The sequence below is a fragment of the Lepidochelys kempii genome, chromosome 12 (genome assembly GCF_965140265.1).
Source record: "Lepidochelys kempii isolate rLepKem1 chromosome 12, rLepKem1.hap2, whole genome shotgun sequence".
NCBI lineage: Eukaryota > Metazoa > Chordata > Testudines > Cheloniidae > Lepidochelys > Lepidochelys kempii.
The window spans coordinates 12,278,758-12,422,936 of NC_133267.1; the positions used below are offsets into that span (position 1 = coordinate 12,278,758).

A 144,179-nucleotide genomic window follows, 5' to 3' on the forward strand; every position below is an offset into this window, starting at 1 on the left:
CACTGATATCAATAAGGGTGCTCAGTTCCTCTGAAAATCAGCCCCTGAATGCCCATTGCTGTTTTGGTTTTGTATCGCCTGCCCCAGCTAAAGACCCATCACTTACACTACCACAGTATATGGCACTGCCAGAAAGCAAATCTGTGACAGTGGGAGCTGGGGGAGAGAGATGGTCTCTGGAAGACACCTGGGGTGAAATCCTGGCCCCCTTAACATCAGTGGTGAGTCTTGCCATTGACGCCAGTCAGCGGGCCCATGCTTTCACTGCGAGTGTTAACATCCTGGCTCCTCATTCATTCACTGACTGTCACTTTTTGGATTAGCAATTAATAAATACTGATAGTTAACACTTGTGATGGGCAAAATTCATCTTCCTGGTACGCCTCTAAAGAAGGCCAGTAAGTATGACTACCCCCAATTTAGAGGTCTGGCAGTACTGGGGAAGCCCACTTGTTCTGTCCTCCCAAACAAAATGAATCTTCTGTAGTGGCAATAAGTAGCCAACTGTCAGTGCTTAGATGCCTAGATCAGCGCAGCCGTCAAATAGCAATCTTTGCACCTTGGTACTGACATTCCTATTATTCATAACACCATGTTCTGAACTGAGAGCATGCAATGGGACGTGGTAAAGATGAAGGGCCAGATCTTCAGCTGGTGTGAAGTGCTGTGGCTCTGGGATTCTGTTCTTTATGTCTGTGTCATAACCCTAAACTTCAGCAAGTCTTTGCACATTAGTTTCCTTTATCTGGTGGGGAAAGGGTTAATTTTGTAAAAGTAAAGGACATTTTTTCCCACACAAGCATATGGTAGGTGACCGGGAGATCCTAATGGCTCCTTTGTGACTGTGTGGATATTGGATATAGACTTTTCAAATGCAGATCATGTAATGTGCTTGGGGACTGTTTAAAATTAGTGTTATTGATGGCCATTACTTCTCATGGTATTAATAAGTATGTAGGGAATATTTTTAAAGATGCATTATTGAAAAGGGAGACAGTAACAGCTACTGCTGGGCTAGTACAATTTATCCTCTAAACCTGTCTTTGTTTATGGATCATTGACACAGTTGACCCTACTGTCTACTAAAGGGTTGTTAATGACAACATGATACTAATGGCATGCAACACTAAAGGCTTCAGTAGAACTACTCACCTGAGTCAAGTTATTCATGTGAAGTCTTTGCACGGTTGAGTCCTTAGATAGCACTTTGTGTAACACACGTAATCCAGAATCTCAAAGTACTTTACAAACTCTACAGTGGGTCAAGTTCTGATAATTCTTAGTTACACCAGAGCAAACCCTATTAATGCAAAGCCTGCAGATTTTCCATTTTGTAAACACAGGGCCAAATCCTCAGTTCTTGTAATGGATAAATAGAGCTTTTCACTTCTAAGGCACTGATTCAAATTCAGTCCAGGTCAGTAGTAAACTGAAGTCCCTACCTTTTTAGGTTTACTTGGTAATATACGTAAAAGGAGCTGGTGGTCTCAGCCTAGCTGCATATATGGTACAATGGTTAGCAATCTCTGCAGAACTTCCAAACTTTGAATGGACTGAACTCTATTTTCACCTCATCCGTGATCTTCTTGGGCAGGGTAGGTGCAAATTTCTAGGGCAGTGTGAGAAAGCTGGAAGAAGCACCGTCCATGCTGTATCTGTTCTGTAATTAAACAGAGCTTAGTCTCCAGATAGATCAGCTGGGTACCTTACCTCCGTTTAGTGCTGGTGAAAGATCTTACAAGAGAAAAAACACCATTAAAATTAGAAACAATAAAGCAAACTCCTGGACGCCCTCCCCACCTCCCACCCCAAAAAATGGATTTCTTTAGAAAATTGTCGAAATGGATTTGATACCTTCCCCTATAAATTCACCCACACCGGACATGAGATGTGAATTACATTAAACTTGCACCAGCCTAGCTACCTATGCTCAGGATATGGGGCGGGGATTCACCCTGAGGTTGGTGGTCAGCAATGCCTCCCTAAGGTACAGAAATGGACTTGAGGTTGCAGCCGTGGTCCACAACCTCTTCTTCTGCTGACTCTGACCAATGCCAAAAGCATCTGCAAGGATCTGTTCTGGGAGAAGCCAACATATACCCTGGACTACCCATAGGTCAATTGCATGTTATGTTTCAGTCTGAAGTAAATTTTTACAGCCAAGTTATGAACTCCTGAAAATCCAAAATTAATTCTGAAATTGCTGATGGGCTCTCCATTTCCACAGCACTAGTGAGTTCCTGAATAATGAAGGCTGTTCTGTTTCCAGGAAAAGCTGATATACAGCCTGGATGCTTGGATAATAAGACCATCTTCTCCTCTTTGTTTTGTTTGCACTAGATTTTCCAAACCTCCAGCAAATGCTGTTCAGTCCCACAGTTAACATTTACACTGCAATCAGCATCCTGCGCCCTGTGCTATTTTCTGCAGACATGTAAATAGAACCCTTCTGTAAACTTCATTTAATGATAGTGGCGTATTATAGTTTGTCTAAAACGGTGTCAAGGGATCTTGTTTCCTTTTAACTTTACCATTTGGCTAAGGTATAATCTACAGTACGTCAACACAACACATCTCTCTATTGAGTGCAGAGGTGAGATACAATGCTTTGAAAGCAGGCAGATTCTTTTGCTGTTTCTTGGTTTCCTCAACCACTTTGTACATGAAAGCTTGTTTCCTTATCTTTTGGAAAAGCTCTTGGGGTGAAATTAACCCCTGTGCTGAGGGTCAGCATAAAGGCCTCTGCACCACTTATGCCCCACTTAAAACCTATTTTGAGGGATTAAACTGGGTTTAAGTGGTGCACAGGCTGAATGTCACCCTTTGTGAATAGGTAAGAGGTCTAAAATGGAGGATTTCAAAATTTATATTTACTAAAGATTTAATTCCTGACTGGATCTCTGTCATAGCACTGATTTACTTATGGGTTTTGTTGTCACTCTTAGTTGTGCCCGCCTTTGGGAGTAGTGAGGAATTGCACATGGCCTTCTGAAGCTCTGCAGTGCATATTGGGAAGCATGCCTGGTACTACTGTAACCCACACCTTCTGGGTGTGGTGTTCTGCCCCATCTAGCGGCAGAGAGAGCGAGAGATTGAGATTGATGAGTTTGCTCTGCAGCCTTAGCTAACAGCCAGTTGACTTTCAGCTCGTGCAGTAGAGGCTCATGCGCTAAACTCGAGAGGCCCCAGATTCAATCCCGACTGGGGTCTGTCAGTGTTACTCTACCCCTTGGTTCCAGTGTGAAGCCAGCATGGGTGGAGGCAGAATGGTTCCATAAACCTGTCTATCTGGAGTGGCCAGCACCTGAGAGCATTTGCAAGGAGCAGTCCTGCTTTGCCACATTGCTCAGGGATGGCAATTGTGGCTTGTCCCTGAATACAAGAGTACAAGTGTTAGGGAAGGTGTCTCACATAATTTCCTTCCCTTCTCTAGCACAGTCTGGCCCGATATTAAAGCACTCATTTTAGGAACAGGCAGATTAAACCACCTTGACCTAAACTTTCATGTTTAACAGGAAGAAATTATTTAAGTTCTCTTTCTTTCTGCTTGGTAATTTCTGGAGAGGGAGCAAAGATTCATTCTCCATTGTCAAACACCTGTGCAAAACCACTAGAAAATGCTATCACTGGTGAGTGGAGAACGCTGATTTTGTAGGGTTTTACTTCCACTTCATAATGGTGTAAGTGACTGGTGTAAATCAGGCCCCGATGGAGCATGGAGAAGAACTAATCCCTCTCTCCTACAGGTAACCCCAAGCTAGGTTTGTGGCAGATAAGTGGACATTTTCCCTATTGCTGCCCATGTTGCACCTATGCTCTAGCTAAAATTAGAGCCCTTCTATTTCCAGTGGCACTTCTCAAGTCCTAAATTTGGGTTTATATGCTGGCATTTATAAAAGGAAATATGTGAGTTATGATTCTCAGCTGTGCCTCTAAATAAATAAGGCTGAGTCCATTTTGGACATTGGATCCACCCAACAATCTAGTTTCCCTTTTTGGTAAATTGACTTTGCCGCTACTATGTACAACTTCAGAGGTTTCCCTGTTATAAAAACTCTTCCCCCCACCCTAACCTTGGGACTCAGGAAGATGCCCTAAGTTCACCAACTGTTTAAGGACATTCATTCCAGTGTTTAACAGCAGAGGGGTACATAAGAGACAGTTGTATTTAAAGTAGTGAGTTATTTCCTATTGGTTAGAGGTTCAGTTAAAGTGCGAATGATGGAGTTAGTAGCCACTCCTGTGCATGACTGCACACCTCCAGGGCCTTATTTGCACAATCCTATTCATTTCAGTGTGACTAAGGGTTTGCAATATTGGAGGCCTGAAGATAATGGTGTGGTGGGAAAGAATTCAAGGCCTGATGCTATGTAGCACACAGACTTCAATGGAAGTAAAGGACATTCTGCACCTCATGGTATCAGGCAGTTGCAGTGCATTTCTGATTAAGCCTAATGTTTGGGAACCATTCTCGAACAACTTGACTCATTCAAGTCCTTACTCACGAGTAGCCCCATTATTGTGAACACGCATTATTCACATGAGCAAGGGGTTGCAGAAACAGGCTCTTATGTTCTCATAGGTGGAACTTGTATCATGCCTATATCTAGGCGAGGCAGATTTCTAGTGACTGAGGGCACTGGGCTGGGCGTCAGGAGAGTTGGGTTCTTTTCCCTGTTCTGCCACTCACCTGCTGTGTGACCCTGAGCAAGTCACTTTTCTCTGCCTTCGTTTCCCCTCCCACCCTTTGGGCTGTCTCTGATAACATGCATGTCCAATACCCAGCAACAATCTTACCTGGACCCTCTAGGTGCCAACATCAGCTAAGTAATAAACAATAATCATCCAGAACTGGGAACGTTAATGGAAGAAACACCTGGAAAACTAGCACTATATGGGGAGGAGGGTGATCGGTTTAAAAACAGAGGACCAAATTCTCAGATGGTGTAAATAAGCAAAACTGCTGAAGCAATTTGTGGAGCAGTAACTTACCCGAGCAGATTACTTGGCCCAAAATTCTTCCTGACAGGTGAGCCCAAGAGGGGCATAGTGACATTTCCTGGTCACACTCAGCATGCTCACTTTAGTGCTGCTTCCACGAGCCTCCTTTTCCATTGCCACACAGAAAGGAAAGCAACATGTTTGAAAGTTTACCCTCTGTGCAAGAACATTTATACAAAAGTATCATGGGAAAGGATTTATTTCAAATGCTGGGCTGACCTTTAAGGACGTATGTGTCTCTTACTCCATCTGCCTTACAGCATTTGCCAAAGCTACTAAAAAGAGGGACCTGCTATAAGTAAACAAATCAATGTAATATCAAATTGGCTCTAGGGGGCATTTTTCTGAAGGTGTTTAAGACTATTATGACTAACATGGTGCTTAGCTTTCAGCTAGCATAACAGTTGCTGAAATGTATTTCAACCCACTTCTCTTATTAGTCGATGGAAACTATACCCACAAATAGTACAAGTGCATTTAACCACTGTATTAAATATTAAACCTGAAACTGTCATTACCAATTATTTTCGACAGGACATAATGGTTTGGGGGTTAAGTAATAGGAAATAGGGGCCAGCGGATCAGTCTAATCAAATGAAAGTATTACTAATGGGATGGTACTGTATGGGAAGGAGCAGTGATGCTGAACCTTGTTTTTAATGCTGGGACACTTTAATATAGCACATTTCCTGCTTTGTGTTCCTTCATGGCTAGCTTCTCCTAATATTGTTGATGAGGAGGGTGATTCAAGGAGGCAGTGAGTGAAAGAAACTGGAAAGTTTTAGGTTTAGTGTGTATATATCATGACATGACTGATGTCCAGCATATCATCACATGTGAGATTAAACATTTCAATAGTTAATTAGATTGAAACAAATGCTATGTTGCTCATGGCTTAGAAGGAAAAAAACAGCAAGTTTAACATCCCACATGGAGAATGATTGATACTTTTGGTCCATCTTGGTTACAATAATTCATGTCCAATAGAGGCATATTTATCCAAAATGTATAATTCAAGAAGTATCCTTTCCATTGTAAAAAATAATAACAATTCTGCACTGAACCTCAAATACAATAGGCCATATCCTTGCTCTGGCCAAGCAACACACAGGGCCAAATGCTCAAAAGAGCTCAACAGCAGATCTTCAAGTTCTCAGCACCCACCAGTGGAAGCAGATTGTCAAAAATGCTCAGCACCCAACAAATCCTATTATGACACACATGGTAATTAAGCTTGTGCTTAACTTCTCTCATGAACTGGGGTCACATTACATTGTCTAAATGGGGCCTGAGTTCTTTGTCAAAAGCTAGCCCATAGTGCATGTCAGGAGGTGGTGTAAAGGCAGTGAGAAGGTCACTTTGCTTTCTCCCAATCCCGCTGCAGCTGTATGAGGGCCTGAGGTGTTGGCAGGTACAGCCATGGTGTCCACTCTAAGACATATGGTCAGGGAAAAGGAACATCAAAGTAGAGAGCCCTTGTATGAGCCAGCTTGAGGCCCTTATCTGCCCAGCCCGCAGCTCTCCTCCCATGCATGTTTCCTTGAGGAGGCCAGGAGGCCAAGCAGCATGGCCATGCAGACAAACTCCTTCCCTGCATCCGGGGCTGGAGAAGAGAGGGAGAGTGCTCCAACTCCAGTCCTCTCCTCTGCACTTTAAAAGAAATCCAACCCCTTCCCAAGATCCTTTCCTCATCTTATCTTCTTGTAGTTTCACCCTCCTGAGGCACTGCTGCCAGCTTCAAGTACCTGTTCCTAGGATTGATGCCTCAGGCAGCCCCTACAGGCTGGGCTTTCCTCTCAGGCCATGAAAGGACCTTAACTACTTCATGGGTCCGCTGAGGACAGTGTCCCGTGTTCTGTCACTGGGTGTGGATGCATTTGGCAGGCAAAGCCACTGCTCCACCCTTTGAATATTTGGCTCTGGATGACAATATTGTAAGTAAGAGCTCTCATTTCAGGGGCCTTCTGACAGAGTTACATCTTGGGCCAGCTGTGAAGTTGAGATATGGATCTGGATCCCAGGCTAAGATGCTGTAGGAGCTGTTTGAACATATTGAACATATCAAAGAGATAGCAGGGAGTTACTCCACCTCAGCATTAGATTGGGTAAACAAGCATGAAATAATCAACTGTTGACAGGCGGCAATAAAACACCTGGGAGTGATGAAACTTTTCAGCTGTTTAATCAGAGCTCCAGGTGATCTCAGTGCTGATCCCTAAAAATGAAGAAGCAAATCCTCCAAAACCTAAAATCCAAAATCTGCCGTCAGCCTCTATTGCTTGCTTATTTCAAGTTGGACTCTACATAATGTCCTTTTAGCTGTCACTTATCTTGCTTCATCAAACTCCTTTAGTAATCCAGTGGCTTCTTAAAAACACTTTTAAATATGTCAGACACAACACTAATCTTAGTGCAACTGTGCTGTAATTAGTGTTGGCATTTGGTGCTCTGCACTTTACTAAATGCACCTGACTCAGCTGTCTCACAGTTGGATATCATTATGCTTTGAAGCAGTGTTTAACAGCCGTGATTGAAACAGTTGGCTAAAAGTATCCCACAGACAGTCAGCCAACAGCGCTATCATGGTGCTCTGTTTTTCCAAAGATCTGGACTGGGCTGCTTATGGAGTTTGTATATGCAATGATACAAATACACTAATTAACCATTAACATGGGTGCCATATATGTTATAGGGAACAACTTTTAATTTTCAGGGGGAATAGTTTCATATGGTAATAAGTCTGATTAAGAACTCACCCTTCTTAATGTATTGCTGGAAATCCGTATCTAATATAGGGTTGCCAACTCTCATGGTTTAATCAAGAGTCTTGCAGAATTTGCAGGAAAACCCCAGCTTCTGGGGTCCAGTGGTTAGGTGAATCTCAGCTGTCACTTTTAAGCCAATCATGATTTTTTTTGTACATTGATTCGTGATTTTTGAATGATTGGGGTTAGCTATACTGATCACATGTTGATTATATTTGGTGAAATTCACCCTTCTGTAGGAGGGGGTCAATAGTTGGCCTACATACTACTTAAGTCTTAAGTTAAGGATTTAGGCTTCAGTTATGCAACCTGCTACGTTCTTTCTGTGCAGGTGCCTAACCCCCTGGAGGCCCTTTCTGGGTCAAGGCTTAAAAGACTTAAGTGCATAAACCTTCTGGTGGTTCTCTGCACAGCAATGAATTTCACTCATAAGTAATGGAAAATATGGGGCATTCAGTTTGCAGGAGGCAGTTGATCGGTCAGTCTGTATACACATTGTGTAAAATCTGTCTAACCTAGATCATTGTGATCTATGTAATAAAAATAAGGCTCCTGAAAATGTTATAAATAAAACAATATTGTTTGGCAATGCTTCCAAGAAAGCGGAGAGCATGGCTGCTTGCGGCAGGACTCCCCGCTCTATGGAAGGCCTGCTCTGCTGGCTGGTATGGAGTAGGGACAGGATATGAAGAGCAACAGCTGTGTCCAGGCTTTGCACAAGGGTGTCAGTAGGAGAGGCACCTTGCTCTTTTAACAGTGTTAACAACCCCAGCCATTCACAAATCATTGCTTTGTAGTAGACAACAAGAAACCAAAATCCAGCTTCTGAGCAGAGCTAGGTGAAATGTTTTTGGCAATTAGGGAATTCACCAAAAAATGCAGTTTTGGGGGCAACTGAAATTGTTTGTGAATTCAGTTTGAATGGGGTGAATATTTTTGGCCATATAAAGAAGTCCAAACTGTTTGTGTCAACATTTTGTTTTGAAAATGTTGATTTGTTTGACCTGAACAAAATGTTTTTGGTGTTTCACTGAAGCAAGAAAAACCAAAAAAAAAAAAAAATCAGTTTAAGTTCAAAACCCATTTGCTCCTGGTATTTTGACACATCTGGCTATGATGCCAGTTGGAACAGAACTGCAGCCTAATAAGACAAGGGAGAAGGATGGTTCTGTGGATAACGTGTCAGCCTGTGTCAGGAGATTTGCGTTCTTTTTCATGACTTTTGCACAGATTTTCTGTGTTACTTTAGGCAAGTCACTAGATTCCACCATATTTCAGTTTCTCCTTCTATGTCACTTTTTTTTTTAAAGTGGGATAACAATATTTGCCTGCCTCGCAAGGCAGATGTAAGGTGTAATTCATGAGTGTTTGCAGAGTGCTCTGAAATTCCCTAGTGGAGGCACTATAGAACTACAGAATCTGCTGATCAATTATATTTCAGAACCATACAAAAAAATTGGATTGAGCTCATTTCAAAATAATGAAGGAAGGTTTGTTGGAGTTCTGGTTTTCTCCAAAGTGGTCTGCACAACCCTGGTCTCAAACTTACCTTCAAGTTTGGAAGTTTTATCAGTTATGGCACTTATTATGTATTAGGCACAAAGTTGGGATCAATAATGTACTTCATATAACTTGTTCCTATAATTCCTGCTGGCCCCCTATAATTGGAAAAGAACACTCTAGTGTCCTCTAATCTGCAAGTTTGTATGATGATAAGCACTATTATAGGATCTGCATTGCTATCGAGCAGTGGGACTTAATCCTTAGCCTCTAGGAGGGAATCACAGTTGGACTCCCTTAGTGGCATTAAATTGAACCATTTAATACTCAGTTGAAAGAGTACTGTGATACTAGCATGTCAGTAGTGAAGCCAAAGAGAAGGGGACTTGCTTGGTTTTCTGGCCCCTTAGGGGTGTGTACACCAACTTGTGCTAGCTCTCATCAGCCTAGTGCAAGTATAAATAGCGGGGTAGCCTAGGCAGCGGTAACGGAGGCATGGCTGAGCCATGCTGGGTACAGACACACCAGAAACTGATGGTACGTACTTGAGCCGTGCCTTTGCTGCAGCTACTCATGTTATTGCAGCTACACTTGTGCTAGCTCTCGTCAAGCTAGTGTGAGTATGTGTCCGCGTCCAAGGGAATCACACCCCGAGCTCACAATGTCGAAAGACAAAAGTTATACCACCTTAACTATACCTGCATAGTTAGTGGGCACAGGTATACTGCTGTAAACCTTCTTAGATCAATATAACTTATTCCTGTAAGGGAAGTAGTTGTACCAGTATAACTATTGGGATTAAAAAAAAAAATCACACCAGTAACTGACATAACTATACCGGTACAACAACCGAGTGTCAACAAAACCATGGATATGAAGAGGTGTAGCCTGTGCCTGTTAGCTGCATAAGTATCCTCCACATAAGGGAGCCATTTAAACCTCATATAGGCTTGAATTTTGCACATGCTGCTGATTTTTAAAACTTTGAAGTCAATGGAGCTATGCTGATTTACACCATCCAAAAATCTGGCCCTTTCTATAGAAAGCTAGAAAATAATCTAAACACACACAAAGCCTTTTTAAAAATCTCCCTGTAATAAATTAGCTTTGTAAAGACAGGAAGAGTCTGCACCATGTGACAGTAGTACTGTTTCAATGACCGAATAAAGAATCTACATTTCAAAATCATTCTGCATCAAGCAAATACATGCAGTGCAGTCTGTTAGGCTCTACTTAGCAGGTGAGGAATTTCATGTCTTGTAGTCAGGTGCATGTTAGAAAAGGAAAAATGATGGTGACAGGGTGGCAGAGTACAGTAATTGTATAAAAATAAAAACTAAATCCTGAAGTCCTTAATTATGCTGATCACCTACATAGACGTCAATGAAAATGTTGCTTGAGCACAAATGAAAAAAGACTTCGAGATTCAGGCTTAAGATACTGTATTAATAGTAAGGCACATAGGAACCAAATTCTTCAACCATTCAGATCAGAGGCACACATCCCTTAGACTTCACTGGGTGGAGGGTCAGGCCCTTCGCATGCAAATTTGGCACACTTCCATTTAATTTGTGTTTGCTTTTTTTAAAATACACTGTGGAGGCAAGTAGAGGTCTGGGTGCAGCAGAAAATCTAGCCTGAAATCTGCTGGCAAGAGAGTTGTAGGTAGCAGATATGGAAAAAACTGCTATAGATGCCATGTAGGGAAAACTTGATTTGTGCTTTAAGAAATAAAGGAAAAGTTATGAAGCTGTTAACACTAAATCTTGAATACTGTTTGGTTTGAGTGTATTATCAATGAGCTATAAATTCCTAGCATACGTACTGTCCCTGAAACATGGGACTCCTCAAATTGTTAATCAGTGAGTCAAATGATTCTTTACTCACAGTTCCACTTGAAACTGCAGTGTCATTGCTTCAGGGGTACGGGAGGTCATGACTAAAGTTGGAGATGAAGTTGTAAACTCTGGGCACCCATCCCTGCCACCCATATGCAGTTTCCAGTGGGAAGGAGGTGAACCTTGGCCTACCTGAGAGAGGAGTTTCAGGGAGTTCTGGATGGAGTATGGGATGAATTGACCCTGAAACACAAAGGTGAGCCCCTTCCCTCACTAACCCTAGGAAACAAATCTTTAGCTTTAAGTTGGCAGAACTAAAGAAGACCAAGTTGGGGTCCCAATCCAGACCTCCCAAAGGTCAAAGATTTTGATTCAGGACTATCTTTGGATAAAATTTACAGGAACGTTAAACTGTGAGTTTCAAGCAACTTTCATGGAAATATCCAATGCATTGGATTATACTGACAGACAAAACTAACCCCAGAGACTAAATTTATGTTGAAGAAAGTGAATGCTCTGGGGTTGCTTTTAACTGTTTACAAGTAAATAGATCAGTTTCTAGTACATAATTTTGTGGTTTGGGCCCTTTAAATCTAATTAGTAAATTGCTGTTTGTCTGAAAAGTTTGCTACAGCATGGTCTATAGCAGCCAAGTTTTGTGCAGTTACTTGTGATATTTTATGTGGCCCATCTTGCATAACTACCTGATGATGTACAGGTTTTTCCTGCAGAGGTCACCACCAGCAGGGTTTAAACACTGGGCTTTCGGATCCATAGCATAAGTTCTACCACTTGATCTAAAGGAGTAGCTAAGGGGATGGTGCTCGAGTCTATCGTATTACAGACCTGAGCTTCATTTCTAGCTTTGGGGATAAAGCTGGCGTTCTGAGCTACAGAAGTGTTGGCAGCAGTCTGTGGAAGTGGGCAAGTCTAGAATTCATGGTTTCCTGGCTCACAGTCTACCAATCGTTTGGAGAGTCTAGAACTCATGATCCCTTAGCCATCATCTGCTACCCATAGTGTGGGAGCGCCTCTCCCTTTGTCTCTCAGCAGCCATTGTGTGGGTTGTGGAACACATGGCGGGTCTGACTGTGAGCTGGGTAGCATGCAGAGCAGTGGTATCAGACACCTAGACTTGGGACACATCCAGCCTGTTTGATGTATTTTTGTGGAACGTTCAGATTCTGTAGAATCTACATTTCCACTGAAAGAAAAACAAGATCAGATACTTGTGCTACACGACAGGCAGGATCTAGCCCTAAAGCTGGTGGAGCCAGCCCAGGCAGGGTACATGTGATCCTCCTAACACTTAGAGTTGGCGCAGGGGCTGTTGTGCAAGGAACGGCCCTCTCCAGAGCTGTAGCAGGAGCAGCAGAATGCAGAGGTGAACTTTCAGCCACCATGGCATACTCACCCTCCTAAATGTGTCTACTGCTGAATGCAAGGCGCCACATCTGAATTTGGACAGAGTGCTGGTTTTCACGCCCTTTCCCTTGTAAAAAGCGAGATGGGATCATTGTTGAACCCAACGCTTTACATTCCATAAAAAGTATTGATTCATCTCCACACAGATCCGTGTTGATCAGAACTATTGAACTTCTTCATGTATTTCCAAGAGAATAAAATATTAGTTACATCAGTTAAATAAAATTACATTGGCTCAGAAAACGGGGGTGTGATACTACAAGAGCACGATGTAAAAGAGAGCTCTGTCTGTGTACAACTAGTGTAATTGTAGCTGTGTTGGTCTCAGGGGATTAGAGAGGCAAGGTGAGTGAAAAAATATTATTTTATTGGACCCACTTCTGTTGGTGAAAGAGACGAGCGTCATTTAAACTAAATACCTCTCTTTCACCAACAGAAGTGGGTCCAATAAAAGATATTACCTCACCCTCCCTGTGTCAAAGGGTGCCAACCCTCCAGGATTGTCCTGGAGTCTCCAGGAATTAAAGATTAACCTTTAATTAAAGATTCTGTCATGTGATGAAATCTCCCGGAATTTGTCCAACTAAAATTGGCAACCCTACCTGTCTCTCTGTGGATTAAGTAGGTATTTAGTTGCACTGAAGAGCACCAGCTACTGGCACATAAGAATATGCAGCATTGTTCATAAATTAATGCTCAATAAAGTTGTTGTGCACTGCAAAAGGCTCCCAGAATCCAGCTGTGAACTGGCAGCATGTGTTAGTTGTTGCAGCTGAGACCGTTTACATGTTTTTTGCTGAATTGTCTGTTTTTTATGAATCCACCTTTTCTTTTGGTTTCCTGTCACTGACTCACTTTGATACTGGGGCCATTCATTTACCTTCCTCTTGAACTGTCCAGCTTTGCAGCTGCTTTTGCTGTATTAGATCCTGATCCAACAAGCAGCTCCATGTGGGAGGACCCCCGTGCCTTCACAGAGCAGCTTGCAGGGTCAGAACCTTAGATTTCATGCTTCTCCATGTGGGTTTTCTCAATCCATATCTCTGTTACAGCAACATAAAATGGGCCCATCAGTTATTTTCCCAATTCACTCTTGGGCCCCTGTGGATCATCAGCGGAAAGTGCAAAACTCCTCGGTGTCCTAAAACATTGTTCTGTTTGAATTTCTGGGCCCAAATCCTGCTTACAGGCAATGTTCAATCAGGCTACTTACCAGAAGAAGGAGGAATAGCTCAGTGGTTTGAGCATTGGCCTGCTAAACCCAGGGTTGTGAGTTCAATCCTTGAGGGAGCCATTTACGGATCTGGGACAAAAATTGAGGATTGGTCCTGCTTTGAGCAGAGGGTTGGACTAGATGATCTCCTGAGGTCCCTTCCAACCCTGATATTCTATGATTCTAAGGTGAGTGGAATTTGGTTGAGATATTGGGAACTGTTCCTTTAAAGGCTGAGCTTCCTAGAAAGAATCTGGACAAGGTGCTGTGAAGCCCTTGCTTTTGTCATGCTCAGTTAGTTGGAGCCAGCCATGGAATAAGGCAGAGCTCTTGCAAGCACTGTGATCACTGGACTCCACATTGGCCGCTGATGCTATCTGCTTCAGTCTTACTAGCTGAGTAGTGGAAAGAATCTGAATCCGAGCCGAGAGAATGGCTGTCTTTAGTAGGGAAGGAGCAGTATGACAATCAGCCTGTGTGGACTGTGACCCAAATCAGCAGTTAAAGATTACTAGTGAGCTGGAGATATCAGCTTTTTCCTCCCATATCACTCTATCCTAATTGCCACCCAAATATAACTGTTTTTTTCCCTGGAGATCTTATGGGGCATCATGGTTATTACCCTTCATTCAGACACTCGCCCTGTGACCCTTCTTTACACTCTCACAGCAGTAATGCTTTGGTGTCCTCTACAGATCATGGGGTTTTTTCCCCTTCTTTTTACTGACTTTACTAATCTCCTCTTTACAGCCTATTTGAGCCCCTGGAGGCTTCTCATACTCATTGACTTCAGCATTCATGTCTCTGTGAGTTATGCCCCTCTCACCAGTAATTTTGTGTCTTTATTGGATTCCTTCAGCCTCACTCAGTACATTTCATCGGCTACCCAGACAGGTAGACACACTCTGGATCTAGATTTTTATTGACTAATTAAAGTATAGATGATCTAGTTATTTCAGGCCACTTACTTCTCTGTGTTTTAAGCAGGTCTTCTGACATCTATAGCCCGCAATCACTCCATTTCTTACCTCCTCTTAAAGAGACCCCACCACTTAAACCAGCTGAATGTATATTTGCTCCATCATCAGTCAGGCCCCATTTCTATGGTGGAAATTAAATGAAGTACAGGCTACCTGCATTCCTGTCTGGTTTTTCTTGTCTCATTTAGACCCCTATCCATCCCCACACCCCACTTGCGTTAAACTGGAGAGTACAAATATTCATCAGTCAATTTTACATGTGGCATTTCATGTGGTTCTTTCATAACTCCAAAATATGTACTATAACTAACTAGCCTGCTTCCTGAAACACTGCATCTATATCACAATGATAACCGCTTTTCTATATCAATATTATAACTATCAGGCATCTCCCTAAAACTTGTAAAGGTAAATTTAGCAACACTCCAGATTCTGAAGTCATTAATCAGTCCGTCTGATTCTTTCCCTTCTGAAACAATGTGGGGTAGTTAGTGGTCATTTATCAGTCTAACCCAGACTGTACTTATATAATACATAAATAGCTGCTAGAACGGGAGTTACTGCTTAACAAATGAGAGATCTGATCCTAGTTTCATTGAATGATCAGACTGGAATTGATTTTGGTGGATGCAGGATCTGGTCCTCAATGTGATTTGGATTCACATGTGAGTTGTAAATTAATAATCAGAAATCTCTTGCTAGCACTATTCCTGCATCATTATATGAAAGAATACCTTCAGGGTGATGATGAATAGCCATATTTTCCAATGGCTATTCTATGGAGCAGTTTGAAAAATGGAAACGGGGACAAAATTCGGAATTTTGGTGTTTGCATTTCACAGTCTTAGAAACAGAACAAATCTCCAGATTGGCAAAATGAAACTTTTCCTAAGTGGGGAACATTTTGAAAAGTTAGAGTGGAAAACGGGAGGGGAGGGGAAGGGAATTTTTTGTTGTTGTTGTTCTATTGCACTCAGTGGCAAAAAAGGAAAGGAGGGGGGAAGCCAGGAAGAACAATTTTGAAATTATTTTGGTTTTCAAATTTTCCCAGAAGTGTAGGACTAGACCTCGAGAGGTCTTCTAATCCAGTTCCCTGCACTCAGGGCAGGACTAAGTATTATCTAGACCATTTCTGACAGGTGTTTGTCTAACCTGCTTCTAAAAATCTCCAATGATGGAGATTCCACAACCTCCCTAGGCAATTTATTCCAGTGCTTAAACAGTCTGACAGCTAGGATTTTTTTCCTAATGTCCAACCTAAACCTCCCTTGCTGTAATTTAAGCCCATTATTTCTTGTCCTATCCTCAGATGTTAAAGAGAACAAATTTCTGACTCCTGCTTGTAACAACCTTTTATGTACTTGAAAACTGTTATCATGTCCCCTCTCAATCTTCTCTTCTCCAGACCAAACTAACCCAATTTTTTCAATCTTCCCTCAGAGGTCATGTTTTCTAGACCTTTAATCATTTATGTTGCTCTTCTCTGGACTCTCTCAACTTGTCCACATCCTTCCTGAAATGTGGCATCCAGAACTGGGCACAATACTCCAACTGAGGCCTAATCAGCATGGAGTAGAGTGGAAGAATTACTTCTTGTGTCTTGTTTACAACACTCCTGCTAATACATCCCAGAATTATGTTCTTTTTTGTTGTTGTTGTTTTTGTTTGCAACCGTTTTACACTGTTGACTCATATTTAGTTTGTGATCCACTTTGACCCCAGATCCCTTTCCGCAGTACTCCTCCCTAGGCAGTCATTTCCCATTTTGTATGTGTGCATCTGATTGTTCCTTCCTAAGTGGAGTACTTTGCATTTGTCCTTATTGAATTCCATCCTATTTACTTCAAGCCATTTCTCCAATTTGTCCAGATCATTTTGATTTTTAATTCTATCCTCCAAGGCACTTGTAACAACTCCCAGCTTGGTATTGACTGCAAACTTTTTAAGTGTACTCTCTGTGCCATTATCTAAATCATTGATGAAGATATTGAACAGAATCAGACCCAGAACTTGTTTAGAAATTCCCTGTCAAAAATGTAGAAATGTTAGTTTTCTGTGAAACAATGCTTTTTTTGGCAGGGAAACTTTTTGGCTGAAAATCTTTGACTGCTTCTAGTAAAGAATCAAAAGAGATGGAAAGTCTGCATTCATAGCTGACACCTGCCATTCTCTGTTATTGACGCCCATCTCACTGACTCTTGGTAAACCTAAAATTCCTCTAATATGAATTTTAAAATGTCAGCCCCTTGAAATCAACCACACACTAGATTAGTAAGTGGTAAAAATGAGCTGTATGTAGTGGCTGAAGCATGAGGAGAGAAATCACAGTGTAAAAGATATGGAAAAAGATATGATGAACTTTCACTCTTGCAAAGAGCGTTGCTTGGAAGAAAGGGGAGGGGGAGAGAGGGTGGTTACCTCCAGAAAAGCCCACAGTTCCTGACAATTATATTGGAGTTGGTAGAGAAGTTCATATTAAAGCAGAGAAACCCACAAAGGTGACACCCAGGCCTTATGTACATCAACTCTTGTAACTGAACCAGTTGCGTTACATCAGTTCATGCACATGATTGGTTCCTTCTGTATTAGCCATGCAGAATCAGTTTAAAAACCATGTCACATCTGCTGCAAGGGGTTGAAATAGAGGAACAAGAATTGCTCATGGATAGCGTCCCCTTTTCCTGGCTTGAGTAAGCAGCCCTTCCTACAGCTCCCTCTCCTCCTTGGCTGGTGTGGCGAGAGAGACCTCCCCTCTTCTGATTGGATCTAATGTAACCACTGTTTGCCCTACTGCTGTCCTAAACCAATTCAGTTGCAATGCCCTCTGGGTACCTATTCTATAGTTCATGACTCAGTTTCCAGAAGCTGTGTTTTCTGAGAAAACTTGCAAGGCTGCTGGTTAATTTGTGGGACAGTAGCAGGAGGACTAATTGAACCACTTCAGCTCGTCTGCGTCCACGTTGGCACTGAAGCAGTACAGGCTGAAATTATATTTATCCCAGAAATACTGAGGTTTTCTTGGCTATGACTGTTCTCGAGACCTTACAGCAGTGCAGTATAGCTGCTCTCAGCCGACGGGAGAGAGCACTCCCGCAGTCTTAATTAATTGACCCACAACAAGGAGCAGCAAGAGACACGCTCCCACCAGCATAGCGCTGTCCACACTGGCGTTTAGGTTGGTATAACTCATGTCACTCAGGGGGTTGGCTTATTCATACCCACACATGACATCAGTTATACCGACATATGTGGTAGTGTAGACATAGCCTCAGTATGATTTACTGCCTGCTTATAAACAGTTTGGAGCAATTCACTGCATGGCTGCAGGGTATTGCAAGTGTAGAAGCAGGTTAAAATGGCACTTAGCACTGAAAATTGCTCTAGCTTAAACAAATCCCAGGAAAGAAATGAGATATAAGGAAGGCACATGAATTTTATTACTGATAGGCATGACTTTTCTTGGTCCTCTTTTTTTGCCTTAGCCACACATCCATGCTCCCTATTGAGATCAGTAAGAGTCATGCACAGGATTTGGCTCTAGATTGTATTTCAAGTATATTCAGTGTTGCCAACTCTTGCAGTTGTTACTGAGTATTATGATAGTAGGTGTCCTTAAAGACCCAGCTCCTAGAATCATGTGATTATTTGAGAATCTCATTTTTCATTGAAAAGGAAAGTAGATTTCTAGACCTCGTGGCTGCAAAGACCACCTTCAGTATATGACCTGAGCGCTTAAACAATGCAAAGAAAAATCAAAATGAATTTTTAAATCTCCTGAGTTTTAAGGGTTTGCCTCTTGTCTTTGAACATCTGGGTTTGGCAAATACTGACTATTTAAGTGACTATATAGAGACTGGGCACATAACATATTTATGTAATGTTTATATCCGCACAAGCTTTTTTTCCCTCTACAAAGAAAACCAAGGCTTTGGGTATACTTGAGATTCAGCCATTTTCTATATAGGCCTTGTCTATGCTCGGGACTATCCCTGATTCAGCAGTCAGTGTCCAGCAGCTGGTGTAGCTGTGCTGGTGCAAACCCCAAGCATAGACATGAAAAACTATGATTTACATCAATTAAATTTACCCTCATTTCAAGGTACTATATCAGTTGCTGTTCACTGATTGCTGAATCAGGGCTAATCCCAATCAAAGACCAGGCCTATATAGAAAATGGCTGACTTCCAAGTATAGCTAAGGCCTTAGTTTCCTTTTATAGAGAAGAACAGCTCATGTGGATATAAGCATTATATATCCATGCACTATGGGCCAATTCTGTTCTCAGCTATACCCAGTTACTGAAATCAAAGATGCTGTTGATGCTGTTTTCACTGAAGTTAGTGGCAGTTTTTCCATTAACTTCAATGGGAGAAGAGGCATTCTTATTTGCGGACAGAATTTGGTGACCTGAACTAATCATGTGGCAGAAAATTTCCCGGTATATTTATTTCCTTACTAAACTTCTCTGAAGGATATAACTTAGTCATCATTCTTTATTTAGTGTGGGGACTGGAATATAGACAGAATATATTCAAAATATGTATTAGTTGCTTTGTAGCCTCTTGCCGCTCTTACTGAGCAATTGCAGTCTAATGTGTACACGTGTATTTTGGCTCAAATGAATGCTCCAAATAGCAAGAGGGAGATGGATACTTAAAACCAGTCATCTTGTCTTCAGTTTTTTGGTTTTTTCCCCCCAAATGCTTTTCCAGTCCGAAGAAGAGTACAAACAATTTTTTTCGAGTAATTTCAGGTTTATAACAATGACAACATCCTTCCTTTGAGGGGAACAAGGAAATGGATGTTTATAAAGAGACAAATCCACCTCTGTCAATTAGCAAGGCCTCAGTGCAACATCCCCCGAGAATGAATGGGTGTACATGCTCGCTAGGGGTGTGGTTTCCTCTGCTAGTGTATACACACTCATTCTAGATCTTATCCAACTAGTGCAAGTATAAATGGCAGTGGGTAGTGGCAGCAGAGGTATGGCTGAGCCGTGCCAAGTACATTCCCCTCTCGGGCCAATTCCTACTTGGCACAGCTTAGCTGCTGCTCTGCATCCTACTGTGGCTATGCTGCCATTTATACTTGCGTTCGGTGGACGAGAGCTAGAATGAGTGTGTGTGTGTGAGCTGGGGCATCACACCCCAGCTCTTTGTGTAGATGTAGCCCGATGGTATAAAGACCAATAGCACAGTCACGACTGGCTAGGATCAGCTGACTCGGGCACATGGAGATTGGGCTGTGGGTCTATCCCATAGCAGTGTAGATGTTCAGGCTCTGAAACCCCGAAAAGGGGGCAGGTCTAGAAGCCCAGGCTCTAACCAGAGTCCAAACATCTACATTGCTATGTTTAGCCCTTGGGAGCCCAAGTCAGCTGACCTGACTCAGTGCCGTGGGTTTTTTAACACCGTGTAGACATCCCCTTAGAGACAGTCATTGAGGAAGTTCTCCTAAAAGAAATATGTGAGAGATTGTCATCTATTTGGGTACTGTAGGTTGTTCTTATTCTTCTGAGAACAACATTTTTTTCTCTCTCTGGATTTCCACACTAACAAGGGGAGGTTCACTCCATACGCAGACGACTTAGCATGTAGAAGCTATGGACTGATTCTCCCCTGCTTTGCTGCCTTGCACTTAGCCTATTAATGTATGCCTGTGCAATATGAGAATTCTGATGTCAGGTTTTATTCTCTTTTCATGTGTGCCAGTGGGATTATTTAACATCTCCTTTGTATGGGTGTAGAGAACTAAGCAAGATGCAATGCTGGTGAGAATCAGTACTCAGGGCCAGTGAAAAAGCCTCTGGACCTTGATTCTGGTCTCTTTTATACCAGAGTAACTCCACTGAAGTCAATGGTTAGTCTTGATTGACACGTGTGTAAGAAAAGAACCAGGGCCTAAATTCGCTAGGATGAAGGCTATGCAAGCACTTGTAGTTGAGCATAATGCTTACTGCGGGTAGTCCCATGGAAATCCGAGTCAGTGAGATTAATTATGGTAGTTAACGCTACACTGGGTCACAAGTGTCTGCAGGATTGAGGATATGACTTCCATAGACAGCCAGCTGCCAAGTGAACGCTTTGGACCTGATTCACCACTGCATTGCTGCAGTTTATTTCTGTGTAAATAAATGGGGTTAAATAACCATAAAACTGGGGGAACAACTGGTGAATCTGTCCCAGCATATTACAGTTACACGTTGGCTTGTAAAATATGATAAGAGGGCAGTGATCCTTTAAAAAGGAAATAGAATACAGCATATCTATGCAAAGGAGTTATCAATTAATATTTTCACATACATGATAAGTAAAGGGCACTAATTCTTGGACTATATATCCTGTGGGCCTGATTTTCCTCATACTTACAGTGGAGTAAATTGGGAGTAATTCCACTGACACCAAAATACTTATACTATAAACTCTTCGTGGCAGGTGTCCTGGTACAATGGAATCCTGGTCCATGACTAGGTATGACCACAGAACAAATAATTAAGTAAACAGCAAGTTCAAATGGTGTGAACCCAGTGTAAATAGGAGAATCATGTACTCTTCTCACCCCTTCTCAGATTATTCTGGGCTCTGTGTTGTCTCAAAGCCCAGCAATGTGTTTCTCGTGTAACAGCCACTCTGTGTAGGTAGAGCAAGCATTTTTTTAAAAAATCTTTGAAATGTTCCACGCTGTATAGAAATCCATATGTTGTCCTGAATCTCACTCTGTTCCTCTTGCAGCAGGAGAACAGAGGAACTAGCATGTATTTATTAAAGCCATATTGCTTCAGATAGCTAAACCACTACATTATAAATTGTATTTAACGTATTGGTGTCGTATTTTATGCTGTTTCACAACGGCATTTCAGATTGTCCTTTTTGGTCTATTAGTGGCCCATGCTAATTGGTGCTTCGGGGAGAAAGGGAAGGGCATTGTGTAACGGCTCTTCAACATTATACCTAGTTTTATGTTTTGTTGGGATCCAGCAGTCACAACATGACAGTCTCCCATGGGCTTGAAGCTAAGGGAATGTTAGTCAACAGCAAGAATAAGTAACTAAATATAGTGCACATCTTGGAGGAAAGGAGCCAGTGTCTGGTTCTGTGTCCTCCATCTGATGCCCAGGGCATTTTATTGAGTAAGGCTGAGGGGAAACATTTTTAAAAGAAAAAATTGAGCAAGCATGATTTATCATGTGACTGGAAAGAGTATATTGGAAAAGGTGACTGGCCAAGTCCCATGTTGACTAAGTAGATCAAGAATGCGTGCCACAGATATGGCTTGGTTTTAAATGCCTAGTTTCTGCTCTCATTAATCTGCTAAATTACCCAGCTCAAATTGCTTATGTGTAAGCATTACATCAAGGTACACTATTTTGTATTAGCTGCCATATAAAAAGGAAACAGCCACAGAAGGTAAGGGAGAGGGAGAGTGAGTTATTGGCTGTAAAATAAGCTGGTAACAAAGTACTTACTCACAGGGAAACAAAAATTGCCAAGAAATGTTCATTGGTATCTAGTAATATCTAATTTGTTCCCATAGTCACACATCATTGTTTCTGTATACTCAAGGAAGACACAAAAAACAGAGGAAGACGCTCACACATAATAAACACACAAGCATGCATAGAGACTGGTATTAAATCTCAAATACAGTGCAGACATAGAATAGGAAATGTTTATTATGAGCATTGATAGAAAAGCTTTGACATTAGGGCTAGATGATCCACAGTTATGAACAACAATCCCAAAATTATCCATGGCAATCAGTTCTTGCAAAGGAAATGAATTGTTGCAACACAATACATCCTTGTTGTATCGATATGATTAGCTAGTTATCCATAATGTGTTGTAATTTGTTTTGATTTTTAAGTATTCTTTAGCCGCAGAGCCCTAATGAGGCTTCTGTAAATTGATTTGGTCCTCCTAAATGCAGCATGGCTCACAGATTATTTCAAAAAGCTGTCAAGATCCTGTGACTTTCATTTAATTGGATTTAATGATCGTTGGAAAAGGTGTGCATTACAGCCAGATACAATCACATTTGTCAGCATGATCCTTTTAAGTGCAATTCAATTAAAGTGTTATTCTCTAATTTTATTATTGCTCGAGCTGAGTGCTAATGCTGGCTAACAATAAAGCTACAGGTAGATAATGGTATACAATTTAATTTAACTAATTGGAGTTTAGTGATCTAACATGCTTTTCATATCTTAATTCTTTGGATAATCTTTGGGGGGGGAGGTTGTTTTGTTTTGTTTTGCATCTGTTACAGTTCTTTTAATGGAAAAGGTCAACCCAAAACATCAGTTACATTTCAGATTAAATTATCTAGTAACATCTGCCTTTAACAGTATATCAGTATGCACAAGAATTTTCTTCTATTACCTGCCACTTGCATCCATTTTCCATTGTCAGTGAGCTTGACCTTGAAATTAATTTATCTAACTGTGCTTACATTCCTTATTAAGTTAACTGCAGCCTTGAAGTGCCAGAAACATTCTTACTGAGGGGATTCTGGCTAAATGACAAATTAAAGGGTCAGGATCAGAGATAAACCAGTCCTTCTAACTAGACAAAGCCAGAAGTTTTTACTTACAATTCTGCATGGTTAGAAATAGATAAATGAGTGCATATGCAAGAACACATAGGTACATGGAAGCAAGATGTTTCTCTTCCTGTATATGTTTCTTTCTTATGCCAACATCTTCACTAGTAAATATCTCCTTTATTGCAAGAAGTGGATACTAGTCCTTAAAATCAAGGGAATGGTTAGGTAAGTTTAGTCACAGGAAACTTTTAACAAGAAACTGTATGATTGCAGTGCCTCAAGTCCTGCAGGTCAAATAAGGTATATTGCAGTGAACTGAGTGAACCTTACGAGATTGCATCAAGACACAAGAAAAATTAAACTTAAATGTGGTGCTATCCCTTTTTTTCCTACAGCTCTCTATTTTTGCCTTCTTTGAGCACTACCATAAATGTACCTGGGGTCTCTTGCTGTATCTTTTGGTCAATGACATTCTGAGTTTTAACCTTTCTATTTTCTGTCAGTTATTTTCACCGGTTTTGCAGGCAACTGGTATATGGGGGAATGCCTGTACAAAAAATAAAGTTCTCTTTATTCCTCAAACCTATTATCAGGTTTCCTAAAGAATATGTTATACCCATTCACACTCAGTCCACATCTGCACTAACAAAGATGCCGGGGGACATATCCTCAACTGCTGTAAACTGGTGTAAACAGCTGCTGTGTAGTATCCACAGAATTGTTGGAATGTGTTTTGCTAGCTATCATAACTACTTACATCCCCCCATTACTTCTGTACCTGAGCACCTCACATTCTTCAATGTAGTTATCTTCACAAAACCCCTGTGAGGTAGGGAAGTGCTGCTATCCTCATTTTACAGGTGGGGAACTGAGGCTGAGAGACTCTGCCCCAGATTCACACAGGTTGATTTCAGGGGAAGTAAGGATCTTAAACACAAAGGTAAGTGAATCTGGGCTTAGGTGACTTCCTCAAGGTCACATTGGAAGTCTGTGGCAGACAGGGAATGTAAGACAGTTGCCCACTATCTCAGACTATCACCCTACCCAGCAGTAGGCCATTCTTTCTTCTGCTGCTAACGCAACAACTGCAACCAAAAAGTGAGTTCTTATTTGTTCATTCTGTTGGGTTCTGGTGCATCTTGTTAACTGCCTTATATGTGTTCTTTGCTCTTGAATAACTTTTTAAAAGGAAAAATCACAAATATGTAAATTCCACGGAGCTGAACGGTGTACTAACATCTCCAAAGGCTATTGCAGTCGACCAATTCAAAATAAAGTGGTTCTGATGGACAAGAAGATATCTCATGTCTTCCATTCTCTTTACTGAGATTGTTCCCCCAAGCAAGTCACGTGTGGATCTGATCCAAGTCCCCCTGAAGTCCATGAGTCTTTGCCTGGATCGGACCCTAGATTAGCAGCTATATATCTGAATAATTGGTACAGTGCCTGTCTCATGTCCTATCTCCGATCGAAATACAGTGTCTAAAATATATAAGCTAAAGTGCCAGGACTGGCTATACATGCTGGTGGGTGTTCAAGGGGACAGAGATTTCAGGCTAACGTTGTCTGCAACACACTTTCAAACACACACATGTATTCGCTTGGTTCACCTCAGTCGTTTGTCTCAATGACCAGCTGCATGTCAGACAAACTCTTGAAGTACAAAGAATGTGTCTTTCATACATTAAACAGCAATATATTCACTGTTTTTCAAACAGCTCTATTTAGATTTTCCAACTGGGATAAATAGAGGAAATATATCTAGATCTAAGTACTTTGTCATGAGTCATTGAGGTGTAGTCTGTACACCAGACCTAGGATACTGTTAAATGATGCTATTGCAGAACATGTACAGTGCTAGGAGAATTAGAGAGAGGGGTTAATTTCATGTATATTACTTTTTTTGTTTTTCCTTCTATATTTTCAGAAATGTGATATATTGCTTCTATCAATTGCAAGAGTACATAAAATTTTAATGACAAAGCAGTAAAATAAATGACCTCCAAATATTACTGCAGCTCCCCTGATAGATTTCTGTGCACTCTGCAACCTTTGGCTGAGCTAATTAAATAACCAGCAGAACAATTCTGGGGATGCTTATGGTCAACACTGCTGTGATACTATTTCCAGAATAGATTTTTTTTTCCTAAGGCGCCTCTTTTAGGAGTGATCTAAAATCATAGCAGTGTAACCTATGATAGGTACTATTGGGAGGGAATAACTAAATCCACCGACAATAATCAGATATCCCAAGTGCAAAATAGCATGAAGGGTAAGAAAGAATCAAGAATATAGTAATATAAAGTAGTGTCAGATCTGTTTACAATTGATTACAGACAAAAGGAGAATGTCTGTTAGTTAATGTATCAGTGAATGTATTAAATCATTGTTAAAAAGGTAGAGGACAAGTAGATTGTTAAACGCAGTGTGTTCCATTGGTGATGCTCCTGTTCCTCATTTGAGGAATAAATAGCATATTCAATAGCTTTACCACTAGCATTAGTCTTTGACAAAATTCTAACAGGCAGAAGAGATGTGATCTAGTGCCAGGAACATTTAAATTCTAATCCCAGAGGCTGGCAGTGCCCAGAAGCCCTAGCTGGGTTCAAGCCCCGCTTGGCTATGGAATTGCACGAGCACATCAAATAAGAGAATCCCTGCCCTGACAAGTCTCTTCCAAAATGGAGGAAACAGACCCAGGGTGGGAGGGGAAGCAGTGGCACAGAGATGAATTGCCCACCAGCAGGTACTTGGGTAAGCTGAGTGTAAACCCCCGATCTTCTGACTTCCAGTCCAGTGCCCTACCCTCGTGTGGTGATTCTGTTTACTTAATCAAGTCACTTCACCTCTGTTCCCCATCTGTGAAACGGAGAAGAATATTTACCTACCTCACAGGTTTGTTTTGCGTCTGAGTTGTTAGCACTGCAGTTGTCCAAGCACTATGTATAATTAGATAAACAAGCATTCTGAAAAATAAAAGGCATTTCAAATTACCCAACAGCAACACAGAGGTATTACTGAGTATTAGCTGAGTACCCACTGTTCAAGCCATTGGGGGGCCTGTATGCCTTTAAAAAGGTAATTTAAGTAACAAATACATATAGCATATTGACAACAGGCAATCCACAAACTCATTTGTGGTAACCACAAGAAAAAGGCAACTCAACCCCACATCCCACCCAACTGCCGAAGCAGTGGTTCTTCGCCTCCCAACACACACACTGTCTGTGGTGTGCAGCAGTGTGAAGGAGCAAGCCTGAGTCACCTAAAGGTCAACAGCCAGTGACTCTGACAGGCCCACAAAGGGATTTTATTCCCTCCATCAAAAATACCCTGCTGCCAGAGTTGAGATTCTCAATTGGTAACTCCTTAGCTGATCTCAACAGTGAGGAGGGTGCTGATCTCAGCTTTAGAGATCGGCCTCTGAGACAGCCAAGAGGGACCATGTAGGGTTTTATAGATTAAAGCCATGACCTTAACTTAATTACTTAATTTAAGTAACAAATACATATAGCATATTGACAACAGGCAATCCACAAACTCATTTGTGGTAACCACAAGAAAAAGGCAACTCAACCCCACATCCCACCCAACTGCCGAAGCAGTGGTTCTTCGCCTCCCAACACACACACTGTCTGTGGTGTGCAGCAGTGTGAAGGAGCAAGCCTGAGTCACCTAAAGGTCAACAGCCAGTGACTCTGACAGGCCCACAAAGGGATTTCATTCCCTCCATCAAAAATACCCTGCTGCCAGAGTTGAGATTCTCAATTGGTAACTCCTTAGCTGATCTCAACAGTGAGGAGGGTGCTGATCTCAGCTTTAGAGATCGGCCTCTGAGACAGCCAAGAGGGACCATGTAGGGTTTTATAGATTAAAGCCATGACCTTGAATTACGCTCAGAAGCAAACAGCAGGTTCAAGCACCATGCTGAGCCCAGATGTACTGTGCTCAGCATAGCTTGTGTGTTTAAGCAAATGCAGTGTCTTCCTCTGCACTGTCTGAAGCTCCTGGTGTAAATTCTTGGAGGTGGGGACTTGTGAAGCACTTACCACAGCCATCAGAAGATCCTATACCACCCTGTCCCTGCAGTACTGTTTAGGGGAAAAGAGGGCGTAGCCAGGATGTTCAAACTGCTGGAACACTTCTTGGGACCATAATCAAACCTGCGTTATTTAAAATGGCCCTGAGGCTGCTCTAAATAGCACCAAAAGGCTGGACTGGATTCCCCCATCTAGGCGAATAAAAAGGTGGCTTAGAGCCAATGCTGTACATACCCCCACCCCACCCCGAGCAGGATCAAGCATTTCTCAGCCAGAACTGAGAATCTGGCCCATCACTGGAATAAACACTGAAGCCTGCAAGGAACATTAATTCTTTATTTTAATCTGCTGTGCAATCACGTGGTTCCCCCTCACTCCACTTTGAAGGTGTATTTTGAGGTTCCTACAGTGGCCCCATATTTCCCAGTATATATCTGACTCTGACACTTCAGGGAAACTTTTAAACTAAGATTGGAATTTATTTTAATCAGAGATCTTCTCCAAGGCAAAACAGATTCAAATACTCTCTGAATTTGCTGCAGTTTGGTGGGGTGGGGGGTGTTGATATTTTGCTGCACGCAGTACAGCCTTACCTCCTGCTCTGGAGATGACGTGGTTTTGCCATCCTTCCCAGAATCACAGACCTCTCCCTTCCAGAGCAGTAATTCCAGGAACGATGATGCTTTAGAGCGGCTGCCTTAGGCACCCTGAGGGATACAGGTATTTTAGGACACTTGTGGGCTGGCTCGCTTCTGGATTGCGGTGTCATATATTTTTGTTTCTATTTTTAATTCCTGTGCTAGTTTGCAAAGATGTTAGTATAATGTCTGTATCGCTGCTTATACTGCAGCACGCATATAGTAAATCACCATGCAGTACAGCTGAGTCCTGCTTTAGAAAGCCATGTGGGGTCTGTGCGTGTGGCAAACTATAAATATTAATGAATGAAAAAGTACAGCACCCCTTGTATTTTACACGTTCGCACTTCTAATCTAGCGACTCCGTGTTAGAGGCCCATTGGGTGAACCTGAGGGGGACAGAGGTACCTTTATATCACATCATGGACATCTCTCTCCTCGTTGTGGGAAGCAGCTGCGAGCGAGGCCAGCACAAGTTACATCAGTCCCAGGGCTGCTCACCTGCAGTGACAGCCTCCTAAAGATTACTTTGTTGGATCAGGATTGGCAGAGCACAACCGCCTCTGGCCATACCCCTGCCCGATTCCTGGGGGCCAGAAGGGCGTGGCATAGAGTCTACTACACTGGCTTTCATACCTGGGGATCTGCCTTGTGTGGTGGAATTGCCAGCTACTCCTGTGGGGCAACTTTTAGTCCCTTTTGTGCTGCCCAAACAGTGTGAATGGAACACGGTCAGGGACCGAATCTGGCTCCAAAGCTTTCATGCCTCTCAACCAGGACTCAAAATTGGGGCTTTATTCAAACCACTATTGAATTTCTAGTCTCTCTGCACATGACTCCTGAATGCAAACAGCAAAGAAATGTCAGGAAAGCAGCAATGTACTAAATCCTTAAATCAAGTCACACCCCCAGCAAGTGGGACGCGATGGGAGTCTAATCTCCACCATCCCTGACAGTTGTCTCTGACCATCTTCTTTAAATGAACGTTTGTCTCCACATTTAAAAGTGTTTGTTTTTTTCCAAACTCATTAACATAAAACTCTGAGACATTAAAGACCATTCTTTGTTACATTGCAGAGGGCTGGCTGCCTTGGGGTAATAGTAACGGGATGCAATACCTTCCCCATCCAACCACATGGTTTCAAATGAGGTCTAGATCGGTCAATGCAACCTAATGGCTCTATCGTGTGCTGTGAAGAAATGGCTTGTATTTTCAGACCAGTTCAGCCACCATCAGAATTGGCACCAGTTTATGATAGTCACAGTAGGCAGTGTTAGGCCGAGTGGTGGAGGACCATGGTTGCTCCAGACCCATTCTGGTCAGGCTTGAAGGGATGAGAGAGCTAGCACTGCCCATACTATACCTGCTTAGTAACTGAGGATTACAAGCACCATGCGTGTTGAAAGCATTATACGTATACCGTCTCACTTGTCCTCACAACAGCCCTGTGAAGGAAATAGGTAAGTAGCATTCCCATTATACAGATGGAGAAACTGAGCCACGGAGGCTGGATTCAGCCCATATTCAGCAGGCCCAATGAATAGGGTGGCTAGAGTTGCATGCTTTGCCTCCGCAGTACAGAGTCCTATGAACTTCCCAGTGGGTTGGAAAGCTGCTTCCCGCTCAGTGGAAACCCTGGGAATATGCAATGAAGAGACCACTTGCCCTCCTCCAGCTTGACCCTGTGGGGTGCCAGAGACCAGCTGGTGTAAAGCACGCCATCTTGTACCAGCAGGAGTGAATCTAGCCCAGAAAGGTCACCCAAATTGCGGGGTCAAAGCCTGCATTACAATTCAGCTCTGACTTCAGCCCACTAGACTGTGCTGCTTCCTTTCATAAACGCTCTTCTCTTGTTCGTGTCCCTGTGGCTGTGTTGTTTGGCTCCTTGAGGGAAAAAACCTCACAAGAGTCCGCTTTATGCAGTACATTTCACCAATCAGGAAGCAGGGGTTTCTGGTTTATACCTAATTACTCAGGTCAGTGGAAATAATGACATGGTTTTCCTTAGATTTGCATTCAGAGAAGTCTGCTGTTAAGATTTCTATCAAAAATGAAAAACAGTGTGCAGCAAAATAATTATTTTTGGGAGGCTTTTCAGTTTTTACCAATGATGAGGGAAACAGCAGGAGTTCACGAAAGGGAATATATTTTATTGATGGCAAAGGTTTATTGCATCATTGTATTAGAACTTCAGGGCCATGTAAATACTCAGGGCAGTGAAACATTACATTGTTATGGAATAATGGCACCTTTGAATAGGGGGAAAAAGTACTTTGATGTTATGCTGAAGTTGTTTCTAAAATTATTTTAGCAATTTGGATTTATGCCACTGCATAAGGAGGCATTGGACTACTCTCCCTCCCCTTCCCCTGCCAGTTGGGCACTGTATCTTTTGTGGAGGAGGATAGCGTTAAAACTGGGCCTATTTATTTTTCCACCTGGGTTAAAAATGAGCCCACCTATTAAAAATCCAGGGTGGGAATTGCTGTTCAGTCACTGACCTGAATTTGGGTTTCTTGTGAATGTTTTGTTCAAGCAGATTAGTAGGTTTTGGCCTCTTTTTAATGTCTGACTTCAGTGTGCTAATAAACTAAAAACCAAATTTCATCCCAAATGATTCAGAGCGGGGCCCCCTGGGCTAACCACTGTTTATAAAATCGTTGCCTTTCTGCAGAACAGGCCGACATGGGATGGCGCTAAATGAGAAACTTGAGGAAAGACTAGAAGGAGCCTGCAGATGGCTTCCTTCTGAGGGCAGTGGGATAGATCAAAGCACGTTAGGAACCTTTTAGTGTGCTACAGCAGGGTCCATCCTGAGATGTAGTGTGCAGCAGGCTAGGGCAAGGTACGTTTACACCCCAGTTTCCTGTGAACCACGCGTTTGTTTAGGCAAGGCCAGGCAGCTGAACTCTCACTGAAGGAACCCAACACTTCACAGAAGTTGAAACTGAGCAGGGACAAACTAAATGGCCTATTCACTGGGTCCCAGCTGAGTACTGTTCTTGAGCCCATGTCCTTAAGCGGCTAAAAAGTCCAGAGGAGATGCTATTAAAGTCTTTGGACATGAAGCTGAGGCATTATTGGGCAGAAGTGAATTACAAAGCTGCTACTCTTCAGGTTGTAATTCCACCCTTATTCATCTTTTAAAAAATTAATAAAATCCTGCAGCCCCACACTTACATCCTCGAAACAATGCAAGACTCCTTGACCTACTATTTTTAACCTTTACTGACAAAAAGATTGTACTATAAACAGGACATTTATAAACCAGCATTGGAAGTCTCTTCTGTTGTGCGATTATCTACAAAGTGTTATTACCCCCTTTTTGCACAGGAAAATATGCCTAGATTTTCATTGATCCATCTTGAATCAATGCTTTTAAAAATCTTAGACACATTTTGCTTAAGAGCAGAAGCATGCATTTTATGTTTTGACATGGTATTATTGATTGGAAAGGAGAGAGCCGTGCCTGCCACCTGACTGTCTCTTCAACTTCCTAGTCTGGCAGTGTCTGGTAGCACAACGTCCTTAATGGCTTTGCTCCTGTTTTCTCTGCTTGTTCCCTTTCCTCTTTATCCTCCCAGACCTCAGCACGGTGCCTTTCTCAGTTTTTTAAAGTAATCAATATTGTGCTGAAACCTCCTGCTGTTTGCCGTCACTCATATTTGGCACAGTTATAAATTATGTATGGGTCTCTCTCAACCCATATAAAATTTCTATTGCATTTGTCAATTGCTAATCGATAGTTCACTTTTCTTATCCTCAAAGACACACACGTGTTTTGAACTTTTAATGCAAATGTTTCCCCCTCCCGTTCCCCCAAATCTAGGAGAGGAGACTAGAATAGATTCAAATAGGAAGCCAGAAATTGCAAGGTACAAGTTCAGAGAGCTGCTGTAGTGCTTGATATGACATTAACACAAATAATATATCTGAAGATGCAGAGTTCAGCTTCAATCTCTGTATTCAGCTGTGTAGCAAATGTATCCTAGGCAATATTTTACCCTGGCTTTGCTTACCTGTGACCCTTTCAACCTTTGCTGCACAAGATGCTCACAGTGGTAGATTCTTTGAACTTCCAGAGCTAATGGCATCTGACATTTAAGTCAACCTTAAAGAAATCTCAGCAAACCCAGTCACTTAAACTAATATGGCCAGTGTCTCTTTAAGGAGGCATATTGATATTCTTTGTAAAATGTCATGTTATGGCGATGTCTCATTCAAGTGCATGACTCTCTCTCTCTCTGCTTCTCACTAGCTTTGAAATTGGGTTGTAGACCAAAAGCGAGCAAATAATCTTTTATATAAAAGTATGGAGTTAAAAAAAATCGTCACCATCTGAAATAAACTCTCTAGCCCTGTAGCATCAACTTCTGTGGCAACATCTTTCATATTGTGTTAGCTGAGGCAAAAGAGAAGGCACTGGTCGAGTGAGACTGCTTGAAACCGGTTTTTGCTTTCGGCAAAACAGAGCGCTAAGAGAGTTGAAAACAAAAAAGGCTGCCTAGTGCTGCCCCTGGAACAGTAAACATCAGAAATGGAACCAACTGCTGCCGTAGTTTAGTGGCATGGAGAAGTGCTGTCGTGTTGAGGCCCCACTGGTCATGGGGTGATGAGGAACCGAGCTTGTTCATCCAAATATTAACAGCTCCAGTCACTACAAAAGATCGATGGCCTTCCAAGCAGTAGCCTCGCTCAGGCCTCAGTGTCACAGGTCTGGGATCCTCACATGGTGTTGGGATTCACAAGGGAATTTGCAATGTAGGGCCCTCCTCTCTACAACAGCTCAGCTAACCAGAGTAGTGAAGCTGCGGCAGTCTGGACTTCAGCTGCTTGAGTAATCACCCAGAGTTCTGGGCAGGCTTGTACAGCCCATGCTGAAGGCCAGTACCCAAGCTGGCTTAATTAAAGCAAGCCACAATCACTACCTGTGAACAGTGTAAACCTGCCTTGAGTTTGATCTTCAGGGCACATTGCAAAAGCCTCTTTACTGTGGGTCATATGGTGCCACCTTTGTTCATCCTGAGGTGGGTTTTACTCCTCCAGTTTGCCCTGTTCATTTTGATGAGACAGTTGAGCTCAGTGATCCAGTCAGCCTGTCTTGGGTTTGGTTGAGGAGGTGTGTTAAAGTGAAGGGTGAGAGGACTGCGTCTCTGGCAAGGGGTCAGCACTTTTGGTGTTAAGTGTCCAAATGTGACATTGGTGCTTCACAGAATCAAGGCCCTTGCCCTGTAGATACTACGATGTTTAAGTCAGACATGATACAACAAGTGAGGATCGTCGAAACAAAAAATAGCTGGGTGAAGGAGAGAAGGAGGATGGGCTTCCAAACAAAGATGCCGAGTGCTACAGACATTGACCGTTTTTATCGTAAGTGCGAGTGGAGGTTTATGACGGGAATGTGATTTAAATGGAAAAATGTGATTTAAATGGAAAAAGTATAGTATTAATGGAACTAGATATATTGATTCTCAAGAAAGTGATTCACTGTGGTTGGTTTAATCTTCTCAGGTTGATTGAAGCTGTTGGGGACACTGTCATGTATGAGTGGTAGTGTCCAGTGAACTGGACAGTGAGTCATTGACCCAGGTAAATCTGGAGTAACTGCATTGGATTCAGTAGATTGGGTATAACAGAGCAACATTTTGGTGCTTATTTGTATTTCAGTAGTGCCTAGAGGCTCTGTTGTGTTGGGGACTCTACAAAAACAGTTATAGTTCCTGCTCTGAAGAGCTTATAGTCTAAATAGATAAGACAAAAGGTGAAGAAGCCAACAGGAGGGAAGTGATTTACCTAGCGTCACACAGCAGATCAGTGGCAGAACCAGGAATAGACTCCTGGTCCCTGACTTCCAGGCCAGTACCCCAGCTACAGAAGTGGTGATCAGTATCTATCGCTTCTGGGTTAGCTGTACACTTAACCCTGTGGGAACCACACTTGCCTTGTGTGCACCTTACTCCTCCCTGTCCCACAGCGCAACTCTGTGTCAGCGGTGACTGGATTACCGCCCCTCCAGAAGAAAAGAGACCAAGAGGAAAGGATGAAAAACAGAGTAAACGTAACTCCTTTATAGGGAGATGGGTATGTTTGTGTGCTTGCATCATAGCGCAACAGGAAACAATCCACTGGTTGGCAACATTTGCAATTTGACATCGAGTCTTGCCCCATTTGGTGTTTTCCTTGAAGCCCCAGCTCCTAGAGTCAGGTGACTTTATGAGACTCTTGGCTTTAATTTCTAAAAATACAGTTAGTTTCCTCATGGTTCAGGACTGAGTGAGGGGGAAGCTTGAAAACATGAACCCTTCATTGAAAAACCAGAAGACAAATTAAAAAATGCAGATTTTGTATTTTAAAAATATTTTAAAAAGCCAGTCTCAGAACTTTTGAGGGGAATCATGATTTTTTGAACACTTGAAGTTGGAGCAGTGGCATGTCTCAAGCCCTCCGTTTTTTGTCACCTTTTTGTTCTCACTTAGTTACTTTCATTCACTCAAGGAGAGGCAGAGAAGAAACTGTGATGTAGTAAAATATCACCAAGGATTAAATATCGGCCAACTTCTCCCCAGTTGTACAGGGCCTGTGAGGATGCAATGTTAGTAGGCTACGTGACCAGCAAAAGCTGTAGAGGCTGGAGATCCATGAGAAACACCAGCCCCAGTAGCTCAACAGAGTCTAGACCAGACATGTAAAGAGGCTCCCCATTCACATGCTCCAGTCAGCCTGCTATGGAAGTGTAAGCAGTGGAAATGCCAAGCTCCTGTTTGCTACAGGGTGTATTCTGTCCTCTGTGATCCCTCAAAGATGTGTTAGTTAATGCACCTCTGGACAGCATGGATCAATCTCGCATTTTTGTATGATTTTAATCCTTGCAGCAGGGGAAGCCTGGTTCTTCCCTCCTCCCCCTGGCTCCTGAGCCCCCCTCCCATTGGTATGAGTGCATTGTTTGCAAATGGGCTAGAGGTAGCTATGAAAGGGTTAAGTGAAAGGAAATGTTAATCTTTGGAACATGTTCAAATCTTGGGGATAGGCGGACTTCAGCTCTGGGTTGGCTTCGTTCAAAGTAGACCCTAAGAGAGGCTCCGAAGACAGACGATCTGCCAGGAAAGGAGTTTGCAGTGGTTAAAAAAAAGCCACAGCCTCCATTAACTGTGCTGGGAGCGTAGTGGGTTCTGCTGGCTAGGAAAGGGAGTAGCCATATTATGCCCTGATCCATTGTATCCCAACAGGGGCTCTCGCCCATGAGACCTGAGCCTAAGCCCATTTGAAATCAAGGGGAGTCTTTCCATTGACTTCAATGGGCTTTGGATCAAGGCCATGGAATTCCTATGGAGCTTTCGGTGGATGTGAAATCTACAGCGGCTGGTGGAAAATGCAAATAGAAGCGGCAGTGGAATTGCCACTGTTCTCCCTTGGAGTGAATGCCCATTGTGATGCAGGAAGGTGTAATGTATGCCTCCCTGCAGTGAATATGTGGTCATTGGAATTAATTCTCCACATCACAGGTTTGTTGCCCCTTACCCTTAATTCATGTTGAATGCTTCAGCTTTATCTTCCAGAATCCCGTAACTGGCAGCAGCATATCCCAGAATCATGTTCCTTACAAACTCTCTTGTACTGATATTCTGTGATAGCCTCCATCTTAGCCTGCACTGGGGACTGAACCAGGATCCTCGAGACCTGAGTCTCTACAGCTTGATGTAAACAGCCAAGTTCTGCAGCTAAGGCCTGTAACAAACTTGTGTTCACCTCTGCTCTTGAGCCACAAAGGAGACACAATACATAGTGACCATTGAGTTACAATTGCACCGAGTTCTGTTTCTCAGAGTTTGGTTTCTATCCCCACTGGTGGATTTAGGGGCATCTCCTCCACTGGTATAAACTGTCATAGCTCTGATTGACTTCAGTGGTGTTCTTTCAATGGCTCATGCATATCTCCCTGTCTCCACGCTTTCAAAAATTTCCCCAAAACAAGCTTTCTGTCACTTTTCTCCCCTTATGTATTATCTTCCCTTCTCTCCCTTTACTGAGTCATGCAGGCGCCACTTTATTTGGCTACATTGCATGGAAGAAAGCCCTTATGAAGCCCCATTGAAGTCAGTAGAAGTCTCGTATGGGTGCAGGGGTCCACCCAAGCAGATGAGTTTGCAGCCTAAGGGTTTTGGTTTTTTCCTCTTATGTGCTTTAAGAAGGTATTTTCCTGACTCTGTCTAATTTTTATAATATTGTTCTTGCACTGTTGTGCAGTGCCCAGAGCACTTCCATGTAGGCCACTTGATAAATATTGCTCTTTTATTTTACTATTTTTAAGATACTTAGCCAAATGAAGGCACAGCTGAACTTTCTTTGACCCACCAATTCAGCTCAGTGTCTGTCCACAAGCAGCGCTCAATATTCACTCTTTGGCCAAAACTTGCATTGCAGCCAACTTGTTACAGAATGGACTTACATGTGATATCTGTTTTATTTATACCTTTATTTATAGGGCCAATAGATGTATTTTTTAGTGTTAAAAATATCCAGTATGAAATGTCTGGCTTATTTCATTGGTAAATGCTTTGATTTTCTCTGTTTTTGCTTCTTATCTTAATTTTGAATTTCAATAAAAATACAGGAGGTTCCTGGAGACATGTCCCTCAGGAGCCCCTTTTTCCCTGGGCACTAAGGATCCCTTAGTTTGACTCTCTCCTTTCTCTGAAACCTGAGCTGGGACAGCCATCCTTCCAGCCACAGAGCACTGACTTCAGAGCTTATCAACGCCATTCCTGAATAAGCCGGAGCATTTGCTGTTGAAAGATGGGAAACATTTCCTCTCCCTTAACTGAAATGCCTCCACAGCACTTCAAGCCCGGCTGATCCAGACAGCAAGAAAGCTGGACCAGAGGCCCTGTTCTTTCCACCTGATGATCTGACTAATTCCCATGGAATCAATAATAGTTATTCATATTCTGCGGCAGGAGGATTAGGACACCCAGGTTCAGAAACCCAAATCATCTTCAACCATGGAGCTATATCAGTTTACCCCACATTAAGATCTGGTCCCAGGTCACCTACATTGCAATTAATTGTGACTGGATAACTAGGCTGGTTCAGTTCCTATTGGCTATGATTTCACCCTTTGTTCTATTTTTGGATCGTAAGCTTTTTAATTAGTAATTGGGATGAATTTATAACATTGTGACTCATGTGCCCCCCAGAACATGAATTATGAGAGCACACTTGAAAAAAACACAGGAGTAATTTAATGCCAGATCACTGTGTGCCCAATTCATAAAAACGCTCTACATTTTCACGTGGGAAAAGAGAGCTTCCATTTTGGGGCTTAGAATTCATTGACTCTTCTTCCTTAAGCATAAAAGTTGCCAGCTGCTCATTACTCACTGAAGGGATTCATAACTCAAAAGAGGGGAAGAGGCAGAAGAAAAATGAGCATGCCCTATGTAACTTGTAAAATCCAAATATTAAAAAAAGAGAGAAACCTGGCAAGGAAAGAGAGTAAGTAAATCACCCTTTTTGAAAAAAAAAAAAAGAGAAACCCTCCATTAATTTCCTAAATAAAAGGTTCATGGTAGATAACTATCCAAATCAGACATACTCATAACTCCCCTTCCGGCTAATAAAAAACAAGCATTACGATTTGTGCAAGAACCAGGTTATTTTTCTTAAATTGTATCCTTCACACAAAAGTTTAAAATATTTATTGGGGGAGCTGCATGGAGGAAATAAGATATTGGGGGAAGATGTTTGTCCATTTACAGTGATCCTAGAGGAGAATACAGAGAAAACGCATTAAGAAGCACTTCACATTTTTTCCTTTTCCTTTAACCCAACCCAACCTCATACCCCCAAGGGACAACCTCCTTTGATCATTCCAGATCCATATTGACATGTCCCATGCCATACTTCACTCTCTAATCTTTCGGCACTGTGCACATTGAACACATTGCAGTACATACGTTCATTACCTTTCTGAGCCAGAAACCACGCATGCTGTACCAGAGACCACAACTAGACAGAAGTCACTGGTCAAAGATCTTTTACATTTCTTTTCTGCTGTTTTTGCTGCCTCTAGAGGAGGCTCTGATTTGTCCAGAGAATTGAGTTGAGTACTCTTGCATTGTACTTTGCTTCCTTACATTTTGGTGGGGCCATGGGAATGTAGGCATGAGAACTGGCTTATTCTTTTTATTCAATCATTGGACCTTGTGTGTGCATCTCATGCTCTGTTACTCTGCCTTTGGTCACCCATCTCAAATGAGAGAGCAACTGGAAGAGACAGAATGGCACAGAGCACATGTCATGACTCAAAGTGCAAAAGTCCTTAAAGAGCAGAGCAGGGCTAGTTGTGCAGTGTGACATGCGGAAAATTGGTGTATCAAATGGCAAAATCATATAGCCTCTGTGTAATATAGTTCCGCAACAGGGTGTTATTCCACTACATTTGTGTCAACGAAGTGTAGCGTACTATTGCTTTGAGGTTTTGAACCATTAGATGGGAAATAATGTTGATTTCAAGGAAAGGGGGAAAAATCAAAGGACAACATTCAGGGTGTGTTGAAGCTCTGAAAGAGTTGAGTGTTTTAGCAGTAACTTTGCCCCTCTGTGGTGGTGGGGATTTTTAGTATGCAACATTTTGGAACAATGCTGGCATATCTTGTCTCATTAGTTGCATCAGTCATTCTGACACTTCCAGAGGAACCTCCAGTTCACTGTTCACAGTAGTTAACGTTGTATCAGGCCTATGTAACCACAGCCACCTTAAATGATCTTATGCGTTCTTCCTCCAGTACCTAGAGAGAGAGCTTCAGCAGCAAGGCCATGTGTGCTCCAGGAGATCACAACCATGGCACACAGAGTTTAGATGGAATTAAATATGAATGAAATAATGCCATTACAGTAGCCACCACTGCTCATCTTCCTCCATGTATCAATGGTACCCCAGAGCACAGGGGCGTTTTCTGAAGCCACACCCACTTTTGCTGAGACCATGCCCCTTAATTGCAGGCTACCCACAGGTATATGCAAAAGAAGCACATCAGGGAACCCAGTGAAGTGGACAGACAATTGTAACAGATCACCATTTGGCATGAAGAAAATTGCTCTTGTGGCTGACTTAGGAATGTTTGGGCCCAATGCTGGCTCTCCAGGCTGAGTGTCACAAACTTCAGGCTTGTTTGAACCCAATCTTGATTCCATGAAAGTCAGTAGAAAGTTTGTCATTGACTTCCAATGGGTACAGAATTGGGCCCTTAATGAGGTCAGCTTTGTGGATTGCATAGGATCACGTGGGACTGACATCATAAGCACCTCCTGAAGTGCTCATTATTAGGTCTCTGAAGAATATGTGCTCTGTCTGGCTTTTGCATTCTGTAAAAGAGCAGATCCAACAGCTCATGCTGGGAGGGGGAGTGGAGTGTTTTGTTTTGTTAACAAATGAGATTCAGAAGTCAAACTATGAAGTAGCTGATAATCTCCTGTCAGTTATTGTATAGTGTTCCTCTGCTCTGTTGAACAACTGCCACATTCCACCCCAGAAGTGGCTGCATTTCAGTGGTGATTTCTGGATATGTAAAGTTTGTAAAATATTTTCCACTGTGATGAAAAGTGCTATGTGAATATGAGCTATTATGTTATTTTTATTGTGCATCTGATTCTGATCTCATTTTCAGAAGTTTTATACTGGAGTGACTCCACTGACTTCAAGGGAGTTACTTCCAATTTACTTTGGAGTTATTTCTAGTTTACTTTTGGTGTCCCTATAATTATATATCATGATTCTCAGCTGCTGGAAATTGGAGTAGTTCCATTGAAGTTAATGGACTATGTTAATTTATACCATCTGAGAATCTGACTCATGCTATTTATACCTTATGGCTATATTATATAATTATACTGATAAAATATTGTGTTCATATGTATTATTGTGTGTGCATGTAAACCTACTAACATACAATGTAGCTAATTATTATGCTTATCCACTAACAATAAATTAAGAATGAAAGAAGTAGTTCATGAAAGACATCTTGCAAAGATGAGAACTATGTATCATTCCATTGACTTGGTTTTGTGGACTGGTATTTGCTGAGGCCTTGAGGTGTCACATTGCCTACATTTTTTCAATTCTAACCTATCAACACATGTCAGAGTCAAATTTATGGCTGGAACTAAGTTTGGAGTTTGACCCAGGTTAGATGACTTCTATTAGCTAATGAACCGGACTAAAAATAGTGAGAAGTCTGCCCTTTTAATCAGTGCTTAGGTAGTAGAGAAAAGTGAAAAGATTGGCTGCTTTGTTCAAAATAGATTATAGGAGGATTGACCACAAATTATAGTTATTAATTTCTGCCCTTCTTTGAGTCTAAAAGTATCTGGGCAAGTGGTGCTGTTGCATGTTTCAGTAGGATTTTGAAGAAAAGTCTGAAGGCACATGTTTTGAACGGCTCTAAGACATACTCTTCTCCACATTGCTATGTGAGTCTCACTAACTTGTCTAATGTCTGGTAGCAAGTTTAAACGGCTACTGCAACAGCTGAAGACAGCTGCCCAGGATGATTCAGGATGGGTGACATGGACAGTCTGGTTCGGAAGAGCACAGGATAGATATCTTTGGTGCTACTAGGAATTATTTCTAAATTCCATACAGAAGTCTGAATTTCCAGAAGATGGCAAATTGATGTACGGTGGTATTTAAGTTCAGCTAAGTCTTTCGCTTAGCATGCTGCTGCTCTAAGATGCTGTGACTAGAGCTGAGAGAATCATTCACAATGAACAACTTACCCAGTGCATTTAGCCTCTTATTTTGCTCACTGGATATATGTGAACAGATTTAAATTTCTTTGTTTGTGTGTATCCACTGATTTTTGCATTTTAATTCTGTGGTGTGGTGGCCAATAGTTATGCAAACATTCAATATTCTTTTTTTGCTTGATGAGCCATGATGGTTAGTTGTGATGGATTAGCAAAGGCACATAGAATATCAGGTTTGGAAAGGACCTCAGGAGGTCATCTAGTCCAACACCCTGCTCAAAGCAGGACCAATCTCCAACTAAATCAGTTCTTGTTTTTGTTCCCGCTCTGGATGAGAGGGAACAAAAACACATATGGATTTTCAGTACACATGCTCGTGTACGTTATAAAATTTGTTTAAAGTGAATACTGGTGAGGTTGACTTTGAATTTTGTTCTCCACAAACCTTTTTTGTGCCAGTAAAATTGGATCACATGAATGTTGATGGAAAGCAAACACACACTGAGTGCAAGCGTTCCCAAAGCTTATGTGTTTAACATTTCAGATGTATCTTCTTTTTGTCACTTCCCTATTTGGGGTTGATGATTTTTATATCCTCCTTCCAAAACTCTTGATTGTATGCCTGGCAGTTGTGCAAACTGGTCTCTCTAAGGTCTGCTGATATCCAGCCCATGCGTTGAGTCTCTCCCTCTTGATCGTCTTCCATTCATGATCATTGCTGATATAACTCTCGGGTGTCTGCTGGACAACTCCATACCAATATACCCTAGCCTCCTTTACTTGTCTTCAGTTGGAGCAACCCACATTAGGCCCCTCACAGCCTCATTTTATTTCCTATCATGGAGTGTCCAACTATTTGATCATCTCAACATCTTCATTTCCATGGTGGAGAGCGTACTGATTTATTTTCTTGCGACTGGCCAAATCTCAGTTCCATATATTAGAATGGGTCGAATTAGTTTTATACACCCTACCTTTTAACGTCAATGGCATCTTTTTGTCACAGAGAACTGTGGTCAGCTCTACTATATGCACCAAGCAGCTTTGGTAGGAGACCAGGGCTCACTCAGGAGGGCACCATTGTCAGCAACAATTGATCCTAGGTACTTTAAATTATTTCACTCTCCTAAGCTCACGGCCTGTAATATCATTTTTGGTGGGTCCTCCTCCCTCAGTAAAAAGCCTCAGTCTACCAACATTTACTCTAAGTCCTTCATGCTCAAATCTGTGTTTCCACTGTTCTAAGTCAGTTTTCAGATTTGTACAATCTTCCGCATATATCATGAAGTCATCAGCAAACAGCATACTCCAAACCATGGCAACAGAAAACAAAAACTGGCTCAATGCTGACCAATGTTTACTGGAAATTCTCTGCTGTAGTCCCATTTGGTTTTTGACTTCATGCATGTGCTGGATAAGATGGTTGTATCCTTCTGGCACACTTCTCCATCACAAACTCCACCAACTAATTCTCCTGGTTCACTGTTGTATGCCTTCTCCAAGTCCACAAAGACCCAGTTTCTTTCTCTTTTCTCTAAACTTCTCTATAGGGGTTCAGAGACCAAATGTGGCATCAACTGTACTCCTTCCTGGCATAAATCCATATCGACCCTCCTAAATTTCAACTGTTCCATGAAGACACTTTTCAGTAATCTCCCATAATTTCACAGCAGGTCAGCTTATCTGGGTGATAATTAGCACAGCTTAATATCTCCTTTATGTTTAAAAATGGGCACCACAAATTTTTACACCATTCATCCGGCATTCTCTCTTTGTTAAGAATATCATTCAACAGACTTGTAAAATAGTTCAGTACCTTCCCTTCCCAGTAGCTTCAGCACATCCACTGTACTTCATCAGGGCCAGGTGCTTTGTTCTTTTCCATTTTCCTAAGTGCCTCCGCAGCCTCTTCCTCCTGTATGCAATCTATCACACCCCAGTTTAGCTTACGTGTTCTTAGTTCCTCCCTTGGGTTCTCATTCATTACTCTTTCAAAATAATCACCCCAGACTTTGTTGATTTATTCACCATTTGCTTGCAATATACTGTGTTCATTTCTAATATATGCAAACTCTTTCACATCCCTCATTACTTTCTTTCTTGCCTTATTGAGTTGGTGGATAGTCTTTTCTTCCTCATCTCCTCCTCCTCCTCCTCTGTCATATAGACCTTCACACGCCAATTTTTTAGCTGTTGCAATGCTTATTTTGTTGTCCTCTTTTTGCCTCCATGTGTGTCATCTCATTGGCCTGCTAAACCCAGGGTTGTGAGTTCAATCCTTGAGAGGGCCATTTAGGGATCTAGGGCAAAAATTGGGGATTGGTCCTGCTTTGAGCAGGGGGTTGGACTAGATGACCTCCTGAGGTCCCTTCCAACCCTGATGTTCTATGATTCCTGCTCAGGCCACTGGTCTGCCATTTTTTAAAGGTTATCTATTTTTTTCTCTACAGATTCTTTAACTTGAGGATTCCACCACCAAATCTCCCTTTTTATCCTTTTCAGCACTGGTTTTGTCACTCCTAGGACTTCATGTGCCATTTCTAGCAGAGTTAGCTCTACTTTGAATCAGTTTTCCTCCACATGTCCCTATGTTTAGTCAGGAAGTCTATTCATTACTACTTGTTTAAAGATTTTTTTCATTCCCATCTTCGTTTCCACCACTTAGGCTTTTTCGATGCCTGGGGTTATATTTTTTTTAATTTATTTTTTACACCACTTCTCTAGTTTCTGCTGATAATTCTCACTGTTAATATTAGCTACACACCTTCTTCATGATTTTGGTTAAAATGTTCCCTGACTCATGAGCTTAGCAACCTTTTTCTGTTGTTTAAACAAGCTTGCTTGTCGAGCAGGTTTGCCCAATGTCACAAGTCTGTTGACAGAGAATTGCTGCTTCTTATCCAGGATGAGATCAGAGACTTAACAAGTAAGATGGATCAGAGCCATGAAGTTCAGATCAGAATCCAAACTTTTCCCAAATTGAAGGATGTTTGAAGTGAGTTCTGCTCTGCCCTTTCATAGAAATAGGCCTAAACTGTAAAGTTCAGATGTGGATCCAAATTCTCCCATTACTCAGGGGGCTTCTAATCTGTAATATGCAGTGATAGCAGCTGGAGAAACCTGTTCAGATGTGGGCGGTGGGGGGGAGGGAACCACACATCTTGAACCAAAATTTTGTGTCAAAGTAGTTTAATTCTGTGTTAAATACTATGCATTTTGAGCATGCAACTCTGATTTCTACTCAAATAACAGAGAGCTGCCACAATAGTGTGTCAGTAACCCAGCCAAAAGATGGAATTACTGGAAACCTCATGAAAACTACTTCTTGTGAGATTTCCAGTTGAGCTTTGCAGACCAAGTAGAATTTGGTTGTTCACATATAGCTCAAATGAGCATATGAATTTCTGGGTGCATATCCAAATCTCTGAACCATTTTCGGAGTTTGACCCATCACTAATACAGAACAATCCAGAAATTGACCCATATTGTTCATGTGACAGTGTTTCAAAACATACTTTGCAGAAAAAATTGTAATAATGGAACTGCAAGGTCATTATACTGTAATGAATGGTCTTACCTTTATACTTTTTAATAGCAAGGACAGCTGTTGTCTTGTACAAAGCACGCTGGCATTGACAAATATTTAACATGTTTCATCCAAGAAGAAATTCAAGTTTATAATTGTGAAACTGGAATTACTTTGGAAACGGCACTAAATTGTGTAACTGTGGCTTGGTACATTATATAATCTAAGCGAATTAATATAACCTGTTGGAACTCTCTGAAGCTTACTTCATGCCAGGACTTAAATTAACTTTTTGCTCCTGTTCCCCTAGCTAAAGCTCAATGTAAAAGGGGGTGTATCAATGATGTAAGGTGAGCGCTGGCCTAGCTACTAGTGTGTTCCAAACTCCCCTGGCCTTGGGTAGACACCTCACCTTCTGCCTCTGAGGCCAGAATTCACCCAGGGATCACATCAATACCATTAACTGTCACCTTGATTAGCCACCAACTGAATCTGAATCCAAACTGCCCCAGCTCCAGTCTATGGTGTGAACTCAGTGCGCTGAGTCTGCATCTACATTGCATTGGTGTCCAACTGCCCTTGGGTTGACCCCTCAGCAGTGGGTTCCAGCAGTCCTGCTCCCTACTTTCTCTCCAGAGGCTGCAGCAACAGACAGTCCAACGTCGCCCACCCACCCACATCAGACGCAAAGGGCACTGTGCATCTGCCCTACACAGTCACCAATACAGGATATCCTTCCTGCTGTGGTTCTGACTCTCAAGTGCAGGGGCCACAGGCTCAGGCTGATCTTTGGACCTGTTCCCCAGTCCAGAGCTGACTCTCAATCTGTTGGACCCTTGCAGCAGCCGCAACCACCCAGCATTCACACCACTGCATCCTTCCCTTTCTTTCCAGGCCACCTTGTTGAGGACGTTGGCCTGGAATTTCCTGCTATCTCTGTCCAGTTCCTGTTTGCTCTTCCCCCTCTTAAATCAGGGCTTTGGTGCAATGTGAATGCACACCTTCACCATGGACTCTTCATCAAGGCATTTTCAAAGGAATTTTCTAAAACAAAGTTTCTGCAATTATAGTCTATGGACCAACAGTGATCTGCAGAGCACGAGCTCGTGGTCCCCATCAGCTGGCTGGTTCCATGGTGCTGGCTCTCATTTCCAGCTGTAAATTGCAATAAAAGAAGAATACTTTTCTAACACAATTTTTTGTTTTTGTAGTTGACACAACAATGTGATGTGATTGTCTTCAGACAGATCACCTCCCACTGGCAATCCCTCTCCATTAAGAGGTGGTCCACACTCTCAAAAATCTTGGGAACCTTGACATAAAACAAAGGTTCTATGAAATAAGTATGGTCTTTTAATCAGTCAGGGATAGGCTGTCAGGGATTCTATGGTAGAGTCCCAGCTCTTCCAGTGACTCATCCCTTTAACTCTATCCCTCCATTTTTTCATCTATAAAATGGCTTTAATGATACTTACCACATGGATGTTGTGTTCCATTACTTTTGTAAAGCTCCTTTGATGAAAGGTAATATCTAGCGCCCCATACTATTGACATCAGTAGGGTTAGCAAGCACTGCATTCTATAGCAATAGGTAGCAGGCTTAGACCCTAAATGCTACTTGTTAGCACTAGTATTCCTTTCTTCCTCTTTCTATTGGATTCCTTTCTTCTTCATCTATTAGCATATAAGGAGTTATAGATAAGTAAACTCTTACTGAGTTATTCCAGGTATATTCAGGGAGCAAGTTTCCATTCTTCCCTGTTTGTATTTGTCTTAAATTAAATGTTTAAGCTTGGCTATTACCAGCTGGAATCAGGAAGAAAAAAATTGTAAGGGGCTTTTAACATGTGGTGGTTAACTAATTGCTAATTATCTCTGAGTAGTATTGTCATTTCCGGCAGCTGCACATAAAGGGAATTTGGATTCTGTTTTTTTGGTGCTGCCAATAATGGCATGTGCCAGTGTGAAAATATTAGTTCAACCTATTGATTTAGGTAAAGAAAATAGATACCTTCTATTTTAGAAGATTTAAGGAGAAAATGTGAATTAAAATATGGTCTGGTATGGGCTCTTGGGTATAAATCTTGTAACAGAAGGATGGCTTGTGATCTAAACAATCTTGAATTTATTATCCCCTTGCTATCCACAGCATTTCCCCAAAAGTGCATTGCGTGAATACAGCAAAATCTGCTGTAGATGTTACTCTTGAAGCCTTCATTCAGAATTTCGGATGTATTTTTGTGCCAATGGGCATACCTGTCTCTTTTCCCTAGGCATGTTGTAACGGCTCTCATTTCTCTCTCCACATTTTCGAGCATGTTTCTATCCTAACTTCAGTAGAAGGCTTTAAAGCAAGTGCTGTGATGTGAGTTTATCCACAGTGCCAGATTTTGTTAAGTACATGAGAGAAGCCTGGTGCCAATACGTTACTAATTGTCTCTTCTGGCTGTGCCTGTTAGGGTTCTTGGGGCAGCCAAATGTACAGATCATTGTAATTGTTAATCTTATACTTAAGGTACCACATTTTCTTTGTTACCAAACATGTTGACTCCTATCTTGATTTTGTGTGCAGTCCAGGCAGTTATCATTAATCATGTTTTCTCTACTTCTTCCTCAATGACAGTCTAACAGTATATATGTTGCCGTCCAAAAATGCAGGTTTTTTTTCTGTACTTCGATAAAACCAAGCGTCTGGCTGATTTGCCCCATATTTAATACTAATGATGACACATTTGCTCCAGGATATCCAGAAGAAAAACTTAGGGCCCTGATCCTGCAAACACTATGCATGTGCTTAATTTTATGCACATGTGCAGTCCCATAATTTTACTCATATCTGTGCGTGAAGTTAAGCACATGGATAAGTACTTGCAGGATTGGGGCCCAAGACTCCAAACTCATCTTGGGCTTGCCTACACAGGAACACATTAATTCTTAATGAGTGTGTTCACACAGCAGCTTAATGAGTTTAGTTAACTAAAAATGTGAATTAAAAACAGATTAATTCAGATTAACTTTCCTGAGTTTCCATGTCCGCTTTTCACTTTCATGAAAGAGGTTTTGATTTCATTATCCTTCTGCACACAAAGGGACTGATCCTGCTTGCCTTTACTCACACGAGTAGTCCCATTTAATTCAAGGGGACTGCTCATATGAGTAAGATTTTGCAAGTGATTAACTTATATAGAACCCTCTGGGTTCTTTCCTGAAAACCTTTACTCCCCTAAAGATTAAGAGAAACATGTCCACTAAATTTCTTTAGGCAGAAGACTGTCATTCAATATATCCTCCACAGAGTCTCACCTGGTGTAAATTGTTATCGCTCTATTGATTTCAGTGGAACGATAGTAATTTACACCAACTGAGGTTCTGACCCTTAGAGTAGCTTATTTTCTGTACAGTGACATCTTAGTCTCACCATGACTTACTAACTTGATCACATCCTCTCCATGAATCCAATCTAAGACCTGTATCACAATTATTTGATCATCCTTAAGAATTGCTAATTAAAAAACAGATGTTAAAAATCTATTTTGATGTTTTCCATTTGGCAGAGTATTATGTTATGAATAATATAGTATGCACTTCAAGATCTTGTTAATTTTGATGTGATAATGAATGGGAATTCCTAGCGGAGTTTTTGAATGGTATTAGCTCAACAGTTATATGATTAAGTAATAAGACCTGCTGAAGCAGGCACTTCTTGAGGATGATTGACTGCTGTAATTGATTGACATACAGAGGTAAAGTCAAGGGCACCAATTTACAGATCAGGTCAATTATCTCCTGGTAATGCCCACTTGGTATGTCTTATTGGTATGCTAATATTAACTGTTGTTGAAACATTTTAATGAGTTTTTAATTTAAAAGTGGTAAATTTAAAAGGGGTGAACATTAAATTATTCATTTTGAAATAATGGGAATTGAAATATTCTGATTCACTAATAGTGATCTAAAAGTTTTGTTTTGCATACCAATTCTTGGAGAGATCATTTTAGTTCATCTTCAAGGGAAAGCAAGTTTTGTTCAGCATTATAAGAACCCACCGGGAGCCAGCATGAAATACCCAGAATACCTTTTCTATAGAAAAGGATGTCATGTGCATTCAAGATAGAAGAACGATTCTATAATGCTGGGCTCGAACAAGTAGGTGCCCTATAGTCAAAATAGAGTGGATTTATTTTTCATTGGACTATTTTTCCTTCTCCCTCCTTTGCTCCCCTTTTCAGTCTTTATTTAATGGAAGACACACTCGGTATCATTACAGTTCAAGTCAAGCTAGTCAACCTACAGTGTTTCAATGGGAGCTAAAGGAAGCCAAGCAAGATTGCTCATCCCAGGCTGGAATAAGATTGTACGACTTCTGTCTCTGAGATCGTCACAAAAACTAGATATTGGTGATCAAAGTGAGCAGAATCTTAAATGAAAGATGAAGGGAAACATGCATCATGTGAACCAAGCTTCTACTGACCTCTGTCTGCAGTAGTGGGATGGTGCCAATTGTGCAGTTGCATTTAAGGTAGCATTGTCTCTTCCATTATAAAGGCTTGTCTTCACTACCAGGTTAAGTCGACCTAAGTTACACTAGTCCAGCTATGTGAATAACGTAGCTGGAGTTGATGTAGCTTAGGTCGACTTCCCCCGGTGTCTTCACTGCGCTGTATTGACGGAAGACGCTCTCCAATCGACTTACCTTACTCTTCTTGGAGAGGTGGAGTACTGGGGTTGACCAGAGAGTGCTCTGCCATCAATTTAGAGGGTCTTCATTAGACCCGCTAAATCGACCCCTGCTGCATTGATTGCAGCAGCGGTAGTGTAAACCAGCCCAAACTCTGGGTTCTGAAATTCTGTTCCCAAAAAACCGCTCTTTGGAGGCAGCATGGCTGTCTTGATAGGTCATCAACTGGGAGTTGGGGAAACCTGGGTTTCTATTCTAAGCTCTGCCACTGACTCACTGTGTGACCTTGGTCATGTTTACTTCCCCTTTCTGTGTCTCAGCTTCTCTATCTGTAAAAAGGAGGGAGAGGTACCCTCCCTCCTTCCTTTTGCAAAGTGCTTTGACTTGAATAGATGAAAACTATTGTCCTAAGTATTAAATCACATTAAGCTTAACGTTTAGTGTACAAGTTTTTACCCTAGACTATATTAAAACAAATCAATCCACTATAAAGACACTCTTGAGTTACAAAATGTCTAAATTACATCATTAACCCTGCTGTAAGCATGAATTGCACTAATGAACAGCTAAGTTGATGCAGACCGCATTTCTATATTCTTTAGGTGCTTTAAAAAATACCCTTTTTATGCCCTTGAATTTGGAATAATTTATGGCAAAGGATCAAGAGTGATGTGAAGATGAGCTTCATGCCACTCTTGACCCCTGCCATGAAGTTATTCAAAACTCAATGAAAGATCAGTTCCAGATCAAGCCATACTGAAATCCTAATCCGTGTGCTGTCATCAGCCAATAGTGAGTTTGGAACATGTCATAGAGAGGCATGGCAGATGCTGCAAAACATGCTGCTTCTTTCTTGGTTTCTCTTCAGGCAAGTAACCTTATTGTAATGTATAGAAATTACATTACTATTACATTACATTACTATACATTACTACTACAACTCAGCCTCAGTCAATAACCACTTTTGGATTGCTTCATTTTGCCTACCCATGCACTAATTGGTCCTTTAATGCATCATGTAATCTCTCTCCAAACCGGCATTGCTCTGTTAATTTCTGTAATCCCGCCACCTATTCAGAAATTATTTCATTTTCTTTTTGAGTTCGTTTATAGAAGGAGAAACTCTCAACAGTCACCAGTGACTTTGGGGTTTTTATAGAATAACCCCAATCTCAGCAAACGTTCTGTCTCTGGGTTTGATAGGAGCTGTTAAACTGCTCAGCAGGCTATACGTCCCCCCCCCCCCCCATTACATTTAGTAGAACAGCTGCACTTTCTCGTTGTTTATACCATTAGCAGTTAGGTACTATTCCTGCTTCTTGATATAGCTGGGCCAGGCCTCTACTAGGTGATCAAAGAAGTCAATTTTCAACAGACAAACATTTTAAACCTCTTTTTCCCTTCCCAAATGAGCAGTTTACTCACAGTCCCAGTGGCTGCCGGCTGCAGTTTCCTTTTCAGTTTTACTTTCCCTAGACCTCTGCAGTCCCATCCATCCTCAACATAGGTTGTTGTCTTTTGTTCTTTCCACAACAATGATGTGAATGAACCATTCAGGCATGGGCAGTTCCAAATGATTGTGTCTTACAGAATCTACCCAACATGCAAGATCTAACCACATATTCACGCTGCTACTCTGGATGGGTTCTGGCAGCTTCTGTAGAACATTGAGCACCATTAAATGGCTCACAAACTACTTAAAGGTATACTGCCCTATTTCTAATGGCCACATTTCTACCACTTTCAGTTTTTTAAATAGGCTTGAAATTTGAGTGTGTGTGTGTGTGTAAATATGTGTTAGATCTTGGTCTATGCATCCCCTTTAGTGGTTTTTTTGGGGTGGGGGTAATCAAGGTCTAATTTTTGTGTGTTTTTTTTTTTAATCTTGTAGTAATAAATCCCTGAAGAGTTCTGAAATGGCATGGGCCCTGGTCCTGCAATGAGCTCCAGGCAAGGAACCCGTCTGGTGAGCTCCATGCAGAACCCAATAGGTCCACCTCTGGGGTGTTCATAGTCAGATCAGAACTTAAGATGTCAGTGCAGTATACCCGATGACTTACCATAGGGTCCTGTATCACTGGACAGTGTTACATTCCACTGAGAGAGCGTGTTGTCCACTCTGCAAGTATGTGAACATGCACAGATCCTTTGTGCACAACTTACCCTAGAGCATGGTAAAGCACAGCACTCTGTACTGAACGTGATGTCGCTCACTCTTGGGAGAGGCTTTGAAAAGGAGGCTGTGCTACAACACCCAAGCACAACTGCATTGCTTTATTTCATACAGCGTGATCACTGACAACTCCACATTTCAAATCACTGGAGCGGCAAGAAAAAGGGAAACATATGATTTGTGCCAAACTGTTCAGAAGTAATATAGATTACGGCAAGCAGGGCCATTTGCTGTGTACAGGTATCTGCGGATAACCTAGCACATTATCTGTTACAACGCTGCAATTCGCTCTTGTTCTCTCTCTTCCATCACATAACATTATGTGTAGTCATTTTAGAGGTACATTTTTAAAACACTGCATGGGTGATATGTGCAGGGGAGGGAAACTAAGAAGCAAATACCTGGAATGTTTTCGAGCGCACAATTCCATGTCTCAGTTATTTTGACAATGCACCTCTTCATGTCATCTGTCTCACACCGTCATGCTGAGTCCTACTGTGTTATCTCAAAACAACATATTTGGAGTCATTAGCTCCTTTAAAAAAAAATCCACATACTTACTCATTGTAGGCAAGGTAGAGAAAATATTGGTTCCACTACCTCTTTAGAGTTCTCTCTCTCTCCTATCTGCAGCCAGGGAAAAGATCCATATTCTAATGAATCCACACAGTGACACTGCACACTCAAGGGAGGGTCAAGGTCAAGAGACTCATCTGCATCTGGATACAACACTTCTAGCTGCAGCATGATTTCACACACACTCATAATGTAGCCTATTGCTAAACTGCTCCTTCCAGACTGTGCAAGATAACAAGGTGGCTAAGAATAGGCAGAGATGACAGTGGTATAAAATATTAATATAGACTTATACAAAGCAATCTGCAGACTTCCTGCAGATGCTATTGTGTTTTATAGTTTATTATGTTAAAGGGACACAATCAACTTGCAATCTGGTCAATTTCAAGAGTTACCTGTAGGTTTTAGGTACTGCTTCAGCCACTGAGTACCCTGCCAATTTTTTACAACAAGGTTTTAATCTTTTCTGTTGCTTTCGGGGAAGGGGAGACCCACGCAAACCAAAGAGAAACAGACTGAATATACAGGGGCAGCAATGAAACTGTCTACACACACACTGCTGTGAAATGCACAAATTAAATACACCCATGCGGGAGGGGATAAGAAGAAATATTTTCCTCTATGTCCCTGTCTTAAATCTATTGTTTTGTTAAAGGTAACACATGTAGGTAAATATATTGTACAAAAGTGCAATTTTTTTTAAGTTTAACCCTTTAAATGTTTGGACTAACAGAATAACATGCCCAGCTAACTGTTTTGTTTTGTTTTTTTAACGTTCTATTATCCTGCATTGGCATGGAATTCATTTGCCATGTTGTCCTAGTTTCCATTTCCCATGTTTGAAGCAATAACTCAGTAAGATAAGTTATGCATAATTAGTTACATTTTTCAGATACTTCAAGGCACTTGGTTGGTGGGCTCTGTAGGGACGGTCCCACACTACAAGCATTGAGAACTATGCTAATGAGATGATGTAATGATAGTATGCAAGTGACTGTGCTAATACCTGTGTTAAACCTCTGAGCATGAACAGGGTCTCATTCAAAACCCACTGTAGTCGATGGAAGGACTCCCATTGATTCTAATCACACCCTAAGAGTATGTCTATATTGCAATTAAACGCCTATGGCTGGCCCGCAACAGCGGACTCTGACTCAGGGGGATCAGGCTGCAGGGCTCTAAACTTTCTGGGTAGATGTTCAGGCTTCAGCTGGAACAAGGGCTCTGGTACCCTACAAAGTGGGGAGGGTCCCAGAGCTCAGGCTCCAGCTGGAACCTGACTGTCTATGCTGCGATTTAAATGTTTCCAGAAGCTGGAGTGGTCTATCTGTCTATCTGGCTGCTCATATAATTAAGACAAGTGCTGTGTTTTCTCTGTCTCCAGCTCAAATCCTGAGTGCTTGCCAAACATTACAGCTTTGTGCCACATGAGACACCTAAGGACTATGGACACCTCAGTAGAACTGCAGTTGTCAAGCCAACCAGAGAGGACAAAATCAGTGCTGCTCACACTAGCTCCATAACCTGGGTGTACAAGACAAGAGGAGGTCTGAAAGGATCTTCCCTCCCATCTTGTGCCTCTGGCATAGCACTCTTGGCATTATGGAGCACTCAGGAGCTGCTTCTCTCCTAGCCTTCCCCAAGACACAAGTCACTCCAGAGAGAGCTGGCAGAGGTGAGGACTGTGGTCCTATCCACACTCGCTCATGGAGCTAGCCATGAAGCAGCAGGAACACAGGCTAGCCATGCACTCGGCGCAATGTGTGTTCTCCTTCTGCAAGCTGATGATCTAGGAATATAGGATTGTGAGCCTTCCACCTGTAAAGCGCGGTGGATGATTCTTACCTCTCTGGCAGGACTGCTGGGAAGATGAATTTGTGTTAATACAGTCCTTTAACAAAATGGGTAAGAAATCATATTTATAATATCTGGGATGTCTGCATCTAGTGTCCACCCTCTGGCTATTACAAAACCACCAAGTTATAAAGGCTAGATTCAGACTAAACAAAGTAAAAGATTTGTGGAGACCAAGTATTAATGACAGGTTTCAGAGTAACAGCCGTGTTAGTCTGTATTCGCAAAAAGAAAAGGAGTACTTGTGGCACCTTAGAGACTAACCAATTTATTTGAGCATGAGCTTTTGTGAGCTACAGCTCACTTCATCGGATGCATACCGTGGAAACTGCGGCAGACATTATATACACATAGAGATCATGAAACAATACCTCCTCCCACCCCACTGTCCTGCTGATAATAGCTTATCTAAAGTGATCATCAAGTTGGGCCATTTCCAGCACAAATCCAGGCTTTCTCACCCCCCCACCCCCATACACACACAAACTCACTCTCATGCTGGTAATAGCTCATCCAAAGTGACCACTCTCCCTACAATGTGCATGGTAATCAAGGTGGGCCATGTCCAGCACAAATCCAGGCTTTCTCACCCCCCGCCCCTTTCTTTTTTCCCCGGGGACACACACACATACACAAACTCACTCTCCAAGTTTAAATCCAAACTTGGAGAGTGGTCAGTTTGGATGAGCTATTGCCAGCAGGAGAGTGAGTTTGTGTATGTGTGTGTGTCCCCGGGGGAAAAAAAAAAAAGGGCGGGGGGGTGAGAAAGTCTGGATTTGTGCTGGAAATGGCCCACCTTGATTATCATGCACATTGTAGGGAGAATGGTCACGTTGGATGAGCTATTACCAGCAGGAGAGTGAGTTTGTGTGTGTGGTTTTTGGAGGGGGGTGAGGGGGTGAGAGAACCTGGATTTGTGCAGGAAATGGCCCACCTTGATTATCGTGCACATTGTGAAGAGAGTTGTCACTTTGGATGGGCTATTACCAGCAGGAGAGTGAGTTTGTGTGTGGGGGGGTGGAGGGTGAGAAAACCTGGATTTGTGCTGGAAATGGCCCAACTTGATGATCACTTTAGATAAGCTATTACCAGCAGGACAGTGGGGTGGGAGGAGGTATTGTTTCAATCTCTATGTGTATATAATGTCTGCTGCAGTTTCCACGGTATGCATCCGATGAAGTGAGCTGTAGCTCACGAAAGCTCATGCTCAAATAAATTGGTTAGTCTCTAAGGTGCCACAAGTACTCCTTTTCTTTTCAAGTATTAATGGCAAGGGATTTATTCATTAATCATAAGTTAGTTCTATGGGAAGAACTGGTTCAGTTTTGTTTATTTCTAAACAGGTTCTACACTACAATGAGAATGTCTCAAAACTCAGAAGTATTATGAGGTTCTCAAATTTCTTGGGTGGATTCTTCTGTTACTTTCAAGAATATTCTTCTCTTGTAAGATTGACTTTAAATGATTTTCTCCTATAGCAAGGCTGACCTAACCCTGTGTGAAACTGTACATGCTCCTGAACTGAAAAGAAGGGTGTCAGTTATGTGGTATGACATGTGGATTTCTGAATAATAAGTCGTTGAGTTAATTATCTAGTGTGAATGGTACATCTGATTACATTTAGAAGGTTCCTTCACTGCAAACTGTGAGAATTGAAGCCCCAGTACAGGAGTTGCACAAGCAATTTAACATGTGGCTTCCATCCAGTTTCCCAAGCATTTTCCCCTCTTTGTATAAAACAATAACAACAACATATTGCATGTGTGGGATTGTGGCTAATAATAGTAACAGGGCTGAGCAGCTAGAAGAGCAGTCATAGCTCAGTAGCAGATCACTGGCCTTGGAGCATGGAGACCCAGATCTAATCCAACCAATGGGTTTTCCATGTAAGATTTCTGTATTTATTGCTAAGTAATTCTGTTTACCCCAGAGACGCATATCACTCAGTCAGACTTTGTAATATAGCCTGTGATTCTTAAACAGCAGGACTCTTGTTAATCTTTTCCCCCTTATTATTGACACATCACGCCAATACCATCTAGAAACACTGTCCTGCATCTGAACTGTTGGATTCTCCCCAAGTCTTGTTACCCTTTTCTAAATCTATGACACTCTTAGTTCCACTCCAGAGCAGGCAGACTCTGCTCATCGTTCTCTGCTTGCTTGTACCGTCACTTGTAATTTCTAATCTTACTGCTTTAGAAATGAAATCCTGCCTTCAGGCAGTATCTATAAGAGAAGTCCCTCCACACTGACCAAGGAACGGGGCAGATCTAGGCAGGAACACAGTATGGGAACCCCCTCCAGCGTTAGTTGTACCAAACCCAAGAACCTACACCAGAGTGATTGAAAGAAAGTGGCACAGAGAGCTAGATCCTCAGCAGATGTAAATTGGATATAGCTCCTGATCCTCTTCTGGTGCAAGGCATAGCTTCCATGGATTCTTACAGCTTTATCACGTGGACTGCAATGAACCATGCCAATTTACATCCCCGAGGATCTGATCTGCAGTCCTCTTCATCCTTGACTAGTGCCATGACAACCTCACATCCCCAGCTGAGGAAACCCTGTGATCCTCTGCTTATCTCTTTTGTTCTTCTGTGGCAACACCCAGAGAATTCAATGGTGGAAGCTGTCAAAAGTTTATTTTAGGATCAAGCAACAGGTGTTAAAAAGGTTATTAATGTTTTCCAAGTAAAATTTTGTTTGCTTCTCAAAGCCTCTGTCGAGTGAGTCTGACGTGTATTCATCACCAAATGCTCTGGATACCGAGTACAATAATCTAGGTAGCAGATTTCCAGATATAATTTGTGACACATAATTAACAGATCAGAAGAGTGTCTTGTTTTTTATTATCTGAAGTTTTCAGAGTATCTACATTTGAACTCTGCTGCTCATAATGAACAACAAATGTTCACATTTTAGCAGCTTTGCAGATTTGAGTGTCTCACCATTTAATACTGGATTACCTGAAAAACACCCCAAAAAAATTATAAAAGAGCTTTCCCTAGCAAATGTTACTTTGCTAATAGTGATCATGTTATATAGTCATCACTCCCAATGCTCCTTTGGCAAAATACTACTGTCTAATCCTAGCAAAATAGAAATGCAAAGGAGAAGGTAGGAAATCGTCATATTACTGGCAGAATGGATGTGTCAAAAAATGCTGCTCTCAGAATAGTCAAATATGTGATCATAGCAGTTTAGTTGATGTGCAGTTCTCATTGGTACTGCTCTGTTTAATTAGAAAGGAGATACTCAGGGCTGTTATATTTGCAAAGCAAATCATAAATATTAACTTATGGGCCTGGTTTTTCAAGAAGTTGTTGCACACCTAACTTGTACATGCTATTGTGAGCAGAAATCTGGTACACGTGTGGCAAATGGTACCTGTAGTCATGTGCAGTCATAGTAACCAGGGGTGGGTGGACAAATCAGACCCTTAATTGCATAAATTCTTTGACAAGCAATTGTATACCTGACTTTTTGAAAATCAGGCCCTTGGTTTTAGTCACCTGGTGCAGTTATTACAGTCTGTTTATAGCTATACACTTTCCATCTCTCCTCATACATCCATCCCAGTCATTTTCAGTACTCTTCTTTGAGCTTCTCCAAAAGTGTCAATATCCTTCTGGTAATGAGATTCCCAGAACAGAATACAATACAGTCATGTCAGAGAAACAGGGGGCAAAGGGGAATGGGACTCTTACTTCTTGGCCCCTGACATGATTCCTCCGCCAATACAACCCAAAATCTCATTGGTTTTTTTCCTGCTATATCACATTGCGAACTATTTTTTCATTCGTGGCCACTCCCACCTCTCTAGCAGGTTACTCTAGCCCACTGAATATCAGTTGCAGATTCTTTCCTCCCCCCATCTCTCTCTACCCCCCATATTCTGTGTAAAATGGAATGAAAGGGCAATGCAATATATTATAATAATAACTAGGGACCCAGTTTGGCCAGCCCTGCTCATCTTGCTTTGTAAAAAGCTTTGTGTGGGGGTAAAAAAGGGGTTGTCTGCAGAGTAAGGTTACAACTCAGTGTGAGCAAGTGTGGCAGAATCTAACTGTAAATCCTCAGCTAGTGTGGAAGGAGGGCTAATCAGCATGGGGGCTAGATCCTTAGCTCGTGTGGATAGGCATATTGAAGTCAATGGTACTATGCAATGTGAGTTTACGTCAGCTGAAGATCTAGCCACGATTTTACATGTGTAGTAAAATGCTGGCCTTATATTAACTAATCACAGCTTGATCTTACCTATTGTAAGTGGTTTTTATAGCACAGCGTGTGAGATCTTTTGACTTCCTCATAGCTGGAATATTTTATCAGAGTTTAGAATCTGTCCTCAGGAAATATTTTCTGACCATTGTATTACAGGTGCAGTTACAGCCATGAAGTAGTGAAATTCAGAATAAAGCATCCTGTAATGTGTATTTAGTGACATTTATATCCTGCAGATCTTAGTATAGAGAAGTATCTTTCCTAAATGTCTGTAGGCATTCAGTTCAGGTATAATTTCGATAGGTTAAGTATAGAGATGTGAGACCTTATTTCAGTTACTTGAAAGAGGCTTATATTGTCATTACAGAAAGAAAAACAGAGCCCATATAAAAATACATCATGTCATTTATAGAGTAGGGTTAAAGCCTATGTGCATTGGTTAAAAGCAACCTATTCCTGTTCTGCTCCTGTTCTCAAAATATTGGTTGGCACAGAACATGAAGGAGGTGGTTTCAATAAACACAATCTCTGTTACGGGAGCTTGAATATAAATATATAAATAGATGCTTTTCTGTACTTCAGTCTCCTAGACTAGACTCCGTGACAGCTTCTATTTTAACCTTTCAAGCTAATAAAGATCTGCTTAAAAACAGGGACATTTTTCAAGACATTCTTGACTGGCGTGAGAATTTTTCTCCTACAATGATTAGGTCAGATTCTCTAGTCCGGCTAAACTATACTCAGGACAGCACTGGAGAGGGGAGGGCAAAGGTGGCTTTATGCCACCATTGTGGAGCCCTGGTTCTTGGGACTTCCGCAAAGGCTGCTTTCACTTATACCCACAGCTCCAAAGACAGCTGGGGGATAGCTGGAGAGCTGAGGCAGCCTGGCCATCTCCCCTTTATCCCAGGATGAGGGGATGGAACAAAGCCTCTGTGCCACCCAAGGATACCCCTCATGCCAGGAAACTCCTCAGGCAGCCAGAAAGCGTGCCAGCACATAGGCTGAAGAGAAAGGAACAGAACAACGAGATGAGATTAAAGGAGAGCAGGAAGAAGAAAAGAACCTTTTTTTCACAAATTAAAGTTCCGCTGTTCCATTATAACTCCTTGCATGTTGCTAGACCTCAGTTTAGTGAATTTTGGGGGCCGGGAATTACAGAACTAGTGAATACTTAGTATGACATTTATCAGGCTTTTAGCAGAGGCCTAGGTAACATTTAAGGCCTACTACATCTTGTACTGGCTCTCTGCAGGGGGGTAAAATTCACCTTATGCATGCTGGCGTTGCCTGCCCTAAACAGTCTCTTTTGCTACTCTGCAGTAGCGAAACTATGGGATAAAAGAATGCCAATCTTCTTAAAGGTCCTATTTTTAATTATTTGTAACTCTTTGTAAAAGATCTCAAGAGAAGACTGTCGTGACACCTTTCTTTGCATAATGTAAAGTGGACGACAAGTGAAATGCTTCTATCTTTGAGCTGCTTGGTGTACGCCTGTACCACTGCCTGTTATTACATGGAATCAGAATAGCTATATTAGAGTACATACTCAACTATGTATCATAGGCCTTCTACTGCTGAAGGAAGTGTTTCAAGTGGTAGAGGAGTCTGTGCTTGTAGAGCAGGAGATATGAGTTCTATTCCTGCTATTGCTACGAAGTGCTTATACAGCACTGACCATCCTGACCTTGTGTTCAGTGTCAATGGATTAATTAAATGTTTTCTTTGAGAAATATTACATGATCATGTGCAATGACTACAGGCCAGATTCTGAGCTAGTGTAGATCACCATCGTTTCACCAATAACAATGCAGCTACACTAAATTACACCATCTGAGGATCTGGCCTCATGTTGTAATTCATAACCCTCGCAGGGCAGAGTTAAGGTTGAACATGAAACCGTCATTCAGTATTTCCTGGCCTTTTTTTTGCGTGTACCTCAATGACCTTAATGTTACACCATTATTGGGTTTTCATATGGAATTAGATTCAATTTTGTAACACAAAAATTGAGCCTTGTTTTCTAACTGATTTAATTTGAGACCAGGCTATACTGGCAGATATAATCAGTTAATCGCATCCTCTGAAGAAGTGTCTCTAGCCTCCTACATCTGGGCTTCAGAACCTTGAATGCTTACATTCAAGCTATCTCCCAGACTTGTAGTTGAAGCCAACATATTAACTACAATGTATATATTCTGTCTTCATCTATGTAGGTATAAGTTGCACAATTGGCTGTAAATAAACTGGCTTGGAAACAGAACTATCCCTCATCCCATGTGGGAACCTCTTGTCTGATCAGTTATGAGCTCTTTGGTGGGATAGTATGGGAAGTCTGGTGCTGCTTCTGCCCCTCAGTACTTGGCCTGTAGCTGCTGGTAAAGGGAGTTTAAAGTGCATTAATGCCAGTTCATCAGACACTTTATGAGAAAATAACCAACATGGAAACTGGAAAGTAAAAAGCTTAAATGAAACATGAATGAGAGAAAAGAATCCTCACCTGGCAGGGTCTGGGAATAGAAGATTAAGGAGCCCCATGGACTGGCTTGAATTGAAGTTCTTGGTCCTGAAATATGACACCCGTAACGTGATGAGAGTTTGAGAAGCTTGGGGAAATGGTGAATACTTGGAGCAAAACCACCAGCGTCCAGGAATAAAAAGGAAAAGTGCAGTGCTCAAATTTGGGGAGGGAGCACAGTTAGATATGCCACATTACTTAGGTTGTGTGGGTAACCTATGCTCTCTGTCATCTAGTGGCTAGACTTCATAGAGGTTTGAGTTGGCTACTGAGTCCACTTTACCAGATCTGGTTTGTTTTCCCAAGAAGTTATAAGATCCAGGGGTTCTGGGTTCAGTCCCTGAAGACTAGCTGTCCGGAGAGACAATTACATGAGTTCTTTGGGGCAGGAACTATCTACTTGTGTGTAGAGTTGTGCTTAGCACAACGGGGTCGAAATCCTTGTTTGGGCCTCTATGTCCTACCTCAATATAAATAATTAATAATTTCCCATATCTCCATTCCATCAACTGGAAATACATTAACTTGGAGCACATAATTACATCTGTCCTGCCATTTGAGCACTGGGGGAAACATGACGTATGAAAAAAAGAAAAAAAAGTTCAGTGACATTATCTCATAGACCACGTAAACTGAAATAATGATTCTTGAGCTGTATTTTGCACTGAGCGTTCTTGCAATAATGTTAAAAAAAAATACAATGTACAAGAACAAATGCTGTAAGTTAGCACTACACTGGAGCATCTCTGAATTCTAAACCCTAATGTTCAGGAGAGAGTCAGGTGTTTTCCAGTTTTTAATACCATATTTCACTGGATGTAACACAAGAACAAAACATAACTCTGAGGGATGGTTTGGTTGTGCTGAATCTGCCTGAATTATTTTCGCTTATTGACCTCCAGGGCACTCTGACAAAGTCTGGCATCTTTTCAAAATTGTAGAGGAAACCAGGAAGTTAGCTAGGCTTGTCTATGCTTAGAGCACTTCAGCGGCACAAGTCCACACTGACAGGGCTCTGCTGCTGCCATTGTGCTGTTACAGCGCCGTACGTGTAGACAGGCTCGGAGACTTGAACTTAATTTTTTTTTTTTTAAATCCAGTTAACCTCACCGAGGGCAAAGGTTCTTATTTGCCTAATAAATCTTCTTTCGCATGTGTACCACTGTACACATCAAAGCATTGCACAATCATTAACAAATTAATCTTCAAAATGCTCCTTTGGGGCAGGTAAGTTTGTCAGGCTAATTGAGGTACCAGACCTTGTGGACGCGAGGAGTGCTTTGCTGGTATAGAAATACCAATACACGATACCAGTAAAAGAAAGTGTGGAGGCAGTTTCACACTGGAACAGTTGTGCTTCTACTATCACTCTTTCCACTACCCCCAAACTACCCAAGCTAGCCCAATAAAAGTGCAGGTTTGGAAGTTGAACTGCATCTACACTCGGGCTTCTGCTGCCACAGCTCTGTTAGTCATAAATCACATCTCTTCGTACCCCAGAGCACCACAGCTGTAAAGCAGCAATAGGTAGTCACATGCCTTCAGAAAGTTTGCCCCTAAGCCAGAGCATGAGTTCGTGGCAGAGTCAAGATTAGAACTCAGAAGTTGCTGGTTCTCCAGCCTTGTCTACACTACAAATGCTTTGAAAGATTAGCTCCCTACTGCGTATGCCTGCAGAAGGAGTTTTTCTGCCGATATAGTAACATCACATCTCCAAATGATATAAAAATATGTTGCCGGGACCCCTCTTGTGTTGGCATAGTTGCCAGAATAGTTATGTCAGTTGGGAAGGGTTTTTTTTCACACCTCTGCCCCACGTAGTTATGTTGCCAAAACTTCGTAGTGCAAACCTGGCCTCAGTCCTAAGGCCAGATCAGTATACAAGGCCCCCCACTCATTGTATATGAGTCTTGTATACACTGTGCATGGACACAAGAGACAGATAATGCATGATGGTGTGATGTGCTACAAAGTCTGTTTGTGGAAGCCATGTTACACATGAGTGGAGAAACCACAAATGAATTATTCAAGAGATACCAAAGGAGTATTAATAGAACCTTTGTCACACCATACTCCGTTTTTTTTATATTCCTCACAAATGACAGAAAGTTATTTTAGGGATGTTTTAGACTTTTAAGTATTATAGGATTTTTTTTATTTTTTTGTTTACCCTTTCACCTGTGAAGCTTGGTATCTTAGTTATTGGGAGTCTACCTGCATGGGTCAGAGGGAGCTAATAAAAACCTTTAAAAGCAAACTAATATAGTATTTCTGTTGGTAATTATGTCATGATTTTCAAGTCTGCCCTTATGGAAAGACCGAGTTTTCACATAAAATCTGCCTTTGTGTGAAGTCCAGCTCCACAGCAATTTCCTGTGCAGGGATTTGAGGAAAAGGCAGTATGAGAACAGAGCCAGGGCATTCACCACCTCCTGGATCTAACACTTGCTCCCTGCAGAATGGAGGTGTTCAGGCACTGTGAAGTCTCCTCCAACTATGAAAGCCTGTTCCAAATATTCCTCCTGAATAGATGACTGAGATCCTAAGCCAGTTACTTGGCTCTGATGCTGGGGCTAAGATTTTTTTCCCCTTAGTGTGCATCTGAGACAGCCAGTCTGGCAAGAGCAATTATGGCTCTGGTACCAGCTGTTGAGTTAACAATCCATTAACTAGTAAAGATTTACATGATACATTTTGATTAAATCAAATCCAGTTTTAACACTTAGCAAGATGCATCCTCTAGTTGCCTGACAAATACATGCCTTAGAGGTTCTTCTGTCTCTAAAGGGTTAAAAAATACATCATTTGAACTGTCTTCTCTATTAAGTAAATATAAGACATTCTCCAAACTAGAATGCTTACCCCAAAAGATCTAGATGGATCTAGAGCCATTGCATTCCACTGCGTAAAAAATACCAAGCTTAAAATGTGTGTGATACACATACCAAATACTATCTGCACAGTTAGTAGAATGCAAGGGTTTTGGAAAAGAGCTTAAGCACGTGGTTAACTGACAGGGCAGACCAACTATTTCTGCCATTCAGTTCTTTGGTAGATAATAATTGGATAATATTTGATTAGTTTAAAAATAAAATGAAATAAAAATAAATCCCTGTGGACATGATTCTCCCCTGCCTCTCTAGACTTATATCAGCATAACCTCACCAAAATCAAAGTTACACTGGTTTAAATCTGCAGTAATGCAGTGCTGAATCAGGACAATTATTTCACACCTAAGGTCGTATTAATGATAAAAACAACCACAGCTTTGAAATTCACAATTCAAGGAGTCACTTCATTCTTCCCTATCCCTTCCCTAAATTGTATTAGTTTATGTCACAATCCTCCCCTTGTTTAATCAGCGTGTTTGCATTTAATATTAGGTTCCCCACTTCCTCCATTCTCATTACTTATAATAATTCTTGCCTCAACACTGAAAGGTAATGTGGTTGTGATGGTGCCAATAACATTGCAGGATAATTATGCTGACAATTGTTAGTATGATCAACTATCATTTTAAAGCATACGTTTAAATTTGTGTGTACTAAATGGAATCTTTTTCTTCACAAAAGCAGAATTTCACAAGTGAACTCTAGTCACAAATATTTTTATCTGCTTTCCTTGCTCTGCTACTAAGGAATAGTAGGAGGTGTCTTGGGTCTGATTCTCCAGCTGCAAGATGTAAGATCCATTGTCTCTGATTGCAGCTACCCTTATCCTACACAGGAGACTAAAGGCCTCCCTGAGTAGCTGATTGTTCAAGTTCTGCTGTGATCCTATCAAAGGACAGGACGCAGCCTTTGTGCAGAATCTAACCAACAAGAGTACAGTTTATAGTCACATAGAACCCATGCTGTCAAAACCTATACTCACTCCTATATTGCAGTGCCTTAAGAGACCAGGTGCTGAAGTCTGAAGGAAATAGACATTATGGATTGCTGGGAAAGTTTTTGGAAAAAGTTATGTGACACACAGAAAGTATATTCCAAAATTTTAAAGGAACACGTCACACATACATTAGAGAGACAGAAGTTGAAAATCAGAAAAGATTGGGAACATCCCATAACAACAATATTCGGGCTGAAGTGAAAAGTGAGACCAGTGGTTATACAGTTAGTGTCTGATAAAAATCTGTTCTGGAACTGCTCCTGAAAGACGCTCTAACTTGCCCCATATTTAAGATGGATGAGAAGTTTGCTGTCAAACAGACAAGGCTTAAAAGAGTAGAGGAACTGAAAGTTTGATCTTTACCACCAGATGGAAAAGAGAAAGATGAAAGAAAAGTTAAGCAAAGGCTTTTCCTAAGCTGTACTGATTACTAGAAAGCTTCTGACATGGTCTGCAGTATAATCAGAGGTGAGTGGTGGCCCTTGATATTAACCAGCTCACCCAACAGTTGTTCCCCACCCCCAACTTTAACAGCCCAGTCAGTATACTGCTGGTACATTATTACATTTTCCATTATAGAAGCTGATACAATATTTTCTCTTCATGCCCCCAGAATGGCAAAATGTTGTGTTACCTTTAAAGTCCAGTTTAGTTCCTATGAAATCCCACAATGTGAAGGTCTCACTTCACAAAAGTATATAATTTTCTCCTTAAGTATAAGTAGTAATCCATTAGTAAGTGTATTCGTTCAGTTACTTAAGGAATGATTACTGACTCAAAGGGTTAATGTCGGCTGAAGATGGCTTGATCAAGTATGATATCACTGGTGAAGATTTAACGATACTGGTTGATTTTGAAAGGTGTAGCTCAGGCTGCTTTGACACAACCTACTTGATTAGAATGAGGAAAAGAGTTGTAGGATTTTATTGCATCCATGCGTGGGATGCTTTCTTCCGACATTGGCTTCGTAGGTCTGCACAAAAACCCTCCCTGCTGTCTTGGAAGATCACATCTAAACATGAAGATAGTGAACTCTATACTCATTCGCACCATAGCCTTTCTGCAGAGGCTGCCACTAAGGAATGCCAGTTCAGATTGTGGGGTGGTTTACAGGAATCTACATAACCAGAGCTGGCCTAAGAGTGTTTGATACCAAATGAATGCACCCTGCCTCTTTCGTAGCCAACCTGTTCCAGATTTGAACCAGTACCCTAATAGGTCTTCTATCCAGGTAGTCATAAGGGCCCAGACCCACTAAGGTATTTACTTGCCTAAGTCTCAGGAATAGGGGCCTAAATCCTAGTGTTAGCTCCCCTGCAATCCACAAAACTCCCACCAAACCCTGAAAGTGCCAAAACTCATTCTGCACCTCAACTTTCAGGGTAAAAATTCCCTAGGCACCTAAGTTTCTGCCTCTGGACATGTGCACTGCTGCCTCCCATCGCCCACCTGAGCCCCAGAGCAAAAAGCAGGGAAAGACAAGCATACATCTGCTGCCGATGCTTGTGGGGGCCCAATTCATTAGCTGTGCCTACTAGCTTGGGTCCCATTCAAGACTGAGGCAGGCGGTGCCCACATTATGACTTTTACTCCAGTGGCTGGAGCATTCACCTGAGATGTGGGTGATCCAGATTCAGTTCTCCCCTCTCTTCCAGAGAGGAAGAAAGGATTTGAACAGGCGTCTCCCTTCTCAAGGAAGGGTGTTGTAACCGCTGAGCTATGGGATATTCTGACGTGGGCCTCCCTCTGCCTTTCCTGTTGAAGCTGTTCTACTGTGGATAAATAATGAAAGCATGGTTGGAGCAGGGTGACTGGACCCATGGACGCTTCCAGGTGGCTGCTCTAACCCAGTGGTTCTCATCCTTTCCAGACTACTGTACACCTTTCAGGAGTCCGACTTGTCTTGCGTACCCCCAAGTTTCACCTCACTTAAAAACTACTTGCTTACAAAATCAGACATAAAAATACACAAGTGTCATAGCACACTAGTACTGAAAATTTGCTTATTTCTCATTTTTACCATATAATTATAAAATAAATCAATTGGAATATAAACATTGTACTTACATTTCAGTACAGTCTATAGAGCAGTATAAACAAGTCATTGTCTATGTGAAATTTTAGTTTCTGCTGACTTCTTTAGTGCTTTTTATGTAGCCTATTGCAAATGTAGGCGACTATCTATCTGCGTTGATGTACCCCATGGAAGATCTATGTGTACCCCTGGTTGAGAACCACTGAGCTATGGGATACTACAGTCACTCTCTCATATTTATCATCACAACCCTAGGTAAGTAGTCACTGGGAAGTAGCCTGATCCCCTGTTTACAGATGAAGAACTGATGCATAGAGTGATGGTCATTTGCTCAAGTAGTCACACAGTCCATGACAGAGCTGAGAACTGAATCTAGATCTTTCACATTTCAGTCCCGTGCCTTAACCACAAGATCATCCTTTCCTCCCATTTCTGATGTCTACGTTCTATCACTCCCTTATGAGTTGAGCTATTCCAGTGGTTCCCAGACTTGAAGCAGTTTTCTGTTCATCATTTTGTCAGCAGATCCATGGCATGGATTTTGACTCATCCATTGAAAGCATATGGGCTTTTGCAAGCAAACGAGTGAGCCTACAAGCTTGGAAACGCATGTGAACCAGAGTTTGACTCTCAGCCAAACAATTTGTTCTGGCTTTAATCAAGATGTCTTCTTTTAACTTCAAATATCTTTTTTTTTAAATCCCATATCAAAACTTTTAGCATCATATTATGAAATGAATAAATGCTACTAGTCATTTAACTTTCAGACACTTCAAAGCAGCCTAACTGAGTGATAGCCATTATATTTTTTAAAATACTCATCAAAGTGATGTAGTTAATAAGCTGGCAGAACAAAATTAATAGTAGTAACAAAGAAATATGGGAATTATATTTTGAACTTGCAAAACCTTCCACACACACAGCTTGATTTTTATTTATTTTATTCCTGCATTGGAAATGAGAATTCCCCCTTTCTCCCAACCCCATGTTGCCACCTTCTCCCATTTGTTCTCCTTCTAATTCGGGACTCAATCACGCAACCAGTGCCAGCCATAGTGTGTAGACCGTAAGCAGCCATTTGATTCGCCAAGTAGTGTTGGTAGAGTAGGGACCACCCTAAATAAATGATCACATCTATGATGCTATGGACTAGATTGTCATAGACTTATTCGTTTTGGTCCTAATTCAGGAAAGCACCCCAACTCAGGGCAACAGTTGAGGTATGCATTTAAGTCCCATTGACTTCAATGGGGTTTAGGCATATGACTAAAGTTAAGCACCTGATCAAGTGCTTGCTTGGAGTAGTACCCCATGTAAATAGGGGAATCAAAATCTGGCCCTATGTAATGAATTTATAATAAGCTTATTTTATTGCAATTTTTATTTAGCACTTAATTCACTGGTATAATACTTACAGGGTAGAGTTTTTGACCAATAATTATTTAAAAATTCCTTACAATAGTTAAGACAGAGTAAATGCTGTTCAAGCTAAATATTTTTATTTGTTTCTTGCTAGATTCAGCTGATATAAGTTTTTTTCTTTTAAATTTATAAAATAATCAATGGGAGATAGGCACCTAAATACCTCCAAGTTCTGGGCCCTGAATACCTTTGAAGATCTAGGCCTAGATATCTCTGGTGCGTACCATGAAGAAGCAGCAACCCTGGAGAAACACATAATAATACTGAGTAGCCAGCAGCACAAAAAAACCCCAAACCCTGCTAGATCTGCCAGTCATGGAAGTTGATGATCACAATTCAAAAGCCCAAGACACCAAATGGAAGATGTGCTTGTGGCAGCCAGGCAGCTCTGGCTAATGTGCATTGTGCAGGCTTTCAAAGTCCAGTTACATCTAGCTATGTTCCACAGTGCAAAACTGCTGCTGAGTATAAAGAAGCTGCCATTTCCTGCATAAGGTCTGAGCCCTTGTGGTTCTCAGTAACTTCCATGGGGCTTTGTGAATGCGCCACACCTCTGTAAATCAACCCGCTAATCTATAATCCAGACTAAACATGGATTTAGGTGCTTAATTTTGGGCACCCACGTTTGAGACATGTTAGCTTTTTTTAGGTGAAAAACAATGGAATAGTAACTGCAGCCCAATCTTTCCCCACAGTAGATAACGGGGGATCCATTGCACAGGGGTATCAAGAGAATCCCATTCTGCCATCTAGTCATCATCTGCCCCCTTTTTTGGGTGCTGTTTTTATTGGTCTCTCCCTTGCCACTGATTGTCTGGCCAGGAAAGGAGCATCTCTCATTAAACGAACAGCATGAGAAGTGGGCCATTCCATTCCTCTGTCTCCACCCACTCCTTTGGTGAGCTCTGGTCTGTCAGGCAGCATCATTGCACTGATTTATCAGTAGACATGTTGCAAGAGTGTAATCTGGTGACTATTTGCTGTAGGCACTAACTGTGGCTTCCCCTTTTCCTTACCAAGTAACTAGAGCTGGTCAAGTATCAGAGGGGTAGCCATGGAGGGGTAGCCATGTTAGTCTGTATCCACAAAAACAATGAGGAGTCCAGTGGCACCTTAAAGACTAACAGTTTTATTTGGGCATAAGCTTTCGTGGGTAAAAAACCCACTTCTTCAGATGCTGGTCAGAACCTCAAATACGCATTCTATGGGACATTCCAGCAATTGTTTTCATTCCAGATCGGAACAATACCAAAAAAGTTCCAGTGAAATGAAACTTTCCACAAAGGTTTATTTTCCAAAAAGTCAATCAAACATTCATTTTTGCTAAAAATCAAATGTTTCTTTCAGATTTGAACTTTTTCCATATCTATTATAATAAAATATAAAATCATTTTTAAATGAAAAGTTGTTTCGAATCCAAATGTTTAATTCCAATGAAGTAAAAGCACAACATTTCAACCTTAGCTTTGAAAAATATTTTTCTAAATGAAATTTCATTGAAATTGACACCTTCACACAGAAAGTTTTGTTTTTTTATTATGACAAAACAGCATTTTCTGATGGAAAAACACTCAGCTGGAAAAACTTTGACCAGTTCTTTGAGTAATATTAAGTATTTGGCACTCATGGGTAGCTATCTGAATAGTTTTTACAGTATCTCCCTTTTCTGTAATGTGCACAGCCGGGGCAGGGAATTGTATGGGCCCGTGGTGCCCATGCTCCAGGAATATTCAGAGCATGGGGGCCCAGCTCCACCAATGTTCAGGGCCAGGCCTCTCCCCTGGCTCTGCCTGCTGTCCCTGCGTGATTTAAAAGGGCCCGGGGGCCCCCACTGCCACTACCAGCAGTGCAGCAGGGCTAAAGCTGCTTCCTGCCTGCCCTCACTCTGCGCTGCTCCCAGATGTGGCCAGCACATCCCTGTGGCCCCTGGGGGGGAGGTGTTTCCACTCGCTGCCCCCGCCCCGAGCACTGACTCTGCCATTGGAACTGCAGCCAATGGGAGCTCTGGGGGCGGTGCCTGCAGACAGCGGTGCACGGAGACACCCAGCCTCCCTGCCTAGGAGCTGCTCCCAGAGGGGTGTGCGGGTCGCTTTCGGGAGCTGCCCGAGGTAAGTGCCAAACCCCTCACCCCCTCCCACACCCCAACATCCTGTCCCAGCCCAGAGCCCGCACCCCGCACCCCAACTCCCTCCCAGAGCCTGCACCCCCTCCTGCACCTCAACCCCCTGCCCCAGCCCAGAGTCTGCACCCAAACTCCCTCCCAGAGTTTTAGGTGGGCGGGACTTGGACCCATTCTGGGCACCACCAAAAGTTATACAAACCTGCCGCCCCCCTCCCCGTGCATAACTTGTAATGTATATCCTGGCAAGGGGCTAAAATTCTGTGATTGCTTCAGCTGTGGAGTGGTTGTCAGCGTCTGCCTTTGTGGTTGGCATTATTCTGTGCTACCAGCTGATTTCAAAACCTACTAAAAGTAGTGGGTGCGCCTACCCTGAGAGCAGTTTACTATTCCTTTTGGAGCGGAGCATTCCAGGCCCTGAACACAGAGACTATACTGGGACTGAAGCAGAGTACACTCTGGCATTCCCCACCTAATTTATGGTCCTCTGGGGCTCTGCCTCTGCCTCTGCAGCCAGATGGCATAAATTAGAGAAATGGAGAGAATCTGAGAAAATGTTTGAGAATCTGGGCCTTAGTGTTTTTTGTTTAATAATCTCTCTTGAGGGGCTTTATCAAAGACATTTTGAAATTGTCAACCACTCTACTGTTATCCTTCATCCACTACCAAATTGACATGCTCCTAGAGCCAAGATTTTCCTTTACAGAACCCTTGTTGGTTATTTTCATCATGCTCATCTAAATGTTTACAGTTGTATTTTGAATGATACTGATATGGCTCACTTGTCGTTATTCCCTGGGGGTAGGGGATGGGGTGTATCTGAGAGTAAGTAAAATAGGTACAATGCTTGCTACCCTCCCATCCTTTGGTTTTGAGCCAATATTTTTGTAAGCAACTCAGCTACTTCATTGTTAAGTTCTTTCAAGAACTCTTGGCTGATTACAATGGGTCCTACTGAACCATTGCTCCTGTGTTTGGCAATTTATTGGAGTCCTGCATTCCCCATGATCTGCGCACTCAAGGGAACTTGGACAGACACTTTTATATTTCACGTGTGTTTCATGACTTTGTATGTAGGATAACATATAAATGCTATCATTACTAAGATATAGATCAACTACACTATTGGCAGTCAATCGGTTTTTCACATTGTTATGTGACTGGAGACCTGTCATTTAGGCTAGAAAGTGAACTACATCAAAGGGCAGAGTCTCACCCTGATTTGAAAGAACATTACATGCATTTAAAAAAAACCACGCAAAAGGAAAATGACAGGTTCCCAGGTGTTTGGGTTTTGTTAGAGTTTTCACAGTGTCTTTCTGAATGCTTCCCAATTGGGAAATATGGCTTGTTTTCCTGGCACAGACTTCATATTTTAAGTTTTTGACTTTTTAAAGGAAGACTTTTATTTTGGAAATATAGTGAATTGTCATGGTTTGATTTCTGCCCAGCTATAGCGTGTGAGATGCCTCCTCTTTCCTTTGCATCTCACCATGTAGGAATACACAAGGTTGTTCCAAAACCCTCTTCTGAAAGTGTAAATCATTGCAAATGTACTGTAGCTTCTCGGAGGGTGTTTCTTCTTTCTGGTCACACACTAGCTCCACTCCCTAAAGTCAGCTTTGTAAATCAAAGTCTTCACAGAGCTCATATCAAAATTGATCTACCTTCATCTATTAACCATTCACTCAGTGGTATAGCTTCATAGACCCTTTACATATAGTACTTTTCTTATTTTTCTGTCAGAACAGCTTTTACTACATGATAATGTGATCTGCTAAAGCCTATCCTGCATTGATGATACAAATCAAAAAGAGCTGTGGTGAAGAACCTGAGAAGTATTGACATTTCATACATAAATATATATAATTACAGCTCTTAGCAATGGCAAAATGCTCTGTTTTCCTAGTTTTGCCTTGGCATGCTTTATCCCATTACCACTCAAACAGCATAAATTTCACATGGTCAAGAACCATCAAGCTTGGATCCTCGTGCTTTGGCATGAAAGTGTAAATGGATGTAGTTCATTTGAGAACGTTTTTGAAAGTAAAGAAAAATAAAGTTTTCAACATAATTTTTCTGCTCTTGGTTTCAAAGACAAAATTAAGGGGCTCGCAGCTACAAAGGAGGAGTCAGGATTGGCAGAAATATTATTTAGTCCTACTTTCAGGCAAAAGAAAAGTCCCCCCCCCTTTTCCCTGTGCACCATTACCCCTCACCTCTGAACTAAGAAAGACTTTACGTGGTGTCATAATTTAGCAAATTACTTCCTCAAAGGAAGGTCAAACATTTTACCATTGGATCAATAGGAAGCGACTTACAAATCATGTGTATTGATCATTGTAATCATTCAGAAGAATGTAGGGCAGACACTAAAATCGCATGCACTTAGTCTTAATTGCCCACATTAAAGCAATTACGCCCCAAAACTGTCATTGTCTAATGCGAGGCACACTATGCAGCTTGGTAACTTTTAGCAATACGTATTTAATCCTATAAGTCAGCCTTTTAGGTCTGTTGCGCTAAAGACCTACAATGTTGCCGTAATTATGCAGGTATAGCTACGTCTTTTTTCATCAAGATCTTGCTGCATTTTGGGGGGGACAAGCCACTATAGTACTGCAGCTAGTATTCAATATGTATATTTTACAGCTGCACTATGTGCTGGTGACACAGGTACTGAACGTGACCTGAAATCGCTAATGAACAGAGAGCATTTGTAAAAGCAGTCACAGGTCAAGGACTTGAAGATAAAATTTGTCGAGCTGGATGTTGATGAGAGGTTTGTGTCAGGGGGTGTTGTTTGAACGTGTTTATCAACATTTATTTCCCAGGGGATCATTTTAGCTAAAAATATGTCGCAGACAACTAGACAAGCACCCATTTGGCTGCGTTAAAATAAATGTTTTCTGCTCTTTTAAACATCAGGTGGATGGATGCCTGGTTCATTATGTCGCAGACACAGCTGCTCTGTTTCCGCAGAGAGAGTTGTCGGGGATTTCTTGCTCTACGGCTACAGCAACCATTTCCAAAGAGCGCTGTGGAAACCAACGCACGTTTCTGACATAGGGAGCCCGGAAAGTTTTGCAAATATCTGCCGTTGAATTTAAAGCGCTGTTAAAGCGCACACAAATCTCCCCCCAAAATGCTCATCCCCTTCGCTGGGGGGGCGCTGATCCCAAAGCCCATTGACATCGACAGGAGTACTGGGTGGGTGGGTTGGTTTTTTTCCCCCCCTGACTTCAGTGGTGCGGGTTCGAGTAACAAATTCGGTACAATGGCTTTAGAAAATAGCGCGCAGAGATGCAGGCTAACCCCCTGCTCCCTCCCCCGAGATCGGTCCTGGAGCTGTGAGACCAGGAGAAGAGGAGCGGCCTCTGATACCCAGCCCAAGGCAGCATGGCTCACAGGCCAGGGGAAGAATGGTGGCAGTTCTTCGGGACTGGCATCTGCCAGGGGCCTTTTCCTCTCCAAACCACACATCACAGTCCATGTTTGCGCGGCGGGGGTAAAGGAAAGACTAAAAGGGGGCCCACTAACCCCCCCCCCCCCAGCCGCAAATGCTGCTGTGATCTCCATACCCCTTTGTACTCTAGTTACCTACTTCTCTGAACTTCATCAGAGGCTAAAATGCCCCACATTATTTAAGTAAAATAATCAGTAATTCTGCAAAACAGGGCCCCACTTTATCTTACTCTTGAGCACCTTAGCAACAGCGAACGGCCCGCTTAAGGTGGAAATGTGTACTCCTACTTGGGAAGATATTTAACTTCAGCACGCAAAGAAAGCTTAATCTTTAAGAGCTCTAGCGGGAAAGAGAAATATTTGAACGGCTCTGTTGTGATCGCAGCAGTAAATATGGCATCCTGGTCATAAAACCTTCTTTGGGTGTCCACCCGCCCTTATAAAAACAAGAATGGCAGGTGATTTGCACTTACCTAGGTACTTGATGTGTTTCTCTCTCCTCTTAACAACTAGGAAGGAGAATATGATCACATGCCCCAAAATAACCATTCAAGGACTAGCACCATTCAGGGAAAGACATTTCAGGGTAAGAAAAGGAATCGCCCTCAATGGGATCGAATCCTTGGTGACGAATCCGACCAGAGCACTAACCTGCTCTTAAATGTTGTATGAAAACCGGGTGTGTTTTGCGGCAAAGGCCGCTGAGCTAGTGTGCCGTAGGAATGCCATGCCTTTCCTTGTGCTCTTTCATTCAAGCAGCAATAAAGTTGTTTGGCTCGATCCTTTATGAAAGTTAAAATTGGTTTGTCCCCCGCCCCCCTTCTCACACCTTATCTAGTTTCTACATTCTTCCCACTTCAGTAGTCAAAGTGATTGAAAAGCCGAAAACTGAGCAGATCCATCCCTCCAGCAACTTTCCTCACATTTCTCATTTACCATTTTATCAAACAGGCCCTTTGTCTGTGCACTCCCCTGATGTTGCCTCTGTTACACGGAGATATTCTTCAGGTCATGTGGGTTAAAAGGGGGCTAAAACGGAGATCATATTGGACTTGCTTTACACAGACATGTAGCATTAGACCCCACGTCCAATAGAGGAAAGATATACTACTCCTATTTGATGAGCAGCAGGCCAATAAATTCATTAATCATCATTTTATGCCTCATCAAACACTTCCCAAGTTCCTCCATGGGAGTTATACAAATTAGCCACTGAAAAGGCAGTAATTTTAGTTTAGCTAGGTAAGTGCTTTTTGATTGCCTTCCTGAACAATGCTTCCCTTGACAAGCTAATAAATCAGCCCTTTCTGAATCAGAAGTGCAGCAAGTGCGAACAATAACTCCACATAGTTTCTCCGCTGATTTCAGCTGGAAAGGCCTAAGAGGATGATCTGGGATCAAAGTCTCTTACTTTATTGCAGAGCAAAAGCTTTCTTTATGAAGAAGAGCTAACGGGGGGTTGGGGGGGGGCTTTTTAAAATCAATTAATGAGCATTAAAAAGGTCTTGAAACAAAAAGGAGGGCTGTCTCCCACTCCACTGACGTCGGATGACCTTGTGCTGGTAGGGCCCGGGCTCAATCTCATCCCCTTGTTCTGGGGAAGCGGTAGCAAGTCCGCAAATGTATCCCTGCTAGACCGCTGTGAAATATATTCCGTGGGAGCCAGGTGGACAGGTGAGGGGTGGCTGCATAAATCTAGAGGCTGCTGTTGTCAGGAGTAACAGATTACCCAGGAAAGCCGTAATCGAGACTGTTTTTAATCTGCGACCAATTGATTCCTTGAGTGTTTCAGGTATTTGTAGCGTAGGTTTAGATGTGTTGGGTGGCTTTCCAGTGGAAAGCCTTGAGGGTGTGCAGTCTTATCTTTTTTCCAAATTGCTGCCTTTGACGGTATCATCCTTTTTTTTTTTTTTTTTTTTTTTTTTAAAAAAAAGCTTGGCCGTAAATCATTTCACTAATCAGCTGTCACCAGCCAACATGCAGACATTGGCATTCAGCCGGAGAATTTGTTTTGGAAGGCCGTTAGCAACCCAAACTATGTTTGTATCAATAACCGTCTGTTAATGGCTCATGCATAAGGATGTAGAACATGGAGAAGAAACAAGGAAAGACAGCTTTAAAGGGAGTCAAGGGGGGGGGGGTATAAATTGCCTGTTGAAGCAAATCCCTTCCCCACGTAGGCTAAGGTAGACTAATTGCCTGGAGCAATTACTCTATTAGAAAAACCGCAGGGTTTCGTGATTCCATATCAATAGAACGCTCAACTACAGCTGAAGGGAGGCGAGTTAACACGTGCAAGGTGCTAGGTTCCAAAAGTTTAACAAAGGGTGTTGCTGATTCCCCTTCTCCAAACACCACTTGTCCTAATAAGCGGCAAATAATTACTCTGCTCAGAAGTGGTAAAGGGTAGGCGTCCTCTCAACGAGTCTAGACCCAAAGGTATTTTAAGTACAGTGTGTCTCTTCTCCTCTTCATTAACTTTCCTTCCACACATCACTGCATGCCTCTGAAAATAACTTGGCAAACGGGGAGCCCGTTTATCTCTCTTATCTGGGGACCTGATCCAATTAAATAAGTGCACATTTAAAGTTATTTCCATCAAGCATGAGCGTGGGGAGTTCTGTGGTTTGCTTTACGCAGATAGGTCAACTTCATTGGGAAAGAGGTGTCTGGACAAAATATACCAGTTTATGTCAGATGAGGGTGACTTTTAGGATCCCCTGAAGTGAAGGTGGGAGGCAAAAGAGATTTGAAAGTAATACCGCGGAACAGGTGAAAGTCAGCAAACAGTGTCTGCAAAGATGCTCGTAAACCAAAACACCTTTTTAATGTCTACAGAAACCAACACAAAGGAAGAGAAGAGGGACGATTATTCCACAATAGCCTGCATCAACCAAGCAGACCTGTTCTCAGAACACTCCTTGCAAGTTCCAACATGCTCTAATTATAACAGATGAGTAACAGTGTGGTGAGGACATTTATTTTCTGGTATTCGGGGGCGAACTGATTTCTGAAGCTTTTACAAGTAGTCTATCAAACCACTAGAGTTCCCTGGCATGAGGTATACTGTCAATCAAAAAACACTGAAGGCTTTCCAAACACAAGGCATTTATTTATTTTAAATCAATGGAGTCAACGTACAGAACATTAAGTCTGGATCTTTACTTGTCTTGCTCGCTTACACATGGCTCTGCCACTGGAAATCCAGCAAACCTGCTCATTTAAAAAAAAAAGGGGGGGGGGATAGGGAAAAAGAGTTAGCCCACAGAAAACGAAGGAACAGCTTCCTTAAATTAGTGCCACCAGAAAGAGCAGACTTTGTCCTTCGCTTCTCAGCCTGTTTGTAGAACCGTTGTACATTTTGAACGGAAGCAAATGAAAACTCAGTTAAATAATCATTTGGCTGCCTCTTACGTGTTTCTGTAAACCGTAAAAATAATACAGATTGCTTTCATCAGAGGCAATTAAGACAATTAAACAAATCTACCACCCTCAAAGAAACTATCTACAGCCAAGTGCTGCTGTTCCCTGGAGTATTTTCTGGGGGTGGCAATATACCTGTAGGCCAAACGAATACTTGTCGTGTGTGTGTATATACATATATATAAACACAAGTTACAAAAATCAGCTAATTGTCTCCAGAATGTTTTAAAACTTGTATATAAAATCAGAATGAGAGAAGTCATCTGATAGATTGGGGTCGCTAAAAAATTAGTTCAAAACGCTGGTTGCTGGTAATTATGGTCTGGAAACGCTTTCCAAATCTCCGAGTCCAATTTCCTTTTCAAAACAAACTAACAATAGGTTGGTTAGTGATTTAGCCCGTTTTGAGAACCCTGCGAAAGCCCCAGTGGAATCTCAGCGGTTCGAAATGAACAATAGTTTAGAAACTATGGTCCCCATCCTGCTCCCCTGGGAGTCCCAGAGGGTGCTGGCATGGACTTCCTTGACTGCAGGATTGGGTCGTATGGGCCAGATCCTGCTTTCCTTTAGCACGCAACATTGGTCCCTGCGATCATGGGCAATGCTGGCTCCGAAAGGATCAGGGCCTGTTACTGGTCCCTTGTACACTATAACACAGGGACGAGCAATAGCAGGTTTGAAAGAAATGTTGCGCCTGTTTTGCCAGCAAATGCATAGAGCTGTGTCCCGTGAAATAATGTAACTATTCAATAACGTAATTTAAATAAGGTAAAACTAGTGAATAACGTAATCAAACTTATCGAAACCAAATACGTTTCGAGCGAAAGGGGAGATCTCCAGTCGTGGGTTAGTGGTGAATGACTCGATGCAAATAGATTCTGTCTATAAAGCTGAATCGAATTTCTCTTTCTCGGATGGAACCGAATTAGTCGGGTAGCGTTGGATGGGGTCACCGTTTGCTACCGTGCCGCGTCGCTGGTGCGGTAACTTTTCCCTTAACGAACCGGGCTGCTGGGTGACAGTGGCGTGGGTATGAATTGTTGGCAGCCGCGCTTAACGTGCATGTCGAGGCGTGGGGTTCGTTCCTTTCTGCTAAAGTGAAGTAAATCTTAGCTCGGTCATGTGCTGTACGAGACCGATTCTGCAGTCCTCCCCCGGGTAAGCCTCTGCAGGATTGGGCCCCACGTGTCTGCGGAACGGCTCCCTTTCAACAAGAGGGGAGCTGGCTCTCAAAAATCAGAAGAGTTAGCAGGGGAAGGAGACGTCACGCAGAGTGTATATTAGTCTGGAAAATGCAGTGCTTATTAATAGGAGCTGTCTGGTTTAACGCAGGGATTTTGTTACTGGGCAGGAGCTTTCTGATGAACCCTCAAACAGCTGCAAGAATCACGTGCAGCCTTTACCCAGGAGTAGAACTCCGAGATTTAGGGAAACCCAGGGAGGTGTTGTTTGTTTTCTGTTACTTTTGTTTGTTTTTATAGCTAAGCTACTCTCACAATCTATTTAAAGTAGCAGTCGGCTGTGTAATTGCCCTCTCTCACTTCACCCAGACAAGTATTTATTCATAAATATTTGTAAAGCAGGGTTTGGGTTTTTTTAAACGAGGGGAGAGAGGGCATTTTAAGAGCTGGATCATTAATAGTCAAGAACTTGCTTGGACAAATTATTTTTAAAAATCCTGGCTAGGTACAGGGTAGAGGAATGCAGGGGGACAATAAACCATCTGTCAGTTACAGGTTCATTTCGTGGCTAGAAGTATCATTGAGAGGGAATGATTTATAGTGAATGTGATTTAGAAGATCTCGGCATAGACTTTGTCTTTGTCGGAGCCAAGTAAAAAGAAACAGCTGGCCTGAATTTTTAGCACCCATAATTAATTAAAAGCTTCATTCCTGGGATTTGATGATTCAATAAAGCAAGACCCTTATTCCCCTATGTGATTTCAGTGAATATCCACTCCACTCCAATTCTTTTGGGTCCCAAGATAGGGCAGATTAACGCTCTTTTTCTGTGGGAGAGAGGACGAAAAATGCCTCAAGATTGCATCTGAGGCACACACAAAAGGTAAATTTAAAACTGCCACTTGTTCTCTGCAAAGGCTCCTTATTCTCCGCTATTGATGTATTTGTGCCAGGTTTTAAAGAAACGGGGGGGGGGGGTTGAGGAATTAACATATTGCTCATTTGGAAAAACAGCCGGTTCTGTTTTTGGTAACACTTGTTCCACTGCCAGCCACAGATGTCCTTACTAATAATCTAAGCAAGTCATATAAAAAGGGGAAAGGGAGGGGGAGAGATCTCTTTACACTTTCTGTGCTGAATTCGATTCTGCGCTAGAGACCAGGCTGACTCGAGTATGTTTCTCTGGTGGTTTGTTAATGCAAAGCCGGACGTAAGAAACCTGACTTCTACATCTGCGTAAAAACAATAATTAACAGCACAGCGCTCTGTTTGTCAACAGAACGGAGTTGCATGATTAAATAGCCAAGCTGTCCGCAATCAGCTGATTGAGTTGTGGTGTTGGGTGTCTGGCTGGCATTTACAGCGTCTCGTTTGAGCTTCTCTACTTTTTGACCTATGTAAACTCCTTTTTTGCAGCCTATCTTCTATCAAGCCGATTCTTATGGGGTTTGTGGGTTGTTGGGTGTGTGGTTTTTGTTTGTTTTTTTGTTTTTATACATTTATACTGGCCACATTTTGGGAGAGGCGGGGAATCGGTTTTAAACAATGGTTCCTTTGCTTCCGAAATGAAGGCTAAATTTATTTTTAATCGCCTTTTAAACCTGCTGACCAAGTGCATTTCCTTGCTCTAGAAAAGCTTGGAAGTCGTTTTTAGGCATGACTAGAAAATATTCTGTTTAGATCATCTTACTAGAAGAAAGGAGGGGGTAAAAATAACTCTGTAAGCCACTTATATCAAAATATGCCTTCCATAGAAAGCTATGTTCTGTTACTGTGAGAGCGATTACTGTAGTATTTGGTATGCTAGATGGCAAGGACATTTTATATAATTAATAGAGACAATTGAAAAAGCAGCCATTCCAGGGAAAGCAGTTGGGTGTGTGTGGATCAGAATTAAGGTTTGTTTTCTATTTCAAACGTGGGAGGAACCAGCAGGATAATAAGAGTCAGTGACTGACTCTCACTGAAAAGCTGAACTTTATTTTGGGGAGGGAAAAGGAGCATTTCAATCCCAACTGACTGTCGGGTGAGGAAGCCTTGGATCTTTTCCATCCAGGTCCTCTCAGCAAGAATAGAGGCCTCCTCCATCCCTGGGGTTTTTTCTTGTTAATTTTCCTAATGGCCTTAACAAGTGAGTATTTGCCATGGAAAAAATATGGCCGCTGGGGTCTCATGATTGCTTAGTGTTACCTTACCCTTGTTTGCCAGGCCTGTCATCCAAAGTACATCTCTGCGTCCACTCCCTTCCTGATTATGCTTCAGACACTGTGTTCGATGAAAGCGAACTCCGGGGTGTTCGCTGGAGGATGAGATCGCACGCTAGGGGGGTACTTTGCTTTCGACAGGTGGGGGGAGGCTCCCTAAGCCCGAACAGGTCAGTGGCTCCTTTGCTTTGGACGCTGTCTTCATTTCCAAATATGCTGTAGAGTTGTGAGGGGAAGACCCTCCCCCCGCCCCGAATTATAGAGGACAGCTGCCAGATGGGAAAGCCCCTCTCGTTGGAGCCTAGGGCTGTCTCTCACACACACACACACACACCGGGTTAGGTGAGGTTAAAAATCAAAGCGAACTTTCTGCTCCCCTTGAACGAGGCAGCTCCAGGACTTCAGCATCCAGGGCAGTTCTCGGGTCCGCGCTGCATTTCTAGGGGAGTTTCTCCCCCCTACCCCTAAACGCATTGTAATGACACCTGTTTCCACGTTGGAAATGACCCGCAGTGGCGCTGCTTTACCAACTGCTTTTAACACCTCTAACCTCCATGGGTTACCTGCCCATCACGGCACTCATTTTTATTGCTTGAGGTCTTGGCCAATTCTGTTCCTAGCGTCCTGCCGCTGAGGACGGGAGCCGTCAGTGCACTCGTAGAGAGGCGCGAGTCGTACCCCAGTCTCTGGGACGGCTTCACACACTCCCTCAGTGGGTGCGATTGCCCTGCCCTCACCCGCGGCCTGTGTGCCTGTCCCGGGGCAGCGGGGCCCCCGTCACAAGTCTCCCCCCGCCCACAATGGGGAAGTCGCACGAGCCCGTGGACTGGATCCTGCTCCTGATGGAGCTGGCGGGAGCGTTGCCGCTGACCGTGGTGAGAGCAGGACCGGGCTCCGAGCGGCTCTGCCTCCTTCCGCGGGCGGCGGAGCTCTTCCTCTTCAGGCCACGCAGGCGCGCAGCCCAGCCCCGCAGCGGCCGCTGACTCGCGGTGCGAACCCCGCAGCGACCTTGGGCTCCAGCGTGGTTCCGAATTCCCCTCAGGGCGCAACTTGGAGCCCGGAGGACGCGGGTGGGGCCCAGCCCAACTTCCGGCAAAGTTGGGCGAATTTAAGTCGCTCCTGCTGGAGATCTTGCCGAGCTTAATCTTCTTGCCCCTGTCCTTGCGGTAAAGGTGCCGCCGCAGAGGAAGAAGCCGACGCCACTGAGGGGTGGGGATGGGGAAATCTGGTTTGAATGGGAATTAATTTGAAACCCCAAGAGCGAGTCTTTTTAAATTTACCGGAGAGTTCGCAGCACCTCTGACTTGCTGTTCGATATGGGCTTTTACCTGGCCAGCAGCGTGTTACTGAAGAGTGCTGTGTGTTTATAGGCTTGTTTCACATGGAACAGCTCTATAAAATACACCCTCCAATCGCCTAATCTGCCTGGGTCCTACAGCCGAGCATAAAACCGCATCCCTTCTCCCAGCCAAACGGCGTTTCCCTCACCCTTAGCTGGACCCATGTCTGTGGGAGAACACGGGAACGCGCAAACACAGAGGCATTAAAGGGAAGCATCTGAGACCCTGCTTCCTGGGCAGTCTTAGTTGGGTTGGAGGGATGAGTTTGGGTTTTTTCCTGCACCATGCCAGCACTAGGAACTGACTGCCTGGACTGGTCTCGAATTTTAAAATATCCGGCTATCGGTATTAGGTTTCATTATTATTATTTAAAACCCTATTACTATTTTAAATTTGTGTGTATCCTTGTTGCCAAAAAGACTTGAAGGATTTGGGTGGACCTAGATGCAACGTGTTAGATGCACCTGAATTTATAAAGGTAGCACAATTAAAGATTACAAATGATACAGCATCGTAATGTGATTTAGCTTTGAAGAAAATGCCCTCTGCCAACGACTGCTTTGTTTTCCACGGTATGCATCCGATGAAGTGAGCTGCAGCCCACGAAAGCTTATGCTCAAATAAATTTGTTAGTCTCTAAGGTGTCACAAGTCCTCCTGTTCTTTTTGGGGATACGGACTAACAGGGCTGCTACTCTGAAACCTTTGATAATACAAGTCGCCCTCAAACATCCTCCTGCCATCGTATGTCCATTTCACTGGGCCAGTCACCCCACTTTGCAGGCGAGGCTCAAGAGTTACATTATTGTGTCTATATTACACTGATTCTGTGACAACACTGACATTTCAGAGCACAATCAGAGTGATGCAGGCTGGAGAAAATGCCAAGCTTTCCTATCAAAGAAATCATCCAGTTTGAGAAATCTGTCAGGGAACCCCTTCAAAATATTGAGTGAACTGCCTCATACTGACTGTATTTAAACATACATATGTATGTTTAAAAAAAATCACCCTGAAACCAGTCTTGGGAGAACCCTTGTTGTCATTCCAAGCTTTCCATCTACTCCGCGTTTAAACCAGTTACTTTTAAATACTCTGCAGCAAGAAAATAAAACCTAGTTTTAAATATCTGCATCGAACAGTTAAAGCTAATTTGTTTATCATAACAAAAATACAGTCAAACTCGTATGAATACACTATGCATATACATACAAGTGTGTGTGGCTGTGTATACCAGCCTTATGTAAACAATCATGTTACATTATACCGGTAATATTTATAAACCGGGTAAGATATTTCAAAAGTCATTGGTGGATTTTTAGGTATTAACCACAGAACACTGCGCCAGCACTCTGTGAAGAAGCTGACCCCAAAATAAGGTATTTCAATTTAAAGAGACCTCATAAAAGTAACATCTGAGTTGCAAAATTGGGAGGTCATTTCAACTTGTCAAAATATATTAATGCTGCTTTAAAAAAAAGAAGAAGAAGAAGAAAAAAGCTCCTTTACTGCTCTTTAATTAGAAAAATAACGATGCTGAAATTTTAAGACCAGAACAATTACATCTAAGATTTCATACAGGAAAGGGATAAGAGGGAAGCGCAGAATTTTTATTAAATTGACGATCTACAATCTTAGTTAAGACTTAACTAGGTAAATATAGGCGACAAGCTGAATAGCTTTAACCTAGAGGAATTGGATTCGTTCCCTTAGGAATTTATACATCAAACGAAAACCCTATTGATATTGCTAATAGACTTATTCAAAATACGCCTTATTATAAGGAACTTGTTTTTTTTTAACAAAGGAGGTTCCTAAACTTATTCTCAAAGTTGTTTTTCAGAGGTAGAAAGAGCATCTGGGGGAAAGGTGTATATAGTGACATTTTTTAAAAAAATCCATCGCTAAATACAAAAGTACAAAGGATTAATTTTAGGAATGCTTGTTTAACTGTATAACCTGTTGTCTCTAAAGCACCCTTGTGTGGGATTATCAACTTTCCTATTCCTATGAGCCCTTTGGACTTTTTAACGTAGGGTTCAACAAAATATTATCTCCATCTTTAATAAAAGTGCTCGGAGAGACTAGGTTTTATAAAATACTCAGTGATTTTTTAAAAAGGGCAATATGATGCCAGGAACTGATGTCACTGGTTTTCAGTTCATTTACCAGACCTAGCAAAAAAACTTTCCCCTAATTTAAACAAGGCGGGTGAGAAATAAATTTGATTTCTTCTCAACCCCCTCCCAACCCCCCAAAAGCAGCTCAGTATAATTTTTTCCCCAGTGTAAATAAATGATCCGATTGTGGAATTCAATTGTTTTTTTTTAAAAATCATTTATAATTTATAAAGTGACAAAATAACATACTATTATCCCATGAATATTTGATTATTTACACTTTCGGCTTGAAACAATTTTGACTTTAAACCAGATTATCGACAAAGATGGTATAGCAAGTGAACATTTACTGTATTTTTAAAACATAATATACAAACTACTATTTAATATCCCGTAAAATGTAAATATGCATGAATAAACCTGTTACAGCTAATAAATAGCTCTGACAAAGTTGAAGCGATTACAAAACAATTATCTGGCTTGTAAAAAAAAAATTTAAAAATCAAATGGGTGTTTCAGTACTCTTCTGTTTAAATGGTACCAGATATATCCCAGTCCAATTTAATGTCACTGATATGTTCCTATACAACGGACACCCAGAAAATCCGATGTGAATAGAGCAAATTTGTTCCTAGAGCTTTGTGATGTAATAGTTTTTGAACATTAAAAAATTTGCTCTGGAATGAAACACACCGCTTAGTTCATTGCAAAGGCAGGGAAAGTCAAGATTTGAGAACCTGAAATACCTGTGGGAGGTAGTTTGAAGTGCAGGCTTCAATTAATGTAGAATATCTAATTTGCCTATAGATTTCCTTTTTTATTATTATTATTTTACTTTGGTTTTAAAGTGATCGACACGAGATTTTTTTAAAAAAATGGTTACAATTGCTGCTGCTTTTTTAAAATTTACAAAAGAGAGAGGATAAAATTCCTAAACTGGTAACAGAGCATTAAACTTTCCTGGCCCAATTTGTATCTAGTAAAGCTGAAATCTATCTTCCTTTGTTTTCGAGTCGTATAGTATAGTGGACTTGTGTATTTGAAGGCTCCTTGATTAGGTTTTGATTCTCGCCCCCCCTTTTTAGCACCAGTTTCAAAGTGGGTAGGTTTGAAATTCAGGACAAGTGTGACACCTACCTGTGAATGTGGGGAAACATTCCAATCCGACCCTCAACCTCCAGTTATATATGGTAATCTCCGGACAGACAGATTTACAAATCCTATCAATGCTTGCAATATGCAGCGCCGATGAAGCACTAATTTAATCAAATTAACCAAATATATCAATGCGAAATTCGTGAGGGAGGGAATGAATTGAGGGAGGGGGGATCTTTCCCCTAGTGTATATCTTAATGTGTATTCCCCGGCTCTCTTCTTAATAACTCTGCAGCACCTTTGAAATAGTAATAAGGGCTAAATCTGGCATAAAATCGAACTCATTAGCAAAGTTCACCAGCTGATTACTTTGCATAAAACACGACACTGATTGGAAGTAATTAGGTTAAAAGATGGTACTGTACTTCGATTTGGTGTTTCTAGTATGTATTTATATATGTATGTATATATATATCCTTATTTAATCTCTCACTCATAAATACATCTCATCTTCATTTTATCTCCTACACTATCCTTTCATTCTTTGACTATTTCTTCCCTCAAATTAGCCTAAATTACCACAACAAGTAGGTGCTCTTGTTAAAGATTCCCACGTTTAGAAATCCTCTCTTACTTTGCAAATCAGTTTCAGACATTTAATGTTCTAAATTAAACCTCACTTTTAAACAAAGGAGCATTTAAAAGGTTATTTTTGTCACCAGTTATGTATGTATTTTCTCGTGCAAAAACAAGTGGGTTTGATTCTGTTAAAACCTTCTTTTAATTAAAATATATGCATTTAACAATGGCGACTGCAGGTTTGGTTTTTTAAAATCTAATAGGTTATACTTATTTCCTTTATTAATTTATTATACTTTAGCTCACACCCAAGGGGGAAAAAATCAATAGGCGGCAAAAGAGTTAAAATAAACTTGTGTGTGTGTGTATATATAATATATATATATATATATATATATATTTTAAAACTATGAAACAATTCGGGAAAAGACACACATGTATATATTTATATTACGGGAAAACCACATTAATGCCTGTACAGGTGTCTTGATTTCATAAGTTACTTCAAAGATACTGTATTATCAATTTAAATACAAAAAGCTACATTAAATATACAGAATAAGATTTAATACAAATCTTTCTCCTTTTGTGTGTAATTTTTGTTTTGTTTTCACTTGATTAAGACATTTCTGAGTTCTTTTATACTCAGCCATTTCCTATGAACTATAAACTTTTGACTAGGCGTGTGTCTTTGATTTTTTGCTTTGTTTTATTTTTTCTCTTGGTAGTGGAAAAATAACGGCCAAAGTATTAAATAAATTAAAAAAACCCAAAGTCCCAGGGGGAGTTATCGGAGAAGAAGCCAATATTAAATGTTGGACATACCTTTCTTCAGTTCGTAAGGTGAGTCTTTGCAAAGATCTACTTGGGATTGGCTTCTGATCATTTTAGTTTCTTTAGCCAAGGTTTCTGCTCTGTTTAAAATAGTCTGGTTTAATCCATTGAAATGGCTGCTGGGGGCTCCGGCTGCCGGGTTGGTGCCAGCGTGGCTGTGAAGGTGCCCAAAAGTGCTATAGTTCGTGTAGCCCGGGTAAAACGGAGACGCGTAGTAAAGGGACCGGGAGAGGACGGCGCTGTTAGGAAAAGGGCACTGGGAGGAGGGGGACCGCGACGGGGAATGCGAGGTGCTGCTCCCGGCCAAGGGAGGGCCCTGGGTCGGCCCCGCTCCCGGAGACACCTCGCTGCTGCTCTCTTTCGATTTGTCCGCGGAGGTGGCGATCTCGGCCAGGGACCAGAGTTTGGGTTTGGAGAGGGCAGCCTGCTGCGGCGAGTGGATCACCGACGTGCTGTTGCTGGAGGGGGTGATGGGGTGCAGCTCTCCCGGGTGGGGGGCGGCCGCGGCTGCCGAAGGGGGCCGGTACTGGTGCTGGATCTCCTCGCCGCCAGCCGCCTGCTGCAGGATCCGGCCGGCCGGGCACTGCACCAAGGCCGCAGGGCCGGCCGCTTTGGGGGGGCCCGGCCTCCCCTCCGGCCTCTCCTCCGGAGGCTCTTTACAATCCGAGTCACTCAGGCCCCCCTCGGCCTCCTGGCCCGCCGGGGAATGGGGTTCCTGCAGCCGCTCGCAGCCTGGGGCTGCCTTCTGCTCGTCTCCTCCTCCTGTGTGCAAAGGGGGGAAGAGGAGCGCCACAGAAAGTTTGCGAGGGCTCCGGATCCTGAGCCCAAGTTCTCCCCCCATCCACCCGGAGCAGAGGGAATGAAAGGGGCATCCCCGGGCTGCCATGTCCCTCTGCGCGCACACAACTCTCCACAGCTGGCAGGTGACTTTCCGCCCTGGCCTCCGAGCTGCGGCTCAGTGGGGCTGGCGGGGGGGGGGGGGTGGGGGGGCACAAGGCCATGCCCAGCAGAAACACCCGCTGCCCCGCAGCGATCTCTCCTTGTTCCACCGAGGCAGCTGGCTGCAGAGGCCGCCAGGCCAGAACAATCCCCCCAGGCGCCAGCAGCCCAGCTGGGGTGTGCTCTCCCTCTTCCCAATCCCTCCTACCTGTCTCGGGAGCCTCCGGGTCGCCTTTTTCCTCCAGCTTCTGGGGCTCATCCTCGTCGTTTTTCTCGAGGTCGATATTCTCCTCTTCTTCCTCGTCCTCGCTCCGATTCCTGGGGGTCCAGGTCATTTTATTCTCCTTTTTGAGCCTCCTCCGGGCGTTGGCGAACCAGGTGGAGACCTGGGTGAGGGTCATTTTGGTGATGATGGCCAGCATGATCTTCTCGCCCTTGGTGGGGTAGGGGTTCTTGCGGTGCTCGTTCAGCCAGGCCTTGAGGGTGGCGGTGGCATCCCGGGTGGCATTTTTTCGGTAGGCTGGATCTCCATAGGGGTAGGAGCCCAGGGGCGCCGCGTAGGGATGGTACCCCAGGGAACCTGCCATACCTGGTGTGTGGTCGTAGGGTGAGCCCTGGAGAGGGGGTCGGGGGGAAGCGGGCACAGAGCGGACAGTGAGGTCGGGAGCAGCGCAACTGTCACGACACAACCAACAGTGACACAAAGGGCAACAAAATGGGGGAAGAGCCCAAAGGATTACTCGCTTCCCAAATTAAAGTTTGGAGAACAGGAAAATCCCAGAGGCCGTTCCTAGATTGGAGCAGTCAAGCCCCACTGAGCTGTTTCAAACAGAAAGGGAAAATGGCCTAGAACTTTTTTTTTTCTTGGTGCATGTGTCTCTATATGCAACAGACACACAAAGGCTCCGGAGCACATCTGTTTTATCAAATCTGCACACGTTAGCCCAAAGGGCAGAACTGCGAAGGGCAGCGACTGTTCTTCATTCATCCCCCCCCCCCCTCCCCCAGCACTAGCCAAGTTTCTGACTTGTAAAGAAACGCGAACCTGACAATCCATTTCTGCTCTGACATATTATTGTGCTAAGCAGCAACCAATTGCTTTTCCCACTGTCTAATTGAACATAACCTTTCCCACAACCACCGCACCAGCTCGGTTCCCTCCCCCGCAATGGAGGCACTCGCTGGAAAAGAGAAAGCAGGGGAAACTCCGCTAAACGCGGCCGAAACCCACGCTGGGTGAGCGGAGATGGGCAACTGTTGTTTTTCTGAAGGGCCGCAGGGTTTTTCGCTGCAGCCAGACTTGCTTTTGGTGAGGGGAAAAAACAAAACCAAAACCAGACTAACTTGTTTTTCTTTAAAAAAGAAACAAAAATACCCCCCCAGACGAGGCCCCCCAAATAAACACAAATTTACTTCTACGCTGAAAATATATTAAACCCGGGGGGGGAAGCAGCACATGGCCACGCCGTATCGTTTTTTGTTGCTGTTATTAATGCTTCCAAATCGGATTGCAGAGATGGGATTACGGCTTTGCAGTGTTTGGGAAGCCTAATGAAGATTGTGCCGAAGAAACTTACATGGGTGGATCAGCCTGCTTCCCAGGCTGATCCACCCATGTAAAAAAATAAAATAACATAAACTGAGAGGCGGTATCCCACCGATTATTTAAAAACAAAACCAAACTCCATTAGTCCAAGGTTTTCTTTGCATTGGCTGTTTGGTGTGTGCGTCCCCTTAACTGAAAACACAATATTTGCATTCATGATCCCTATAATACTTCTTTGCTAGAACCCCACCCTCACCCGAGACACTTTTGATCTGGCAACAGTGTGGACAAATACCGAGGGGGGGGGAAGGAGAGAGAGAAAGTTGCCAGGGGATGCTAGCAACGTGCTTTCCATCCCCCCTGGCCTCTGCAGGGCTCCCCAGTGGAACCCAAACCAGCCCTGCTCGCTCGAGGTCTGGCTAGCCGGGCTTGCCGCCGATCATTGTTGCTCTTACCACGTACGAAGTGAAGGCGGCGGCGGCTGCCGGGTCTGTGCCGTACTGGAGGTGGGAGTTGTAACCCGGAGAAGGGGCGGTGAAGGCGGTAGATCCGGCGTAAGGCGAGAAAGCGGAGCCCGAGGAAGATCTCCCAAGTTCATCGGTCCTGGGTCCCGCGATCACGCTGGTACTGTAAGCCGGGCAGGAGTAGAGAGCCAAGGAAGCGGATGGCTGGTACAAGTAACCCTGAGGATACGACATGGCCAAGCACATACATATACACGGGCAGCAGAATAGCCAGGAGCTGCCGCTCGCTTTGATTTTTCTAGGTGACTTCCCCCCCTCCCCCCCAAGCCCTATGGCCAGGTGGGGCAGCTGGCGGATTAGCAGCGGCGACAGCAGCCCCCCAGCACCTGGCTTCTGGTTCCCTGCGGCTGCTGCTTCTCGCTCAGCTCGCTCGCCTAGCGGGGCTGCGCTTTTTCCCCCCCCCCCCCCCGGTTGTTGCTGGTGGTGGTTGTCGCCTTTGGACTGAGAGGCTTTTTTCGAGATCTGTGTTTGGCTTTTGCGAAAGGTCCTGCCAAGATGCTAAGTTGGAAATTGAGGGTTCTGACGCCTTCTGCGCGGCGCGCGGGGGGAAGCTCCTCCTTCCCGGGGTGTTGTCAGTGGAAGAAATGGCAGGACCCTGCGGGGCTTGCCACAACCAAACCCAACCAGCAGGAGAGCCTCTCTCCCTCTCCCTCTCTCGCTCTTCCCCAGCTCTTAGGCTCAAGTGCGCCGGCCCCTGGATGGCAATCACATCCAAGCCATTGAAGATCAGCTCCAACTTTCTTCATTTGCTAAATACCGTGTGGAGCCATCACATTTCCCTCTTGATTTATGGCCCGGGCTGCACTGGAATGCAAGCCAATCAGTTTATGAAAAAATATATATTTAATAAGATTTATTATTCATTCAACCCCCCCCCCTTACGCTCTGCCCCCATTCCCTTCCTCCCCCCGCCCCCCGGCCAGTATATAATTTGATCCGATCCCTTAAAAGGGCGAGGGAAGGGGGGGGGCGGTGCCTAAAATATACTTTCAATTTTAAAAAAGAAAATTTATTTGCAACAGGAAAATTATGTTTAGCGGCTAGGGATGGGGGAGGTTGTTGTTTTTTTAAAAAAAAAATATGGCAACACATCGTTTCTAGATTCTCCCACTTCTGGCTGGCTGTGTGTGTATCCACACAATATGTAATATCATCTGATTTATATTTGTCTCCCCCCACTGTTTAAAAACGCTGTCATTTCACCTCGGTCCCAGAACGCGCCCCAGAGAAGGTACCTGTTGCAATTTTAAGGGAAATGTGAAATGCTGTCCAGATTTGCAGCCCGAAAAGTGGCCCTCGTCTCCCTCCCTTCCACAGATAAGAAGGGATCAGAGGATATTTCCAAATACGATGTTTCTGGGTGAGGGGTTGCGGGTTGTTTTTTTTTTTTTTTTTTTTTTTTTGATGAATTATTAAGCTGTGATTTCTCATTGTAGGAAAATGTAAGCATTTATTTTCTCAGCGCCAGTCCCGGAAGGAGGGGAAGAAGGACAGGGGAGGAAAGAGGGCTGGGGGATGAGAGAGGGGTGGCTAGAAAGCCTTCAAAATGAGAGTTTACCAGCGGATCTAGAAGAATAAACCAGGTATTCTCTCTCTCTCTCTGAAACTCATAAAAGGGTAGAAGCGAAAGCAGATTAAAACCATATGAACTGGGATAAATCCCTGCCGATCAGAGGATGTAATCTCTTTTGATTCCACCAGATATATTTCCCAACAGGAACATATCCCGATTTATTCTCTTCTCTCTCACTCCCTCCTCCCCCCCGCGCTAAGGCAAGCCGCTTTCCCTGCAATTTGTGGGCTCTGCCCTTCACCCGTTCTTCCCAACAACTCCAGCTAAATACACGTACGGGGAGGGAGGAGGGATGTCAAGTGCTGCTCTTACCTGGATCGCTTTCAAAGCGCCTGGTGCCTTTCCAAAATAGGCTGCGTTTGAATTATTTACTGGCACCTTCTCCTGTTCTAATTACCCTCGGACCAGGTCGGCTGGATAATTTTTTGCTTAAATTTGTTTGCTCTTGGAAGATCCAAAGCGGCTGCGATGGGAGTAAGGAATCTCGATTGCCTTTCAATGTAGTAGATGAACCGTAAAGTTTAATTTACGCTCTGTGCTGAGCAGAGAGAAGTCGCGGATAAGGAAAGTGGAGGTTCACGCGACCGATTTTTACTTCGAAAACCCTGGCTACTTTAGGGATGGAAAAAGGAGCCAGGACCCGGGTGTTGGGTTTTCTCATATGTCAGCCCAGTGTGTTTTCCTTTTTGGGGGGCGGGGGGGGCGGGTGTGAAGGGAAGAGATGGCGAAGGTTCCTCTTTATTTATTTGGAAATCTGTTTAGGGTGGGTGGGACAGTGGGACATGTGACTATGTACCCCACTTGTGTTATAGGGGAGCTAGTAGCAACCCCTATGTTGAGGTTATCTAGCGCTCTCCCTGAGAACCTTCTTGGCAATGTCTTAGACCATAGCGGTGCGTACATGCGGTGCGCGTTTAGAAGTGATACTGCGCGCCCCCCAAACAAGCAGCGGTTCCTCCAACAGCAGTGATGTCCGGCAACTTCATGCTCTGCCATACAGTGTCACCCCCCCCCCACCTCGCCCCATTTCAAACTCAATGGGACTGACAGAATGTGTCACCAGCAAAAGGTTTCCAGCCCCAGCAGGTCTCACTGAACTCGCGAAGGGAACATGTCTTCCCCCCCAGTTTGTTTTCTTGTGACGTTTAACTCTCTCGGATGCAGAGAGGGCGATGGGGTCTGGGGTTTGACAATCTTTTCCTTCCAGCAAGCCTGGCAAAGGATTCAGATCTCCAGGGTTTTTTTAATTGATTCCTCTCTCTGATCGCTGCTGCTGCTAATGCTCTTTATGAGTTATAAGAAGGCGATTTCTTCACCGAAAAGGGGCCTTTGACACGTGTGGCGTTTTGAAAACTGCTCACATAAAAACGTGATTAACCAAGGGTATTTTCCAGAGAAGGGAGCAAAGAATTGAACATCTGTGGCTGCAACATTTTGGGGTAGGGAGTTGCTTTCAGCACAGGGAACATCCGTGTGCACAGGTTATGAGGGGACTAAAAATCAATTTTTGCTATGGTTGCATTACAGTTTCCCTGCAGCTCTGAAAACCCTAGTAATTCTCCCAGAGCCGTGGTCCCCGTCCAACAACGCCGGACCATCAACTTTTGTGTGCGTGTACTCGTGACAATGGCACGTATACAGAAATTCACACCGTTGCCACAAGAAAAAGAAATCCCCCCTCCCCGCTTACGTTTCATCTCCCGTCCTCACTCTGTGCATTCCTGCAGCGAAATACCTCTCGGTAAAGGATAATATTTTCTGTTTAAATGAATGCATCTGAAAACCTCTGGGTCAAAGGCTGCAAACGCGATCTTGCAGTGCAGAAGTTGTAAGTGATTTGCAGAAGCGCTGAAAATGTAAAAATCACCCCCCTTTTTACACCCTCCAGTCCTACGCGAACAACGAATGGGGAAGCAATTGCTGCAGGCACGAACACAGATGAATCATGTTGCAATGGTAGAGCCTGACACTTTCTAATGGTTAGGAAGAGGCGAAAGAAATAGGCAACAATGAAAGGACAGGGAGAGAAAGGAAAAAGGATAAAGGAGTAAAAAGAAGGCATAAGACGAGAACGTGAAAATAAAAAAGGAAAAATAGGAGAGAAAAGGGAGAAAGACGAGGACAAAGGAAAAGTAGAAAGGGAAAGAAAAAAGGACGGGAGAAAATATGAAAGGAGAGAGCAGCGTTCCTCTCTGTACCTGCGCTTGGTCCAGAGGCACCACGAGGGAGGACTACATTTCCCAAGCGCCCCTGTTCCTAGAAGTCCCAGCCAGTCCCCAGTCTCAATTTCTGATTGGTTAGTAGCTTCGGTTTCCTTTTTTCCATCGCCCTCTCATTAGTCCTTCCGGCTGTCACTCTCATGGGAAGGCGGAACGCGGTGCCGTTGCCGAGGAGTCCGGAAGCGGAGGGGGCATGCGGGCGCTAAGGGCCAATAGAGCCCGGCCCGGCCGCCTGTTTCCGCTGCGGGGCCGCGGCGCCGGCGCTGCCCGCCACCGTGGCCGAGAGGTGAGGAGCCGGGGTTCCTGCCGCGGAGCGACCCGGAACCGGGCGCCTCTTGGGGTCGGGGCTCCTTCGGCTGGCGGGCTGGGGGGGGGGGGGGGAGTCCGGCCTGGGCCGGGGCGGGCGGCGGCGGCCCCGCCCCAGGGAATCCCCGCGGGCCGCGGCCACTTGGCTGTCACCCCTTGCGTGGGCTAGGGGGCGCCCCAGGGGAGCGGGCGTGGCCCCGGCTGGCGGATGGAGAGCGCTGCCTGGGGGGCCCCCTGCGGCTGAGAGCGCCCGCGGAGCCCGGGTTGTCCCCGCAGCCCTTCGGGGCAGCTGCCCCCGCGCCTCGCCCTGGTGCGCTGGCCACTGTCAGCCCGGGGGGCTCTTTTCCGTCCCCGCCGTGACGGGTGGGCAAGCAGATCTGGTGCTTCGGCTGGTAACTATGCACGAGACTGTTGCAAAACGGATGCGGGGGTTCAAACCCCACCTCCAATTGTACTGGGGCAGGGAAGGGATCAGCAGCCATCCCCTTGGGATTGGCAGCCAGTCCTGGGCTAAACATAGCTTCTGGGGGAGCAAAAAAAAAAAAAAAAAGAGCCCCGTTTTCCCCTTGTGGTTCTTTTTATTATTCACTAATAACTTAAACCCACGTCTGTGAAAGCTTCCAAATTCGTATGCGGACAATCAAAGTACGTCTGTGTTTTGGAGGATTTAAGTCACATCTGTTGTCCCTTTTTGTGCTTGTGCACAGTTTTCTAGTATTCAGGAGCAAATAAATGAGGCTCCTATTTGTCTTAGGTTTTTGGAATAATTCATGCAATTATAAAAAATGACTTATTGAAATCCTGGTTAGATTAAATGCATCTCCTGGAATCTCTCAGGCACAATGCTGAGAAGACTGATATCTCTTCTATATATATGATCAGTATATAATGGGGCTTTAGCTTGTTTTTCTTTTTTTGTCTTGTTCCTTTCTCTTTTTCTTTTTTTAGTATTAAGCTGAGCTGTGCATGGTTGCCTCTTTAAACATTCATGTGGGTTTTGCCTGTGGTAACCATGAAGGTTTGTTAAAACCAGGTTCACACGCACTCTTACATACTCAATCCACACAGGTGTGCACTTTGATCAGTTTTCAGCTGCACAATGTCACTGGTATTTGTCACTGGGTTAATTTTAGCTATCGCTTTAAAGTGCTCTGTTCTTCTGTCCCTGTTCCCCCCCCCCCCCGCCCCAAAAGAGCTTCTGTCATAATCTTCTGACAATACCCCTTGTTCAACGAGTAAGATATCATCTGGTAAAGTTTTATATGTTTAACATTCAGTTTATATGTGAGTAGAATGAGTAACCGTTCTTCCTTGCCAATTTATTTGTAGAGAGAAGCAGAAGTTTTAACTGCCTTCTTTCCTGTGTATCTGACTTTTTTGAGGAGGAGGTAAGGTTAATGTCATGTAAAATTATCCTCTTAATTTTTGACATTCTGTTAAAGTAACATTTTTTTTTTCCAAATTGCGCTGAGTTTACGCCCAATTTCATGTACTGTTGTATAATACCAGGGTTGATTAATGAAATGTAGCAAGAGAGGGCTTATGCCATCATGAACGTGTCTATCAAATAGACATCCTCACTACATTATTCCACTGTTATATTCCTTGCAGTTTTAAAAGAATTGGAGATAATTCTTCAAGATATTGGAACATTTAGTTTATGGTTCTATTGCTGTGGTTGTCACCTTCACTTTATGTCAAGTTTGAGACTCATTTCTTAAAGATGTCTCTATTTTCTGCTTTATTTGCACATTAATAGCTCTACTGATTTACTAGTCACTTTCCTATCATAGAAGTATATTCAAATAGGAAAGCCTAAGATTAATCTGCTTTACAGGACTGTTCAGCTCTTTGATTCAAGGGAAATATGAAGTTGATTCTAAGGCTATTTTTTTTTTGCTTTAATGGTTATATTAACAAACATTGGATTAACTTTTCCCTTAACAGCCTTGATGGTGCATATGCTTCCTCTTTATGCATTGATTGTAATTAGTAGCTTTTGAATTTATGGGTCTGTTATCTTGTTGCTTTTTATTTTATGTCAGCAAAGCTGTTTTAATGCAATTTTATTTCTTTAAAATCTTGTAGCTTGTACCTTATACATTTCTGAGAAACTAGGCTGTCAACAGTACCTTCTGTTATATTAGCATTTAAATCTTAGTTAACGATGGGTAGGATTTACAGGCTTAGTCTGCACCCTTCATTTTATTTAAACTGAGAATTTAAAACTATCTGTACAGAGAATCAAAACTGCTCTTTTTTGTGTGACATGTAGTGTGAGGGACTGATGCTGCAAACCTTTATAAACAATTCTTGCTGTCTTTTGTAGTCCCATTGACTCCAATGGGATTATTGGCATGAGTGAGGGTTTGGAAGATCAGACCTGAAGTGACTGCATAGAATTTTATGACACAAATGTAGCAGCAGTTGAATTTACATATTTGTTTCTATACCATGGTTTCATTTGGCTAATTTCATTTAAAATGTGCAAACATATGGTGTACTGATAAAGTAGTAAATAAAACAAAGTTTATGAATGTGTATTAGGGACTAGCTGCGGTTTTTCAAGAAAACATTTTGAAATTAGAGCAGTAAACAGCATACTTCAAAACCATAGCGCTAATAGTTTATAAATACAAAAGATGTACTCTGGTGACTTTTTTTGTATATGAAGGTAAAAAATGGGAATCTTGGATGATATATGTCTTAACAGACTTACTCTAATAATTACTTTCAGTTTGAAATTTAAAATCCAATGCTCCTATTTCTATTACAGTCTTTAAAGATTTAATCATTCTTGAGTGTGTGCTTGTGTGTGAAGAGAGAGTGAGCTAAAACTAGCACGAGGAAAGGCAACAGATTGCTTCTGTCATATGATTTTGTTGGTTTTTTTTAAGCGTACTTAAAAGATTATGATTGATAAAGCTGTCTTGCCAAAGAATGCCGTCACAGGTGTTCATCATTATCTTAATTAAGATCCTGAGAAAATGTCGTCTTTTGGCATGAATTATGAAAGGAGATGTGATTTTTGATTTTTTTTTTTTTTTGCAGGGGTGGAGGAAGAGGAAGACTCCAATGTTTATAAAAGCTTTTATGATGTTTCTCTACCAGATTATTTGACTTTAGGTGTTCACTGACTAACTACAAAATAAAATCTTGATGTGCAAACTGCTACTGGGAGGATATAGCTATAGAACGTCAAAGGGAGAGAGGGCTTTTTTAGAAGCATATTTGTTTATGAAATCTAAACTTCAAAATTTAACAAGCAAGAAAATACTAGAAAATTTATTTCTCTGGGTAAGAGAGGATAATGATAAGGGAGGAAAAATGGCTTGGCATGTTTGTTAAAAATAATAAAAAGTATTGGGACTCCCAGATAATACCCCTCTCTTTAAAAAAAAAAACACACACACACAGTAGGTTTGCTATGATTTTAAAGTATTTATTTAAAAAAATAGGATTTTTCCTGCCCTTTCCCCCTCCCTCCCGTTATGCCTATCATTCTCATTTTCAAAATTCCATGGAAATGAAATTGATTAGTGCAGAAAAGGGGGAAATTATGTTCTGCTACTTTAAAGCAATACGTTATTAGCAAAATAATGCACCAAAACCACTGGCAGAAGTTGCAGCAGAAAAAGTAGAGTGCTTACTCACAAGTAGTTTTTCCTCATGTGAGTAGCTCTGTTGGCTTCCAAAGGATAACTTACATGAGTAAGGCTTGCAGAATCTGTACTTAAGACTGAAACTATCTATGCTAAATGGTTTGTTATACATAAGGGCTCTCTAGGATGTGTCCGTAACTCCTTCAATGTTGTTCTTCCTGAATTGACTTGGTCTGAATATCCATTTGTTAACTCACTCGGTTGCTCCTAATCATGGAGATTTAAGAGATAATTCATAGATAAATAGATGGAAGCCCTGTCCAGTTTCTGCTTGCCTCTTGCCGAACCTTCAGATGTTATGTAGTTCAGAATGTTGTTTTTTTCCCTTCTCCCGTCAGCAATATTTTATACATCAACTTTTTGTCTCATAGAAAATAATCTGTGGATATAAATTTTAGTAACTTTTGATGAACTCATATAAGCTCTAATTTTACAGTGTACAGGACAAAACCATATATTTATTTTAAATACTTTGAGCATATTCTCCTTTATTGGGGGCTAAAATTGCATTTATATAACTAGAAATATCTTGCTATTGTGGGTGAACTTGGAACTTTATTTGTTTTCTTGTATGTTCACATAATTTACATAAATGGTGCTATCTGCTTAAATTTGTTGGCTTGATATAAAGTTAATGTCTTCAGAGATTATCTTCCTTTCCATATATACATTTAGTTCCTGTTGAGTTCAGTGCAAGTATGGAGAGAACTTCCCTTAATGGTAATGTTCAACATGAATGAAAGTTTTTTACTTTCTCAGTCAATCGGTGTCTGCACTTAGACTGAGCCCCTAATCTAATTTCAGTTCAGTCCACATTTGAAAGACAATGTACAATGCTGTTTGCTGGTGTTTTGGCCAAAATTCGAAGGACAGCGGAGCACCTGTGTCTCCCATTGACACTAATGACTTCTAGCAGGAGTCACAGGTACTCCGTATCTCTCAGGATTGAGCCAAATTTTCTCTGCAGCTATACCCATACGGCTCAATTCATGTCACTGCGGATTTATGGGTGTATTTGAAGGTAGAATCTGGTCGTGTGTGTGTGTAATAGATGTCTGATTTACAGAATTTGATCTTAATAACAATGTAATGTTCAAAAAGTGGTTGTATTTTACTTTCATCATGATTTTTTTTCATATTTATCAACCTTATTTTATTGAAATGTAATAGAGAGTACCTGTTTGTGTGGAAGATCAACTATATCTCTTGCCTAGAAACTTCAGGGAGACATTATTAGTTTCAAACATGAAGAACTCTTTTTAACAGCTGTTAATTCTGTAATTTTTAACTCTAAGTATTTCTAGTTTCTAATCTGTAATGTGACTAGTGGAAACATAGCCAATAGAAAGTCATCAATTCTTGCAGTTGTTTCCTGCACCGTAACTGTATGTGTTCATGTGATATCTTCATTTGTTGCTATAATAATACTTGTCTTACAAAGAAAAGCTAGCTGAGTGAGTCATATCAAGGTGATTACAATAGATCTAGGTAAGAATTTCTCTTCTGCATAAAAAGATTACAGCCGATGATTCTCACTCCTTCTGCCCCTCTCATTTCTCCCCTCCCTTCCCAAGCAGTTAATTTTCTTCCTGGCTTCCTCTTTCTCATAAGTGCAATATTCAGCCTCTCCCATAGATAAGCATGTAACTTCCACAGTGTTCATAGGCATTCCTGTCACAGATAGTGAATTCTGAGGTTATTTCTGAAGTATTCTCTGTTGGCATCTACAAAAGTCGTCTCCGTTCTCTTCACACTGTATTCTTTATAGACTAACGTATAGTGTAGTATTTGGGTGTTCTGTTTCCAGTTACGCTGTGTTAGTTTCCCTGAGATCTTCTTTCATATCCTGTAACAAAGTAGCAAGTTCCAGATTGCCATGTACTGGGATAGAATAGCTACAGAAATGGCAGCTACTGTAAAGCCAAGAACTAACATTGTAGCTTGCACTATAAATAAAATGGGTTGTGACTCTTGCCGTATTGGAGTTGCACTAAATAATGCTACAGTGCTGTTTATGACCGGTTTCAATGGATAATATGCAGCTATAAAACCTGTTTGAAGTTTTTATTAAGAATACTCTGTCATTCTTAAAAAAAAAAAAAAATGCCTAGCTCTTCTTTATAATAATAACCGTGCAGGAATGACTTCATTTATGCCGACTTCCTGTTTGTTACAGGGAAGAACTTTCTTTATCTCTCTGAGATGCTGTTTACTTTAGATTACTTGAGAGTCCCTTTGGAAGGAGACAGCTCAGTCAGTTTGATATTTTGTAAGTTCTTTTTCTTATCTGCTTTTCAATAGATAGATCAACAACTAGCTCGATTTAAATTATTTAAAGCAAGAAGTTCGGACACTTTGTGGTATAACTTGTTCCATTAGCTCTTTGATTAAGCCTTAAAAACCACCAGGAGACCAGGCATTCAATAATATGGGATTGCAAAATGATCTAGGAGTTTCTGAATTGACTGTTTTGGGAGACATCTGTGAGAGGCTGTCAGGTAGCTAACTGGGGACTGTACATTCTATTTCTGGCTCTGCCATTGACATATCATGTGACTTTGAATCAGTCCCTTAATCTCTTTTCCTCAGTTTTACCCATAAGGAATGTTGTGAAAGTTCTTTAAAATCTTAAAAAGAAAAGGAGTACTTGTGGCAGCTTAGAGACTAACCAATTTATTTGAGCATAAGCTTTCGTGAGCTACAGCTCACTTCATCGGATGCATACTTTCTTCTCCTCCCCCAGTATGCATCCGATGAAGTGAGCTGTAGCTCATGAAAGCTTATGCTCAAATAAATTAGTCTCTAAGGTGCCACAAGTACTCCTTTTCTTTTTGCGAATACAGACTAACATGGCTGTTACTCTGAAACCTTTAAAATCTTCAAATCCGGGTTGCTACCATATAGAAATGCATATTATTTGTTAGATTCTTTTTACTGAGCAAATGCTATATTTTTGGCTAATACTGATGCAGGAGTCAAGCAAGATGTAATTCCAAGACTCAAAGTGTATGAATACAAGTTTAACACCAAAATAGGTGATGTGATTTAGCCCCCCATCCCCCCATATGCACCACATGTATACTGTGCTGTTTAACAGAGGATGCTCAGTCCTATGTATGTACTAATAAAATGTAGTGGTATCTTACACAGTACATCTTTGGATGTGAAAGCAAACCAAATAAATGGAAGATGGGTGAAGAGACTGGAATATGCATTGTTTGCATACACGTGTTGTGTTACCAAGGGAAACAGCGTCCTTTAAGTGGCAACAAGATTACCCTTTCCCCCCCACCCCCTCCAAAAAAAATCTGTTCTCCAGCTCGGTAGAGTGCAGACAAGAGTAAAAGCAGCAAGATCCCCAACAAGAAAGTTGATTCCAGCAGCCCATCCTACCAAGGGTGTCTGAATATAGGAAGAGGCCCCACACAAAGCCAGAATGCATGCTTGCCTTGCAGCTGTCTTTAATCCTATTAAATCTTATTAAAAAGTAATGGTGAGTGTTTTGTTTGTGCACATAATATTCACATAAATAAGATTTGTCCATCACACTGGTACTTTTTGCTGTTGGTGCTGGGTTACCTCTCACTTTCATATAATACAAAGGAAGTTAATATCTTTTGATGCAGAAAGTTTGAGTTGATTTGGGGTTTGTAGTGATGTGTAGAGGAGGTAACTTTTATTGTTGGTAAGTTAACAACTTCGTTTTTCTTTTTCAGACAAGCAAAGTGAGACTGATCTAAGGAAGACTGAAGAATGGAGAAACTGTTTTGGAGGGAGCTAATTAAGCCATATCTGTTCCAGAGATGTTCTCTTCTTTGCTTCCAAATACCTGAGAGATTTCATAAGATTCAGTAGGTAGGGTACTGCTAACATGACAATTATTTTAGACCTCTTTTACTACATAAGTGTAATAGTAGTGCACTATAGTAATATTCCAAGAGCAGCTGAGGTTGCATTTAAAATGTGTATTTGTACTGATATCCATGACGTTTGAAAATCAGAATTACAAGTAAAATAAATAGATGAAGAATTTGGGTGGTGAAGGAAAAACTAATCTGTAAATAAAACTGCTGTTTTCTCTTCTAGGTCCTTCCATCAATGATATTTCCTCCCTGTGCCAAGGGGGGATACGAAGAAGAAAATGATCACAAGATTTAAAAGATGGAGGTAATTCTTCTTCCTTATCAAATGACTTCATTTTTCCTCCCTCTGTCCCCCCAGCAATCCCAAGTCTTCGTAATATTTTAAGGTCTTGTCCAGCAGCAAACAGCATCTGTGGGACAGACCCATGGAAGCCCTATAAACATCCCAGGCTATGCAGCACCATACGCTGCTCTCTCTTGAGGGTTTACTCCACTCAAGGAGCAGTTGTGTAATGCCAAGCATTATGCAACCTCCTGTGACCTCTCCCTTTCCAAGGATAGAACCTTTGAACCTTTCCAACTGTAGCTTTTGGGAATCTGTACTTGGCAAAATACTGTAAAATGTATTTTAGGAAAGAATCCTACATTTCAGAGAGATGTGACTGGGTGACCTAATAATGACAGTAATTAGTATTTAGTTTTTGTTTACAAAGGAGAAGTGTCATTATCCCCCTTTTACAAATGGAGAAACTCGCCCGCACACAAAAATCTCTTCCATCTATTGCTTCTGTGATTCTTGACCCACCCTAATCGGGTGACTGTTGTATGTGAAATGACAGTCTGATGTAGGGGAGTGATGTTGGGGAAGTATCAACATGTTGAACACGGGGTGCCTCTTCTCCCTGTCCAAATGATTTAATGAGCTAGGGAGAGTCTTCCCTTAGCAAGTGTTAGTTGGCCAGCAAAGACATTTAAAAGGGCTGAGCAACCTGAAGGTGTCTTTATCCGATAGCTTCATTCTAGATCTCATCCAGGGATATAGAGGAGACCAGGTTAGTGAGGACATGCAGCCCATTCACATGGCGCTCTCCTCCCTGTCAGTGATTTCTTTCCTTTCTGGCCTTACACAACAATTATCCTTTCCCCTGGATAAGTAGATTCACTTCACAGTCAGCATTTGCAGTTTTCCTGGACTTGTGCAGTCTCTAAGGCCTTAACTATTTCTTCTGGACCAGGCTTTTAGTAATTTTCTTGCTGGACGCATCTTAACTCTTTTTTTATCTTTTTTCAATAAGTTTATTTTGCTACAAACAAAAAATGTTCAATTTGTATCAGTAAAGAACCTGCCTTAAGATACAGTATTGCTATGGGGTAGAGAGACTTAAATCTTTCTTTAAAGTATAATTACATGCCAATAATCTTACCTAGGTTTAAATTATGCCCTAATATTATAAAATATTTATAATTGAGAGAAAGATGCATTTTTCCTACCCGCAGGCAAATATCTGCCTTTTTGACTTTGTCAGTTTTTTGTTTGAGAGAAATGTAAATAAAAATGCTCACGAATAGGAATCTGGCTATGGTTGAAATGAATTCTGTGCTAATAAGCTCTATACATGGTGATCCTCCTGACCACCTTAGTGAATTAGTTTCTTAATCTTTAGACTCCAAAGCAAAATTTGCCTTGAGCAAGTGGGAATTCTGTCTGGGCAAGGTTCCTGTTTGCTGCAACTAATCTCCAATGCCTCCATTAACATCCACATAAGTGTCTCAAACATTTCAGCATGTCAAGAAATGAAGCCTTTAGAAGAGAAGAATGAATGAGCAAATTATTTGTCAGATATTAGCATCCCTCTTTAAAATAGGTTAGTTTAGTTTCACTTTTACACAAATGATTCACACTTACAAAGATCAGTTTATAGCTCTTTGACTGCATAGCAGTTAATTCTTATGTATAAATTGATCAAATGTAATTCCATATATAATAATCTCTGAATGCTATATCTATATCTAATTTATGCAGGTTATTACTTTTTTGGTACTCTACATCGATTAACCACACTAAAGTTGAGTTGTAAACTTACTCTATTTCAACTTTAAATTTTCATTAGCTGGTGGACAGACACTGAAATGTATTGTTCATAACGAGATACAGGTGCTATGGATAATTTTCCTTTCTAATTCTCTAATGAAACACCTTGAGAGAGTGAAATTGAAGATGGGGAAATATTTTTGGCAATACTATTGGCTAAATACTAATACCCTATTTGTTGGTTTATGTTAAAAACTAGCTTTAGTTCCTTTTAATGCTCATTCGATCTTCAGAGGCTAATTTATAGTGAATATGTGGAAGATCAACATTGATTAGCTCAGAGTTTCTGTATGGAGGCAAGCATAGCTCTTCTATCTTTGAAATTTACTAACGCAGCAACCATTTAAATTAAATGTTTGCTTACATAACAGCGATGGCATTTTCTCCTCCTCTTCCTTCTGGTTTTGTCCAACTGGATGTTCTGAGCGGCAGTTCCAGCGACTGCTAAGTGTTTAAATGATGACACCGTTATGTGAAGTGATTTTGAAATGAGAGATTCCAGCTAAGAATTACATCTGCTCTCATCTCCTTCAAATCATACTCTCTGGCTGTGCAGATTATGATTGATTTGTTTGTGACAGATTGCAGGAAACAGTCATTGATTTTCTCAGTATTTTACCTTAAAATTATTTACAGTTGTAACCATAGGGAGGTATTTCCATAGGCTGTCAGCCCCTGAAAGACTGGGATAATATTCCCTGTTCCCTGACAAGACAAATTACCTGTAATGAGTGCAGTAGCTGAAGGGTATACTTTTATTTTAAAATATGTCAATAACCCCAGTGACTAAACGAATATTGATTCAGCATAATGAAGCCTGAGTAATGTGAAAATGAGCTCTTCAAGGAGCATGGTAAAGACTTTCTTTTTAGCTTGTAGCGAGAAGCTTTCGTTCTTTACATTAGCTGGTTGAAAATGCACAGTCTCATAAACAACTCATTCTTAAACAGTAATACAATGCAGCCTAACAAAGCTAAAGAACTTTTTTTTTTAAACCAACTCCTTTCCTTCTATTTAAAGAATACGGCAGATCAGACAATTGTTTAATGCATATTATGGAGTGAGGTAGAGAAACTATAGATATCAATGTCTTTCACAAAAATATTATTCAGCTAGCCTATTGGCATTCTTAAATGTGTTCCACAAATGTTAAGCATGGACACGCATCAAAATAAAGTTGTAATTTTAATTTGATCTTTCCTTATCTCCCTGGACATACTGATGTTTATTCTGTAAGCTGAATCCTCTAACAACCTAAAAAGATGGTTTTATCAGCCTCTGTTCAATGTCATAAATCTTAGTTACCATGATGAATGTTTTTTGTACCTTGTAGCCTTGCATGCCTCTTACCAAATGAGAATCTTCAATTGATATTTCTTTAAATTTAAATGTAATTTATGCAGTATTATAAGCGTGTTTAGCATCTTGTATATGCGTGAGATATGATCCCTGCCATAAAGACCTTTAGGTGCAGATTTTTGTATTATAGTTTGTGTTGATCCCATGATGGAATGATTTTTTTTAATAAATATCCAACTTTTATTTGAGTATATGTACTGTGTGTGGAAGGCTGAATAACGGTGTATATATGTGCAAGTAATTTGTGTGTGTGTGTGTAGGGCTTCACTTGTATCGGTATGGGTCTGTATCATGTTTAGGATCATCACAAATAATATTGTTTAGAATCATCTAGTGAATCTGTAATGGTGGGCTTATAGGTAGGGTGACCAGACAGCAAGTGTGAAAAATCAGAATGGGGTGGAGGGTAATAGGCGCCTATATAAGAAAGGCCCAAATATCCGACTGTCCCTATAAAATTGGGACATCTGGTCACCCTACTTATAGGTAATGTCTCAACAAATGCAGATTGCAGTTTAGTTCAATTAGTGTATCAGACTCTTGGCAGGAAGATGTTTTCCTATCTTTATGAAGGTGAAAGAAAATTCTTCCAATATTGCACGGGAGAATTTTGTAATCTCTTGGGGTTAAATGCAGTCATGGAAAATGAGGTGCACATTCCATTTTTGGTTTCACTGAGCAAACTGAAGCAGGATGTGATACGAGCTACATTTGTTAGTTTGCTAGGGGCTGGGCTTTGTGCTTGGAAACTTGACTATCTGTAAAAATAGTTGAGAGGGGGTAAATACAATTGCAGAAGCAGAATGACAGTAAAAGTCAAGAGAATCTGGAACTGTGAGACCATGGCTGGACTATTTGACCTCAAATTGCCCTGGGAGTGTTTTTAAGGTGTCCCAAATTCTCTCCACGTCTGCTTAGCCACATCATCCTTTCCTGAGTGACAGTGCATGAGCTCTGTCCAGTGGCTCCAGCAGGGGGCATGGCAAAGAGGAAGTTTCTTCATTCGGAAATAAACAAATGTGTGCTCTGCCTGAAAATCTGTGTGGCTTGTTTCAAGGTAGGCAGTAGCTCTGGCCCTGCTGTCTACGCCCAAGATAACCCACTCGGCAAATGCCTGGTTACCTGGAACTCTAGGCCAGGCCCACGTATAATGTTTGCCACCGAAGTCACTGAGTCCATATTGCCATGGGGACCGTAACTGGAGAGCTTGAGACTATCCAGCACCTTTGCCTACTTCATGGTGTTTATGCTAGAGACTTTTGGTTGTTGTAGATGATGTCCAAGTACTTGATTTATATTTCCTTTTCAGCATATTACATGATTTCCAGGTGATTGATGGAAATGTTTTTTCTTAATCTGATCAGTTAGAGCTCTGTCAGCATTTTAGGACCTAAAATGCTGACAATTTTATATTGCTCTCCTAAATTTCAGCTCAGCTTTGTGAGAGCTAAACTTAAGAAAAGGTGGAAGAACAAAGCAGTGCACATGGAACAAAACCTTGAGAAAGGAAGAAAACAGGTCAAGACGTAGTGGAAAGAGGTGTAGGGATGTGTCTCTGTTCTGCCTGTCAGTGGTCAGTAGCAAAGAAGGAGGGAAACTAGGCAAGGGGACCATCTCTATATGAGCACCTAAGTTGTTTATTTTGAGGTTCATATAGGGGCTGATCAGTGGAAAGAAGCTATTTGTTGCAACAGGTGTTGGTTCAAACCCTTAGTGTGCTTTTCGTAACTGGCAGGTTCTGAGATACTACAGTGGTGAGCATGGTATCAGACCTTACAGAAGCATTACCTACCTCCAAAACGTGCTGAATTTCTAGATTCTTCATCAGTCTTTTTTTCAAACGGTTACTTGAAGTTATCTAGGAGGAGAGGTGCCCAAACTTACTTTTGGGCTTAATAAACCAAGCTGTACACTAAGATAGTTAGCACGCATGCACAAGGCTTTTGGTTAGCTACTTAACCAAACTGCACAGTTGAGTGTGTTTGTCTTCTACAAGAAGGATGTGGATAAATTGGAGAGAGTCCAGCGAAGGGCAACAAAAATTATTAGGGGTCTGGAACACATGACTTATGAGGAGAGGCTGAGGGAGCTGGGATTGTTTAGCCTGCAGAAGAGAAGAATGAGGGGGGATTTGATAGCTGCTTTCAACTACCTGAAAGGGGGTTCCAAAGAGGATGGCTCTAGACTGTTCTCAATGGTAGCAGATGACAGAACGAGGAGTAATGGTCTCAAGTTGCAGTGGGGGAGGTTTAGATTGGATATTAGGAAAAACTTTTTCACTAAGAGGGTGGTGAAACACTGGAATGCGTTACCTAGGGAGGTGGTAGAATCTCCTTCCTTAGAGGTTTTTAAGGTCAGGCTTGACAAAGCCCTGGCTGGGATGATTTAACTGGGAATTGGTCCTGCTTCGAGCAGGGGGTTGGACTAGATGACCTTCTGGGGTCCCTTCCAACCCTGATATTCTATGATTCTATGATTCTAAGAGTGCATGGATATAAAATTCCTGAGGTGTTCTTGAAATGGTAGTGTATCCAGTTGAAATACAGGGTGTACTGATTTCTTGAGGTGGAATGTTTGCGTCCAAAGTTGATGATCTATTTGTGCAAATCTAAATTGAAAACGTGGCCACTTGAATTTTTAAGTATGGTCTTGCTCAACTTTCATTGCCCAATTTGTCTCTTTCCATCACTCCCCCCCCCTCCAAATCTATACATATGCAGTAATACCACAGACCCCAGAAATTGAAAAAAGCAATTTTATTACGAAAATAAAAGTAAAAACTATAGCTGCCTCGTGGTGGGCCATATGAGAAAGGACCTAGCCCCAATTAATAAAAATGCACATTAGACACGTGGCTGTATTTCTTCTGTCTGTAAGCTCAAAGAAGAGGAATATGTGCTGTAAAAGTTTTTCCATTCAATTAGTTAGAAGTACAGGCTCAGGGCTAATGTGATAAAGCACATGTGAAGAATGGATCCACTTCCCATCAAGAACCATAGCCCCCAAATCCACTCCAGCCTCCTTCTCCCCCTGCCAATCTATGCGGTGTCTGCTGTCATTGAAACATTCTCTTCTGTGTACAGCAGTCATATCCATATAGGACCTTCTTGCCCATGATAGGAACTCACTTGATTTCTACCTTCAGAATACGTGCATGCTGGGGAGGGAGAAAAAGGGGAAGGAGTAAGGAGAAGATGAAAGGGTGATTTCTTTGGGGGAGGAGAAAGCACAGTTAAAAAAAAAAAATCACAGCAAGCAAAAGTTAATGTATAATTTCTAAATAACTTTGCCCTGGAGGTGATATCTTGTGGCTTTCATCTAATCAGACCCTCAGCCCAAAGCAGTTTGGAGAGCTCTCCTATAATAGATGATGCATTATGGAGAGCTCATTGTTTATGCAGCAGCACCATGCTATGCAGACTTATTGTAAGCTCCTGGGCCAGGGTTTGCATCGTCCCATCTCATACTGTGTTGTGGTGTCATATGTGCATGGGACAGGAGAGGTCGTGCTTTCTATGTAAACCATATAGCTTTCAACAAATTGTGTATTGTATTTGGTAATTAAGGGCTAATGGTTAATATCAGATGAATTTAAAAACTGATTGATTAAATCTCTTCCTGAAATGTAAAGCAAAGTACGAAGGTCAATGTCGCTTCACACTGAAACACGGGAGACGACCTTAAAAGAATACACCAAAGCTCTATGATGCTCAAAGATTCCAACCCGACCATACTGGCTAAAAGTTCATGAAAGGTTTAATACATGAATGTCTAGGATGAGGGAAATAGGGAAGCTGTAGGAGAGAAACAGAGAAACTACATGTGAATTGATTTGTAAGTATTTTGCCTTTTAAATGCTTGGGAAGAAGATGATAGAGTGCACTTTGCTTCTCTTTAAAGACCCACCCAGTTGTTCCTTTTTTCTTTTTTGTAAAAGAAAATTTAACTTTTTTTAATGTAAAGCTTCATTCCCAAAGTAAAATGTCGTTGGGCTGGTGGCAACAGCTGGAGCTACATGCTTCATGAATAATTCAGAAACAAGGGTAGCTTTTTTTTGTCTTCTGCATCTTTATTATGTGCACTCGTTTAATTTTAGATATGGTACACTTTTCATTCATTTGATTTATTGATTGCACTGACCTGTCATATTTATTTTGATGTCCCTTTTAAGGAGCATATGGTCCTTCTCTTAGTTAAGCTGCTCTTTGTGAAAGAGGATGTAATTGCTACCCAAAAAGACAACTAACTTCCTGCCTGAATGAAGATCCTTTCTCCCTATAGTCACATAAATAGGCTGCTGGAAAGCAGTAGCAGAAACCCTATACATTGGGTCAGCACAGTGAATAAATAGGTGCATGGCCTAGTGGAAGGTGGGAGAAATGATGATGAAATCCATTTGCTTTGTGGTGGTCTCTCTTGCCTTCCTCCAACTTCAGCTGGCATTAACTTGCAATGTATGTGAGGAGACTGCAGAGTGCAGAAGATGGCAACAGTTGCAACAGAGTGTGAGCAGATCTTAGCAGTGAAATAAAATAGCAGCTATGATGGTGATGCCCCTTTCACAGTAGGATAGTGATATTGGTCTCTTTTTGTATGCTTGAAAGTCAGGTGGTAGTGCGTTAGATCTTCTAGGGATGCATTGCAATTGTCCTCGTTATGCAAGGTTCAAGTCTTTTCTTTGACCATTCCTTGTCCTCCTTTCCTCCTAGATACATTGCTTGCTCAGCCAGCTGATGTGATGATCTTTTTGGAGGACTTGCTGCATTAGCTCTCTTCCTCTCTAGTTCTGTCAAACTTTAGCCCATCTCATTTGCACTCATATTTGTGGGAAGGGAGGATATTTTTCTCGAAGAGAAATATAATAGTGTTGAGTTCAAGTATGCGCAGCAAGTAATAAACTACATGTTAATATGTAATCTCTGATTTCTGTCTGCTAATATGCTGATTTGTATTAGCAATTTATAGTAGGTCGTTAATAGGACTGTGTCAATGTTACCTTTTTATATGAGCTGTTAACCTGATAGGATGCAATCACTGCAACATTTTCACAGCATAAGATGTAATATAACAGTGAGCAGTGATTTGTATGAAGCCGGTTGTGCATTGTGTTGATGCTGGTAGCAGAAGGAACCTAATTAAGTGCCATTAGTGAAATACAATAGCTAGAAATGGTGGATGGGAATGATAACTGTTTATAAAATTGTTTCTTTTCTAGATCCTGCCATCAATGACTGAGCCTCCCTGAAATCTTCCTTATCAGTTACTGTCCAGATGAGAAGGATAACAGAAAGGAGGAGTTTTAAGTGGTTTTAATGATAGTTAATTTCACCTATATATCAAATGACAGTCATTCTTAAAACTCTTCAATTGTTATAGAAAAGGACACTTCTTTGGAAACTGTTTTTGTAACATTTACTATTTTGTAAACAAAGTCACAGATTTTTTTTTGTATATAAAATGAATGATCATCATGATAAACTTGTCTAAAACTTTTATTTTTGAAATTTCTTATGGTGTACTCTACTCATTTGTTAGAATGGGCGGTGAATGTCATGTGAGAAAGTGTTTCTTGCCAGAGTCCTCTTATGCAACAGAATACTTACTCTTATGACACTCATAATTATCTAAATTACTGTTGCCTCAGCCTCCTGCAACAATAAATTGCAGACCTTTCTCTTAAGAATTTCAGATAGAAATATGCAGTGAATAGGGTTTTGTCTTCCTCCTCTTTTGACTGACACATTCTTCCTTTGATCAAAGCTCTTTCAGTCTCCAAAAAGAGAGACAAAGAAAAAGGTACCTTACAAGTTCTTCACTTTTCTGTACCAATAAGAGTGACTCTTGGGTTTTTCTAGTATGAAGATTGCCCAGGTTCAAATATTTGAAGGAAAGATAGACACTGTTAGGTGTTTCTGTGTGACCATGACTAAGTGCAAGTGTTAGCTCCTTGTTTATGTGCATCTTCGCTTCATACCAACCCCATCCATTCCAGGCCTGGGTTTACTAGGCCTACTTGACTCTAATAGAACCTAAGGTACTGTACTCCCTCCTCTAGCCCTGTGAACAGGTAGGTGATGTTAACTTACATTGACTGCAGTAGACTAGCATCCTCTTGGCGAGATACAACGTAACCCCCTTCACATGTCTTCCTTAGGCTCAGGCTGGTTTCAGAGGTGATGTGTAAAGGGAATATAAGTTCCACATCTGGAAGTGGGTGAGAGCCTAAGTTAAGTTAGACATGCTCAGGGGGCTGGAGGGGGGTGTAAACTGTACCCATTTCAATTTGCCTCTGGACATGTCCCTTGACAGTTGGTCTTGCCAAAGTGGGTATGACACAGATGATGTCTTCTTGTGGGGTAGGTCAACATCAGTGAATGGTACAAATCTTTATATATCCAGAGTACAATTCCATGCTTTTCTGCCTCTGAGAGGCAGCCTGGACTGATACATCAGTCATAAGAGTTGACTGGACACACGGCACCAGTGTGGCGCTCTGCGTTACCATTCCAAACATCGATGTACACATGTGCTGCTGCATTCCTGTCCAGTACTGCTGATGTCCCTGCAGCCTGCTGGGGCACCAGAACCAGAGGCACTGCTCTTGATTTTCATATGCCTAGATGAGGATGATCTTACGCCTCTCTGGTAATGGAGATACTATTGAGTAAAAGCAATAAATGCTGAAAAGCATGAGTCATGAAGGGGCTCCTTCAAAATAGACTATCCTCTGAAACAGGTTATTGAACTTGCGTGTTAAGACAGGATTTTCCATTCTGCAGGCTGGAAACATCACTGACTTGGGGCTGGAGGAAAAACAAGAGAAGAAATGAGAAACTGAAACAGCTGAAACAGACAGCAGTACAGTCAGTCAGTAGGGGGAGACAGAGGGAAGAGTCCCACTTTCTTCCAGCCAGCCACACGCTAGAAAAGGAGAAAGTGTGCACCATCTGCAAGTGAGCTAAATCGGGGAGGAAGTGGGGATACCGTGCGGCCTTGGAACAGTGACACTGTCTGCCCCTCACACCCTTAGATTTGGTTGGGGAAGGGAGAGAGGGATCTTGGGAGAAGGAGGAACAGTATTAATTTGCAGGAACAGAACAGTTCCCATGAGCAGTCATACCAGGCTTCCCCCATATCTTTTCATGCAGAGCCCACTAATGCCACAAAATTGCCACGTAACTCCAGAATTGTGGCATTGGGTGGGTGGGTGGATTTTTATTATTATTTTTTATTTAGGGCAACAGGTCAGAGATTTGGGACCATAAGCAAACTTAAAAGTAATTTCAGTAGCTGTAGTATTTCTTAGAAAGTGGGTACCAACAAAGAAGTGTCAGAAGACAGTATTCAGGAGCAGCCATGTGGAAAACTACTTTCATGCTAGGGCTAAGGATTGCTAGACCTTTGCTGAGAAAATTCTGATCACTGAAGTCAAAGCTGCTTTGTGTTGGTCCACACATGTGGTGTATTCCTTAAATGTGAAGAGTGTGAGGGGGCAGAATACTGACTGCTTAATTTCCAAGATCCTCCCAGCAACTCTTCAAGTGGGGTGCAATTGTGAAGGAAAGGGGGTGTAGTTCTAGGCTTGGACGCAGTGCCATGTGCAGCAGGACTCCCTTGGCGGGTTACTGATAAGCTCAGCAGTGAAGTCGCAGTGAGCACAGTGAAGGGCCTTATCCTTAGGACTACTGAACATCTCCAACTGCCATTAACTTAAAGAGTTAGGAATGCTCAGCTCTTCTAAGTCAGGCCTTAATTCATGTAAACTGCAGCTTAATTTTGGCAATTATAGAACCAATATCAAAACACTTACTTAGATGCTTGTGATTTCTTAATAGTCTTTGTTGGCCTGCACGGTAGTAATACCATGTAGTTATACATAATTAAACTAATACTGTGCAATAACACATATTTTGTATACAACACTGTAAGAACTACATTAGGTCAATGACTTAAAATCTTACTTGAGCGCACATAATGACTGTATTTTAGTTAAGATTGTCATAGTGTTTATGTAGCTCTAAAAAAGAAAGTGTTTCGGAGCAGACAGATTTTTTTTCTTTATAAATACTCCAAATAATAGGTTGGTTTCAACTAGACTTCCTGGCTCTACAATGATTGCTGTATTCTGTATGAATATTTCTAGATCCCAAGCATTTCATAACCTTGTGCGTCATTATTTTAAACATCTTTTTTTTTCTCCACAAAAATGTTTGACAAAACACGTGGTTTACCTCCTGAACTGATACTGTATGTTTACTTTTTAACTCATTGCTTTAATTCAGACTTGGAGTGAATCAGCAGAACAAACTGTAGTGCAGTCAAGAAAATGTATCTAAATATAGCAATTGATTTTAGTCAGGAGTTTTCATACTCCGGGCATACCAAAACATTTCCAAGGCAATAGGTGTTCGTAGTACAGGAAAGGACCACTCCTGTCAAGACTATGTATTAGACCATCCCTGACAGATGTTTGTCTAACCTGCTCTTAAAAATCTCCAATGATGGAGATTCCACAACCTCCCCAGACAATTTATTCCAGTGCTTCACCACCCTGACAGGAAGTTTTTCCTACTGTTCAACCTAAACCTCCCTTGCTGCAATTTAAGCCCATTGTTTCTTGTCCTATCCTCAGAGGTTAAGAAGAACAATTTTTCTTCCTCCTTCTTGTAACAACCTTTTATGTACTTGAAAACTGTTGTTATATCTCCTCAGTCTTCTCTCTATCAGACTAAACAAACCCAATTTTTTCATATTTTCTAGACCTTTAATCATTTTTATCGCTCTTCTCTGGACTCTCTCCAATTTGTTCACATCTTTCCTGAAATGTGGCACCCAGAACTGGACACAATACTCCAGGTGAAGCCTAATGAGCACAGAGTAGAGCAGAAGAATTACTTCTCGTGTCTTGCTTACAACACTCCTGCTAATACATCCCAGAATGATGTTTGCTATTTTTGCGACCGCATTACACTGTTGACTCATAGCTTGTGGTCCACTATGACCCCCAGATCCCTTTCTGCAGTCCTCCTTCCTAGGCAGTCATTTCCCATTTTGTATGCGTGCAACTGATTGTTCCTTCCTAAGTGGAGTACTTTGCATTTGTCCTTATTGAATTTCATCCTATTTACTTCATTTCTCCAGTTTGTCCAGATAATTTTGAATTATAATCCTATCCTCTGAAGCGTTTGCAACCCCTCCCAGCTTGGTATCATCCTCAAACTTTAGAAGTATACTCTCTATGCCATTATCTAAATCCCTGATGAAGATATTGAACAGAACTGAGCCCTGCAGGACTGCACTTTTTATGCCCTTCCAGCATGACTTTGAACCACTGATAACTTCTGTCTGGGAATGGTTTTCCAACCAGTTTCCACCACCTTATAGTAGCTTCATCCAGGTTGTATTTCCCTAGTTTGTTTATGAGAAGGTCATGCGAGACAGTATCAAAAGCTTTACTAAAGTCAAGATATACCCCATCTACCGCTTCTCTTCCCACCCACAAGGGGAAGAGAACAGGGGAACATCCACAAGGCTTGTTACCCTGTCAAAGAAAGCCATCAGGTAGGTTTGACAAGATTTGTTATTGACAAATCCATGCCAACTGTCACTTATCACCTTATTATCTTCTAGATGTTTGCAAATTGATTGCTCCATTATCTTCCTGGGTACAGAAGTTAAGCTGACTGGTCTGTAATTCCTCAGGTTGTCCTTATTTCCCTTTTTATAGTTTGGCACTATATTTGCCCTTTTCCAGTCTTCTGGAATCTCTCCTGTCTTTCATGACTTTTCAAAGATAATCACTAATGGCTCAGATATCTCCTCCGTCAGCTCCTTGAGTATTCTAGGATGTATTTCATCAGGCCCTGGAGACTTGAAGACAACTAACTTGTCTAAGTCATTTGTAACTTGTTCTTTCCCTATTTTAGCCTGTGATCCTACCTCATTTTCACTGATATTCACTGTGTTAGACATCCAATCACCACCAACCTTCTTGGTGAAAACTGAAACAAGTCATTAAGCACTCTGCCATTTCCACATTTTCTGTTATTGTTTTCCCCCGCACCCCCTCATTGAGTAATGGGCCTACCCTGTCCCTGATCTTCCTCTTGCTTCTAATGTATTTGTTGAATGTTTTTTCTTATTACTCTTATGTCTCTAGCTAGTTTGATCTTGTTTTGTGTCTTGGCCTTTCTAATTTTGTCCCTACATACTTGTTCTATTTGTTTATATTCATCCTTTGTAATTTGACCTAGTTTTCACTTTCTGTAGAACTTTTTTTTTTTTTTTTTTTTTTTTTTTAGATCATTGAAGATCTCCTGGTGGTCTCTTGCCATACTTCCTATGTTTCCTATGCAGTGGGATAGTTTGCTTTTGTGCCCTTAATAACGTCTCTTTGAAAAACTGCTAACTGTCTTCAGTTGTTTTTCCCCTTAGACTTGCTTCCCATGGGATCTTACCTACCAGCTCCCAGAGTTTGCTAAAGTCTGCCTTCTTGAAATGCATTGTCTTTATTTTGCTGTTCTCCCTCCTACCATTCCTTAGAATCATGAACTCTACCATTTCATGATCACTTTCACCCAAGCTGATGACAGAGTAGGAACTATAGAGAGAAAGTGAGTAAAGTTCCCACCGAAAATAAGATGCAAAGTTTTAATGAGAGTCGTGAACTATTGGAACTGATTGCCAAGGGATATAGTAAATTTTCCATCACTTAAGTCTTTAAATCAAGACTCGATGCTTTTCAACAAGAGTGTCTCTCTCTTAGAAGCTCAGGTTATTGGGCTAGATTCAGGAATCTCTGGGTGAAATTCTATGGTGTGTGTCATATAGGAGATCAGACTAGATGATGAAAATAGCCTTTTCTGACCTTGGGGAAAAGGCATGGGCCAATATGCTGCTTATCAAATATCCTTATCCAAAATGGGCGTGGGATTTCTATCTTTCTGTGGAGAGCTAGAGAAAAGAAGGATCCTTGATTTTTTTTCCATCTAAAGAATAGCCATCTAGAGGTTCTCCAAACTCTTAATTTTGCAGGTTCTCTTTCTTTCAAGGGCCCATCTTCCTCCTCAACACCTTGAATATCCCACTGCTTGGCTTTTAAAACATTCATTTCTGCAGAGTAGCAGGAGAGGCACCGCTGCCTTAAGGGAACCCCTCAACACTAGTTTTCGGTAGGAGCCCAAGGACTGGAGTGTGAACTTCAGGCGTGGAGCAGCGTTTCTCAAACTGGGATCTGTGAGGGTACTGCAGGGGCCCCACGGGCCCCGCTGATCAACTCCTCCCTGCCAGTGCCTCCTGCATGCCAGGGAACAGCTGTTCAGCAGTGTGCAGGAGGTGCTGGGAGGGAGGAGGAGGAGGGTGGAAAGAGGTGGGGAAGAGGAGGGGTAGGGGTGGAGTGGAGTGGAGTGGGGGTGGGGCCTGGTGCTGAGCAGGAGGCTAGGAGGTCTGTGAAAAATTGTAAATCAAAATGGCGGTCCACAGGTTACTAAAGTTGGAGAACCCCTGGCATAGAGGACTGCATGCTATCAATAAAGGGACTTCTGAGACACTGTCCGCTTTTTGGAGCGGTACTGGCCAGGGAATGGAGTGTTGTGAGTTCTACATATACTACTACTTGACACAGCATCTCACTTGACCCCATAAAAGTAATCAAGCCATATGTGAACATATTTTAATGCTAACATTTTTTTGCCTACTTCTACAAAGTGTAATATTGTGGGGTTTCATCTAGAAATAACTATTTGCTTTAAAGTAATCGGACGGCCATCCTGCTGTGCATGTATTAGATTTTCTCTCTTCCAAGATTAGTTAGCTGGTGCCCATTCACTTAAAGCATCCTTTTAAAAAAAAAAAAAAAATCAGGCAGGGTGATAGTGCCCAGTTATTCCTCCATTTTTAAAAGGCTTTTTGTCACTTGGCTCTCTAGGTTCTTATATAGCCTGGAGAGTTGATGTTGGCTCCTCTGTGGTGTGAAAAGTTTTTTGGGCATAAACGTTTGAGATTTTTTTTGTTGGTTGTTTAGATTTCTGAATCCTGCAGCCCTCTCTTTTTTGGCTGACAGATGTATGTTCTGCTGCAAGCAATGCACGTTTCATCAGTGAATCAGAAATGCAGTTATAATTAACTTATTTGTTTTCTAGGACTTTTTAAATTTAATTTATAAAAACTTGTATGTACTAGTTTGCTTTCCTGCATAAGCATATTTCTTACATGGGAAAAGTGTGGTTTAATCCGGAAAAGCAGAAAATGGATTTCAAATTGTGAACTAGCCTTTTATATTTCAAAAATAATCGTGAGTCTTTATTTCTTTGTTTACAATTGATTGGGGCTAGAGTTTTAAAGGCTTAATGCTGACTTTATAGATACTTTACAGTTAGTCACTCAGATTTATGGGCTCAGAGTGGTTCACATTTTTATTCTTCAGTATATCCATTATTGTTAGATGCTGAGTAGTCATTGCACATAGATGACTGATTTTTCTGGTATTTTACATTTTTACACTTTAGGAAAAATACTTTGTTAAAGCAGCTCCAGGTGAATGGAGTAATTAACTGTATTACTTTTTATTGAAGTTGACACATAGTGCATGTTCATTTTAAGACAGTGTATGTGAGCAGAATGCGAGGCTGCAATATAATCCAAAACCCACGTGCAGAGATTAAGGCAATATCTACACTATAAAATTATGTCTACCTGAATTACGTAGGCATATAGCTGCTGCAGTAATTACATCACTGGTGGGTGTCTGTACTTTGCTCCTTGTGTTGGCAGTACGCGGCCTAACCAGGAACACTTGTACCAATTGAACTGTCAGGGTGGCGCACTGTGGGACAGCTTCTAAAAGCCAGCAACAGTCAGCAACTCAGTGCCTGCATTGACACTGTGTTGACCTAACTACATCAACATTGACTCTATGCCTCTCGTGGAGGTGGAATTAAGTTGGTGTAGCAGGCAAGTTACATCGGTGAGAGCGAAACTTTCATGTAGACGCTTGCAGAGTTAGGTCCACATAAGCTGTCTTGTGTTGACCTAACTCTGCAGTGTAGACCAGGGCTAAGAAATATTGGTCTCCCAAGAACTTCCTTCTCCTTTCCCCGTGTCCTGTTACCACTCAGTCCCCACTTCTATCCTCTCTATGTACTGATGGCATCTTTATTCACTGTGGGCCAAGATTCTGTTGCCTTTGCTCATGTCTAGTAGCACCTTGCTTTACAAGTAGTCCCACCTTTTTCATTATTATTGGCACTGTATGGAATTACTCCATCTAAATTAGAAGGAGTCTGGTGCCACCAGTTGCCTCTGAAGAAGTGGTGTTTTACCCATGAAAGCTTATGCCCAAATAAATCTGTTAGTCTCTAAGATGCCACCAGACTCCTTGCTGTTTTTGTGGATACAGACTAACATGGCTACCCCCTGATACTTGACACCATGTAAATTAGGGTGGCAGAATCTGACCCACTGTTATTTTTCTAGAATGCAGATTCCTTTGAGCAGGTTATAGCTGTATAGAAACATGAACCCCTTCTGTATTATGTGCTCAACTCTCCATTCTCATTGGGAAAAAAACAGCAGGATCTGAATGTGCCTAGCACCCCATAGGAGTGCCCAGCACCTTGCAGGATTAATCAGGCCTTATATATATATATATAAAGCACTAAATTAAAATAGTTCCAGAGAGTGTTAGTTCCAGCATAAATATGGTATTCTTATTTTAAAATTTAGAAATATTTAGGACAGTTATGAGACATGCAGTATTAATCTGAAAGACTGGACCCACTACATTCTCTCGAGCAGACACAAGTAGACTTGTGCCCATATATTTTGGGTTTTTTTAAATAAAAATCATACTATTCAACCCATAATACATCCAGGAGCATATCTATTCAATTAGACAAGAAGACCAACTTAATGGGGTATAAAATTCTTTGACCAATCTGTGTCACGTCAACCCTAATTTACCGTATTTTGCACAACTAGCAGTATGTTACGTGTGCAGGATAAAGCAAGTTGTACTTGTCATATATTACTTGCAACGAAACTGTAGCAACAAGCCTGTAGTTCCAATTAGGTGAGATTCTTCACTTGCTATCCTAAACTGTTGCCCTACACTGTTAAGCAGCTGCAGGGCTCCAATGTGTTTCCGTTTTAAAAAATTCAATACATTGCAGATTCCACCATCACCAAACAAATGGCTGTTCACATGAAGAAATGTAAGGCATTTACCTGAAAGAACTGGCATATATATTTTTGGTCAAAGTTTTCAGACCTTAAACGTTTTCATTTGTGTTGGTGTAAGAAAAAGAAAAGGGCAGGAATAAGATTGTCATAATGGCCATCATTTTAAGAAATAGGTTTATTTAATAATGTAAAAATTATAATGACCTTTATTGCTATTTATCTGAGTTGCCATGTTCTGAGAAGGGCTATGGAGAGTGCCTGGACAGAGATTGATGTTGGAATGGTAGTTGAAAGAAGGGAGACTCTGAAGAGGGGTTTGAAGGAAATGATGGTAAGGGTAACTCTCCCTTGGAAAACCCATCATGTCTTTGTACATCAGTAAGATTTTTTTCCCCCCTTGTTTCTGAAGCACTATGATAGTGGAAAATATTCCTGGCACAAATTATAGTCTGGCTTTACACCTCTATGCAATATCCCATTGATATTTGGTATAGTCTGAGATTGGAGTGCTACCCTTAACTCTGAGTTCTTTGACTGAAACCTGGCCCTTTGTATTCTGTTGGTTTTCTGTGTGTTTTGTACCAGTCTTCCACATAATTTCTATTATAAAGGAGACTAATTAAAAATCATGTTTAAGGAAAATTATTAATCTATCAAAAATCATTAAAACATTTGAAAATTTAACTTTTTGCCATTTATGTAGCATGTTTTTTCATTTTGTTTAGATTGGATAGTGAAACTAGATGGCTTGGTTTCACTTTCTGGATACATGGTGTGCACCACTATTATGCTTTGTTTTAGATTTCTAATATTGCTTTTGAATGTGGGTGGGGTTTGTTTGGTTTTTTTTTTTTTGCCAAGTGTAGGCAATAATAGAAGTAAGTCACTGCATTATAGTTGGGTAGGAATGCTAGGTACAGTGATTTTTTTTTTAAACCATCCATAAATACATTCTAGAAAACTGATTTGCAGGCTGTTCGGATAGGGTTCTGTAAATTTGAAAACAAACATTTTGGATCCAAACTACTTACATATTTCTTAATAGTTTTCAGAGTAGATTCCTGTTTGTCATGCAAGTTTACTTTTTTCTCCAATAACAGTTAAAATATTTCATGCAAGTTGCATTGAATGTTCTAAATAAAATATTTATTACGTGAGGGCTTTTTAAATTTAATTGACATTAAGTGAACCCCCGGAATTCATACAAAGAAAATGCCACTGAATTAAAGAAATAATGTAAGTTTACTTTCAGCTATGAAAGATGGTAAAATCAAGTTTGGTAAATTTAGCAGTGTAAGTTTTATGGATCACGGGTGAGGATTATTTTTGTATTACTGTAAGTTGATAGATGCTTTGGGATATTTGACTCTGCATCTCCTTTTGCTAATTAGGGCTAACTAAATATTTGTGTTGTAGAATATTTTTTTTCTTTTCAAGAAACCACTACACCTTCACAAATAAAGAAACTGTACTGTGTATAACTACTAGGGTACAATGTTCATTTTACACACTGTAATTTATCAGTTAATTTTCAAAACATTTTATGCCACACAAATTAGCTCAGGTCCTGGAGGGCAAAATGACAAGAGGTTACTCGAATACTATGTATTTAATTAATTGAAAAATGCTCAAATTGCTTTTACAGTTGTTATTAAAAAGTAGAATCAGTGTTGCCAGTGCTCAACCATAATTAGAACCCCAGGGAATTAAATATTTAGCATTAGTAATGTAACAGCACTTAGGACACAAATTTCTATTTTTGTAATGAAAGCAATACAGTGTAAGTGCAAATGGCTGAAACGACAGCTGTGACAAGTGAAACAGCCTGGGATATTTCAATAAGACACCTCATTGGACAGCAAGTCTTGCCACATTACTCGTTTGTAAGAGATCTGCAAGTTTAAATCCCAATAGTAATGCATTACCCCAAGTATTTAGATTTCTAATTGCTTGCAGGATGAACAGTTGGGCAAATGTCTTGCCATAAGTGGTTGAAATGTATAGTGTTTTCCTAAATAACCCTAAAGAAGTTTGTGCCTTTGTCAGTTGGGGGAAGGGGAAAATGTGAGAATGTCAAAGGGTGGGTGAAGGGGAAGAGATCTTGTTTGTTTTAAGTTTAATTACATTTTAAGCATAAATGCTTTCAGTGATACAACATGAAAAGTCAGATATTGGGCTCTAATGAGCTGTAGTGGTAGATGGCTGGGGACCCTTAGGGATTCATTCACTAAATTAACTGGATAAAAATACTTGGTTTGGGCACAGTATGATGGCTGAGTTGTGTTTAAAACCCAGTTACAGAGCTGTCTCTCATTCCTGTTTTCATTCTAAACAGGCCATGCAGAAACTTTAACTGCCGCCTGCTACAACTGTTCAGCTTGTCAAAAGGTATTCTATTACCAGCTAATAAGTAATAAAGTGTATTTGACTTCATTTCTCCTTTGGAGGGGGGGGTTAAATTGAAACCAGTTGTGTATCTATCAGTTAAAAAGCCGCACAAAACCCCCAGTGCTATTTAGATGAGGGGTAAGTTTGAATTTATTAAACAAAAAATTGCTTTATAGAAATGCCAGCAATCGGAAATAGTGGGAACGACTGTTGATGGAGAAGACACTCTCATTCTGATGAACATTTGTGTGCAGGACATGTTCGGTGTGTGTAGACAGAATTTATATGCTGTGTATACTCTGGAGTGCTTAGAACTAAGTACTGCACTGAAACATGACCGTACGTTTTCTGACATACGTACAGACAGCCTGACGGTCATTACGGGTACAGGACATTCCGAAACTATCGGTCTCTTGGTATGGTGGTTGTCATTGTGTCCATTACAAACCACTCTCTTTCAAGGTTTATTTGAACTTTGCCCAAAAAAGAATTATGCTTTGCACTAAAGCTTGACAAACAGGGTCCAAGCCTACAAGTCTGTCTTTGTTTTAAATTGAAAAAGGCTTTTGTCTCAGCGTTTCAAATAATAGCCTTTAATAACATGCCTTTCGTCATAAATGGTCCCAGCGTGCTTTAGGAACTATATTTGCAAGAAGTGTTCATCTGCCACTGAAATGCAGCCACTTCTGGGGTAAAAATAACTGGGTAGCAGTTCAGGTGAGGTATTAAAGCATGTTCGTTTCTGCATGTAACATACAATATTAAAAGAAAATGAGTAAGGTTGCAAAGTCAAGCACTCAAGTTAGGAAATGTCAGACGAAAGGTTACCTGTGCCTCCAGCCTGTTCCTGTCCTGTCTCTTCCCCACTCCTAGCCAGTCCATTTCTACTTCTCAGGCTTCTCACCCCTCTCTGTTTCCTTGTACCAGTCTCTGCCCAGCCAGTCCCAGTTTTCTCTCCCCTCATTTCCTTATCAGATCTCCCCTCTCACCTTCTTCGCCCCACACCCCCCTGTTTTTTGGTTCTAATCTCCTTGCTCAGCGTGTCCCTGTCTCCTCCTGACTCCTCATTTAATGTCTCCCCCAATTTACTGCCTGAAAGTCGCTTCACCCTGGCTTCATATCAATCCCAGTCTCCTTCCCTTCCAATCCAAGTCCCCTTTCCATGCCCAGTATTCTTGCCTAGCCATTCAGTCAATCCCTCTGTCTAACTCTCAGTCCCAAGGTACTTCCTTCCTGGCAGCCTCCAGTCCCAGTTCACCCCAATCTATTCTTCTCCCCTCTCCCACCCCAAAATCTGTCTCTTGTCCCCCTCTGCATTCGGATTGGGTAGCTTCTTTCTCCTCTTTGTCTCTTTCCCGTGCTCTCATTTGCTCCCCCTTCGGGGCCCAGGCAATCTCCTTGCTCACAGCCTGTGGTAGCCCAGAGCTGAAGCTGCAGGGAGAGTCCTGCTCAGCCATGTGCAAACAAAGACTTTTTTAGAGGTTTATAATTTTGGCCAAATTTAGGTGCATTTTCACTGGGTTTGCAAAGGCACTTCACTGACACAAAGGTCACCCTCTGCCAAATTATTAAGCCTCTCCTAGAGCTTTTTAAAGAAAAAGGTTGCCAACATTTTACATGAGCAAAACAATTTATTTTTTCCCCTACCCTCATTCTTGAAAAGGGCTGAGCCCCTTTGGCTGAAATTTCCCTCCCCCCCCCCCCCCAACTCAGCCTGAGGCAGACACCTGGCATGGAAAACTTCAGCCCAAATATTTAAAGTATGGCAAAATTATAAGCAAGTGAAAACACGGTCTTTATAATGGGAAGTGTTGGGCAACTTTAAGCAGTGTTACCAGCTCTGCCTATAATCTGTGAAAATTGAAGGGTAAGTGTAAGTAGGTTTGTAATGATTCAAATTGGAATGTGAGCAGGACACTTCATATGACACCTTACATCTTAGTAAAGTGCCAGGGGATATTAATGACTACAAGTGACTAGGCTCCTTGGTTTTGTGTTCCACACAAAGACAGCATCTCTGACCAAGTGAGGGACCCCTCTGATAACTTGGTGAAGCACTGTTTCAGGATTGACTCATTGGAAAGAGTGCCCCCTATTGAGACTTACTGGCAGCTTTCCTGGTTTTTCCGTGGTGGTCTCATGTAGCAAACTTGACAGCATTTAGCTTTGGGAGATGATATGAGATTACAAAGGAATTAGGGTTTGAAAAACATTCTGTGGTCTGTAATTTAACAGACTTGTGTGCACTTCATAGAAAAGTGGCATTACAGAAAACTAGTATGTTGCTGGGTTAAAAAATCTTCACAGATGCTTAATTTTCATGTAGGAAAGCGTTGGTGTACATGGTATATCTCCCCCACCCCCTTTTATTTCCTCCACACACACCTGTAAGGATTTGGGGCCTTTCACTCTCCTCTCCCATTGGTTTTACTCCAGTGTAACTCCATTGACTAGTAAAGTTAGTTTTGATTTACACCAGTGTACATTAGATCAGAATCAGGCCCTTTGTGTATCTAGGAGCTGCAGTGAGCCTCCAGTGTGAATGAGCAGCAGCTCTGCTGACACAATAGTGGTGCCTTTGCAGTCTGTCATGTCAGTGATCTAAGCTGACTCTGTCCTGGCCTGGGACAGCTTATTTATTTTTGAGTCTATTTCCACAAAGCTCTTCTCTTACAACAGTGTTGAGGCTTGCATCTTGTCTGTCATTGCCAGGATCAATTCCTATAAGTCCTACACCAGCCTGTCTCCTTCGGAGGATGTCCGCACAGTAGCAGTGGGGACTTGCTTGCATCTGAGTTGCCAGGTGATTGACGGTCTTAAAGAAATCTTTCTGTTCTCGTCTAGTTTTGTTCTTTGGCATCTCTTCCTCCAATCTACATACCCAGTGTGCCCCCGTGCCATACAAAACATAAACAGAGACCTTGCCCCTTTCCCATTTCTCATCCTTCAAATTCAGAATAAAAGACTGAGGCAAATGCAGCTGCCCTCTTCTGATCTTCAGAACCATGGCAACAAGTCAAAGGAAATCAACTCTTCCCAGCATCCAGAACCTACCTAACTTTTTTTTTAACTTGAAATATGATTAAACTCATCAAAAGAAAATTCAGCGGTAAAGGTAACATTTCAGGTGTAGCTTCACCAGCTATCTAGATAATACAGGAATACTTTCTGCTCTCTGGCTCATAGAGGAAGGCAGGCAGAACTAAGGGTAATGTGTCGATTGCATAGTAAAACCAAAAAGTATGTTCAGGCTCCGTAGATTTATCAGGGTATTTCCTTTTCTGAAGTGGGTTCATGTGAATCAGCGGCAATCACCATCACACACTCATGGGAGACAACATGTGTTAGCAGCACCATTTGCATTAGAGATTGGATTATCTCCACAGTTATGAAAGTTTTCCAGGGGTGCTAGTCTCATTTGTTGCCAGTCTAGAATAGTCATATTTGACAGCCTCTTGTGCCTAATGTAGGATTTATTTTTAACATTTTCATTATAGTTCACCGATTTAAAATAATCCATGAATCTGAAGTTTCCCTTTCAGAAAAGAATACATAGATTAAATGTCTGAAATACGTCCCACAATGTCCAACTCAGACCAACATTTGTACTTCCTGCACTAGATCTGCATTCTGCAGTTGCATGTTTGATATTGACCAGGGGTAAAATTTTCAAAGTGTTGAAGTCCCATTTTCAAAATTTCACTTTTGGGATTTAGGCTTCTATGTTACCAGGGTCTTGTCTGTGCTAGAAAGGGGTTGCTGGATATACTGGCAAACCCTTCTCGTGTAGATTCAGATTATATGGGCAAAACTGTTTTTTAAAAAAAAAAAAAAACAATAATAATCATACTCTTTAGTGATACTGGCAAAAGTTCCGAGAGTGAACCAATCTTGAATCTCTCTTGAAAATGGGACTTAACCTCCAAAGTCACTGAGGCTCTTTTGAAAATTTTGCATGCCTGACTTAATGCCCCTCTTTAAGCTATTATTTTTTCAGTTTATTGTAATCTGTGGCACTTCAGTGGATTAGTTAAATTCAGCTTGGTAATTAATGCATAATAATGTTCTGGTGGTGGCCTAATGTGAGGCAAATTAAAATGACCTAAATGCTAGTTCAAAATGTAGCCTGGTGTGGCTTTGTATATGGGAGGGAGAGGCCCTTGTTTGTGACTTTTGAAATTTGTGGTTTGGCTAGTTTTGACAATTTATCACCATCACAGAGGGTAAAATACAAAAGGAAGGAGGCTGAAGAGACTGGTGACTTACTTTTGTTGGTTTCAGAGTAACAGCCGTGTTAGTCTGTATTCGCAAAAAGAAAAGGAGTACTTGTGGGCACCTTAGAGACTAACCAATTTATTAGAGCATAAGCTTTCGTGAGCTACAGCTCACTTCATCAGATGCATATCGTGGAAACTGCAGCAGACTTTATATATACACAGGTAATTTTCTCTCTTAACAATCTTCTCATCTAGATGTTATATGTGTTTGTCTCTGCCTTATTTACTAGATGTTTCACTCCCCCAAAGATTAGACTACACTTGAATAGGACTGGTGCTTGTCACCCCCCTGCTCTTTTGTATTCTATAGTGCTGCAGAGAAGAACTTCAGATCCAAGCAATTACTGTGCCCCTACTTAAAATAATGTTCTCTAAAAGGTTTAATATTGGTGGTTAAACTTTTCTTTGGCGGTGGGGGGTTGTTTTTTGAAACATATTTAATAAATTTGGAGTAAAACTGGTAGGAGATACATTTTATAAAGTTTCACAGGAGGGAAGATCACTGTTTTTTCCACAAAGCATGTAACCATTTTTTTTAACAAGTTTACCTTAGTAATTTCAAAACAGATGAAGCATTTGTAAAGTACAAGAAAACTTAAGTGCACATTTTAGCAATTTTTTCCTCTGTTCCATGGGAGCACAGAAAACCGCAGACAGGCTGATATACCATAGGTTCAAATTTGCATTTAGTTGGTAAATGCAATAATCCTCTTTGCAGTTTGTATTTGAGTGTCACAGGTGGCAATGCATAAATAATACTTTGCACGTGAGTAACGCCTTTCAACCACGCATCTCTTGGCACTTTATAGTGATGGATAGGCATTCTAATCATTATATACATGGGGAAACTGAGGCACATAGTTTGAATGACCCACGGATTACACAGTGCGTCGGTGGCAGGGCAGGGAAGGAGACCCAGGCTGTCAGAGAAGAAACTGGGAGTCAAACTGTTAGACAATGAAGGCAATTGATTGTGTTGTCATAGGGTACTCTTTGTGCTGTCTAAATCCACATCCTATTTCAATGTTAACCTGATTGTTATAACCCATGACCCCTCCGTAGAGGTCTTTGAAGGGATTCTCTCTGTGGATAGAAGTGTTCCAGAGCATGGCCTCAAAACTCCCTGGGGCATTTGAAGAGTACTCAGTTAGTGCCCTCCTGAGAAGTGGGGCTAAAACAAGTATTAAAAGCAGGTACAAAATGCCTCTTCTTGATCAAGGCCATTTTTAAATGATACTGTCATTGGGTAGACAGTCCCAAGGTGGTATCAGCTGCTGAAGGGTTAACAGGGAGAGGAGCTGCCTGCTCAGTTGGGGCTGATTAGTGGCCCTGTCACAGCTGGGGAGATACAAAGACTGCAGATCAGAAGGGAGGTCAGGTGGGACTGCTAAGAGGCTGGAGAACTGCTGAGAGTAAGGTCCTTCAGCAATGGAGTGCTGGGAAATCACCCAGGTTGCTGGCCCTCCAGAGGAAAAGGGTCACGGAGTTAGAGTCTGAAAAACAGCCTGCTAGAGAAGTGTAGTAGGAAGTAGTCAGGGATTGGCAGAAACTGATTCCACCTGCTTCATAAAGAGTCCCTGGACTGGAAGCCAGTGGAATGAGTGGGTCTGGGTTCCATTACCAGCCCCAGCAAAGGGGCTATCAAAGCCTGCAGAGCACAGCTGTTTGAACCCCCTTTACTGGCTGCCTGCCTCACTAGACTCATTGCTGCCCCAAGAAGGGAGAGCCTATTAACAACTGAGGTGAAAGGCTAGAGTCAAAACGAGGAACTAGCAGATGGAGCTAAACTCCTTGGCTGAACCAAGGAGAAACCGAGGCAGACTCCATAATGTTTGCTTAGCCACAGGGGACACCAGCGATGGAAAGCAGCCCTGAACACTCCATTTTTTGTGTTTATAAAAATGCAAACACATGTAAGTTTTGTGTGTTTAGTGTATGTTTTTAACCTCAAAGGTGGTGTATGGTTCAGTATAAGCCAATCACTGTAGCTATCTTCAGCAAAAAATACTGCCTTAAAATCTAGGTTCTATTTAGAAAAATGGTTATTTTGAATTACAGTAACTTTCTGTAACCAAAGATATAACACAGATTTTAAATACTTTGCATGGAACTAAGTTATTCTCTGTTTAGTTTATTAATATTGTGTGTCCTATAGCACTGGGACTATTTTGGTAACGTACCATATCTGGTAGTGTTGGCAGAACTAGATCTTTTGAAATTGGCTTTAACTTTGCTTTTAATGCTGACAATTTTTTATAAATAGGGTAACTAGACCAGAAAAAATGTTTTGTACGGAGAACCCAGATATTGGACTGACCTGTGTTGCCCTAATAACTTGCAAGGACTTCCAAACATAAACGTAATGTTTGGAAAACATCAACTTGCATTACTCTGCCTAGCCTATAATGGGTGAATGAAGGGGATAATTTCTATTTCAGCTTTCCATTTTTTAATTTTTTGTGTGGAGGTTTATTAGTCTCTTAATCTTACCTTTCTCATCGTGTATGTGACTGAAATGAATTGGTCAATGAGTGCCTAAACATCTGTTCAGACTCTGGTGGATACTTTGGCGGGGTTCAAGCTCCAAAAGGAAGATTAGCCACCTGGTGCAGTTTTCATGATAGGCTCACAAAGGAGACACCCACCTTAGTCTTATTCAGATGATGAACATATTTTAGAAAATTGCCTAACTAAACATAAGGCCTTACCAAAAAAAAAAAAGGCTACAGGTTTGGAAAAGGTCCTGTTGTAGTTTAAAGTTACCATTCGCTTCATATTGAAGTCTAAAGTGCTAATTATTATTTCTAGGAATGATTCCAAGGAGACTGACAGGTACTTACTGGACTTCTCTCATGCTTTCTCAAAACTGATTTCTTCACCTTTTATTAACATGGCACAAAATGTTTTGCACACAATTATCTATAACCCAGTGAACTATGTTAAATCAATATAAACTAAAGGGCAATGAAGCATGCTGGTAAGTAGCATTTTCAAGAGACAATGATCATTACATAGCCTTAACCTATACACAGATTTTGTAAAATGCATAGATTGCTCAGCCTGGGCAGCATTATGGGTTGATGAAAAGCCTGCACTAAAAGATTCAAACTTGTATGATAGTGGTTTTGCTTTACAAAGAGCACAATTTAGTAGAACTTTGACCCATACAGCACTACAAAAGCTTTATAGCATGGCAATTTAGTAAACTTGTGGGATTACCCATTTGTTGCTTCACTTTGCAGTGGGTGAGTGTAAAATCCTGAAAACAATTTGAATTAAAAACAAAACACAACTAAATGGGTGAGATGTCTCTGCAAATTGGGGTTATTGGTTCAATATCTCTTTCTCAGTCAGAGATGCCAGTTCTAGTGAAGCCAAGGTACAGATAATGCTGTTAGCATCTGCTGGGTGTTTGACTTTTTTGGAATAAATGGGGACTCAGTCAAGTTCCTCAATGGACCTATGTTCCTAACACAGGCTACCACCGTGAGTTCTACTGACTGATACCCTCGATATCGGTGGCTGAATTTTCAAGTTCCCATAGCACAAAGTATGGGATAGCAAAGGCTTCCTTTCGCAGTGTATCTTCAGGAATGTATTCCATCCTACAGAATGGGAAGAGAGATTATGTAAAAACATCCTGTAGTACATTTTATTTTTATAAATTAAATGCAATCTGGTGTTCTTCCCCCCCCCGCCCCCACCCCCAAACAATTTAGTAACACACTAAAACCTTCAAATTAGACTAGAGATTTCCTAGGAGAAGTACAGCCAGTTGACCAGGATATCACCCTTGCAACGCTGCCCAGAATCCAAATGAGCTTCTGACTCCATGTGGATTTGACTCTATATGTTGAGGTAGGCTGGTTCAAGGACTCTTATGAAGGGAGGATGAGGACAGGGTGGTAATGTGACAGGACTCATGGGGTGGATCTTGAAGTGCAAGTGCTCTCAGCTACTCAGAGTTCACGTGGGATTTCAGAAACTTGGACAGAACGTGAGTTTTTGTAAAACTGCTAGGGACAGATTCTATAGACAAGGACACTCCTGGATTTCAGGGAAACTCCTAAGTATTTGAGGCAGTTTCACAACAGCAGGACTCAATCCTCTGCCACAAATGGGGATTTTTTGGTGTGTACAGGGGGGAGGAAGCCCTTTGGTGGGGGGCTGGCCATGCAGGTACCTCTAAGAATTTACCCTGCACATTTCCTATCTGTAAAATGGAGATGATGATCCTGATCTGCCTTGTAAAGTGTTTGGGTATGTTTAGCTGAGATATTTTAAAATATATACGTTGTCAGTTCTTAGGTGAAGCTTTAGCATGACCATGAAATGGACCCTCTCTGCTTTTAAAGAACCATTTCACCATACAGACTGAATACTTCCCGGATAAAGAATTCCATTTATTTCCCCACCGTTATTCTGCCTGGATCAATTACAAGCCTTTTATCTCTGAAGTTGGGTGACACCCTTCAACGGTTTTGTGTGTGATGCCTCCAACTTTTGGGTGCAGTTATCCCCATGAGCCTCATCATACAAGCTGCAGTTTTAAGCAGGGCACCTCTTTACAATCAAAGTGACTAAATTTTCTCTTACATACGATCATTTGTGATCATCAGTTCAGGTTCTGCATTGTGCTTGGCCTTCAGCAGCTAGCATTATTTGCACAGAGAAATTACGGCATTTTCCCACCTTCCCATTTGGTCACATGACAATGGCCTAGGGTGCTCTAGAGGTACATGGGTTTTGTTTCAGAATATTTCCCAACTTAATGGTCAAGTTTCTTGAGCAGGTAAGCCACATTTGAAGTAGATTGATGACTTGGGCTCTATTGCAGCTAGGGAGTTTAAACATCACACATTGTCCTACATTAAGTGTTTCATAGAATTCTCTCTTGTTGGCCATCTCATCAAAGACTGAATTGGCATAGTGACTGAACTACCATCTCATCCTAGGTCAGAGTTGGGTTGCACAACCAGGTCACTGTGGGAACTTGGACTGCTGCTTCCTGACCTGTATCTATTCTGTGGCTAACTAGAGGACTTCATTCTCCAGGGATATCATCTTGGAACCTTTTGGAAGAAGCAATAAACTCTGTAAAACAAAACAAAAAGTAAGTTTCTAAAACATGTTGCAGTTCTGAAGAATTGCACTGACCTTTCAAACTGTTTCTTTGGCTCTAAATAACCACAAAGCATAAAATTCAACAGAAATTGAGAGAAGCCATGGCATAGCTTTTTGAATAAGCTAAACAAAAATTCTTATTTAATGCCAAAACTCCATGCATACCATACCATGTTGTGGCTCAACAGTTCATATGTTGATTTTTGACCCCTGAAATGTACAAGACCATCATGGTGGGAAATTCCCATTGTTTTATACATTTTCCTTTCTTTGGTTTCTCTGGGAGTGAATTACACATGCAGGAGAACACACTGTCTCGCCCATTAAAGATTTTGTTTTGTCTGAGTGTCATTTGGGCTTGAAAAGTCCTTACGTTTGGAGGATAATGGGCATGGTTAACCTTTCTGGTGAAAAGGAGTTTTAAAAAAATGCACAATGGCCAATTTTAAGTTGTATTTTGACAAACAAAAATACCACAATGTGATTTCTTCTCCTCCTCCCCTCGCCCACCAAAAAATGTTTGTTGGCAAAACTTCATTTTAAAACTATTTCAAGTTTTGGGAAAGTAATGAACAATATAGCATCTCAAACTGCACAACCTCTTAGCTCTTTTGTGTAACAGGACCCTAAGAATTCTGTGGGATGTAATGTTGCAGCTGGATCCCTAAGATTTTGTAGAACTGCTGGCTAGATCAATTTACTCTGACTTTTTTTGTCTGGCAGATTTCGGGAGTCCCCAAAATATGCCTTTTATACACTGCAGAGAGCAGTACAATTCATAGTGCACATGACACTTACCAGCTTCAGCTGAAATAAGCTTTGTAGATAGCTCTGTGTTTCTGCATGATTCTTGAACATTCAGACTTGCCAAGAAACAGATTAAACAGGCGTCTTCCCTCTTATTTTGTTAGTTGAGCTTCCAGTGTCCTTGTCCTAGCAGGAAGTCACAGCTGTATTTTGTTTTATTTTTTTACATTTCCAAACTGAAATTTAAATCTTAAATCACCTTTTTGCAGTGAAGTATTGACATTTCTATGTAAAAGGTGACTGAATGAAAACATGGATCACTGAAAATATTTCCAATTTAATATATGGTGATGTTAAAAATATTTAAAAACAAATGTATCTGACTGGGTTACACACAACACCCTGGATGCACTTTCTGAACAAAAGTGTTTTCACATAACCTTATGTGGGTCTCCTTTATTTCTCTAGCCAATTTTGTGCCAAGCAGGTGTGTCTCACCTCCCACCCTGTGAGCATGTATCTCTTTACAGTAAATGCTTGAGTGTGTGCACGGGGAGGCTAACAGGCCCCTCAAGGCAACCTGTGTTGGTGCTTAAAATTCTAGTCCATTAGCTGCTTGTGTGTGTGTGTGTGTGTGTGTGTTGTAAGGGGGAAAAAATCTGATTGGAGAAATGCCATTTACAGATGAGAAATTATCTGTCTCAGCTTGGACACTGAAAATAATTGTTCGGTCTTGTCTGGTTTAAAGGACTCCCAGGCAGCAGTGGGGTTTCTACCATTTCCAGTGGGAGACTATTACACAGCTTAATACAGCTAACTTTCAGCAAGGGCTTTTAATTATGACAAAACATTTTTTTTCATTGGAATCTGATTCTTCAAAATCAGAATGTTCTGAGGGACCATGTTAATTTTGAAGAAATGTCACTGTAACCCAGACAGCTTTCAGGAGAACCCCTGCCTGGCTTCCTGCTAGCTTACCTGCTTGGTGGGCTGCTGGGAACCTGAGGACGATCTGAGATAGTGCACCAAATTTGCCATATCCCATAGGCTACTTCTAGGCGTCAGGCCTGGCATGAATGAATTAGAGATGATGACCTTGTGTCTAATGTGCATGGCTGGAAGTCAGGAGATCTGAGTTTCACTTTTACATATTTATTTTGTGGCCTTGGACGATCACTTAACCTCTCTCTGCCCTTGTTTCCCTGTCTCACAGGAGTGCTGGACACTTAATTCATTAATGTTTGTAAAGTGCTTTCAGCTCCTCAGATGGCAGGTGCTGTATATTTGTATATTAATACTCATTAAGTCAAGTACAACTTCTGTGGCCATGACCTAGGATATCTAGATCACCTAAAGCTCTGAGACAAGGACTTTGGTCATCTTGGCTTCTCGGGCACAATGGAACTTTCTATCATAAGGGTAAAGGTCACCTGTGCATGAGACAGTTTTCCAGTGGCTGGTCCAAGACTGAGGAGCAAAGGCCAAGCAAAAGCCTCCTCACCTTCTGCTCCAAGTCCAAGATGCACTTCTTCAACCTGCCTCTTCTGAATTAAATGCACAGCAGTGCATACATTAAAATAAAACAAGAGACAACATGACCCAGCACACTCAGCTCTCCTATTGGGGTAGGATGTGAGCAAGAACAAACAGCACGTGTCCAGTATTAGTCACATGCACTAGTGGAGGGTACTAGGGTACTTAAGTGATGAGGGAAGTATAAGAATCTATATAGGATAGAATTTCTTAAGTTTTTAAGTAATAGCTCTGTAGAAGATGGATTGAGAGAGCACCTCAGCATTATCTCATGCACTCTACGCTGGCTTGAAGCATTTTCAGGAAGATGCTGGCAAGAGAAGTGCTTTTCAAACCATGCTGGGTACCCCTATCTTTTTCTGACCTATTTTAGAACTGTTGGTAGATATTCATTATTCAGGTATGTGTAGCTTTTAAATGTTATCATATTCATTGTGTTGTGGCATGTCATTTTCCATTGGCATCATGTCGTAGGCCGGTGTAATATGTCAAAAGTGTTTTATTGCAATGGCTACATCACACAAATGAGACATGGCAGGTTGCAAATCGAATGTTCTGTAACTGCTTTTAACATGTATACTAAATGCGCTAACAAGATAGATCGTGGGCTGGGTAGCACTGGATGAAAGTATGGGTGCAAATTCTGGAGTAGGTCATGAGAGAAAACAGGGGTTAGTGGTCACCTCTACTTGTTCATATAACAAGATGACAAATAACTAGGAGTGAACATCAGCCTCTTGGTATAAGAGAGGCCAGGACTGGAATTGCAGTGATGTTGCAGGTTTGGACAAGGCAGATCAAGGGTGTGGGAAGCATGTATAATAATTGACAGTGTTGTTAATTTTTTATCTTCAGGAGCACAACATAACATAAACCCAGGCTCTACCCCAAATGTAATCTTCCAGTCTGTCAGCATTCCTCCACCCCTCTCATGAGAAAAGCCTGAGAGAACAGGTATATCTTGGAGTGGTTCCTGAGGATCATCACACAGGGCTTTGGTGAACCAGCAAGGGATGTGAAATAGAGTTAGAAGCACTTCTCGCTCTTAGTTCCATGCTCTGAGGCCTCTGAAGTTTATGCCCAGAGGGGGCTGTCAACTCATGTGCCTCAGATTATTCCAAGTATGGCAGTAATGCACAAGGGGCAAAGCTGTTGCTCCAGTAATGGGGGCCACTTCAGACTTTAAGGTTCTTGTTTTTAAACTTTTATCATCTCATGGAAATCTGTCGGTACTCAATAAAAACCATAGAGCACAGGTACAATGTGCTGTCTGTTTAAAACACCTGTTTTCTGTTGTTCACTGCCCGATGAGTCAGAACAACGTACGGGAGACCTCCCGAATCAGTGCCAGTTAGTACGATTTGTCACAGATTAATGGCACTTATGAATTAGGAAGTAACAAAGCCAAGATAATTCATGATGAAATGAAATGTATTCTCACTTATTTTGGCAAATTCAGCTAAGTCTTTAAATTGCAATAAAACTTCATAGAATTCTAATAATTGTACTGTTTGACAGTTGTAGAAGGAAGTAAACTTGGGTAATATGAGATTCTTCTTCTCAGCACCGATGTAATAGCAGGGAGAAACCACCATCTTTTGTGAGCGAGGTACAAGGTGCCCAGATGTGCAAATTATACTTTAGGGAAGTTGTAAGTAAAACAAAGTAGAGACAATTTTAAAAGCCTTTCTTAAAAAAAAAAAATCAGGTTGGTTTTTTTACCATTAGGAGCTGCTATTGTGATTGCATGTTATATGTGCATGTCAGTTTTCTAAAACAACAACAAAAAATTGGAGTCACTGCCCTGAAAATCTTAGTCTGATTCTGGCTGTAATGTGTTTTCAGGATTCAGAAATGAACAGGTGCAGACAACAATACAGAGAGGGTTTAGGAGGCAGGAAGGATAAGGTTAAAAGTGGTGTGATCATATGGTCAGTTGGAGAGAAGTTTGCACTCCTATATAATTTATCTCCCATTTGCAGTATCACATGGCTGGAAAAGTCACCTATATTGGGGACCATTCCACAGCCTTCTTTAAACTTTGTCATTGGCTCCTTCTGTAAATCAGTTCCATGGATGTGAACATGTCACAACAGTGTTACCATTTTGATGTGAAATCCAAGATAGTCATGCTGTGAAGGAGCAGAGAGCTATTGACACTACCTTATTTGTTTGTTATCTTAAGAAGAAAACGTGTTTTAGTCATCAGATGCTTGCATAAGGAAGGCTGTTTGCTGGACAGAATCTTTCTCTGTCTCTTACGAATAAAATAACCTAAGTGGCTAAATAACCATAGTAGTTCTTCACCTCTGGAAGGCTTTGGAATATAACTGCAGATAGTAAAGGACTTCTCAGATTTTCTTTTTTATTAAATGTGTGCCTTTTCACAAATATATTTGTAGATTATCGGATGTGCAATTTGCAAGGCTGTATGTGACACTTCCATGTGGCTGTGTATTTATAAAATATTAGAATAAATGGGAGATTTTCAGACCGGCTGTCTTTGCTATCACACATACTACACAAGAGCATTTCATAACAGGTTTGTCTTTTTTTTTTTTACTCTTCCTGGGTGGTCAGTCTGCCTATGTCGTCATGTTTTTGACGTCCTGCTGTAGCAATCCCAAAACACCATTTACTTTGTTGAATATGTAACGTATGCACAAAAGAGACTTCAATGGGGAAGGTGAATCAATAAGTAAATTGTATGTAGTCATACCTATCAGATGCTACTGAAAGGCATAATCCGCTGCCTATTATCTCATGGTGTGTATATATACCATACAGGAGGCCTTACCTGCAGACTGTGGGCCTGACTTTCACATTGTGGCTTACGTTTTGCCCACACCTGGAATGCATCATTTCATTATGTGTTAAACATTTATGATGTGCTCCTGAACAACTCGAATGCATAACCAAGCATGTACAATTTACATCTGCAAAACGAATTCATCTCAATGGGTTTTGTGGGTTCAGATTAAAGATCACAGACGTGTTGGCCTCCCCAAAGTCTGAGTGGCTGTGTGCACATGCGCATACACGTACAAGTGAGGGCAAGGTAGAGACCTGCCTGATACCTGGGTCCTGAATATTTGAACTACTTAGTGTGATAGCATACGGGAGGGTGGTGTGGTTTGGTTTGGCTTTTGTTTTGTAAGTGATTCTTTATTTCCTACACTATCTATCTCACCCGCATCACTCTTCTCCAGAAAATGGGCACCTACTCCTTCCCTCTGTTTCTCTACGTTTATGTATGCACTCCTGCGTGTACGCATACAGTTTAAAAAAAAAATATTTCAAGACAAGTTCTTCTCACTAAAGGCTTCTTCCATAGCTCGAGGCCTCCTTGACATGTAGGAGCTACAAAACCAAACCACACAAAGCAGGAGCTCTTCTCTTTTTGCTCCTCCCTACTGCACATAATGTCATCACCAGTCATATGACTCAGACAGCTGAGGAGGGTGCACTTGCCCATTGGACAGAAATCTGATCTCCACTCTGCTACCAGCACCCATTCCAACACATGGCCTTTGCAACCTGACTGGAAGAACAGCAAGTTTGAGACTGTTTTGGACCATGGTGGGGTAGAACATTCCCTTAGGCGGAGTACTGTGCCAGCTGCCCCCTTCTTTAAATATTCTGCACTCAGCTGTATTTCCTTCCAACTCTATGTACTAAGAGACTAACCAGTACACAGTTACTGGTGGGATCCTAGCACACGTTCTAATAAGGGTGTTAGGATTTTGGCCCTGGAGCCAACCTTGCTGGAGGAGAGACGGGGCATTTGAGGTTGACACTGTGCTACTCTGGGACGTTTTTCTAGGGTAGGCTGGCTGGCTCCCTCCCTGAGTCTCCGGCTATTTCTACCCTATAAGCACTGCAATAGCACAGCTGAAGAACTGCAGCCATGCTGGTGTAGCGTTGCTACAGTGATGGAAGGAGCCATAGTTATCCCTCGAAAGCTGGTAACTAGGTGACCTAAGCCCTGGAATAGCAACTGCTAGGTCCATAGAAGAGTTCTTCCATTGAACTAGCTATCACCTCGTGAGGGCCTGGATTCACTGAAGCAACAGAAAACCCCCTTCTATGCTAAATCTATGCTACAGCGGCGTTGCTGTAGAGCTTGTAATGTAGACGTAGCCTATACCGGGGCTTAGGTCAGCTTAACTACATCTCTCAGGATTGCGAATTTCTCCCATCCCATAGCTCCGTCAACCTATGTATTAGGTGTAGACCAGGCCTCAGATCACTTTTAATGGAAATAAGAAATTGTCACTGTGAAAAGCTATGCAGGACCTGGTTGCAAGGTGACTGTCAGTTCCCAGCCCAGGGTTTTTAAAATTATTTTTTATTAATGGTTAATTCTTGCAGAATTCATGAGACCAGCCTGAGGGTTTTTTTGAGTCCTATAACACAGTAGGTTTCCATCATGTAGTTAGGTCTTGGGTCCCCTCCCCAGCATAGAAACTGTCTGCAGAATCATTTTCAAACATTTCAGGGTTGACATAGTTTAAACTATGGTTATATGGCCAGTGTGAATGGAGAAAGATCTAAACCCGTTGAAAACAATGGAAGGGTTTCCACTGACTTCAGTGGGATGTGATCAGGCCCTAAAAGATTTACAAACTGTTTAAACAGTTTAAAGTTTTCTTTTTAAACACAGACCTCCAGCAGTCTGGGTTACTACGAGACAAAGATAGAAGGGGAAGATGGTAGAATGAGCCCTTCTGAGCTTGTCTCTGTGTTTTGGCCTGGGGGGAGGTAATGGAAAAGGAGCATGAATGTTTGACTTCAACTTGTATGCTAAGTTCCATTTTCAATAATTGAGATATTTGAAATCTTAGAGTGGATACAGTAAGAGTCAAGGGCTGCTAATATTAGTGCCCTTTATATTGTCAATTTAACAGCTGTAAAACAATTAGGGAAAATTATGTTAATATATGGCTTTGTTCACACACCACTTGCATAATGCTTTTTTAGAAAATGTGCCCTTCCTACTGTGATAGGTTTTTTTTGGGGGGGGGGGGGCGGCACGGGGCATGTAAGCAGTGAGGAGACTCAGAGTGTTAATGATTATGGCCAGTGTCGTCCATTAAACAGGGTTTGGAAATAGATCATCTGAAATTTTGTTTCCCGTGCTTTGTCTATTGAATTATTTTAATATTAGGTTCACAGTAGCAGCCATGTTAGTCTGCATTCGCAAAAACAAAAGGAGTACTTAGGCACCTTAGAGACTAACCAATTTATTTGAGCATAAGCTTTCGTGAGCTACAGCTCACTTCATTGGATGCATCCAGATCGGATGCAGGCAGATCCCTGTGCCCATGTGGAGTCTGATTGTAGGGCCTATTCCGTGTTCGAGACATCAGTGGATGCATCCTTCCATCAATGTAAAATACATTTGTGCCCATGCACAAATTTGCTCCAGGTCATGTTTCTCTGACCATTAATCAATGCAAGTTCCAAGTTAGATAAAATCTCCATTGGCTTTGGCTCCATCAGTTGGGTGACCAATGTCGATGCACATCCCACTGTTGGAGTAACACAACTTGTATTTAATTAATACTACTCCTGCTGTTGTCCTATAGTGCATTGCAGAAGTGGTCTGTCTGGTCACTCACTGCCCAGGGTTCAACTTTTTGAGCATCATTGACGCTTTAATTTCCAGTGAATGAGCCTGATCTTGCAAAGTGCTGAGCACCTTAAGTCCCATCGAAGTCACAGGAAGACTTTAGCCCTTAAAGGATCAGCCCTACAACAATTAGCACTTTATAACAGAAATAATTTTGTATTCAAAACACAGAGTGATAGTTTCATTTTACCAAATTAAAGTGAAATAAATAGTATCATAAATCCCGTTTTCCTCCTAACACTAAAAGAATTAGTAGGTCTGAAAATATTTAATGCTGAATCAAAAAATAATGAGAGAAGCTCCCAGAATCCCATTTACCTTAAGAGCTGTCACTCTGCACTTTTAGTTGTCATGGCAGTGTATGCTTTTTCATGAATTACCAGTGCTGTTTGTTTTTTCTTTTATCAGTCATCAGTCTATCAGCTGGGCCATTCATAACGATTTTTGGCAGCTCATCAGGGGAGTTCAAAGCTATTGAATAGTGCCCTATCAACTCTCACACCTCATTGTGTGAAACTGTTTACCATGTTGCCTGTTTCTGTAAATATTACAAGCAGTGCACTAAAAGGATAGATGCGTGAAAAAGAAATGGCTTAACCTTGCAGCAGTTAGCTGAGATGGCAGTTTGTGTTGACTGATAATTCACAAGTCCTTGGGTTTCCGTTACTTTGCTAAATAACATGTAGACATTGTGCTTTGAAGTCTTGTATATGATAGTTAATTAAACAACATTTAATTTGGCTTAACATTTGTGTCAGTTTTGTGAAAGTGAGACTCGATAATTAGGGAATACAGATCAGGTTTCTGTCAGACTTATAACCTCTCACTCTAATTTAATGCTTACTTCTACAGTGCAATGTCACACTTGGTGTGCAGAATTTTTTTCCACTGTCTTTTACGCTTGGCTAGTAACAAAGTTGCCCATATTACACAACTGACAGCAAATGGAATCATTCACATAGATGTAAGGGTGTATGATTTGCCAGTATTTAACAGGAAATTCACCCATCAAAACAGATTACATTTTTGGAATCCGTGTAAATAATACGATCCTGTGCTTTTTGGCAAGCATGGAATTTAGGTAGCACTATTCTGTATTTCTGAGGGACCCACTACAATTTGTATTTCTAATAAATGTTTATATGGAAACACGGCACAGAATGAATGGCTTGTCATTAGAGGGCACTTTTCTGTATATTTGAGTCAGTTTCAAATACTGATTTACTTTCAGTCGAAAAATATAGGTGGGATGATGCTGCTGTTTACTGGAGGGGGATGCACAGGACATCAAGCACAGGGATAGAATAATGTTTTCTACCCTCTTATATTAATGTGGCTAATCTGTCTAGAGTGGGGGGGAAAAAAACCCTCCCAAATATCAAGGGAAGTTGATTGATCGTACTGTTAATTGAAGCCACCCTTGTCGTGTGTTCTTTTAAAAAAAAAAACAAAAACAAAAAAAATTAGTTCTGAGCTGGTGGTCAAATCCAGCAATACAGTCATTCGTGTTTTATTTGTCTTAACAAATTTTCTGGGGATAGACCCCCACGTTCCTTTAAAAGGAAATGGCACAATGCCATAGTTTTAGTTCCCCTTTTCCTCTCTCCTGGCACCAAAGAAGATAGCGGGGTTATGCTCTTTGTGTGGGTGGGTCAGTTATCTCACACAGGCTGGGTGCTGTAGCTAGACTGGTTTCACGAGCTAGGACGGGGTATGTGCAGTTTGTCTCCAGTGAGTGGCCACCTCACTACTACTGTTACACTTGTATCAAGCTTCTATTGATTACATTCCATGAATTAGGGGCTACTCAAATACTGAACCAGCTGGTAAATTTTTCCACTCTGAATTAGGATGTTCTGAGACCCACAAATGGATCTTGCATGGGGAGAATATATTAAAGCTAAGCAAAAGCCATACTTAAGAATCCAAAGGCCCCACTAACCAGGCTAGGAAGATCACTCAGCTGAGAGAAGTTTTAACGAACTGGCATCATGTTTGTTTTTTTTTCTCTTCTGTGATATCATTTTGAGACTTCCTGCTTTGGAGTTGATAATTGTGAATGACACATGACAAAAGGAAGGGGCAGCATGATTTAGTGGACAGAGGACTGGAGTGGGAGTCAGGATAATTCTATTCTTTGCCTCTACGACTGGCCTGGGTGACTGTAGCCATGTCGCTTCACCTCTCTGTGCCTCCATTTCCCTACCTGTAAAATGGGGACAATAATTACTTTCCCCTTTAAGACCTATGGATGAAAACCCCTCAGTAAAAGCGAAGAATTTATTTTCATTTTATTTTGTCTGTGTGGGTAGTATTCGGATTCAGATTTTATTTATTAAAAACTGCAAATATTCCCCATGGCACTTGATGTTAAAGAATAATGCCTTTAGGGATATCTACAGTGGTCTGGGAAGTACCAAGAAGATAAAACAGATGGAGAAAATAATTTTAAAATGGATCATTTAAAACTTATTCCACACTGAAATAGTCCCTTGAGCCTGGCTAAGTGGGGCACTGAGAAGAGAGAAAGGTGCTTAACTGGCTTTGTTTTAGCTTTGATGTTCCGGAAGGGCTCCTTGAGACAAGTGTCTTATAAAACATATAGAAAACACAGATTTTAACTTGCTGCCACACGCTGAATAAACTATATATAGCACAGGGACCAGAACTCATGACTTCCATCTCCAAAAACAGCCATCTTGTACTTGAGTTTAAAAGGGCAATCTCTGTTAGCTCATGAGCAGTAGTACAAAGGCTACTAGAAGATGAGGCAATTACAGATAAACTCTTGACTATGCCTGATGTATTGCATTCCATATGAGGAAATCATGGCATGCAACGAGTGCATTATATAACCCAGTTAAGGCAGAGCTTGTTCTCTGGTATCTGTTGTATGGCTCAAGCGTTCCATCTGACTGGCAGAAACCAATCTACATCTGTGATTGTAAAAGTATGCAATTAGTTGACTTTTGTGGTGTCTGTCTGAGCATCTGTTGATCGATACACAGTAGACAGGTGCAGCACCCTGATGAAATACTGTGCAGATGTAATATCTTGAATATACCTAGGTTGATACCATTCTTGGGAGTCCAAGATAATAACTATGAGGCCAATTGTCAATGTGGGGGAGAAAAAAGGAACATTTATCCAGTACGCAGGTTTTAAACAGATTTGTAAACAACTTCTGTAGTCGACGTTGGGGCAGATCCTCAGCTGGTATAAATTGGCAAAGCATCAGAATAGCTAGCATCTGGCACATGTCTTGAGATAAGACTCTCATAGCAGTGTGTGTTGTGGTTTCTGGAATCGACTCTGCGGTTTCCCAAAGACTGAGCTGTTTCATGAATATAGCCATACACTTGTGTGTTACGCAGTCAGCATGTGATCACCTGAATGACTTTAACTGGTATACATAATAAAATTAATGTAAGTTCATTGCATAACTTCATTAAAGTGAAGTTCTAGGATTGTGTATGGACCCTTCTTCCTTTTCTCAAAGCTCTTGAAACCCTGCTTTGTGTGGAAATCAACATTATGTCATTTTAGTCACAGAACATTTCCCTTTTGTTATAATTATGTCCTGTGTCATCTGGATATTCATACTCTGCCAGTTTTTAAAAATAATGTCAAGTTATTTTTTAAAAGGCCAGAAGTAGAAACAATTAGCAAGTAGCGATTCAAATGAAATAATTTCTCTTTCTAATTAAAGGGCCAGATTACAATCTCTGATGTACAGGATGCATTACTGTGTAACTTGAAACAATGAATGCTGTGCTTGCACCCACATGTACCACAATAGATTGTTTTTTTTCAAGGTATGTGGGGGTGTGCTGTGCATTTTAAATTAGAAACTACTCAAAGTGGGAACCTAAAGACTCTCAGGATACAGCTCACTAAAATATACGGGGGAGGAGGGAGAACAGTGCTCCAGTGAACATAATTTTTTTGGGGGGGAGGGGAAGCATTCAGAAAAAGAAATTGTGGCAGTGTAAAATTCTGTATATAAACACTCCTCTTATTAGCATTGTAGCAGTATAATATCAATATTATATCAACATTCCTTGCTAGACAGACAAGATAATTCATTTACTGGATCAAATGTCAAAGATCCATTGAGTTCAGTGTCCTTTCACTAATGGGGGCCAGCACTAGATATTTTTGAGGAAGGTACATAAAACCCTTCAGTAGGCAGCTATGGGGTAACTTGCTGATTTTCATGGTATTAATCACAGTATATTTGAAATTATGATAGTTATACTTGATGAGGCTGATCAGGTATATCCAAAATTATTATTATAGGATATATACTGATTTTTTTGTAAAGGGTTTCTGTGTATTGTTAAATAGGTCATGAAAATGGATTGGATGAACGTTGGTGTCGTAACTTTGCTTTGCAGCATCTTTTCCCTGAGAAAAGTTACACACTTTGAAATTTCACCAACTTAGCCATCATGCTTTCTTAGGATTCTTTATGTATAAAATATAGTTCATGGCAAGCTAAAGGGAATCGGTGTCCTATTGAAAGACCCTTTCTGTCTTGTCTTTTCTTTGTTCAACAGGGAACAAAGTTTATCACCAGACCTTTAATGAGGCTCAGGTAACCTCTGACAGTGCTTATGGTGCTAACAGAGAGTCCCTGTCAGCCTTTGTAGAAGACTTTGAGACTTCAATCAGCATTGACTTTCCAGAAGATGAGGAGTATGTTGGTGAAGTGCTAGACTGTGGTTCTTCGGATATATCAATTCATGGAAGAACAGAAGAAGCTCAGCATGCAGATGAAAAAGATGACAGAAACAGCAGTATCCCAGAAGTTGTGATCACACAGGCAGATGAGGTGGGTGATAGACAATACCTGATATAAAATTCCTTTTTATCTTATCTGATTTGCATTCTTAGCTATGATCAGGAATACAGCATGTTGTTCCTAATTAATTCTTTAATTTTCTTTTACTTATGTTTTGCATTTAACAAAATTCTATTTCATGTTGGAAACTTCCTCCAACTAAAACCTGAAATGCATTGAAGGCTACTTTCTTTAATCAGTGGCACTTTTAATCTTATTATATGGTCCTCAGAAATGAATTTCTTTGTATTGTAGAGTACATATTTAAATAAATTAGTGTTATCTGTGGTTATTTTGCCAACCATAATTTATATGCTTTTTAATTTTATCACAAAATAAAATCTCATTTCTAATGTTCTGCACCATTTTTAGCATCATAGCAAATTACCTTGGAAAGAACTACAACACAGCCAATGAAATGGCTCACATGTATTTTTAAATACTAAAATGTATGTCAAATATTCAGCCTGATTAACTAATGAATCTTTCCAGCCTCTTGTATTGGGACACTTTTAGTCAATGTTTCAAAATTCATAGTTACATCAAAATTTGCAAAGTAAAATATTTGGTACAATATATCCATTTAGTACTTTGAAAAGTTCTAAAATACTGTGGTTTTTTTCCTTTTTTTATTGGTGATATATTGTAAAAAATGCAGGTATAGTCCTTAATTTATTTTTTTTCACATACTTTAATTCAAACATAAAATTCAAAGGAAGTAATGGCTGTTGGCAAAACATGTCAAGATTTTTTTAAAGTAATATTTAAAGCCTGTATCTTGCAAAACACTCAGTGCTAAGTGCAGGGTTTGTCATTGCAAGCAGTCCCATTTAGGACCTAAAACAGTATTCAGATGAATCCCATAAGACTATTGACTTCCCCAATGTAAGCTTTAAATACGATCAAAATTCATTACAGTACTTTGTTCCAGCTGGATAATTTCCCTATTTATTCAAAGTAATCTTATAGCACTTTTGTTGTCCTTCATGTGGCTGAAGATTAAGTATTGGTGTTGTTAGATTTACCAGCAGCCTTCAATACTGTTGAACATGACGTGGTGCTGACTTTCCTGGAGGTGACCACAGAGTGGATGGGATTGCTTGTGATAGACTCAGTTCCTTTTTTGATGGGAGTGCTTAAAGGATAGTGTGGGACAATTGCTTGTCCTCCCTGAGTGTCTTCTGTGTGGAGTTATGCGGTCCTCTTGTATGTTTCCTTTTGTTTAACATGTATATGGGGCCATTGGGAAGTTAGTGACAATACCCAGTGTACTAATAACATCCATTCTAGATGTACATCTCATCTGACCTAGACAGAGATGTCAGTTGCCTTTCCCAGTGACTGGCTGAGACTGAGGAGTGGATGAAGGCTAGTGGGCTGAGACAAAATCAGGGTAAAGAAGGGGTTAGTGATGGCTGGAAGATACAGTGAGGAT

General features: G+C 41.6%; 1 protein-coding gene across 2 annotated transcripts; it reads right to left on the minus strand.

Moving 5' to 3' along the window:
• Positions 1-5,064: 5,064 nt before the first annotated feature.
• IRX5 (iroquois homeobox 5) lies at positions 5,065-89,180 on the minus strand. 2 transcript variants are annotated; one of them, XM_073308465.1, is made up of 5 exons: positions 88,880-89,180; positions 87,087-87,492; positions 85,931-86,701; positions 26,152-26,229; positions 5,065-5,106 (listed from the first exon to the last, which is right to left on the minus strand). In XM_073308465.1, exons 1-4 carry the CDS (start codon positions 89,132-89,134, stop codon positions 26,213-26,215), a joined length of 1,449 nt encoding a protein of 482 aa, XP_073164566.1. In that variant the 5' UTR covers positions 89,135-89,180; the 3' UTR covers positions 5,065-5,106; positions 26,152-26,212. The 2 variants fall into 2 exon arrangements, with proteins under 2 accessions (XP_073164566.1, XP_073164563.1); XM_073308462.1 differs by lacking the exons at positions 5,065-5,106; positions 26,152-26,229 and having other exon boundaries at positions 85,566-86,701.
• Between the last annotated feature and the right edge of the window lie 54,999 nt (positions 89,181-144,179).

What these genes read in the sequence shown, in the direction of transcription:
- IRX5 (XM_073308465.1), bottom strand. Translation starts at nt 89,134, where the DNA reads ATGTGCTTGGCCATGTCGTATCCTCAGGGTTACTTGTACCAGCCATCC. An exon ending in CCGCCTTCACTTCGTACGTG is followed by an intron (nt 87,493 to 88,879) that starts GTAAGAGCAACA and finishes CCCCCTCTCCAG; the next exon opens with GGCTCACCCTACGACCACAC. An exon ending in CCCGGAGGCTCCCGAGACAG is followed by an intron (nt 86,702 to 87,086) that starts GTAGGAGGGATT and finishes CTTTGCACACAG; the next exon opens with GAGGAGGAGACGAGCAGAAG.